This window comes from Staurois parvus, unplaced genomic scaffold (genome assembly GCF_062004578.1).
Source record: "Staurois parvus isolate SC_StPar_1 unplaced genomic scaffold, SC_StPar_1.0 ptg000412l, whole genome shotgun sequence".
NCBI lineage: Eukaryota > Metazoa > Chordata > Amphibia > Anura > Ranidae > Staurois > Staurois parvus.
In genome coordinates, this window is record NW_028318208.1 from 835,365 (window position 1) to 942,638 (window position 107,274).

Sequence of the window (107,274 nt, forward strand, 5' to 3'; positions counted from 1 at the left end):
TCTAGTTCCTCATCGGCTGCATGCTGCTATCTGGACACAGGGACTGCTGGGATTTCTAGTTCCTCATCGGCTGCATGCTGCTATCTGGGCACAGGGACTGCTGGGATTTCTAGTTCCTCATCGGCTGCATGCTGCTATCTGGGCACAGGGACTGCTGGGATTTCTAGTTCCTCATCGGCTGCATGCTGCTATCTGGGCACAGGGACTGCTGGGATTTCTAGTTCCTCATCGGCTGCATGCTGCTATCTGGGCACAGGGACTGCTGGGATTTCTAGTTCCTCATCGGCTGCATGCTGCTATCTGGACACACAGGGACTGCTGGGATTTCTAGCTCCTCATCGGCTGCATGCTGCTATCTGGACACACAGGGACTGCTGGGATTTCTAGTTCCTCATCGGCTGCATGCTGCGATCTGGACACAGGGACTGCTGGGATTTCTAGCTCCTCATCGGCTGCATGCTGCTATCTGGACACACAGGGACTGCTGGGATTTCTAGCTCCTCATCGGCTGTATGCTGCTATCTGGACACACAGGGACTGCTGAGATTTCTAGTTCCTCATCGGCTGCATGCTGCTATCTGGGCACAGGGACTGCTGGGATTTCTAGTTCCTCATCGGCTGCATGCTGCTATCTGGACACAGGGACTGCTGGGATTTCTAGTTCCTCATCGGCTGCATGCTGCTATCTGGACACAGGGACTGCTGGGATTTCTAGTTCCTCATCGGCTGCATGCTGCTATCTGGGCACAGGGACTGCTGGGTTTTCTAGTTCCTCATCGGCTGCATGCTGCTATCTGGACACACAGGGACTGCTGGGATTTCTAGTTCCTCATTGGCTGCATGCTGCTATCTGGACACACAGGGACTGCTGAGATTTCTAGTTCCTCATCGGCTGCATGCTGCTATCTGGGCACAGGGACTGCTGGGATTTCTAGTTCCTCATCGGCTGCATGCTGCTATCTGGACACAGGGACTGCTGGGATTTCTAGTTCCTCATCGGCTGCATGCTGCTATCTGGACACAGGGACTGCTGGGATTTCTAGTTCCTCATCGGCTGCATGCTGCTATCTGGACACAGGGACTACTGAGATTTCTAGTTCCTTATTGGCTGCATGCTGCTATCTATCTGGACACTGGGACTTCTAGTTCTGTATTGTACTGCCCTGACACTACTGGGCACCCAGGGTTCCTATTTGTGCTGTTATCTGGGCTGCTGGGACTTCTAGTGCCTCATTGGCGCCTTCCTGTCCAGTCCAATTTTCAGCTTCCAGCGCTGTTGCACTTTGAATGACAATTGCGCGGTCATGCAACACTGTACCATATGAAATTTTTAGCATTTTTTTCACACAAATAGAGCTTTCTTTTGGTGGTATTTAATCACCACTGAGTTTTTTTTTATTTTTTTGCTAAATAAAACAGAAAACACCTGCAACTTTTATAAATTTTGCAAATAAACAACATTTCTTCATATATTTAGGTCAAAATGTATTCTGTTACATTTCTTTGGTGAAAATAATAATAATAATTGAATTTGTATTTTTTTTTCAAATGTTTCTATTTTTTTTTTTATTTTTTATTACATTTTTTCCTTTTTTTTTACTAATGTTTTTCAGCACACTGACCAAAGCAATACAATGTTACCATAGTAACACTGAACTACTCTAGGCAAGTGATCAGGATTTTTATTTAACACATTATGATTGCTAATACCGATGTATTTCATTGACATTTGCAATCATTGTTACTGAATGAAACTAATTCATTCAGTATTTTTTGTGATTAGCTGTGATTGGGCAAAGCTGATCACATGATACAGATGGGCTGTAATTGGCCCTGTCTGTATCATGTGACTGCCTTGACCAGTCACAGCTAACAACATAATTGTATACAATGAATGGCATGACTGGAAGCCATCCTTTGTATACAATTGACATGGGATCTGCTGTGATTGGTCACAGCGGTCACATGACACTGGCAACGGGCCGATGTAGTGATATGTCCACGGGACACAGCCGGTGACAGATCGCCGCCACTGCGCAGCCCCGCGGCCGCGTGAACAGCTAGTTTTGACAGGTTGTCATATGACGCCCAGTCACAATGGTGAGTGCCCTGTCTGGCCATCAATCTCCTATAGGCTGGGCGGGTAAGGTGTTAAGGTTCACACTTGTGTGGCTACGTGGCCCCTGATTTGCACAGGCCCCGGGACACACAGGAGAGTTGTCCCTGCACTGTTTTTGAAATCGCAATCCGCAAGGGAACTGAGTTTCCTGGTACAATTGCGATTTCCAGTGCAGGCGGTGTGCTATTAGGCATAATGGCACCCACCCGTGGGTCCCGCATTCCTCTGTGTGGGTGGTGCGGCTGCTGGTATTTGTGCGGGTCCCACAGCAGCACCACCCCCACAGATGTGAACCGAGCCTTAAAGTAGAGTTCCACCAAAAAAGTCGGAGCTCCACTTATCTGCCTCCCCCTCCCTCCACTGGCACCTTTTGGGGGGGAGCGGGTACCTGATTTTGACAGGCGAACTGAGCCAGAAAGTTATCATCCTATTATTTCTTTACAGGTACAGACAGGTTCCCCAATGATTTATGTACTGTATGTACGAGGTGGTATGAAAAACTTTTGCAACACAGCAACAAATTGCATCAGAAGGCTGCACGCACAGTCACAGGGAGCACCAACCTTCACAAGTCAGTGTGCCAAAAGACATGATCCTGTGTACATCAGGAGCTGTGCAGCTGGTGCTATGCTGACCACGTGTTTTACCACGTCTGCTGCTTCATCATAAACTGCAAGTTAGAACAAAGAGCAAATGTGAAATTTTGCGTGAAACTGGGAAAATCATGCAATGTTGTCAAAATGACGACCTTTGAGCTGGATCTTCATCTTCGAGAAGAGGGCATTTTTGGGGGTTGTGCTTGCTGAAGGTCTTCCTGATCTCTCGTCATCTTCCAGTGAGGTTCGTCCGCTCTTGAAGCGCGTGTGAGACTCAAATCACCTCGAATGACTCATTGCAGCATCACCGTAAACTTGCTGAATCTTGTCAAACATCTCTGTGGCAGATTTGCCAAGTTTCACGCAGAATTTCACGTTTGCTCTTTGTTCTAACTTGCTGTCCATGATGAAATAGCAGACGTGGTAACGCACATGGTCGGTGCTCCCTGTGACTGTGCGTGCAGCCCTGTGATGGCATCTGTTGGCGTGTTACAAAATTAGTTTCAAAACTTTTTGATACCACCTCGTACATTTCCATCATGTCCTCAAGTATCTTACAATCTAAGGTCCCTAACTCACATCTCTAAATACAGGAAGTGCCTGAACAGGGACTTTTATGGCAGGATCAACAGACACTCTTTCAGAAAGCTGCAGATTTAACAAAAAAATTAGAACATCCTTTATTTTTTTTTAATTCTTTATTTAAACTGGAACTAAAGGCAGGAATACTCACCTATTCTTCAATGGTCCGATGACTGTGAGATCCCTCACCAGCACCTTCTTCCTGGTTTCCTTCGGGTGCCAGTTTTCATCTGTCTTGTTTGGCCGGTGTGGAATGGATGGCCTAGATGAAGTTCTGGCCCTATTTGTATACCGATTGTTCTGCTCCACTTTCATGTATTTTTCTGCATCATATTGCATGAGGTTATCATTTTTCTGTAGTATGCTAACGTATAGTGGCGTTTTTTTGCCACTACAACTTGTTAATAAGTAATTTTGGTATCTTCCTCTGTCCTTCCCTCCTGTTTAGTGCTAGTTTATTTAATCCTAGCTAGATCTGCCCCATGTTCCCTCAGTCAGTTGTCTTCTGACACTTGAAAAGATTGGAAAAAGCACTCTGTGCTGCAATTAACTGAAGTAAAATTATGTTGGATTTAACTTCAGTGTCTTATTGAAAAGTGTTACTAAATCTAGGACCCTGCATTCACTATATCTGGTCTACCGGACCCTGCATTCACTATATCTGGTCTACTGGACCCTGCATTCACTATATCTGGTCTCCCCGGACCCTGCATTCACTATATCCGGTCTCCCCGGACCCTGCATTCACTATATCCGGTCTCCCCGGACCCTGTATTCACTATATCCGGTCTCCCCGGACCCTGCATTCACTATATCTGGTCTCCCCGGACCCTGCATTCACTATATCTGGTCTCCCCAGACCCTGCATTCACTAAATCTGGTGTCCCCGGACCCTGCATTCACTATATCTGGTCTCCCCGGACCCTGCATTCACTATATCTGGTCTCCCCAGACCCTGCATTCACTAAATCTGGTGTCCCACAGTACACAGAACATGGAAATGTAATTATTTTAAGAAATATAAACTGCTAAATACCTTTACTCATTAGCAGTATATAACAGTCCTGTGACTTCTATCTGTGTCCAGCAGAGAACAGGTTAAAGCTCTTAGGAGGAGCTTTCATTCTCCCATGACTGTCCTATGAGGCTGTATGACCCTTGAGCCTCTGTCTGGACATCACTGATTGATTGAGTGCTGATCACATGCACCCTCCCAAGAAAAAAAAACTCTCTAGAAATACACACCAAACTGAGCATTTGCAGTTTGCCCCAATGTTCTATCAGCAGATGGATTGGGGACAGTAGAAAAAGGGGAGGATCAGAGAAGACAGGATCAAACAGACTTTTTACACAATGTGGAGGATTAACCCCTTAGGTCCCACACTGAGTATAACAAGCATGCTTTACTGCATATACAGACTGAGTTACTGTTGTGGTTTTAGTAACACTTTAAGCTGCCTGTGGACGATTCCAAGTCAGCAGGTGATGATACTGTCCAGACAGATAGAGTCTAAGGAGGTACAGGTGTACCTCGGTTTACGAATTAAATTTGTTCTGTGAGACTTTTCATATTGCGAAAAATGTGTAAAACAAAACGCGGTTTCCCTTAGGAATGCATTGAAAACCAAGTAATCCGTTGTGGAGGAAAGAAAATAGTAAAAAAAAAGTATTTTATCTGTTCAAAATTCTTTATACATAGGTCACATGACAGTTGTATACAATGGATGGCTTCATTCATGCCATCCATTGTATACTAGTGTCTAGCTGTGAATGGTCACAGCTAATCACATGCACATGTCATGTGATTAGCTGTGGCCAAATCACAGCTAAGCACAAAAAAAAACCCTGAATGAATCGATGTCATTCAGGTAAATGCTTGCATATAGCAAAGTAATTCTTTGCTATAAGCAAATTGTGTAAGAAAAAAAAAATTCTGATCACTTCCCAAAAGTAGTACAATGTTACTATGGTAACATTGTACTACTTTGGAGATAGTGAAATATGAAAAAAAAAAAATCTTAAAAAAAAGAAAAAAGTAATAAAAAATTTAAAATAATAAAAAAAAGAAAAAAAAATATTTATTTTTTTTCACACTGTCACCAGTCAGTGTCCCTGATTACCGCCATGCCAGTTATATGATGACGCTGTACTGCACTGGTGACAGTATGTAAAAATAAAATTGTGAAAATATATTTTTTTTTTTTCATTTTCCGAAAAATTATGACAAAAAAAATACAACTTCAAAAAACTCACCATGCCTCTTATGAAGTACGTCGGACTGTCTACTTTGCAAAAAGGGTCATTTGGGGGATATCCGTACTGTTCTGACATTCTTGGACCTCAAGAAATTAGATTGGCTGTCAGTACTTCAGGATTGATCAATATTCAGATCTATACCATAGTTTGTGAACTCTATAACTTTCCTAGAAACTAAAAAGTACATCTGAATTTGGGTTATTTTCACCAAAGACATGTAGCAGAATAATTGTTCTATGAAGAACAATTATTTATTTGCAGACTTTTATAACAGAAACAAAGAAAAACATGGGGTTTTTTTTCGAAATTTTCGGTCTTTTTTTGTTAATTTAGCAAAAAATAAAAACCCCAGCGGTGATTAAATACCACCAAAAGAAAGCTCTAGTTGTGTGAAGAAAATGATAAAATTTTAGTTTGGGTACAATGTTGTATGACCGTGCAATTGTCATTCAAAGTGTGAGAGCGCTGAAACCTGAAAAATGGCCTGGGCAGGAAGGTGTAAAATTGCCCGGTATTGAATTCATTAAAAAACAATTCGTAAGTGCATTGAAATTCAATTAATATGTTTGTATTGAGGAAAAAAATTTGGAAACCTTGGCATTATTTTCAATGGATTTTCATTCGGAAACCGAAAATGACGTTAACCGAGGCGTTCGTAAACCGAGGTATGCCTGGATGTCAATGCATAAAGTAGCATTTGAAATAGAACACCGATACTGAATGCAGAAACTCATCTCCCCCCTGATCCCATTCTGCACACACATAAAGAGGTAAACCTTGTTTGTCAAATGAAACAATTGCAAGCTTGGTTGCAAATCAGTCCGGTGCCTACTGGTCTCTGGGACGTTCTATGGGGTAGCCTCTGTGTAATGTCCTGGAGCCCGCTCCGTTTGGCAGCAAAGCTTTGGAGCAGCCTGTAAGTGAGATTGTTCTTCTTGTCCCTCCACCTCCCACAAATCACTTTGCTTGTTCCAGGAAAACGCTGACTGCAGACTTGGCAAGAGGCAGCTTGTAATTAACCATAAATGTACGCCGTTTTCTTCCAGCTGGGATGACCGCGCAGATTGAGCATCCCTGAGCAGACAGCCCGTCACGGAACACAGCATCAGCACCACATGAAAAGCTGCAAGGCCGGGATAGACCCGGAGGCTGGAATGGGCCAGATGTGACCTGTGTGGCAGGTAAGGGGCATTTAAAGGACAACCCTAACTAGTCAGTTACTTGACTCCAATACGGGTGGGGGTGAGGCTAGTCTCTTATAGAACAGGACAGAGAAGTATCTGCCGGTTCTCTCTTCATCACTTGGACCAACTGAGATGTTTTTCTTCATGTGGACAAAAACATAATATAAAAGAGTACGTATAATTGAATTTATTAAAGTGACACTAAAAAAACTTCTATTCAAGTATCTATTCTTAAAGCCCAACTCCAGGAAACTTGGAAAATATCCTTCAAAGTGTAGTTGCACCTTCACAGCGAGGGTTATTTGCTCATTTAGTCTAGAGGAGAGATATGCTTTTACTTACACGATCCCTGGCTGATGGCCATCCCCCACACTCCTACAGCAGTGGGCAGTTCCTCAGCATCATCGTACCACATGCAGAGCTATGGAACCTGCACTGGTCTTGAGGTCTGGACCTTAGAGGTCTTGAACATGGGGGAGAAGATGCTGCAGAGTGTAAGAAAGACTATGATTGGCTGTGTGCCAAATGGTGCAAGTCCCCACTCCATATTCTTTTGGATAGGACAGCTACCCACCTGCTGATAGTTGTAGCCCCTTGTCGTATTATACCAAACTCCTGGACGCAAGGAAGGGATAGACCCGGAGGCTGGAATGCGCCAGAGTGACCTGTGTAGCAGGTAAGGGGCATTTAAAGGAAAACCCTAACTAGTCAGTTACTTGACTCCAATACGGGTGGGGGTGAGGCTAGTCTCATAGAATAGGACAGAGAAGTATATGCCGGTTCTCTCTTCATCACTTGGACCAACTGAAATGTTATTCTTCATGTGGATAAAAACATAATCTAAAAGAGTACGTGTAATTGAATAAGTTCTATTCAAGTATCTCTTCTTAAAGCCCAACTCCAGGAAACTTGGAAAATATCCTTCAAAGTGTGGTTGCACCTTCACGGCGAGGGTTATTTGCTCATTTAGTCTAAAGTAGAGATATGCTTTTACTTACAAGATCCCTGGCTGATGGCCATCTCCCTCACTCCTATAGCAGTGGGCAGTTCCTCAGACATGCAGGGCTATGGAACCTGCACTGGTCTTGAGGTCTGGAACTTAGACGTCTTGAACATGGGGGAGAAGCTGCTGCAGAGTATAAGAAAGACTATGATTGGCTGTGTGTTTGTGCCAAATGGTGCAAGTCCCCGCTCAGTATTCTCTTGGATAGGGCAGCTACCCACCTGCTGATAGTTGTAGCCCTTTGCCATATTGTACCAAACTCCTGACTGTAGGCCCACCCACGACATCCCTGGCCTTAGGTCTTAATAATCAAGAATAATCCACAACAATGCACAATAATCAATAACAATCAAGAAATGTCCACACGTGAAGTATATTTTCCGCACTTTTTTGTAACTTCTCAAAGATGGCCGTAGCGTTTAACATCACATTGACATACTGATAGAATTCTCTTAGCTTATATTATGGCCCATAACTTTTCCTCGGGGCATTTAGCAGCCGTGCCACTAGTAGATTAATATGCAGACGCATCTGCGGAACGGTTAGATATGAAATATGAAATATTCGCGTGAATGGTTCAGGAGATATAATTTTCTGCTTTTCTATATATGCCAGCTAAGGGGTGTGACCTATCAGGAATCCTGTATCAAAGCGACCAATCGGAATATATCCCTGGTTTTTATATAAGTCCCTCATATTCCAAGATATGAAATCATAGGGGAAAATGGATGTTGGATGTGGTGTCTTGTTTTATGCTTTCTCTGGAATGTCTTTGAACTCCCAAGAAGGGCTTGGTTTATGCTTTTACGATATCCTAGATTGCACAGCTCACAGACAGCTAGGCACCTAGCTAGTGAGGTTTTATAGCCAGGACGCCCTCCCACTGAGTCTGGTGCCTGTGATCTCTGCAAACACATACCGACCAAATGTCACTCAACAGAAAGGGAGGGGGATGATTGGAGGAGAAAGCCTGCTTTAGGAGGGAGAGAGGTGAGACAACATGGAAAATTCTTAACAAAACGGAGGTCTGCGTCCATCTCTGTGGGCACGATTGCTGCAGTTGACACTACTCCAGTGATTGTCCTTGTCTTCTGGATCCAGTGCTAAGCATCTGCCCTTCTGCAAAACAACAACAGGTGTTTTCTCTCTTGGCATTGCTACCAGTTTTCAGTGGATGTAGGGCATTTTGTGACTGAAAGAGGTGGAGAGGCTGGGTAATAAGGCCATGTTCTTCACCTCATACAACCAGAGAACGTCTTGTGTTTATTGAAAATAAAATACATCGGCTTAAAGGGTTAATTCATCTTTATAACTAAATTTACAATGCAGTCAAGGGGACTCAGTAGTTTACAATTAATGATGCATTGTAGATAAATCAAGCTTTGTTTAAGTTACATACCTCTAGGCCAAGCATGGCTTCCACAAAGCCTGACTAAAAAAGTAGCATTCTGAGTTATCCTTACCTTCTTCATGTAAGCTAGGATAGATGTTGAGCACCGAAAGGAATAAGTGTTTTCCCCATGTCACCTTTTGCAGTGACAGGTTGAGGGCGTAGTAACTACATATATGTAGATTTGTGGACAAGGGAGACCATTGTTCCATTACTGTTTCTGCGATGCACAGCTACACAAGTCTGCAACAGATTTCTACTATAAGCAGACATGCGGTTATGAATGGTCAGGGTCAGGTTTCATTCAGACTGTAGTGGAGAACAAAATAGGGTTAAAAGACACGTGCAAGTTCCATCCAGAAGGGAGATAAACTCTTGGTCAAGCTGACGCGTTTCGAAGGGAGGTCCCTTGTTCCTCACAGCTTAAAAGGTCTACAATGACCACCTGGATTACTGATAAAAATATTCTATTTAGATTCAGTTCCTATTCATAGGAGGCATTCTGCCACTATGTGTCAGTGTTTCTGTCAGTTTTGCAAACAGGTGCTCATTGTAGATCTTTAAGCTCTGAGGAAGAAGGGACCCCCCCCCCTTCGAAACGAAGGGGGGGGTCCCTCAACCAAGCGTTTATCTCCCTTCCGGATGGAACTCGCACGTGTCTTTTAACCCTGTGTTGGTTATGGATGTTATATGCCTTTTTTATTGCTACTCTTGTGAGTATAATTTATCAATAAATTCATGAACTATTTACTGGCATAAGGTAGGTGCGCTCTTTTCTTTTGTTCTCTACCACAGTCTATATCAAGCTTCCCCAGCTTCGTGTTAGAGCTGCACAATCTTTGATCAGTATTGGATGAACAGTACCATTTTATTGGATTACCCTACCTCTGATCTGAGCCACTGAGTGCAGGAGGCGGTGGATGTGTGTTAGGTTTCATTCAGTAGCAGCTGTATCCCTATAGCAGTGTTTTTCAACTCCAGTCCTCATGGACCCCCAACAGGTCATGTTTTCAGGATTTCCCTCAGATGAAACAGCTGTGGTAATTACTAAGGCAGTGAAACTGATCAAATCACCTGTGCAAAATAATGGAAATCCTGAAAACATGACCTTTTGGGGGTCCATGAGGACTGGAGTTGAGAAACACTGCCCTATAGTGATTTGGTCATATAATCTGTCTCACTACTCCTCTTTAGCTTCACCTTGCTGTGCGACAGATTTCATAAATGCCTCCCCTTGTGTATTAACGCACCTTGAATATATTTAGCTGATCTAAACTAAAGGTTCGGTTGGGCGTTAATTTTTGTGCTTTGCTTTTGAGCCAGCAGATGGCACTCTAGTCTCCTTTTGACATAACTGGCTATGTTTCATTCTCAGCTTTGCTGAGAATGCTCTACATTTACAGAGCTCAGTAGCTGAAGCTGAAAAAGCCATCGAAGCAGTGATCTCCCCCTTATCACTTAGCTCCATCACCATTTATTACATTTTTCTATGCAGAAGAATTCTATATACAAAACAACTGTTTAAAAAATGTATAAACATGAAAAATGTAAAATAAAATTGAGCAAAACCATTATAGTTTCACCTAGGGATGGGAGTTCCATCACTGGGGCCTATAGGCAGACCTTCTTTGATGCCTGGGCAATACGCATGTACTAGGATCATCACTTTACACAGATCTTTTTTTGTTTTATTAGTCCAATCCTGGCTTATAAAATTGTGACACGGTGTACATAACCTTGTTTGAGATGATTGTATCTTGATGATAGGAAGACATGTGCATCTAATACCCGTACAAGAAAAAGCTGCCTGTTTACGTATGTCATCTATAGGGATACTCCTACTGTGCCTAATGGTTATGCCTGACATTTATTAAATGTGTAAAAAAAACCTGTTTTGTGGGGAGAGGCCAAGCAAGACTCAATCTGTGCAAGTTCAGGATTCAGCTACAGATGAGTTCGGAGGATGCCCAAGCTCATCTCAGGTGTTGCAAAGGAAAGGAGGGCAAAAATAGGACTTTAAGGGTGTTACCTCTCAAGAAATAATAAACAATAAAACTGCTAAAAATATAAATTTCTATTACATATTAACAGATAGTATGAAAATTAAGATCACAGATCTAAAAACACAGCTTGCCGCACCATCATATAGTACAATCAACACCCCCTGCCTGGCTGACCCATAACCTCTCTTAAAATGTGTTAATACATGGGGTAGTATTCCAAGCCCCTTACACAAAGACTCAGTGTGGGTATAGGCATTAACATTAGCCTCTCCTCTGTGTTTTAACTATCACAATAAAGAGGTTGGAATTTTACTCTCATCGGAGGGCAGTCATCCATCCTCCTCTGTTTGATGGTAGGCTCGTTGGCTGTGGGTAAGGCCATATCTCTACGCAATTCACTTCTAGCTTCTTCAGGAGTGGGGAGCTACAGGTATACAGGTGAAACTCAAAAAATTAGAATATCGTGCAAAAGTTCATTTATTTCAGTAATGCAACTTAAAAGGTGAAACTAATATATTAGATAGACTCATTACATGCAAATCAAGATAGTTCAAGCCGTGATTTGTTATAATTGTGATGATTATGGCTTATAGCTCATGAAAACCCCAAATCCACAATCTCAGAAAATTAGAATATTGTGAAAAGGTGCAATATTCTCGGCTCAAAGTGTCCCACTCTAATCAGCTAATTAAGCCATAACACCTGAAAAGGGTTCCTGAGCCTTTAAATGGTCTCTCAGTCTGGTTCAGTAGGAATCACAATCATGGGAAAGACTGCTGACCTGACAGTTGTGCAGAAAACCATCATTGACACCCTCCATAAGGAGGGAAAGCCTCAAAAGGTAATTGCAAAAGAAGTTGGATGTTCCCAAAGTGCTGTATCAAAGCACATTAATAGAAAGTTATGTGGAAAGGAAAAGTGTGGAAGAAAAAGGTGCACAAGCAGCAGGGATGACCGCAGCCTGGAGAGGATTGTCAGGAAAAGGCCATTTAAAAGTGTTGGGGACTTTCACAAGGAGTGGACTGAGGCTGGAGTCAGTGCATCAAGAGCCACCACACACAGACGGATCCTGGACATGGGCTTCAAATGTCATATTCCTCTTGTCAAGCCACTCCTGAACAGCAAACAACGTCAGAAGCGTCTTACCTGGGCTAAAGAAAAAAAGACCTGGTCTGTTGCTCAGTGGTCCAAAGTCCTCTTTTCTGATGAGAGCAACTTTTGCATCTCATTTGGAAACCAAGGACCCAGAGTATGGAGGAAGAATGGAGAGGCACACACTGCAAGATGCTTGAAGTCCAGTGTGAAGTTTCCACAGTCTTTGTTGATTTGGGGAGCCATGTCATCTGCTGGTGTTGGTCCACTGTGCTTCATTAAGTCCAGGATCAACAGCCGTCTACCAGGAGATTTTGGAGCACTTCATGCTTCCTTCCGCAGACGAGCTTTATGGGGATGCTGACTTCATTTTCCAGCAGGACTTGGCACCTGCCCACACTGCCAAAAGCACCAAAACCTGGTTCAATGACCGTGGGATTACTGTGCTTGATTGGCCAGCAAACTCACCTGACCTGAACCCCATAGAGAATCTATGGGGCATTGCCAAGAGAAAGATGAGAGACATGAGACCGAACAATGCAGAAGAGCTGAAGGCTGCTATTGAAGCATCCTGGTCTTCCATAACACCTCAGCAGTGCCACAGGCTGATAGCTTCCATGCCACGCCGCATTGAGGCAGTAATTGCTGCAAAAGGGGCCCAAACCAAGTACTGAGTAATCTTGCATTACATCATACTTGCCAACTGTCCTGGATTTCCCAGGACAGTCAAGATTTTTACTAAGCTGTCCCAGAATTCCACAGTCCCTAAACCTGTACTGTGCCTTCCTGATGCCAATATTGTGCCCTCCTGACCTCCCCCTGTACTGTACCCCCTCCAATAGTGTGATCTTCTGTCCCCCCTCCTTCCATACTGTGCCCTTTGTGTTGGTTAGTCTTAGATATATGGCATGTTTTCTTATTGTTTAAAATCAATTTTATTGAAAGTACTAATACATAGATGTTTAATTCTATTAACTATTTATACTTGAATTCTTGAGAGTGGGTGTGTAAATTGGGGTAGGCTGGTAGAGACCCCAGTGCATTACTTTTGTCCAGGGGTCCATGATGCTATTAAGACGGCCCTGACCTGGGCAGTCTGAACCTGTTAGCTTATCACAAGGTATCCTTGGTAGGCACATACGGAGGGGAACAGACCTGGGTGCTGGGAGAACCCTATCCAGAGACCAGGAGTGGGGCCTGAGGAGCCCATGATCTGGGAGACCAGAGTGAGCAGTGGTGCTGCTGACAAGAGAGCCAGGTGGCTCAGCATCTCCGTTAAACTCTGCTTTGTGTTAAGCTGAAACCCCCCTGTGTGGGAAACCTTATGTGGTAAGAACTTCCATTTTGTTTTTTAATAAAAGTGGGCTGCCAAGCTCTTAAACTCTTTGCTGGTTTATTGGGTCACACTATGAAGTTTTCTTCTTCTGTTTTAAACCTTTCCTTGCATGATGTGGAGAGCTGTCTGATGGATTCGCTGAAGTGAACCTGCAGTTGTCCTTTCATCTCCTATTCATCTCCTTGATATGGCTAACTAGGGTGTCAGTGTGGGATCTGAACACCATCTGCTCGTTTGATCTCTTGCTTGGAGATCAAAGTGTCCGGTAAGAGGCTGATTTGTTTTTTTTGTGTCAAGCATTTGTGGACCCCTTTGTACTTTCTGTTGGAGGATTTCTTTAGCAGACAGCGCTGTGTTATTGGTTTTTGGACTTTTAATTATTTAATATATTATATCATTTAAATTAATAAATTTTTATGTAGCAACATTTATTTGATTGATTATTGTTTATGATTATTTAGTGTACAGCGGACTCATTTTATATATATATATATATATATATATATATATATATATATATATATATAGTTCCTGTTTGGCGTGAACTCACTTTATAAAGGCATCTACCAGGAGAGCCGACAGCCCCCATATCACAACCTGAATATTCTAATACTTATCTCTAGTATTGATAATAAGCCTCCCTGACCATCACAAATCTAGGCTCTGGACATACACTTGTGGTCATTCCTCTGCCTCACCAACCATCCATCCAGAAATGTACAGAATTCCTTTTAAGATATGGAGGAAAGTGTTTACTTTTTGGGAGGGTTCATTCTCCATTGATAACTCTATCTTCCAGCTCAACTCCAGCCAAGACTTTTGATAACTTAGAGAAGGGTGAGTCTTCATTCTGATAAGCACCATGTAGCTGCATTGTGTGTAAAGGTATTACAATTATATTCAGTTACACAGGGGTGGACTGACCATTTAGCCACTCGGGCACTGCCCGAGGGCCCGGGGTCAGTAGGGGGACCCATGAGATGTCCCTGGTACCTTTCATAGGCTTTTTTGGGTGTGGTTTAAGTGTGAGCGAGGACACAGGGGGCCCAATGATTTCCTGTTGCCCAGGGGCCCCATGAGTTGTCAGTCCACCCCTGATTCAGTATATCTCTGCAGTACATGCAGAAGTCTCCATTTTTTTTCCCTTTACAAGTAAGTACAGAAAAATACTGTACTGCTTGGGCTGACAACGTGCGCCAGAATACTAACCAGCATTGTATGAACTTCAGAACCCCACATCTGCCACCCCTCTCTGTTCCACTCCACATGCATACATTGATTTTATTACCCAGTAAAACATTGGTGCTGCCTTGAGTTTGAAGAAGCTGCCCGTGCACTGTGTGAAGGAAAAGGACTCTTGGGAAATGTAGTTCTGGGAGAACACCTACTTCAATAGAAACTGACCTCACAGGGCTGTCCCTTCAAGAATGATAAAAGTCTAGTGGTGAAGCAATATAAAAGTAATTTCTCCCTACAAGGAAAAGGAAGAAAATTAACCCCTTGAAGGGTTTCAAAAGCCAGGAGGCGGGGTGGGGTTTTAAAGTCATGTGACCGCCGTGATTCGCCATCATGGCGGTCACATGATTGGGAAAGGTCCCAATCAAAAGAGGAGATCGGACCCTTTCCGTGAGTACCGGACTTGTGTGCTGGGGGGAGCGCGCAGGGTGCGTGATCTCAGCACATATGTTTTTGTTAATTGCACGCAAATGTGCGGCCGCTCGGTGTCAAGGCAAGGTATTTAGCAGTTTATATTTACTAAAATAATTGCATTTCCATGTTGTGTGTACTGTGGGAGACCAGCTATAGTGAATGCAGGATCCAGGGAGACCAGATATAATGAATGCAGGGTCCAGGGAGACCGGATATAGTGAATGCAGGGTCCGGGGAGACCAGATATAGTGAATGCAGGGTCCAGGGAGACCAGATATAGTGAATGCAGAGTCCAGGGAGACCAGATATAGTGAATGCAGAGTCCGGCGAGACCAGATATAGTGAATGCAGGGTCCAGAGAGACCTAATATAGTGAATGCAGGGTCCGGGGAGACCAGATATAGTGAATGCAGGGTCGGGGGAGACCAGATATAGTGAATGCAGGGTCCAGGGAGACCAGATATAGTGAATGCAGAGTCCGGGGAGACCAGATATAGTGAATGCAGGGTCCGGAGAGACCGGATATAGTAAATGCAGGGTCCAGAGAGACCGGATATAGTGAATGCAGGGTCCGGAGAGACCAGATATAGTGAATGCAGGGTCCTGGGAGACCAGATATAGTGAATGCGGGGTCCGTGGAGACCATATGTAGTAAATGCAGGGTCCGGGGAGACCAGATATAGTGAATGTAGGGTCCGGGGAGACCGGATACAGTGAATGAATGGCCCAGAGAGACCGGATATAGTGAATGCAGGGTCCGTGGAGAGCAGATATAGTGAATGTAGGGTCCGGGGAGACCGGATATAGTGAATGAATGGCCCAGAGAGACCGGATATAGTGAAAGCAGGGTCCGTGGAGAGCAGATATAGTGAATGTAGGGTCTGGGGAGACCAGATATAGTGAATGCAGGGTCCGAAGAGAGCAGATATAGTGAATGCAGGGTCTGGGAGACCAGATATAGTGAATGCAGGGTCCGGGAGACCAGATATAGTGAATGCAGGGTCCGGGGAGAGCAGATATAGTGAATGCTGGGTGCGGGGAGACCGGATATAGTGAATGCAGGGTCCGGGGAGACCAGATATAGTGAATGCAGGGTCCAGGGAGACCGGATATAGTGAATGCGGGGTCCGGGGAGACCAGATATAGTGAATGCAGGGTCCGGGGAGACCGGATATAGTGAATACGGGGTCCGAGTAGACCGGATATAGTGAATGCAGGGTCCGGGGAGACCAGATATAGTGAATGTGGGGTCCGAGTAGACCGGATATAGTGAATGCAGGGTCCGGGGAGACCAGATATAGTGAATGCAGGGTCCGGGGAGACCGGATATAGTGAATGCGGGGTCCGAGTAGACCGGATATAGTGAATGCAGGGTCCGGGGAGAGCGGATATAGTGAACACAGAGTCTGGGGAGAGCGGATATAGTGAATGCAGGGTCCAGGGAGACCGGATACAGTGAATGCAAAGTCCAGGGAGACCGGATATAGTGAATGCAGGGTCCGGGGAGACCGGATATAGTGAATTCAGGGTCTGGGGAGACCGGATATAGTGAATGCAGGGTCCGGGGAGACCGGATATAGTGAACGCAGGGTCCGGGGACACCGGATATAGTGAACGCAGGGTCCGGGGAGAGCGGATATAGTGAACGCAGAGTCTGGGGAGAGCGGATATAGTGAACGCAGAGTCTGGGGAGAGCGGATATAGTGAATGCAGGGCCTGGGGTTTAGTAACACTAACTTTAGTCTATGGTATACTGAAATTTTGCATTTCATAAACCCTTGCGCTATTATTGTGTAACATAAAAAAATATTTGGAGCTGCGACTACTTTAGGGTGTCTGCTTTCAGAAAATATACTGTTTTAGGGGGATTTATGTAATCTTCAGGGCCACAATTATTTTTTAGACCTAGCAAAGAATGCAAAACCTGCTTTGGCAGCGAAAGGGTTAAAAGGAAATGTACTTAAAAAAAGAACAGTTGCCTCCTCTTTTGTCTTCCAGCAATATTTCTTCTATTATACATTGAGCTGCACATGCAAACAATGTATATTCTTGGCATGTCTTAGCGAGTGATAAATCACCTCCCATGTGCACACCTTCCATTCACATGTCATTTTAATCTGTGGGTTTTGTTAAAGTTCAAATTTAAGGCCTCTTTTAGTCCCCATGTGTCAAATCATTTTTGTGTACCCGTAAGGCAGAGGTACAGCATACAGCCCCATTTGCAGCCTGTCAGACTGTGGCTGGCCGGTGCACCTGTGGGCTACTCAGGTTTAGGGCCCTTCAGGGATATATACAGTATACCTGGAAATCAGAATACTTGCATTCTTGGCATACATACCTAAGCACAGCGAGTCCGAAACGTCAGTACCAACATCCAGCCATAGGATATTTCAGCCTGCAATAGACTTTGTATCTTGCAGCTGCAGAAAAACGATTTGGCGCACAGGCGCTAAACGCCCAGTATGCATGAGGCCTTCACCTGTTAAGTTTCCAGATGCTTTAGAACAGTGGTCTCCAAACTGCGGCCTGTGGGCCAAATGCGGCCCTTTTCAAGCTTTTATCTGGCCCATGGGGCACTGTTTCATTTACTGATACCAATAATGGGACAAAATTACTCCCAGTGACACCAATGATGGGCCATAGTTCTTCCAAGAGACACAAACAATGGGGCCCAATTCCTTCCAATGTCACCAGTGATGGGGCACAATTCCTCCTAATGACACCAACAATGGGGCACAGTTCTTCACAATGACACCAACAATGGGGCCCAATGACACCAGTAACGGGGCACAATTCCTTCCAGTGAAGCCAGTGATGGGGCACAATTCCTCCTAATGACACCAACAATGCGGCACAGTTCCTCCCAATGACCCCAACAATGGGGCACAGTTCTTCACAATGACCCCAACAATGGGGCACAGTTCTTCACAATGACACCAACAATGGGGCCCAATGACACCAGTAATGGGGCACAATTCCTCCCAGTGAAGCCAGTGATGGGGCACAATTCCTCCCAATTACATCAACGATGGGGGCACTATTCCTACCAATGACACCACCAATGGGGCCCAGTTACACCAATGAGGGGGCACAACTCCTCCCATTGACACCAAACATAAGGCATTGCTTACTCCAACTGATGCTGGGACATTTTCCACTCCTGATGGTCACAGTGTGGCCCCCCTAAAGTCTTAAGCACCATAACCTTGCCCTTTGTTTAAAAAGTTTGGAGACCCCTGCTTTAGAACAAAATGTGTTACAGTCTTACCATTCATTTCTACAGAGATCCAGCATGCTCCCTACTGACTCTGACCTTAAGCTCTGCTACCAGCAAAGCGCACGTTGTTTGCTGATTGGAGAGCTCTAGCGATGACTCTGCAGGTGTGTCGGATCTCTGGAGAGAGACCACTGCTTCCATGCCGAAAGCATGGGTCCTCTACAGAATGCTGACGGGACAGGCTTTTCTAGTCAGGCTGTGGCTACTTTCTAAAGAAAATTTGCTGTAAGTCTTTGCACACCTTTTGTTTTAATGCACCTGGAATATTTTCAGCTGATTTAACCCCTTGCTTACCTGCCCAGGCCAATTTTTAGCTGTCGCACTTTGAGGGACAATTGCGCTGTCATGCAACACTGTACCCATATAAAAATTTTATACTTTTTGCACACAAATGGAGCTTTCTTTTGGCGGTATTTAATCAACACCGGGGGGGTTTTCTTTTTTGCTAAACAAACAAAAAAAGGACTGAAATTAAAAGTTTTTTATTATAACATTTTGCAAAGTGGTAAATTTTTTCTTCACTGCGGTGCGTTGATGAGGCTGCACTTATAGGCAGTACTGATAGGCACTGATGAGGCTGCACTGTTGTGCACTGATAGGCAGCACAGATGGGCACTGAAAGGCTGCACTGAAGAGGCGGCACTGGTGGGCATTGATGAGGAGGTACTGATGAGGTTGCACTGATATGGGGCACTGATGGGTACTAATAGGCAGCACTGAAGGGCAATGACTGGCAGCAATGATGGGTGGCACTGACTGGTGGCACTGATGGGCACAGATTGGCAGCACTGATTGGCACAGACTGGAAGCACTGATGGACACAGATCAGCACTTTTGGAGCTGCACTGATAATCAGTGCTATGATTATCAGTGTAGATGCTTCCTTTCACACTTGCTGGTTATCGGCAGTACTTTCCTCATGCTGTGACAACGTGAGGAAAGTACTGCCGATAAACCTGTTTATATCATGATCAGTCATGATTGGACACAGCTGATCACACGGTAAAAGTCTGCTGTCATTTGCCCTGTACCGTGTCATGTGATCAGCTGATTCAAAGGACACAGCGATCGCAGAGAGCGCCAGGTGCGAACTGCTGGGGACGCATGGGGCGGGGTGTTCTGGGAGGATGTCATATGATGCCCTCCCACAACTGGACAACTGCGCTGCAGCCATCATTCGACTAGAGTACAGTCAACAAATGGATAAACTGAAAGTTCAGTTGCCCTTCAAAATTAAATAGACACCGTCTGCTGCTGTCGCCATACGAAACCTAAAAAATGCCGTGCTGCTACCGCTGAAGTGCATGTAGACAGGAAGTGGCTGCAATGAGGATGGACCTGAAATGTAACAAGGGATGAAAAAGAAAGGTAAAAACCAGTATTTTATTTTTTTAAAATTGCAGTTGTTTATGATACACAGTGCTTTAGCAAACTAACCTTGGAGTTTAGCCCTGATGCACGAGGCTCTGGCATTTAGCTGCAGGAAGAGGGCATAGGTGGCACTGCTGTTGGCAGTCTTTAAAGCCCTATGGCTTCTTTAAGACTTGCTGTACTGCTTACCACCCTCCATGGTGGATCACTTTTCAGAGGACGGTATAACAGCTGCACACACGTATTCAGGAGTTGACTCCTGAACATCTTTTTTTTTTTTTTTTGGTGTACAAATAAAACTTCAGCGCAACAAATAACTCAAATTCCTGTGTATACCAGCGCTGCTGACACTTGCATGCGTTTCCACACACAAAAGATATGTCATAAAATAGTGCCGCGCATATATCTCTATAACCTGTCACGGATCCAAGCCCACGCCCACAGCGACTTGCTAACCGAGGCGTGCACGTCTGACCATGACTTGGGGTAAAAGAGGGAATGAGGGGGACTTACTTTGAGCATATAAGACTGGCCGTGATACACACCTGCACTGCCTCTGGCCACCACTAGAGGGAGACTCCACTCCAATCCAGCTGGATGACCACACACAAGCAGATACGATTCTTATATACAATCTGGTGCACTCTAAGGGCTGGGGAGCAGTCTAGCAATTGGCACACCCTTCTAGGATTCCTCAAGCTAGAACCCTGGTGTTAATCACTCTTCCACTGTCCACACATCCCCACACCAGACACAACAAACGGTAGCTTGCCACCACCCAACAGTTTGGTCTGAGTGGTCTGCTGGGCCACCACACACACACTCAGATCTCCGTCTTGCAGATCTGCTACTTTACAATCCGCATGCAATCTTCCAACACGCAGTGCAATTGCATACAGATAGGCAATGAACTTAGACCGAGCACATAGACACTACAATACAACAATCCCTCCGAAGATATGAGCCCGAGCTTAAGTACCCAGAAGTCACTTATTGATTTTATGATTTGATATACCGAAAGTGGGCAGTGCATAAAATATGTACAAAGTATAAAGATTTACAGATAATACAGAAAAGACAAAAAGACACACAATTGGCTATTCACTATAAAATAATACTAATAATAATGATAAAAAGGAATACTGGAGCTTCTCCCATCCTATGGAACTTTCTACCCCAACCTCTCCGGCTGTCTCCTAATCTATCCACCTTTAGACGATCCCTGAAAACCCTTCTCTTTAAAGATGCCTATCCTGCTTCTACCTAGTAAACTGCCATTTATTTCCTCCATTAGCTCCCCCACAGCTATCACCTTTTGTATCACTCAACCCTTCCTCCTAGATTGTAAGCTCTAACGAGCCGGGTCCTCTGCTTCCTCTTGTACCAAATTGTATTGTAACTGTCATGTCTGCCTTCATTTTGTACAGCGCTGCACAAACTGTTTGCGCTACATACATCCTGTATAATAATAATGAATTAAAGCATCCAAGCCATGTGATTATGCAACAACGGTGAATACACAGAATACAATTTAAGAGTCCATAATGTGCGCTTGATTTATTATTTATTTATTACAGGTACTTATATAGCGCTGTCAATTTACACAGCACTTTACATATATATTGTACATTCACATCAGTGCCTAACCCTCAAGGGGCGTACAATCTAAGGTCCCTAACTCACATCCATGCGTTTATAATTTGTGCCCAAACAGGTGCTCTTTATTGCTTTTATCCACATATATTCCTATAGGTGATCCTCCACCAGAGACATACATATATACTTTTACCTCCTTTTATGACCCAAATTGCATATGTCAAATACCGCCTTTCTCTTTTAACCCGGGTAGGTATACTGCATAGATGACTCCACTTTCCTCCTCACTCTGCTGCAAACGGTCCCATCTCCTCTTTATCCCACATATCCTTTGCATATGTAAACAGAAACGCTTGCCATAGTGTAGGATATAAATATAGCGTGATTTATTAAAAAAACAAAAGTGCACTCACATTTAAAAGTGTCCTGCTGGGACACCACAGTAAAAAAAAACCTTGTTATAATGTATTTTCAATGTGTTCAGGAATTTCCAAGATGGCGGCTCTTTGATTGGGGGGGGGGGGGTCTGTGATGGGACAGTCTGTGATGGAGCAGTCAGTGAATGGGGAGGGGGGTCTGTGACGGGGTGATCTGTGATGGGGGGGTCTTTGATGGGGTGTCTGTGATTGGGGGGGGCCTGTGATGAGAGGGCCTGTGATAAAGGTGGTCTGTGATGAAGGTTCTGTGATGGAGGGTATCTGTAAAGAGGGGATTTGTAATGAGGGGATCTGTGATTTGGGGGGTCTTTGAGTGGGGGGTATGTGATAGGACAGTCTGTGATTAAGCAGTCGGTGATGGGGGGGGGGGTCTGTGATGGGGGTAGGGGTCTGTGATGGGGAGATCTTTGATTGGGGGGTCTTTGATGGGGTGTCTGTGATTGGGGAAGGTCTGTGATGAGAGAGGCCTGTGATGAAGGGGGTCTGTGATGAGGGTATCTGTAAAGAGGGGATTTGTGATAAGGGGATCTGTGATTTGGGGGGGGGTCTGTGATGGGACAGTCTGTGATGGAGCAGCCGGTGATTGTGGGCGTCTGTGATGGGGGGGTCTTTGATGGGGTGTCTGTGATTGGGGGAGGTCTGTGATGAGAGAGGCCTGTGATGAAGGGGGTCTGTGATGAGGGTATCTGTAAAGAGGGGATTTGTGATAAGGGGATCTGTGATTTGGGGGGGGGGTCTGTGACGGGACAGTCTGTGATGGAGCAGTCGGTGATTGTGGGGGTCTGTGATGGGGGGGTCTTTGATGGGGTGTCTGTGATTGGGGGGAGCCTGTGATGAGAGGGGCCTGTGATGAAGGGGGTCTGTGATGCGGGTTCTGTGATGGAGGGTATCTGTAAAGAGGGTATTTGTGATAAGGGAATCTGTGATTTGGGGGGGGTCTTTGAGTGGGGGGTTCTGTGATGGGACAGTCTGTGATGAAGCAGTCGGTGATTGTGGGGGTCTGTGATGGGGTGATCTGTGATGGGGTGATCTGTGATGGGGGGTCTTTGATGGGGTGTCTGTGATTGGGGGGAGCCTGTGATGAGAGGGGCCTGTGATAAAGGGGGTCTGTGATGAGGGTTCTGTGATGGAGGGTATCTGTAAAGAGGGGATTTGTGATAAGGGAATCTGTGATTTGGGGGGGTCTTTGAGTGGGGGGGTCTGTGATGGGACAGTCTGTGATGGAGCAGTCGGTGATGGGGGGGGGGTCTGTGATGGGGGTAGGGGGTCTATGATGGGGCGATCTGTGATGGGTCGGTGTTTGATGTAAAAGTGGTGTAATGGGGGAGGGAGGAGGAACTATGACATGCACGGGAAACTGGGATGTGAAGGATCTGAGTCATAGCACCAACATGACACTCGGACCTCTGCTGGAAGAACATTTTACTGATCGGACCCCCGTGAATTTTAATTTGGTACTCCTGCCTTAGAGGATCACTATGGGGTTCTCTTGCAGCTTCGAGTTTGTTCATTTCTCTATTCTACAACCTCTTTCGGGACTATTTTCATATGCATTTATGTTGTTTAATTTTTCTAATGATCTTTTTTATGACATATTTAGCATTGCATTTGTTCACAAAGTATTTTAGATTTGAAGTCAACCAATCATGCTGGCTGCTTTGGTTTTAATTAGTGGGCGCAGGTGTCACTGCTAAAATGGTGATGCATGTGTTTGTTGGGTCATTGTGATGAATCCCCGGGGTTGTGCCTTGTATAGATCTTTTTATGTTCCTGTCTGCAGATTGCTGTGACCAAGAATTCAGAGTATTGTACACCTCCACCTGTTGTCAAGAATGGGATTTGTAATGGTAACAAAGCATTAGCACACTCCTTATCATCAGAGCCAGTGACATTTCAGTATGTATAGCAGGAAATACGAGTCTTGCTGGACTTCCTGGTTTATCCTCAGAGTCTTTCAAGGAGTCGAACGGCAAGTTCTATAAACAGACCGAGCGATCGTTCGGCGGCAAACTGCGATCCATGCCAGGAATTATGAGGTAAAGTTCTATAAGGGTTGTCCTTCCACCTGTCCCAATGCATTCCCAGGTTCTGTATGCAGAAATATTTGCATAATGGAGGAAAAGCATGCTTCACTTTTGATCTCTCTGAAGTTCTTTTAAAGGAAACTTGGAGTGACAGAAATATGGGGGCTACCATTGCTGACCTCCTCCTACGAATGGCTGCCTATGACTTTCATGCTTTTGAGTCACCGACCTGGAACCAACATGCAGAGTAGGCAGTGAAGGCTCAACTTGTCTGCTTACTTGTTCCAAGCCATTGCTTCAAAGTGTGAAAGCCACCAGATCAACAGCCAGGCATCTAGCATTTTCAGAAGGTCTGCAATGGTACCCAGGCAGGGGCGGACTGACCATTCAAGCAATCGGGCAGTTCCTAGGGTCATTAGGGGGCCCCATGAAATGCCCCTGGTACTTTTTTTTTTTTTTTTTTAATAGGCTTGGGGGCCCCATGAGTTGTCAGTACACTCCTGCAGCCAGGTACGGTGTTTGGTTTAGGATTGGACAAAGCGTGTTTCTTGTCCAGATTGACCAATCGCACGTAAATTTTCTCAGGCAGTTGTACATTAACCGTATGGGCAGTTCAGGTTTGTGGATGCTTCGGCTTGTTCTGCCAGGTTTTTTCACGTTCGGGGTTTTTAGTGTTTTTTTTTTTTTACAAATATATATATTGTGTGTGTGTGTGTATAGATTTAAAAAAGCTGTAAAAAACACTCCAGTATAAAAAAAACTTTTTTTGAGCAAAAAAAATGAAATAATTATATATATATATATATATATATATATATATATATATATAATTTATTTTTTTATTTTTTTTGCTCAAAACATTTTTTCAACGTTAGAGCGTTTTTACAGATAAAAAAACTCCTCTAAAAAAGCACTAGTTTTGGGCTTTTTTTTTTCCAGCAACAAAAATGTTGATTACAGTCTATGTGTGCATGGATACATAGGATAACATACTGGGGGGGTTTACTGGCTGTAGAAAAAAATGCCAAAAGCCAAAAACAGCCGCTGTAAAAAAATCCAGTGTGCATGAGGGCTAAATGCCCACATGCCACACATGGACAACCCAGGATTCTGCGCTGAGAGCATGTTTAGAGCCTGACCTGCCATAAACCGCCTCTAGCTATGATCAGGAACCGGCGGAATGAGCTCCTGATCATTTGAGTACTATGACAGCTAATTGAAAAGTCCATGCTGCCCACGGGTGTAAAGACTCACTTAAAGGGTAACTCCACTTTCAAGAAAATAAAAGCAAAAATAAAATGTGTTGCAGTTGTATATGCTATATAAGTCATATTGTAATTGAATGTTATTAAAAATGATCTTTCCTTTTCAATCTGCAATGCTGTTATTTTCTGTAAAATGCAATATGGCAACGTGGAGGAGTTCTGTACACAGATGGCATACGGAACGCCCACCAGAAATGTCATTTCTTGCTTGTGATTGACTCACTGATTTTCCCAGAAGTTTGCATCAACCCCTTTCCTACCGCCACCTCCCAGCCCTTTACCAGGTTTTAAATGCCAGGAGGCGGAGGCGGGCATTCGATTGGCAGTCACAGCGATCACATGATCAGAAAGCTCCCGATCACAAATATGCACTGGGAGCTCTCTGGTACCCGCCACTTTCTGTGCTGAGAGCACGCAGGGAGCTTGAAAATTATAGCGTTTACAAATGGCGGTATATATACTGCGATTTTTTTGTTTTGCAATGTTTACTAGTAATGGCGGCGATCAGCAACTTATAGCAGGACTACGGCGGGCATTCTGACACTGGGGGGAACTGACTTGGTGTCATTGACATCCCCAGTGACACCAATACAGTGATCAGTGCTAAAAAAAAGCACTGTGACTGTACTAATGGCACTGGGCAGGAAGGGGTTAACATGAAGGGCGATCAAAGGGTTAACTGTGTGCTGTTTTACTATGGGGGCTGTGTCTGTGTGCTTCACTGTAAGCACACTGCTTTGCATGGCTGTACTGTGCACAGCCATGCAAAGCAGTGTGCACGAGCTGACAGGGAGGAGAACTGTTATGTTTACAAACCGTTCTGCTGAAAGTCGGAGATGCACGTTAATCACCGGGCACTGGCAAGTAATCACCGGCCAAGACCCTGTGATTGATGGCCACGGCTGCGAATGGCGGTGCGGATACGGCGCGCGCGCTCACCCCCTACCCAGAAATGCAAAATCACGTATTTATACGTGATTTTGTGCACCCGTGACACCTTGTAGCAGTATTTCTGCTATAGGGTAGTCAGGAAGCGGTTAAAAGTCAGAAGCTGCAGGTTTTTTGTTTTTTCAACTGGAACTCCGTTGTAAAATACAAGGCATATTTTAGACATCCCCTGAAACAAAAATGTAATTTTTTTTGAGAGATACTCCCAAAGGGATATCATATCTAAAGGGATGCAGACCCTGCCACTTTCCTCATTAGAACTGCCATTCACATTCACTTTGCACATTGACACAAACAGCTATTTCTTCAGAATAACAAAAGGAAGACATTTTCAACAAAGTTTGTTAAAATCTCTGCAATGTACATGGGTCACTCAGAAGAGATTGTTTGTTTGTTTTTTCTGAACAGTATTGGAGTTACTCTTAAAAGGAATATTCTACGTATAGCACTATCCTTTTTAAAGTAGGATACCCCACCAAGTTCACAATCCTTCCCCTGAAGTACAAATATCACCAAATAAATCTTTCATTAAACTTGATTTACCCTCTAATAGATATTAGTGTATACAAATAAAGTCCAAAACCAAAAAAAACCCAAAAACATCAAAAAACCAAAGTCCAAAAATAAAGTCCCAAAAAAATATTACTTCATAAAAAAATCTTTATCTGTAATTTCTTAATTCTTCATATCTTCAAACCATCTTTGTGATATACTTCAAACCAAATCTTCATATACCTCAAAGGAAAAAAACTCAACATGTGTATTATCTCAAAAAGAGGGGTATATAAAACATGCCACACGTGTTTCATGCAAACAAAAATTGACGTGCCACCACAACCGTGAAGAGAAATCCCTCAGCCTTAGGAATCAATCCACTGCATACCACTAGAGGAAGTGCATAATTACCCTCAGAGTAGTATCAAGGGTCTGAGTACTTATTTCCAACCTTTTATATTCCTTCAGCCTTTCCAGCCACTTCCCACAGACCTCATAAACAGACCAGGGATCAGTATGTGTCATAAAAACTCATAACACTTTATTATAGAAACTTACATTCAAATAAGATGACATCAGCTTCCACACCAAAACGATTTGTCCACAATCCTGCCTCTCCTCACAAGTGTGTAGGTATCCACACCATCCCACTCCCTCGTTTCATCTATAGAAAAAGTGAGAATCTGCGGAATTTATTGGTAAAAGGGGTGATTTCTCCCCCTAGGTAGCCGAAGATGTTTGGACTCCAAGGTTTCTTTCCATGTAAAAAATGTAAGATTTGTAAAATCACAGGTATAAAAGAGAGGAAAATTACAACATTTAAATCCTGCGTGACGGGAGAGTCTTTTGCAATTAATAAATGTATTACTTGTAATATGAAATATGTGACTTATCTATTAGAATGCCCCTGTAAAATCCAATATGTTGGTAGAACAAAAAGAGATCTAAAAATTAGTCTGAAAGAACATGTTGAGAATGTAAAAAAAGGGAAGAAAGAACACAGTGTATCCAAGCATTTTCGTGATTTTCATGGTTCGGATCCGAGTCTTCTAAAATTTTGCGGTATCGATGTTTTGGAATCCCATTGGAGGGGGTGTAATAGGGTACAGGAGATATCCAAAAATGAAACCTTTTGGATTTATAGGCTGAACACTTTAAAACCCAAGTGTCTGAATATTGAATTAGACCTAAATTGTTTCATTTCTGACCAGTAATTGAATGCATTATGTGAGGGGGAATTTTTGTTTATTTATTGTTTTATATAATTATTTTAATTTTTTTTTTTTTTATAAAGATATGTATTTTAAAAATATTTGTATGGGGTTCTGTTTAATGGCAAGTATTGGCGTGTTATGTTATAATATTATTTATGATCATTTTATTATTATAAATTTAGATGAGTTTATTATAGGGGGTTGAGTAATGTAAGGGAGGATATATTTGTTTACATTCCTATTGTGGATGGGAGGGAATTTATAATAATGGTTTATATATGGGTTTGTCATCTGGTTCTTACTGTTGACAATAGTTTTTATGAAGTTTTATGAAGTTCTGGTGGATGAAGGTATGATTTATATATTAGGGGATGTGTAGGTCACAGTTTAGCCGGTTTAGTAATGGCTTCTCTGTGTTCCGTTTCACTGGCCCTGATATATCTTGTATACATGAGTGGGGATATCCAGCTTTCCAGGATGTAAGATGGCCGCGGTAATAATCTCCCCGCCCTGGCTGGTGTATTTAAGGGGAGTGAGGAGACACGTCCGTATCCCTGTTGACAAAGTCCGGATGTGACGAAACGCGTCCGGGGCACGTGACGTGGTGACGTAGTGACGCTCTTCCGGAAGTGCGGTGGCGGCCATCTTTGATCCTGGTACACGCGGCTGTGCCTTCCTGGAATCCCCATGGGGTTTTGAGGTATTGGAAACCTACCATAGGCAATCTGTTCCCCCTCGGGAGTGGGATGGTGTGGATACCTACACACTTGTGAGGAGAGGCAGGATTGTGGACAAATCGTTTTGGTGTGGAAGCTGATGTCATCTTATTTGAATGTAAGTTTCTATAATAAAGTGTTATGAGTTTTTATGACACATACTGATCCCTGGTCTGTTTATGAGGTCTGTGGGAAGTGGCTGGAAAGGCTGAAGGAATATAAAAGGTTGGAAATAAGTACTCAGACCCTTGATACTACTCTGAGGGTAATTATGCACTTCCTCTATTGGTATGCAGTGGATTGATTCCTAAGGCTGAGGGATTTCTCTTCACGGTTGTGGTGGCACGTCAATTTTTGTTTGCATGAAACACGTGTGGCACGTTTTATATACCCCTCTTTTTGAGATAATACACATGTTGAGTTTTTTTCCTTTGAGGTATATGAAGATTTGGTTTGAAGTATATCACAAAGATGGTTTGAAGATATGAAGAATTAAGAAATTACAGATAAAGATTTTTTTATGAAGTAATATTTTTTTGGGACTTTATTTTTGGACTTTGGTTTTTTGATGTTTTTTGTTTTTTATTTGTACTTTATTTATTTATTTATTTTGGACTTTATTTGTATACACTAATATCTATTAGAGGGTAAATCAAGTTTACTGAAAGATTTACTCTTAAAAGGAATGTTGGGGCTGGGCAGGAAGGGCTTAATGATAACTAAAGTAAGTCTGGGCAAAAAAAAAAAAAATGCAGTACATCTCTGCAAAAAAAAAGCACGTTTTGTGTGTTTTAAGGAGTTCCCGATCATGCGATTACTATATTTGGCAGCGGCCCCATGGTCCGGAGCCCGTCTTGCTGGCTTCCAATCATAAAGAGAGACTGGGAGCTGTCATAACTTGGGAGCTGTCAGTGCGTGTCATTTAGTAGCTGCACAGACAAAGCCCTTTCACAATTGAACTTTGCTGAACTGTCTACTCATACATGCAGGATTATCCGTGACGCTAGTGCAATCACTGGTATTTTGTGTTTGGAGTTGTAGGTTACACGGACACTGCCGCCTGTGAAATGTTGCGCAGAGGATGGTATGTGCTCCAAACACTAAGCCCTGGTTCACACTGAATGCGGCTTTGAAATCACGCTACTTCACTTGAAAAGCTGCTGGTCAGTGCGATTTCATGTGCATCTTGCCTGATATCCGTGTGACTTCATGTACAAATATCTATGCGAGTTATACATGAAATCTGGGCAGCACAGTGGCTAATTGGTTAGCACTTCCACCTGGCAGTGCTAGGGTTGCTGGTTCGATTCCCAACCACGGCACCACCTGCCCGGAGTTTGCATGTTCTCCCTGTGCCTGCGTGGGTTTCCTCTGGACACTCTAGTTTCCTCCCACACTCCAAAGACATGCTGGTAGGTTAATTGGGTCCTGTCTAAATTGTTCCTAGTAGGTGTATGTATGAATGTGAGTTAGGGACCTTAGATTGTACACCCCTTGAGGGTTAGGGACTGATGTGAATGTACAATAAAAAAGTGCTGCATAAATTGACGGCGCTATATAAGTACCTGAAATAAATAATAATCCACCAAAAAAGAGTGCAGGAACCTTTTTTCAAAATTGGTGCACCGATTTGAACGGTTCCATAGGCACGAATAGGGTGCGACTTGTCATACAATTTTGAATTGACAAATTGCATTGGTGTGAACGGGGACTAAAGCTTGGGTACAGGGGCGGACTGACCATTGGGAAACTCGGGCACTGCCCGAGGGCCCAGGGTCAGTATGGGGCCCCATGAGATGCCCCTGGTACCTTTTTCATAGGCTTTTTTGAGTTTGGGCAAGGACACAGGGGCCCCATGATCCCCTATTACCCGGGGGCCCCATGAGTTGTCAGTCCGCCCCTGCTTGGGTATACACTGGTAGAATTTAATTCATTATTCTTCATTGCAAGAACGTTCGTTCATTTTTCTAATCATTAGTGGGGTCGACGTTTGTTTTCGACTGCAGTGACTAGAAAATTCTAAGGAGCAGGTTGGAAAATATTTCTCAAATGTATGAATTTTTAACCGCGTATGTGGTTTTCATTTGGTAAAGTCCATTCATTCCAAAACTGAATGAAATCTTGAACTACTTTTGAAATACATTAGAATGTTCTGAGAATTTTTGAATGAAATTTGACTAGCGTACAACCATCTTGACTGTCTGCCTATGGACACTCGCTCCTACAGTACATGCCTGTCAAATTTTGACAACTGTCTGTATGGTCACTGTCTGCTTTCACTTTCATAATCTGCCTGTGGGTGGATGCAAGCGAGAAAAAAAAACGCATAAATGCCTCATTCGCGCAGTACAGGTGTCACTGCCTGTGTGAATGAGCCTCCATGGGTTGGTAAGCTGCAATGTATTACATTGTTGTTCTTGGGTTTCGATTGGCTTTAATATCAAGAAAACAGTACCATTGAACCATTTTGCTTGCCAAAGTAAACAGAGGATGCTGTTAAATTTGAAATATTCAGCTCATAAACTGATCAGTGTATAATCGGTGAAGAAGAACTTTGCCCTTGTCTATCTCTGGAGACCTAGGTATTTCCCTTTGGGTGTCACCATCTTGCTCAGCATAGAGAAGGTAAAGCCAGCCATTAGTCATAGCTCATACAACAAAAACACATACAATACATTCGCTTTTGTGCTTTACATCCCGCTGCAATACATAACATATCATTTTAATCAGCAGGCTTTGTTGATCAAATTCATAGTTGATATATATGCAAATTACTGAATCATTATGTACCAAAAGTACCACAAAATGCTCTTCTTTTTTTTTTTTATCAGAATTTTCTACTCTTAATTTCCAATAAAACTCAAGGAAATGGAAACATATGTATCCAAATTTACTATCACTATAAAGCATGATGTGTGGCCCTCGGACCTCAGCAGTCTGTAGTGGGAACATTGATCAGGGGCGGACTGACAACTCATGGGGCCCCCGGGCAATAGGGGATCATGGGGCCCCTGTGTCCTTGCCCAAACTCAAAATAAAACTATGAAAAAGGTACCAGGGGCATCTCATGGGGCCCCATACTGACCTCGGGCCCGAGTGCCTGAGTTTCCAAATGGTCAGTCTGCCCCTGATTAGGGGTAATTGCATTGATCTCTACTAGCCTCATGTAGCATGTTCCCAGTTGCATATTGTCTTCTGCAGCCTATGCTCAGCCAAAAATGTGCAGACCTAACAGAGGAAACGAAGGTCAGAGAGTGTGGACTTGCTAGTTTCCAACAGTTCTCTCAATCTTTGAATATATTTAACATTATGTGTGGCCAGAGCTTTTTTTTTTAGTAGGAACATAGGTGACCGCAGTCCCGACACCTCCAGCACTGAAAGTATGTAATGGCAAGGGGTGCTGGGTTGTGCTGGAGGATCTATTGTTGCTGGCTGCTGGGGAATCTATTGTCGCTGAAGGGGATCTATTTTTGTGTGGTGGTCTATTGTTGCTGGTGAGGGGTATGTTGCTGCTGGTGGGAGATCTATTGTTGATGGGGGACAATTGTTGCTGGAAGGGATCTCCTGTTGAGGGAGGGGTCTATTATCTATTGTTGCTGCCTGCTGGAGAGTCTATTGATGCTGGTTGCTGGCAGATCTGTTGCAGCTGTTGGGGTCTATTGCTGCTGCTCTGGTATTTTGTTTTGGGGATCCATTGTTGCTGTAGGAATCTATCAGGGGAGGGCAGGGGGGGTTAATGCTGCTGACTGTGGGGGGATCTACTTTACTGCTTTTCTTGCTATCAATAACAAATTGCATGCAAATTATTTAGCACTACAACATGATCATTGATTCTGTATGGTCTAAAAGGGTGTGGTACTGGAAGGGGGTGGAGTGGGTGGAGCCATGTGGCAGTGCTCAGAGGTGGGTCAGGGGTGGAAACAAGTGGCGGTGCTCATAGGTGGAACAAAGTGGCAGTACTCAGAGGTGGAACAAAATGATGGTGCTCAGAGGTGGGTAGTGGGTGTAACCAAGTGGCGGTGGTCAGAGGTGGGTAGGGGGTGCAACCAAGTGGCGGTGGTCAGAGGTGGGTAGGGGGTGCAACCAAGTGGCGGTGGTCAGAAGTGGGTAGGGGGTGCAACCAAGTGGCGGTGCTCAGAGGTGGGTAGGGGGTGCAACCAAGTGGCGGTGCTCAGAGGTGGGTAGGGGGTGCAACCAAGTGGCGGTGCTCAGAGGTGGGTAGGGGGTGCAACCAAGTGGCGGTGGTCAGAGGTGGGTAGGGGGTGCAACCAAGTGGCGGTGGTCAGAGGTGGGTAGGGGGTGGAACCAAGTGGCGGTGGTCAGAGGTGGGTAGGGGGTGGAACCAAGTGGCGGTGCTCAGAGGTGGGTAGGGGGTGGAACCAAGTGGCGGTGGTCAGAGGTGGGTAGGGGGTGGAACCAAGTGGCGGTGCTCAGAGGTGGGTAGGGGGTGGAGCCAAGTGGCGGTGCTCAGAGGTGGGTAGGGGGTGGAGCCAAGTGGCGGTGGTCAGAGGTGGGTAGGGGGTGGAGCCAAGTGGCGGTGGTCAGAGGTGGGTAGGGGGTGGAGCCAAGTGGCGGTGGTCAGAGGTGGGTAGGGGGTGGAGCCAAGTGGCGGTGGTCAGAGGTGGGTAGGGGGTGGAACCAAGTGGCGGTGGTCAGAGGTGGGTAGGGGGTGGAAGCAAGTGGCGGTGGTCAGAGGTGGGTAGGGGATGGAAGCAAGTGGCGTTGCTCAGAGGTAGGTAGGGGGTGGAACCTAGTGAAGGTGCTCAGAGGTGGGTAGGGGGGCGGAAACAAAAATTATTCGGGGGGGGAGTTCCTGCATGCATATATATATATATATATATATATATATATATATTTATTTTTTTTATTTTATTTTTTTTAGGAAAAAAAGCCCTGTGTGTGTGGTCCTTTGGTGATATCAAGGGTCACATTTGAGGCCTCCTTTAGCTCATAAGTTGACAACCACTGCACCAGAGGATTTAGGGAGAAAAAGGCAGAGGGACCCAAGTAGTACCAGCTTTCCTGCTACCTGTCCTTGATTTAGACATCCTATATGGATCACCTATGCTATTGTCCTAATAGACATTGCCAGGTGTCACAGAGCAAAGTCACTGGGAGGGGGGGGTCCCATTAAAATTTTGCTATGGGGCCCCATGAACTGTAGTTATTCCCCTGCTCTGTGCATTATTCATGGGCCGGTGGGAGAGCCTGGAGATGGATATGAGGGCTTAGCTGTTGACTTTTGACAAAAAGTTCCTGTTTGCTTATCAGTAACCAGTACTGCTTAGATTGCATGTTTTCGGGAGCGCGGAGTGTGTATGAAACAGCTGACATGAAACATTCCAGGAGTGTAGATTGTTCTTTTATGCTCTCACTGTAGGCCCTGTTTCACACCACAGCGACTTCAAGTGCCGCACCTGAAGTCTCATCTAATGTATGGCACTGTTTTAATAGGTGCGATTTGTAGCACAATTTGAACAATAGTTCCTGCATCACTTTTTCACCACTTCAGTGCAATTCAAGTGTCATGGATTATAAGGCAAATAGTCGCACGTGTGTCTATATCAGCGCTACCTTGAAGTCGCCCTTTAAGGCCCCATGTACACAGGACACTTCTGAACGATGGAAACTGACTGCTGGAAAACGCAGGTTAAAAAACTCTGTTTAGCCGCGTTTGCATAACGCGTTTCCGTTCAGAAACCTTTTTTAAAGATCAGCACAGGAGAACCTACAAATGCCCAGAATGCACTGAAAAGTGGTAAATTATTAACTATTTCAGACTGTTTCAGAGAAATACAGAGAGTATCAGCAGAGATAGCAGGCTCCCCCCATCTGTGTGATGGCTGGTTCCCCCAAAGCCACTTACTTTGGCCAGCCATTGGACACTGACATCAACAAGTACACTGCAGGACCAGTATCCCTACATTGTACATAGGGATGGCGAGGGCCCGCCCACAACCTGGAGTGGCGAAGAGCCACCACCAGCCAGTCACCAGGACAAATGGGGTGAATCTCCCTTATGCAGGCCATACACGGGTCGAATTCTGAACTAATTTTCTTTAGAAAATCGGAAATTTTGTGTGTTTTGTAATGCGATGGTGCCAGCATTGATTTTGAAATTCAACCAACCAAGCCTTCAATCTCTCATGCCGCTACAGAAAAGAATTTTCGTGGCCAAGAATTTTCTTTTCTTTCCATGTCACATCTTTATATTTCTTGCACGATTCTCCCATCATTTGGTTCAAAATTTGTTCGTTTTTCAAAAAACTTCCAACATGCCCATTCAAATTCGATGGTCACAAGAAAATTGGCCATTTCTGTGACCCACTAATGGTGCGAAATTCGAGAGAAATTTTCTTAGAAAAGATTTTCGAAAGAAAATTCTTTCGGAGTTTGACCCGTGTATGGCCGGCTTTATGCAGGTCATAGATGGGTTGAAAATCGGCCGTTTTTTCGGCCGAATAAAAAAATCGGCCAATTTTCGCACCATTAGTAGGTTAATTGGTCGGCCGTTTTTCAGGGTTTTGGCACTTTTTTTTTTTTTTTATCGGTAAATTTGGAAAAAAATCCGCCGATTTTGCCGATCAGCTGATTTTCCCGGCAATGATGGGTAAATCGGCCGATCGTTTTACCGATAAAAAAATCTGCACATGACTCGTGACCTGCAAGAAGAAACAGAAGAAAAAGAATAAGAATTCCAGTCCGCTATTATATTTGACATGAAAAAGTCTTGCGGTTGCAACAATGTATCTATTTGTATCCGAATAAAAACATCTGTATCCAAAATGGATACAATGTTGCAACTGCAATACTTTTTCATGTCAAATATAATAGCGGAGCTCTCTGCAGGGACAGAAGTAATTAAATGCCGGCTGTAGATGGGACGAAAATCGGGCGTTTTTTTTTTTTTATTTTTCCTTTTTTTACCGTTGGTGGTAACGTCGACCTATTGAATGACCGATTTTTCGTTTTTTTCTTTAAAAAACGCCCGGTTTTCGACCCGTCTATGTCCTGCATTAAGGCTACGTTCACACCTATGCAGGTTGCGTTTGAGCCGTTTCTGCATTGCGTTTTACACCTGCATTTTTTATGCGTTTTGCAGGGTTTTTTTTAATTTGTTTTTTATTTTTCTTGTTGCTAGGCAAAACGCATCAAAAATGCACTCTTTTTTTCCTGTAATGTTTCTACTGGTCTATAGAACCAAAAATGCAACTTTTTGCATTCAAAAAAGTCCCTGACCCTTTCCAAAAAATACATAAGGTGAAAATGCGCAAATGTGAATGTGTTCCATAGGAAATCATGTAAAATGGACTGTACTGCGTTTCTGCAAAACGCTGCGGAAAACGCTTAGGTGTGAACCTAGGGTAAAGGTGGCACAGACAGCAATAAAAACCTGACAGTGGTTCTAATTCCTCTCCACTCTATCCAAAATTGAAAAGGTTTTTCCTTTTGCCCGGGTTCACATATATGATGTGCGGTATATCACATGTGCTTTGTGCGCGGTGCAATCGCAGCCATACATTTTGTATGACTCAAATCGCACTGCACCCATACTAAAAAGGTGCAGAACCCTTTTTTTGGGTCCGCACTAGAATTGGATTGCATGTGTATTCACACCTATGCGATCCGATTCTGCACATCGCATTGCGTTTTGCGGACCGCTTTTGGGGTGTGATTCTGATGCACAGAAAATGCTGCGAATTCCACACCACATCAGTGTGAACCATGGCTGAGTTCTGCTAACAAGCATTTAACCCTTGCAGTCTATGGGACGGGGGTGGGGAGCGGTCACTGCAAGGGTATTTTTTATTTCCTCAGATATGCCCACGGCCATGTGGTGGTAGAGGTGCTGCCTAATTGGGTATACATTCATTGATTTTGTAGGTAATTGGTTGTTCATGGTTTGGTGTAAAGTTGCTTGTATCAACATTGTAGATTCCGGTTACAATGTATGTGGCCAATTTCAGATAGAAAAATGTTTGACACAAACGGATCTATTTGAAAAAAACAATTACTGTGTGAATGTGAAAAGCATTTCCTCAGCTGTCACAAATAATCTTGTTTTTTTTTATCATTTTTAAATATTTACTATGATCATCGGCAACAACTAATGGCCATAATGAAGTATTTTCCTGATTGAGGCATTTCAGGAAAATACTGCATTATGACCACTAGATGGAGCAGAGACAATAGGAAATATATGGGATTACTGGTGATGGCTGATCAAATGCTTGAGAATTTTTTTTCAGAAATGGACCCTACCCAAAGATCCTACAGTAATAGCTAGTGCCTATGGGTAGCCTATGGCAGCATTTAACATTTGGGAATATGAATTACGTGGTTTGGTAAGGTTAACCTAATGGAGCCGGCCGCACGCAAATGTGCGATCTCCCAGCATCTGGGCCTTGACGCCGAACGGCTGCACATTTGAGTGCAATTAAGAAAAACATATGTGCTGAGAGCGCCCGCTCTGCACGCTCCCAGCACACATATACGGTACTCATGAAAAGGTCCCGATCTCCTCTTTCGATCGGGACCTTTCCCTGATCATGTGACCTCCGGGATGGAAAATCACGGTCACATGACCCTAAAGCCCCGCCTCCCAGCTTCTGAAACCCTTAAAGGGCCGGGAGGCGCCAGTGCCAAGGGGTTAAAGAAACAAATCCATCCAGTTCAACCTGTGTGGGTGTGTTCATGGCCAAAATCCTTTCCCATATCCCTGTATACTGTGTTCACCAAAATATCCATCCAAGAGTTTTTTTAAAACTATCAATACCACCAATTGTGGAAGTGAGTTCCACATCCTTACCACCCTGACTAAAGCTACTTTCATACTGAGGAGTTTTTTTTAAGTGTTTTTGCATTTAAAAAAAGCGCCTGAAAAGCTCAAGAAAAATGCTGCCCTATGTATGTGAATGTATATCTATGTACGTTTTCACACTGAGGCATTGCGCTTGCGGTGCGGTGTAAAAACTCCTGCTTGCAGCATCTTTGGGGTATTTTTGGTGAGCTCAAAAAAAAAAAAGCTCCTCTTCCCATTGAAATCAATGGAAAATGCCTGAAAAGCGCCTCTAAGACGCGTTTTCGGTGCAGTTTTTAAGTCATGTGTCCTTCTTAAAAACTGCTCAGCGCGGTAAAAACACCTATGCGCTTTTGCGGTGAATCAGTGTGAAAGTAGCTTGAATGTACTTTATTTATAGAAAGCCTACACTGGGAGGAATATGCAGACTGACCTGCTTCTGAAAATGCTAATTGCCTGGCAATAACTGGATTCATTACTTTGGAGTCCCTGACCTGCAAGGGTAGACCATTGAAGTCAGGACTCCAGATACCTGATACCTGTTCCAGGTCAGTGGAAATTGTACAGCTATTGGATCAGCATGGCTGCTGGGCAGGTAACTGTTTTAAAAGGAGAGGCCAGTATTGCAATTCTCTGTTACTTAGTAGAGGATCTCTCTTTATTAATTTGCCCATCGATATGTCAGGCCCCTTCATCCTATGTGTTCCTTTTAATGCATTGGCAGAAATGCAAAACATTACCAAGTGTAAACGCAGGCCTTGAAATTTCAACTCGTCTGCTCGCCAATGGCGAGTGGAAATTATGATGGCGGCGAGTGTGTCCCCCAGGGCCGTCTTGCTGAGCAGGCTCAGAGCTCAGGCCAGATCTGTCATTAGCACTGGGAACCGTCAGACTGCTCAATAGCTGAGCGCAGTGAAAGCAAAGGAAGGAGTGTGTGCTGTGCTCTCTGCCTCCCCCTAGAGTGCAGTGCCCGGCTCTATGAGTGAACAATGAAGTACTGCAACTTTTTATAGGTGTGTGTACTTAATTTCAACTCACTCTGGTCACATGATCCTCTATGTCAGCCAGTAGTGGCTTCAGGGAAGAGGAGAGAGCACTTAACAGCATGTGTGTGTATGCATGTCTGTGTATGTACCAGGGGCGAACTGACAACTCATGGGGCCCCCAGGCAATAGGGGATCATGGGGCCCCTGTGTCCTTGCCCAAACTCAAAAAAGCCTATGAAAAAGGTACCAGGGGCATTTTATGGGGCCCCCTACTGACCCCGGGCCCTCGGGCAGTGCCCAAGTTTCCAAATGGTCAGTCCACCCCTGATATGTACATGTGTGTACCGGTAGATGTGTCTGTGTGTATGTACATGTGTCTGTGCGTGTGTATTTCTGTGTATGTACATGTATCTGTGTGTATGCGTGTCTGTACATGCCTGTGTGTATATACATGTGTGTGTGTGTGTGTGTACATGTGTCTCTGTGCGTGTGTACATGTCTGTGTGTGTGTGTGTGTGTGTGTACAGGTGTCTCTGTTTGTATGTGTTTGTTGGTGGCGAGTAACTCTTAAGGCCTGGCAAGTAGCTCAGGACTTGAAATTTTAAGCCCTGTGTTAACATGTGCTGAATTAGGAAGCCCATTCATTATTTAATGAATTAATTATTGAATGAATTAATGAAGGTGTTAAGTACACCTTAGCAAGCAAACAAATGTTTTCTTTACATTTTCTTTTACAGCCCTTACTTATACCCAGTGAAGTGACTGGCCCTCAGGTGCTACACAGAGATGAAACAAATCTCCATATAAGTTGTACCTGTTTATCTGTAGGTGTTCTTCTCTACATCTGTTCAAAGTCCAGTATTCATAAATATTGTCTGAGCTTTCAGCAAATAGAGAGCTGAAATTACACACTGCAGAGCTCAGTGAGGAGAGATATGAGAGCTGATTGGAGGCAAGGGACACCCCCCCCCCCCCTCCACACAGCTCACAGGAACAGAGCTGAGGCTGTCAATCACAGGCTGTGTGCTGGAGCTCCTTCCTTTTTCACCTTTTTTTTCTCTTGGTGTCAGGAAAACTTGACAGAAGTGACACTCAGTGCTCTTAATTGAGTACACACTATAAAGGGATATGCTTTGTTCATATTTCATGTCTGTTTACAATCACTTTTTAAGGCTAGGTTCACATATATGTGGTGCGGTATATCGCATGTGATTTGTGCAGGTACCGCACCGCATTCCCATGCAAATCACATGCAATTTGTGTGCGGTGCGATCGGAGACATACATTATGTATGGCTCAAACCGCACCCGGGGGCAGACTGACAACTCATGGGGCCCCCGGGCAATAGGGGATCATGGGACCCCTGTATCCTTGCCCAAACTCAAAAAAGCCTATGAAAAAGGTACCAGGGGCATCTCATGGGGCCCCCTACTGACCCCGGGCCCTCGAGCAGTGCCCGAGTTTCCAAATGGTCAGTCCGCCCCTGATCGCACCGCACCCGCACCAAAAAGGTGCAGGACCCTTTTATTCATTCGTACTAAAATCGGATCGCATGGGTATTCACACCTATGCGATCCAATTCTTCACATCGCACCGTGTTTTGCGGACCAATTTCTGTGTGTTGTTAACTTAACATACGCGCCCGCATCAGTTCGCATGAATGGGGTGTGATTCTGATGCGGTGTGGAATTCACACTGAAAACGCTGCAAATTCCTCACCACACCAGTGTGAACCCGGACTAAAGGCACATGACCGGTTGTGCTGAGCCTAAAGCTTCCCTGCCAGTCTGTTCCAAATGGATGGGCTGCCGTGACACACACGCCTTACTGAACGATTTGCAGGAACACAACACGTATTGTGAATGGCCCTTTGTATACAGTTAGGGAGTCTGGCCAATAAATGCAAACATGTCAAAGGGTAGGTGAGATCAACAAACCATTACTAAGGTGTGGTTGATAAACCAAGGTCACTTCCACATATCCGTGTAGCATGTCCTGTCATTTTTTTAAAAGGATAACAAAAATGTATTACAGTGCACCGTTCTTAGATGTGCTGGCTGCATTCTTTCTTTTTTTTTTTGTTTTTCAAGCTAAAAATATTTTCAGCAAATACAGAAAATACCTCTTGATCCTGCCAGTGTCCTTGTCACTTCCTGTGAGATGAATAGAAGAATATCTTCCTTCCTTCCTAGCTTTCTTTTGTAAACTACCAATTGCCCTGCCCTGCATGTAACAGAGATGAAGAGATGCGAACATGTTTGTAGTAGGGTTGCCACCTCATCCCTTTAAACCTGAACACATATTAATGACACGGGTTCTGTGCGGGGGCGTCTTTACCGCAAGGCAAACAAGGCACTTGCCTAGGGTGGTATTTTTCAAAGGGGCAGCACCTCTCCCCCAGAAGAAGGGATGAAAGAAAGGACACGCACGCCATGGGAACTAGGTGGAATCCGAGAGAGGCTGCGGGCTACTTGATGGTGTATGTAGAGCCTGGCTGTTGTTCCCGAGGATGTCCGGAGCTGTAAAGATGAGTGTCTTTCTCTATATTGCTGGGGGGGGGTTAGTGGACGGCTCTCTCAGGTGGGGGGCAGCGGTGCTGTTGGTCAATGTCAGACTCTCTCCGCGTGAGGGGGAAGTGGGAGGTGTTGGTCGGTGTCCGTGGGGGCAGACGATTTTTGTGTTGCCTAGGGCAGCACAAAACCTAAATACACCACTGATTCTGTGGCTGATTATGGTGGTAATTAAACTCACTTAGTGCCTGATCTGCAATACATGAGCCCCAGAACCTGTGTAATTAATATGTGTTCGGGTTTAAAGTGATGAGGTGGCAACCCTACTACCAGGGGCGGACTCACAACTCATGGGGCCCCCGGGCAATAGGGGATCATGGGGCCCCTGTGTCCTTGCCCAAACTCAAAAAAGCCTATGAAAAAGGTACCAGGGGCATCTCATGGGGCCCCCTACTGGCCCCTGGCCCTCGAACAGTGCCCGAGTGGTCAGTCTGCCCCTGCCTACTACAAACATGTCCGCATCTCTTCATCTCCATTACATGCAGGGCAGGGCAACTGGTAGTTTACAAAAGAAAGCTAGGACTACAAACCCTAGTTTGTAGCCCATATAGGAAGAACAGCCTAAGGGGACAACCATGGCTCCCTCCATAGATACGCTGAAGGGTGATGCATAAACTGTCCCTGATTTCGAGGGACTGTCCCTCACTCAGAACCACTGGAGGGGTGATGCATAAACTGTCCCTGATTTCGAGGGACTGTCCCTCACTCAGAACCACTGGAGGGGTGATGCATAAACTGTCCCTGAGTTCGAGGGGCTGTCCCTCACTCAGAACCACTGGAGGGGTGATGCATAAACTGTCCCTGATTTCGAGGGGCTGTCCCTCACTCAGAACAAAGTCCCTCTGTCCTCCTCAATTGTTCCTCATTTTGCTCTGTTCTATATAGACTGCACTACTTCTCTATCAAAAACGTATTTCCCAGCGCTAAACCTTTCATCCAATTTCTAAAATGCTGCATTTGTGACTTCCAAAAGCCAATACAAAGGAATAGTAGTGGTAAAAAAAAGAACTGGTGTACTTAACCAATCATTTTTGTTTAACATTCTCCTTTAAGGGGGAGTGGCAGGGGTGTGTCCTATGCCTACATACTTTTACTAATAGGTGTCTCTCATTCCCATCTCATAAAGTTGGGAGGTATGGTGATGCAGCCATCCAGGAACAAGAAACAAGCAAAAGAAGTTTGAGATAAAGAAAACTACTGTAGCCACCACACTGAGGACTAGTAAACTGCAACAATTTTATATTTCTGGTTTTGTGTTTAGTTACACTTTAAGTGTAGAATAGTAAATGTGAGTGTGTTTTTAAGGGGCGTGTTAAATAGTGATAAACTTTTCGATATCTGCAAGCCATCAGCAATATAACCCTCACTATAACCCTATTCCAGCCACCCCACCTCAACATACACCCCAAATAAAGGCAACACACCTCAAACTTAGTACAACTCCTAGCACCCACTCTTCCAACTGACCACCAATGTAAGGGGCATTCTTCCCACTGACCACCAATGTAAGGGGCATTCTTCCAACTGACCACCAATTTAAGCGGCATTCTTCCAACTGACCACCAATGTAAGGAGCATTCTTCTCACTGACCACCAATGTAAGGGGCATTCTTCCAACTGACCACCAATGTAAGGGACATTCTTCCAACTGACCACCAATGTAAGGGGCATTCTTCCCACTGACCACCAATGTAAGGGGCATTCTTCCAACTGACCAATGTAAGGGGCATTCTTCCAACTGACCACCAATGTAAGGGGCATTCTTCCCACTGACCACCAATGTAAGGGGCATTCTTCCCACTGACCACCAATGTAAGGGGCATTCTTCCCACTGACCACCAATGTAAGGGGCATTCTTCCCACTGACCACCAATGTAAGGGGCATTCTTCTCACTGACCACCAATGTAAGGGGCATTCTTCCCACTGACCACCAATGTAAGGGGCATTCTTCCCACTGACCACCAATGTAAGGGGCATTCTTCCCACTGACCACCAATGTAAGGGGCATTCTTCTCACTGACCACCAATGTAAGGGGCATTCTTCTCGCTGACCACCAATGTAAGGGGCATTCTTCTCACTGACCACCAATGTAAGGGGCATTCTTCCCACTGATCACCAATGTAAGGGACATTCTTTTAACTGACCATCAATTTAAGGGACATTCTTCCCACTGACCACCAATGTAAGGGGCTTTTTTTCCCGCTGACCACCAATGTAAGGGGCTTTTTTTCCCACTGACCACCAATGTAAGGGGCATTCTTCCCACTGACCACCAATGTAAGGGGCATTCTTCCCACTGACCACCAATGTAAGGGGCATTCTTCCCACTGACCACCAATATAAGGGGCATTCTTCCCACTGATCCCCAATGTAAGGGACATTCTTCCCACTGATCCCCAATGTAAGGGGTATTCTTCCCACTGACCACCAGTGTAAGGGGCATTTTTCCCACTGACCACCAGTGTAAGGGGCATTCTTCCCACTGACCACCACCTGGGATCCCAGGCTGAATATATCTGCAATATTTAGTATGTACTCATGAGCAAACAAAAAAAAATGTTAATGTCTTGTACAAATAAAATGTTTCTTTTTTTTTTTCTTTTTTTTTTTAATTTGGTTTCTTTTTGTGCAATTTTAAGGTTTCCTTAAAAATCCCATCAATTGTAATGTGATCTAATTCTCTGTAGTACACAATTTAGTGAAGGCTAATTATGGGCACAATCCTGTCCCTGTGCCTGTACTCTGCATAAAACTGTAAGTCCAGCCAAAAACAACATGCAAGCCGATACAGATTTTTCCATCCATTGTATCATGCCTGTAGGGAGCTCTGCTTTAGTATTTTGACCTGTGAATAGCCGGAAAGTTTATCCAAAAGTCAATATGTGTCTTCAATACTTTAATCTTGGGAAAGATTGTGTTTGCATGAACTAATATTAACTGATGTCGTGTAAACACCTGAAATTTCAGCTGACATGAGAAATACATGAATAATGTAGCATTCCGTCTCCTATGTTTTCCTAGTAGGATGTACAGAATGAGTAGTATGGGCTGCAGTATGTGCTGGACATGGGAACAGCAAATAAGTAACGGGCTAATGAGTGACACTAACATTACAGTTTATCTAGTTATAGATTGCCACGTATATAATGCTTGCTGGGTATGACATGACGAATCTCCAGGGCCATGGATAAGGGAGTACCACCAGTCCTCCTGTACAGGGACCGGGCCAGCCAGGGTGTCCAGGCAGCTGGGTGAGTCGTCGGGTGTGGGCAGGGAGGGTGATCGGCGTGGCAGGGGGGCAATTACTGGAACCGATCCCCTGTGTGGCTCTCTCTGCATCAGCTGAAATCTGGCTTCTTCTCCTCTCCCTCCCGTTGGCTTTCAGCTGCTACAGAGAGAGGCTTACAGGGGATCTGTTCCAGTTATTGCCCCCCCCCTTCCCCACCGCACACATAACCCTTCCTGTGCACCATAAGTTTCCCCCTGCTGCCCAGGCCTGTCTGTGTGCCCCCACCCATGCAGTGCTGCTAGCGTCCCCCCTCTCCTTTTCATCAGCAGCCGCATGCACACAATAGGATCCTTCTGGATGAAGAGTGGGATGGAAGGATCCGGTAAATGTCATATTTATCAGCCTCCTCCTTTCCTGAATGAACACAATGAGTGATTGGTACCGATCACTCATTGTGTTCATAACTGAAGCTTAATTGCCCCCCACTGCACACATAACCCTTCCTGTGCACCATAAGTTTTCTCCTGCTGCCCAGGCCCATCTGTGTGCCCCCACCCCTGCAGTGCTGCCAGCTTCCCTCCTCTCCTTTCCATCAGCAGCTGCATGCACACAATAGAATCCTTCAGGATGGAGAGTGGGGGGAAGGATCCAGTAAATATCATATTTACCAGCTTCCTCCTGTCCTGAATGAACACAATGAGTGATCGGTACCAATCACTCATTGTGTTCATAACTGAAGCTTAGTAAACAGTTTTTGGTTTTTGGGGGGGGGGGCTGTCAGGTTGGCTGCATGGGGCCCGGTGTTTTCTAACAGCAGCCCTGAGAATGTCTGTCATGTTCCTCTTTTTGATTTTTTTTTTCTTACTATGTGCTGCAGCAGAAATATGAAATACCCTGTGCTGGCAGCATGCTGTAGAGCCAGACTGCTGGTTTTACACACAATGCAGCGGCCTGGCTCTCCAGCGATCTGACGCCATCCAATTAACAGCTCTCAGCTTTCTGAGCAACCTTGCTGGTTAGAACACTTTTGTAGGGGGCTTGTCAGACTAACAGAGACCAAAGGCGCTGCGTTGTCTGTGAGACCAGCGGTCTGGCTCCCCGGCATGCTGCCAGCACAGGTTATTTTAACCTTTGCTGCAACACATAGCACATAAAAAAAACCCCACAAAAATGTGAGCGCATGTAGTTCTGTATTTGCAGCCTGACTGTGAAAGTGGACGTTTCCTACTTTACCTAATATTGCTTCTCCCCCACCCCTGCCTTTTTTTTTTTTTTTTTTTTTTTTTTTTTTTTTTTACAAGTACCTTTTTAAGTTCCACCAACAACTATATACTGCAAGGGTCTGCCAGACTGGATAAAAATTGAATAAATTGTAAGTAGTCCCCTACATTACATAGTTTGGGTAAATCTTAGGCTGTATTCACATGTGCAATGACCAGCATTTTTTTGCAGAACACTGTGCATTGCGCTGCTGTACAGTGACATGAAGTGTACTTTTGTACACTTCAAATAAAGTTAGGCGAAGGGGAAAAAAAAGGAGCCGTGTGTTCACTGAATCGCACACCACTCCACGCCCTACCACAGCCACAATGAACAGCAGTTTACCTCTCCGGCAATTGTATGTTGGGTGTGAACCGGCCCTAAAGGAACTGTACAGCAATTGTAAGATCAGAATGCAATGTAAACGGGCAGCTTTTGAGCTGATCCACAGCAGGATATTAAAGTGCAAATAGAGTTGATACACAGAAATAAAAGCAGTTCGTAGTGTAGCGCCCCTCAGGTTTAGCTAGGGGGAACTAGTCAGGTTTTTCGGCAGAGGCTGGATAGCAGCCTGGGATGAGTCAGCCAGGTTATTCTGGGTCAGGGCTGAGGGCACTGCAGGTCAGTTCTCCTGCTCTAGAAGCTGAAGAAGTTTCCAGATGGCAGTGGGTGGGGGTGAGGAGGGGCTGAGCTGCCTACTTAAGGGATCTTGACCAATCTCCAAGCAAGAGGCTTGGCATGGGGCCAGGACAGAACTTAAGTATGAGAGAGGCTAATCAGCTGGGGGAGTAGTGTTGGGTGTGAGATGGATTGAAGGCTGAAGTGTGGAGCCTGGGAGGGGTGCCATAGATGAGGCCTACCTATGGGCTGGTGCTGGATAAGGGAGTATTCACTATACCACAGTCTTCCAGGAATGATAGCCTGAACAGCAAGGACGGAGCCAGCCCAGCAAAAGGCCTGAAGGCAGCTACCTACCCATTGAGCTGTCAGGAAGGACAGTGTAAGTAACCTTACACCCCTTGGGCCAGATAAGGGGAGATGGCAGTCAGGTGGAGAACCCAGCTAGTTCCTCATCTGGGACTGTTTCTGAAGTTGTCAATTTCTGGGTTCCCTTGGCCAAGGATACCCTTAGGCAGCTGGGTGAAGAGAAGGATTCATCTGGGGTCTGAGGAGATATACCCGAGTGCTGGAGAGCTCTTTAAAGGAGAGACTTTTTGTCCACAGACTTGTACCTAGTTGCTAAGTAGTTTGTCCTCACAGTTTCCATACACCCCTCAACCACATCCAAGTTCAAAACCCCTTAATAAAATCACAAAACCAAGCTCGAGGACTGTTTTACTGTCTCCAGTGTGCAGGTGTGGAAGAAAATGCGTGTTGCCTGGCTGTAAAGAGCTGTAGGGGGACAGAAAACGCAACGACTCCTAAGGGGGTAGTGCTACAGTAATTTTAGTTAATACACATGCACATTTTCTGATCCCCCATCATTGGCTATATGTCTGAATAGCATATGGAAGGTGAAAACAAACTAAGCCACATCTCCTACCTTCTCAATGGGGTTCTAGTGGAAAACTAACCCATCCAAGGGAAAGGGACAGGTTCTCTTGAAAGGCTCCCCTACCCACTGAAACTTTCTTTGTGTTCCCCCACCATTTCATCCCTTCATCGGACGTGGGAGTCCAGTCTCTGTGTAAGCACCATGTTGGATAATATTGAAGCTTACTTCTTTCTCCGATCCTAGGCCAGTTTGGTAAACAGATGGTGGCCCAGCTTCCTGGCACAACAGTTTTGCTTCTCTATTGGCCAGTAAGGTCATCCTTTATTTGTAATGGGCCAATAGGAACGCACAGGAGGATTGGCGAGGGTTGGTCAGGCTCTTGACTTATGCCCGGAACCACTGATTGAACTATTTTCTCTTCGTTGATGAGCGGGATGTTTTAACCGATAATGATATTGTGAAGGAAAAAATCCAGTTGAACAACAGTGAAAAATGTTGTCGTTTCGCATACGAACGACCGATTTTCTATCCGTTGGTGTGACGGTCGTACGAAAAAAATCTTTCGAGCGCTATCACGTATGAGCGGAAACAGAAGATGACCAGGATGTTTATGTCCAAGCAATCTTCGTAAACACGAACGAGAAATCCAAATGTTAAAAGTAGATTGGCCTAATGAGATAATGAAACCAGAATTCTGCAGATTATATTTTATGTATCACTATTTATGTACAGTGGGGCAAAAAAGTATTTAGTCAGCCACCAATTGTGCAAGTTCTCCCACTTAAAAAGATGAGAGAGGCCTGTAATTGGCATCATAGGTAGACCTCAACTATGAGAGACAAAATGAGAAAAAAATCCAGACAATCACATTGGCTGATTTGGAAAGAATATATTTGCAAATTATGGTGGAAAATAAGTATTTGGTCAATATCAAAAGTTCATCTCAATACTTTGTTATATATCCTTTGTTGGCAATGACAGAGGTCAAACGTTTCCTGTAAGTCTTCACAAGGTTGGCCCACACTGTTGCTGGTATGTTGGCCCATTCCTCCATGCAGATCTCCTCTAGAGCAGTGATGTTTTGGGGCTGTCGCTGGGCAACACGGACTTTCAACTCCCTCCAAAGGTTTTCTATGGGGTTGAGATCTGGAGACTGGCTAGGCCACTCCAGGACCTTGAAATGTTTCTTACGAAGCCACTCCTTCCTTGCCCGGGCGGTATATTTGGGATCATTGACATGTTGGAAGACCCAGCCACATTTCATCTTCAATGCCCTTGCTGATGGAAGGAGGTTTGCACTCAAAATCTCACGATACATGGCCCTATTCATTCTGTCCTGTACATGGATCAGTCGTCCCGGCCCCTTTGTGGAGAAACAGCCCCAAAGCATGATGTTGCCACCCCCATGCTTCACAGTAGGTATGGTGTTCTTTGGATGCAACTCAGCATTCTCTCTCCTCCAAACACGACGAGTTGTGTTTCTACCAAACGGTTCTATTTTGGTTTCATCTGACCATATGACATTCTTCCAATCCTCTTCTGAATCATCCAAATGCTCTCTAGCAAACTTCAGACGGGCCCGGACATGTACTGGCTTAAGCAGGGGGACACGTCTGGCACTGCAGGATCTGAGTCCCTGGCGGCGTAGTGTTTTACTGATGGTAGCCTTTGTTCCGTTGGTCCCAGCTCTCTGCAGGTCATTCACTAGGTCCCCCCGTGTGGTCCCGGGATTTTTGCTCACCGTTCTTGTGATCATTTTGACCCCACGGGGTGAGATCTTGCGTGGAGCCCCAGATCGCGGGAGATTATCAGTGGTCTTGTATGTCTTCCATTTTCTAATTATTGCTACCACAGTTGATTTGCTCACACCAAGCTGCTTGCCTATTGCAGATTCAGCCTTCCCAGCCTGGTGCAGGTCTACAATTTTGTTTCTGGTGTCCTTCGACAGCTCTTTGGTCTTCACCATAGTGGAGTTTGGAGTGTGACTGTTTGAGGTTTTGGACAGGTGTCTTTTATACTGATAACAAGTTCAAACAGGTGCCATTGATACAGGTAATGAGTGCAGGACAGAGGAACCTCTTAAAGAAGAAGGTACAGGTCTGTGAGAGCCAGAAATCTTGCTTGTTTGTAGGTGACCAAATACTTATTTTCCACCAAAATTTGCAAATAAATTCTTTCCAAATCGGCCAATGTGATTATCTGGATTTTTTTTCTCATTTTGTCTCTCATGATGCCAATTACAGGCCTCTCTCATTTTTTTAAGTGGGAGAACTTGCACAATTGGTGGCTGACTAAATACTTTTTCGCCCCACTGTATATAGGTAATGTAATAAATGATATTATACTCCTTGCTGGTCATTGTTGTGTATATCGCTCGTTCTGGCCGGAAGGGCGTGGCTACAAGGTCACACGCACACCGCATCACTTCCACTTGTACGGAAGACGTCAACACTACGTATTGCCCGGCGAACAATTTTTTTAGAATGGTTAATGTGGGCCACGATTTCGACCAACGAACGAACGCCTCTCGGTTGTCGGATGACCTATCGGTCGATTTTCTAATTGTGTATTCCCACCTTTAGGCAGCTGGGTTAGTGTTTGTCAGCCAGAGTAGCCTAGAATTCGGGTCACAGGTTTGCAGGCATTTGTGTTTGCGATTCAGGGGCCAGTTGCTGCCCAAGGTAAGTATTAGTTACTTCAAGCAAAGGACAATATTTTATCACTCCACCCTCTTTGTCATGTTTGTGCAGTTTTACATTCCACTGACACAGTGATCTCTGTATCTTTTTGCAGTATTGGTGTTGGATTTCGGCTGTGAATTCGTCCTTCCATTGTTCCTTTTCTCTGCAGAGATGAATTCCCAGAGGAGGATTCACTGGCTGCGTGTGGGAGTCCTGCTTATTCTGACCCTGGCTGTCGTAAAGTATCTGTATAAAGGCAGGTAGGTGAGAATGCTGACATGCAATAACAGCAAAAACTGGGCTTCCATCCAAATTCTGCACAGGGAAGATATGAAAGACGAATTGGAGTTTCTTCACTGCTTAGCTAGACATGCAAATATGATGTTTTTTTCAATGTAGAGTGTCATAATTTATATATGTACATTTTATATATATAATATATATATACACACATTATATATGGGGCAGCCAGATATGTGCATAGTGGGTGTCTAAAGAGAAAGCATGAAATAACATATGCTTTAATTGGCCTTATTTTCCCATATTGGGAGACTTTTTTTTTTTTTTGCCTATGGGCATCAGAAAATACTGCTAGACATTCCAGTTTGAAGCTCGTCAGAACTTGCAGATTAATCACTTCAGGTCCGGAAAATTTTCCCTCCTTCATGACCAGGCCATTTTTTTGCTATACCGCACTGCGCTACTTTTACCTGGTAATTGCACAGTCATACAATGTTGTACCCAAACAAATTTATATAATTTTTTTCACACAAATAGAGTTTTCTTTTGGTGGTATTTGATCACCACTGGGTGTTTTTATTCTTTGCGATATAAAAGAAAAAAGGCTGAAAGTTTTGGAAAAAATTATTTACTTTCTGCTATAAAACATATATAGCAGTCCTGTGACTTCTATTAGTGTGTGGCTGAGCACTGGTTAAAGCTTGTAGGAGGAGTTTTCATTCTGCTCCGCCTGTCCTATGAGGCTGCATGACCCCTGACCCTCTGTCTGGACCAGGGGCGGACTGACCATTTGGAAACTGGGGCACTGCCCGAGGGCCCGTGGTCAGTAGGGGGCCTAATGAGATGCCCCTGGTATCTTTTTTATTGGCTTTTTTGAGTTTGGGTAAGGACACAGGGGCCCCATTGTCCCCTATTGCCCGGGGGCCCCATGAGTTGTCAGTCCGCCCCTGGTCTGGACATTGTTGATTGGCTCTGTGCTGATCACATGCACCCTCATGAATTTAAAAAAAACTCTCTAGCAATATGCGCCAAACTGAGCATGTACAGAGTGCCTCCTAGGGCTCTGTACTTTCTGCAGATGGATTGGGGACAGTAGAAGAAGGGGAGGATCATAGAAGACAGGATCGAACAGCCTTTTTCCACAATTGGGAGGATTACGCCTGAGGTATTAGAGTATTACAAACATGTTTCACTGCATATACAGACTGATTTTACAGTTGTGGGTTTAGTAACACTTTAACTGAACAAGTGAAGTTAGAAGCTGATTGGCTACCATGCACAGTGGTATCAGATTTTGTACTCTCCAGTTTTAGTAAATCAACTCCTCCGTGTCAGTAAAGGGCCCTTGGGAGATGTAGTTCTGGGGGAGCAGGCATGTCTGTGAATAAGAACAGACTTACAATACCTTGCTGATTCCTCAACTGCCCCTGAAAGATTTTACAAGCCAGGTGATGTCACAATAATAAAAGCCATTCCTCACTACAGAAACAAAGCAAATAAAAAAAATAATGCTGGGACAAGCTCCAGAGGGGAAATTAAAGCTGAGCTCCACCCAAAGGAGGAAGTTCCACTTTAAAAAGTGGTCCCCCGCTCCCCATTGAGGATTGGTGCCTTTCGGGAGTGGGGGGGAGTGGGTACCCGAAATTGACCTCCCAATTCTGCTGCGATCCCTTACGTAATCGGAAGTGGAAGTTGTCCTCCCCCCTCCCTCCCCGTAGTCCTCTGGGACACGTGACAGGTCCCAGAAGACTACATGACCATTCAAAAAGCGCAGCACTACTCATGCATGTGCAGTGGGCACACGGTTGTGAAGCCGCAAGCTGGGTGCCCACACTGAAGATGCTGGAGCCGGGAACACCAGACGGCTGTTGAAATGGGCTGCGGGGAGGACACCGTGGGATCGAGGTACAGGTGGGTGGCTTTTTTTTTTAAAGTTTTTGTAGCTGCTTTTATTTTTTATCGTTTTTTACAGTGTGACTGGAACTTCGCTTCAAGGTTTGTGGGATAAAGAGTTTGTTTAGATGTGCGGCAGTGCTTGCACCCCTTCTGGGGAGCGATCCGCAGTGGACTGCCTCCTCTGTGCCTGTGGGAACCATTGCAAGCCCACTGTGCTGCAACTGCATGAATTACACACCATTGCAGCACTATTGCTGTGTGGCCCATTGGCCTGAATTGGTCAATTTTGGTGGTTGGTACTGCTTACAGAACAAGATCTGTTGTATAAAATGTTATATACTATTCTATAATTTATTCATACGATAATGTTTTACATCTGTGCACAGTCCCCCGCAGGCTTCAAGACCCGTTATAACGAAGGCCAATGAGGACTTTTTTTGGGGTGACAAGGTGGATGCCAGGATATACCCAATCATCATAGATCTGCCACCTGAGCCACCTAAGGAGGAGTTGTCAGAACCCGTGGTCAAGAAGCATACAGTAGTGCGCAAGGATTTTAGTAAGGTGCAGATGCAATTGGTTCATCTCGATCTCAAGGGAGCTCCTCTGAAGATTTCTTACTATGAGCAGGTGAGAGACAACATTACTCTATAAACACTTGTGCCCAAACACATGACCCGGATTGGTACATTGGTCACCTTTTTGCCTACCTCAAGATCTTTAAGAACTGATCTTTATATGAGCCAGGCAATGGATCCCTTACATCAGCAGAGACCACATGTGGCCTTAGGTATGTGTTTTGGATCATTGTCATGTTGGAAAAGTGTACGACAATCAAGGGCACAGAGTGATGGTAGCATCTTCTCTTGCCAAGGCATTGAACATGTGACCCAATCACCAGTGGGATGGAGAATCCAATACTTTAAGAAAAAACTTTCCAGGTGTTCATTATCATTTAATCAAACTATGGGGGTGGATTTTATATAACAATTTATTGTTAGATCCATTTTAATAGGCCGCGCTGTTTGACTTTTTTTTATTCACTATTCTTCAATATTTTATATTCTTCAATTTTTTTTATTCACTATTCTTCATTTTCTTCAATATGAAATTGTCAGTGTTTTCTGTAGTTCTGTAGACACTGTTTTCTGTAGTTCAGTGCTAACAGCAGGAATTCCTTGGCTGCTCCACTCTTCCTGTATCTTCTAGATTTAAAGGATCAGCTTGTAGGAAGGCATGTAGTCCATTATATTCTATAGCATGCTTTAGGACTCATTCCTAAAGGAAAACTCATACTCCACTCCACTCCAGATGGAAGCATGTGAACAGTTGATCATGAGCTCACCACTGCTGCCTTGTTAATCATTTACATGATGAAGAGAACTGAAAAGAATAGGCGCTGTGGAAAATGCGGTCAGTCAAGCACCTTAACCTCTTCACGCCAGCCGCACACAAATCTGCGGCCCCCTGGAATCTGGGCCTAGACGCCGAGCGGCCGCACATTTGTGTTCTATTAAAAAAGGACATAGGTGCCGAGAGCGTGCGCCCTGCGCGCTCCCAGCACACGTGTCCGGTACTCACGGAAAGGTCCCAATCGCCTCTTTCGATCGGGACCTTTCCCGATTGTGACCGCCATGACGGCACATCACGGTGGTCACATGACCCGGCTTCTGGAACCCTTAAAGGGCCGGGAGGCGCTGGCGTGAAGGGGTTAATGAAGGTGCATCTTTATTAAGTGAGATAAAGTAGCAAATATATTAAAATTTGACCAGCCTGAAGTGAACAGTGTGACGCCAAAGGACGGCCCATCCACTCTGAAGGGAGCTGAGATCGGAGAATGCTCCTACCGGCTTAGAATCACGTGGTGTCAGCGTACTGGCCTCCCGGATGGCGTCATCATGGCAAGCGAAGGGTGGAAGGCAGTGTCCGGCGTCGGCTTCAGCTGGGAGCATAAGCAGGGTTACCAAGACGACATGTTTTGCGCAGTTGTGCTTTGTCAAGTCTCTGGTAACCATGGTCGGTGGCCATTATATAGAAGACCATTAGGGAAGGCTGGCTGAGTGTAATTAGCAGGGGATGGGGTGTCAATCAGAGCTGACGGCTCATCCTGAAGCAATGCTGAATACTAATTTAAAAGTACAAATTGCAAGTTATAGAAAGTGATGCCAATTAAAAGAATATGTATAAGAACACTATTAGAAGACATGATATACTTTTATCTTTAGCCAAATTAATGTAATAATAAAATAATAAAAGGAAAACGTTCTTGTGGGAGAACTCTAAGTTAAAAATGACATCGCTGGTACATGGAAGCTATATCTATGTCAAAAAATGCGTTTTATAGTGCGCTAATTTTGAGTATATGGACGAAGAAGGGATGGGGGGGGGAGGACTCATTCCTACCAGATTCTGATCACGTGACCCAAATCAGGTCATATGGTCTACAGTAGCTCTGCGTTGTGAATGCCAACCCCAGCAGAGCCTCTGAATGAAGACCCTACTGACATCAGCACCCCAGCACAGCTGTGACAGAAACAGGTTAGAAGCCCTAGAAAAGCTTCTCCTCCAGTAATCTTGCCTTGTGTGTCTTCTCTTTAGATATTTCCACTGTTTTCCAAGCTGGGGGCCAACGGACTACTCATTGAATATGAGGACATGTTTCCATTTACCGGAGAGCTGGAGATCCTGAAGTCTCCATACGCTTATAGGTGAGAGTCTAATAATGGTTTGAGAATCAAATACTCCTACTAGTGATGAAACCAACTCCAACCGGTCAGGTTCCAGTTAACATTTTTCTACTGTAGTTTAAAAATCAAAGCACTTCTGCAATTAGTTGTTGGGGGGGTTGTCAAAGGATTGCATTGAATAGGAGAGCATGTCTACCAGAGAGCCGGAGGATCTAAAATCTCCGTATGCTTATATGTGAGAGTCCAGATAATGTTCACATAATTGTTCCAGGATCAAATCTTCCTACTAGGGCCACTCTGATTGGCTCTGTACATTGTGCCTGTGATCTGAGCTGTCCAATGACAGCCCAATCACATCCATTCCTGAACACACTGGCTGCCAGTGCATGTTTTCTGTAGCATCGTTTCTAAACATTTGACCTCTCCACCATTTGTTTTACAATACGACATACTGGGAGGGTTACATTTTTTTTTTTTTGAACATTTGCACATTAGGGGTGGACTGACAACTCATGGGGCCCCCGGGCAATAGGGGATCATGGGGCCCCTGTGTCCTTGCCCAAACTCAAAATAGCCTATGAAAATGGTACCAGTGGCATCTCATGTGGTCCCCTACTGACCCCGGGCCCTCGGGCAGTGCCTGAGTTTCCAAATGGTCAGTCCGCCCCTGCTGTCTCTACTTTCACATCAAGAATGAAAAGGAAATTTACTCACAGCTGTTCACGAACAAAACTATGTTATCGGCATGTCATGCATGAAATGCTGATTCGTTTGGATAGTTTTCAGTGACAGTGAGGTGTCAAAGCGAGGAGCCTGCAGCACTGCGTGCTCCTAACTGTCATAGTGGAATGTTGATTGATGGTCCCTCTGCACCTGGCATTGTGTAGGGAGATGTTAATCTACCAAAGGCAGACCGGAAAGGGTTAAAGTAGAATAATGTTCTTCCACCTGCTTCAGTTGACACACATTAGTTAACTAGCCATGAAGCGATGAGAAGGAGGGATACAACTTTACCAAGTGGACGTAGATTGATTTATGAAACTTGGAGGAAATGTTGACTGTAGAACCTGGTCAAGTTCCAGCTGTCCTTTTTCCTGGTGCAGAGTACAAAATGAGAACACAGTATGATTTGAATTCCAGATATTTAAATCTTTTGGCAATAGTATGATCCCTGAAAAAAAACAGATGTGTTCCTAGGCTGGAGGCTACATGCACACCGGTGATTAAGCAAATTGTAGCAGCAGGAATCTTTTATTTACAGCTACGGATGAGAGCGACTATTTGCAACTGCTGGCACCATTCTCTGTATTGACAGGTTGTCGGTAGCCGCAGCTATTCGCCAGCGATTAATTGTGGTGATCACTGCTGGACACACACACACAAATTGTGTTCAGCAGCAATCATTGCAAGTAATTGCTGGCTGTGCGGAGAGCCGTGAATATCTGCCGGTCTGCACAAGACCTGGAAGATAGTAGTGATCACTGTTGTAGCGGTGGCTGCAAGGTGACTTCCAGCTTGCCCGGGATCCCACAAGTATGGCACATACATACTTACATTGGTCCAAATTGGAACAATGTAAAAGTTGCTATACCTAAACTTCGGCTTTAAGCTTCATGCACATTAGCGTTTTTTTTAAGTTTCTAGAAGCTGTTATCAGCATTAGTTGGCATTAGGTAATTGGTGTTTTCCTATGTGACCATGCACACTATTTTAATCTAGTAGCATTTTTTGAAGCTTCAGTGTTAAGGCTCGGTTCACACTGCCACAACTTGGGATATAACTTGTGAGACCCCCAAGTCGCATGTCATGTGAAATCTCATGTTAGTCAATGAGATCTGTCTTAATTAGCACTACTGAAGTCGCTCCGGCTTTAGAAAAGGTTCCTGTACGACTTCTAGCTGACTTGTGCTCATAGACTTTAATAGAAGTCGCCTCCAAGTCGGATCCTCAACTCTGTTGATGTGATTTGGATCCGACATTACAGGAAGATTACCCAGGCATTACCTGAAAGTTGCTTCGGAGTTACTTAAAAGTAGTACTCAAGTTGCCTGGCAAAGTCACACTGCAAGTCACGCGACTTTCAGGTAGCAGTAGTGTGTGCCCATAGACTTTAATGGAAGTTGCGTCCAAGTTGATTCCTCATCTATATTGATGTGATTTGGATCCGAAATTACAGGAAGATTACCCTGGCATTCCCTGAAAGTTGCTTCAAAATAGTACTCAAGTTGCCTGGCAAAGTCACACTGCAAATCGCGTGACTTTCAGGTAGCAGTAGTGTGTGCCCATAGACTTTAATGGAAGTTGCCTCCAAGTTGATTCTTCATCAGGGGCGGATTGACAACTCATGGGGCCCCCAGGCAATAGGGGATCATGGGGCCCGTGTTCTTACCCAAACTCAAAAAAGCCTATGAAAAAGGTACCAGGGGCATCTCATGGGGCCCCCTACTGACCCACGGGCCCTCGGGCAGTGCCCGAGTTTCCAAATGGTCAGTCCGCCCCTGTTCCTCATCGATATTGATGTGATTTGGATCTTAAATTACAGGAAGATTACCCAGGCATTTCCTGAAAGTTGCTTCAAAGTAGTACTCAAGTTGCCTGGCAAAGTGACACTGCAAGTCTTGTGACTTTCAGGTAGCAGTAGTGTGTGCCCATAGACTTTAATATTAGTCGCCTCCAAGTTGGTTCCTCATCTATATTAATGTGATTTGGATCCGAAATTACAGGAAGATTACCCAGGCATTCCCTAAAAGTTGCTTCAAAGTAGTATTCAAGTTGCCTGGCAAAGTCACACTGCAAGTCACGCGGCTTTCAGGTAGCAGTAGTGTGTGCCCATAGACTTGAATGGAAGTTGCCTCCAAGTTGATTCTTCATCAGGGGCGGACTGACAACTCATGGGACCCCCGGGCAATAGGGGATCATGGGGCCCCTGTGTCCTTGCCCAAACTCAAGCCTAATGGTCAGTCCGCCCCTGTTCCTCTTCTATATTGATGTGATTTGGATCTGAAATTAGAGGAAGATTACCCAGGCATTACCTGAAAATTGCTTCAGAGTTGCTTCAAAGCAGTACTCAAGTCGCCTGGCAAAGTCGCACTGCAAGTCGCGTGACTTTCAGAAAGCAGCAGTGTGTACCCATAGACTTTAATGGAAGTCGCCTCCAAGTCGGATCCTCATCTATACCCAGGCTTTCCCTGAAAGTTACTTCAGAGTTGCTTCAAAGTAGTACTCAAGTTGTCTGGCAAAGTTGTGCGACTTTCAGGTAGCAGTAGTGTGAACCGAAACTTAGGAGTAGAAAAATAAATTGTTTTTGGAAGCATTTTTCCAGCAGACAAAATAATGCTGAACGCTCCTGAATGCTTCTAACAGCATTTTTTTCCTTGTACTGTAACAATGCTAATAAAACACCAGTACTCCTAAAGGCTTCTAAATGCTTCTAAAACAATACTAAAAAAAACTGTTTCCAGCATTTTTTGAGCTTAAAAAAAAAAATGCTAAGGTGTATGGAGCCTTAATGTGAATTACAAATCGGCAAAAGAGAAGGTATTGCTAATAAGCAGTTTAGGATCTAAAACCCTGACAAATGTTTTGTTTTTGCCCACCTTTTCATTACATTGTGGTGACTGAATGCTCAGTGCAAGGAGATATGCAGTCCATTGATTTCTCTCCCTTTTCATTGATCAGTCATTTGACAATTGTCTCTGAGAGACCCACAATCAACTGATTTTTGAGAAAGAATCGGTCATTTAAAAATTGATATTTACAGTGCCTGAGGATGTCTGCCAAATGCAAAACTCGAAAGAAACAAACATACATTTTATATCCTGATTGTGAACAATTGTGACCTCAGACTGTGCAGCAAACAGAGCTTCTGGTTGTGATTCTATGCTGACCACTTTGGCAGCTCCCCTTCAAGGTTCAGTCAAGAATAAAAAGATTACAATGGTTTGAACCTTAGGATTCTGTCACTCACATTGGGGCAGAAGAAAGTTAAGTCATTTCCATAGCAGACTTTAGAAGACCCTCTGGGAGCTCCTGCTCTGTTTTTACATTAGATCGGGGGTCTCCAAGCTTTCTAAAGAAAGGGCCAGTTTATTGTCCTTCAGACTTTGAGGGGGCCAGACTGTGGACATTGTGAGTAGAAAAGGCAAACCATGCCCAATCATTGGTGTTAGTGGAAGGAATAGTACCCAATCATTGGTGTTAGTGGGAGGAATAGTGCCCAATCATTGGTGTTAGTGGGAGGAATAGTGCCCAATCATTGGTGTTAGTGGGAGGAATAGTGCCCAATCATTGGTGTTAGTGGAAAGAATAGTGCCCAATCTTTGGTGTTAGTGGAAGGAATAGTGCCCAGTTATTGGTGTCAGTGGGAGGAATAGTGCCCAATCATTGGTGTTAGTGGAAGGAATAGTGCCCAATCATTGGTGTTAGTGGAAGGAATAGTGCCCAATCATTGGTGTTAGTGGAAGGAATAGTGCCCCATCATTGGTGTTAGTGGAAGGAATAGTGCCCCATCATTGGTGTTAGTGGAAGGAATAGTGCCCCATCATTGGTGTCAGTGGGTGGAATGCTTCATCCTCTGTGTCAGTGAAAGGAACAGTGCCCCATCATTGGTGTCAGTGGAGGTCCAGTGCCCTGTTTGTGGTTTCAGTGGGAAAAAATAGTGCACAAGGTCCAGATAAAGGCAAGGAAAGGGCCACATCTGGCCCTCTGGCTGCAATTTGGAGACCACTGCATTAGAAGACTCAATTCACTGCAGGGAGGAGGAGCAGGGGTAGCTGAACTGCTGAGTGACCAGTTAGCAGGAGAGAGCAGGCTGACCTACGATGCTCAGAGAATGCCAGAACAATTTCAGTGCTTAGGCTGTGAATTTGAGAATGAATTTCTCCACAGTGTTTACCAATCCAGAAAACAATGAGGGTTTGCTATAAAACTAATTTGTTTGTTATTTTAGTATATAAAAACTGTAACAAATCTAAAATACTATAATCTAAACACATATTTCTTTTACTGACTCTCTGCCTCTCATATTTCCAGCGAAGAGGACATTGGAAGAATATTGCACCTTGCTGAGATTAATAATCTAGAAGTGGTACCCCTCATACAAACATTTGGACACATGGAGGTAAAATAACAACTTCTATAAAAACTGGCCTATCAGTCAAGCTTGCATTGTTAAAGAAACCCTGTCACTAACTTAAAAATATTTTAAATGCTTTCTTGCCACATTTTTTCTTTTTTTCAAAAAGTATATTTTACATACTTGCATGCCACTCACCTTGCATGCCATAGTCCTTTCCTCTTCTGGGAGGGTCCAATACATCTCTGTGCTGGCCCAGCTTCTTCGCTCTTCTCCTCGCCTCTGTACGTTATCTTTTATGTAGCTGCCAGTGGAGGAGTGAAGGAGAATAGTGTCACTTGAGTAAAAGTCTCCTGGGACGGCTGACATCACTTCCAAGATGGCAGTGCCCAGCAGCAGTGCTTTTGGATGTCTACACAAGGGAGACTTTTACAGGTAAATGATAGGCATGAAATATCTTAACTGCACATATAGGAGTTGATTTACTAAAGGCAGAGGGGAAGGTCTGCTGACTGCTATTATCCAATCATGTGCAAGGAAGAAACTCACATAAAATAAGTCCACATCCAGCTCAGCAATCGCTAGCAAGAAGGTGGCGGCGTGACTTCCCAGGCTTGGATCCTCTCCCATAGACGCGTTGCGCCCCTCCTTGCAGGGCTTCATCAGTAGGCAGAGCGGCGAGCTGGATGTGGACTAATTTTATGCAAGTTTTAGCTTTTACTCTGTAAGTGATATTGTAGTGGGGCTATAATAAAGTGTTATATGGAGAGCACTATGTGTTGGCCTTTTTGTTTCATGAGATCATCCCTGCTGGATGTCTGACCAAAAGGAGGGTGAGAGGACTTAAGAGGAAGAGTTGAGTCTGTATGGAAAAAGGCTGTGTATATCCTGAAGAGTGCTAATGATTTAATTTGGAGGAGAGCAGGTTTTTCACCTGGTGTGGTGGTGGTGCATCGAATTGTGAAAAGAAGATATTCACAGTGTCACATATTTACGCCAATTGGTGTAGTGTATGGACTGCAGTCAGGTTGTATATTCCCAGTTTATTACAGTGGTATAAAGGAATGATTTGAAATAATAAAGCTCTTGTCTTTTGAACTTTATGATGGTTTTGATCTGTGTTTCTCAACCTTTTTTCAGTAAAGGCACCCTTTAAAATTATGGACAGTCTTGAGGCACCCTTTAAAATTATGGACAGTCCCGAGGCACCCTTTAAAATTATGGACAGTCCCGAGGAACATTTTAAAATTATGATCAGTCCCGAGGCACCCTTTAAAATTATGGACAGTGCCAAGGCACCCTTTACAATTATGGACAGTCTTGAGGCACCCCATTCTAAAATGTGAAAAAAAAACTATTCTAATCGGTTTATATAACAGAGCAACATCCACACACATATAGGGCACCCAATGTTAGAGATGATTTATTCTTCCAAAGAAAATACATTTTTGCACATTCGTACCGACTAGTATTCCAATGTTTCTCTTCTCCATTAGTTGTTCTCCATCACTGAGCTAATGTGACCCCGGCACTGATGGAGAGGAGCAAGGGAGGGTCAAACTAGGATGCTGTGCAGGCAACCAACATCTTTCTTATCAACCGGTCTTAATGGTGGACAATGAAAACCAGCAGCTTTGTGTAGCTAAAAGGCAGGCTTGTTCCACCCGTTCGCTTGTATACAAATTGTGGGCAATTTTTTGGCATTTTGTCAAGGCACCCCTGAAGAAACCTCAAGGCACCCCAGGGTGCCTGGGCACCCTGGCTGAAAAAGGCTGGTCTTAAAACACTTAAAAATTAAAGTTTATTTTACTTATATTTTACCTTTGATGGTTCTTCGTTTCCCCCCCCCCCTGCCTCATCAATATGCTAATTACCTTTTTAAATAAAACCTTGCTTTTTTTTTTTTTCTTATTCAAGCCTTGATTTTCATCCAGCAATGTCATCCCCCACGGTCCTGTCCTGCACAGTAATTCCTCAGTCTTCCAGATTAAATGGTGCCCAGCATCATTCAACAAAAGCTGGCCATATATGGATCGTATTTGTCTGAACAAAATAAAAAATAAAGGGATTTCCCCCCATCTGCAAAATCAAGGTAAAAGAAGGAATCCTCCTTGCTGTGCTATTGTATTCTGACAGCAGGGACTACTCCACCGTCAGAATACACTGATCAATGCTGCAGGTGGTGCTCGAATGAAAATCTTCCAACAGTCCTCTTAGAGAGAAGTTGATCTATTGATCGACTGCTCCCTAACAGAAACTGCCATAGATGGATCACAATTCAGCCAGTCCCTGCTGCATTACGATCGATCTATGACCAGCTTAAGAAGACTCAGGACATACAGTGAGTGCAGAACATCATGGACCTGCACCCTGAGACAGCGTTGGACATTATCCAGACAGTATCCAGCACTTGCAGTGAAATGACTCAGAGATGTCACCCCTTTAGTGCCAATTTCTGTATCGTTGAGGGCCCTCTACCGCTGGAGAAGATCCAAAGAGCGAGAGGATAATCATGAATTCTGGAATATTTTGACAGCCCAGTTCCCACACTTCTGTATTTAATTATTTTGTAAAATAGGATATGTAGAGGTTACAATGTTTTCTTTTGTAATATGACAGAGCTAGTAAAGTTCAATAATGATTTTCACTCAAGAGGCTGTTAGCTGTGACATAGGACAGGATGGCAGCACTGGTCTCAAGCTGTCCGCTTTCAGCCATGTTTCTTCCTGTTATCATATTATATTTCTGTTCCATTTCCCACTCTCCCCTTGCCTTTGGAAAATAGACAAGCAGGAATGTATTGAATGTAATGAATGTAATTGTACAGCAGTCTGCACCATCGTTCTCTTCACGCTTGGCTAGAGTCACAAATGATTGCATTTCTGTCTCTTCTCCAACCGTCTTGTACTCATAAAGCTGTTGATGATTCAATCAGTTTCCCCAGAGTGAGTGTTGCATGCTGGGAATCAAATCAGGGCCTATTCTGTCACTCAGGACGGATTTAAGTGACCATAGCGTTTTAAGGGAAACAATAATTGGTATTCATTCACGATGTGTGTTTTTGAAGCAGATGTCATCAGCCAGCCAAATTCTCAAAAAGCTATGATCCTTCCACTCTATGCAACCTCCTTTTAGGAGACCAAGCTAGTGATTGTGAGAGTCTACTTCTTGCTTGCCAAATAGATCCTCCCACACATTTGTGCAACATTTTTTCTTTTTTTCTTTTTTTTTTACAAGAGAACTTGTAAAAATCATAGATACTGTTAAAACATCAGGTGGAGTCAACATAATGTGATCCAATATGGCACTCCTTGGATGATCCAGCTATATCAGAACTTGAAAAACTCTTTTTACTGAATAAGTCATAGTTTGTCTATAAATAGTCTTTCCCTGACTGACAACTGTGTTTAGACACCTGCGATTATTCAGTGCTTTGATGTTAACTGTAGTGTTTCAGCCACTTCTTTCTGGGGTGGTGTCTGTGGAATTAGAATAGTTAGGATGATATTATAAATGGTTTAGTGAACATAATCTTCTCTCATCTGTCAAAATTCAAACCCTTCCTTAACTTTATTCTCAGCAGTAAGGACTCAAATAGCAACAGAAACTTGCCAGAAGCCCAAATGTAAACAAAAAAAAAAAAAACAAGCAAAAAACTGAAATATTGGCCAGTGTTTATTTTCACACACACACACCTACACACCTATGTCAGGGAATGCCTGAATGATTAATTTAGTCAGCTAAATCAAACGAACCACAGTGTCTCCAATACAAAAATTATTTCTAAAAATAATTTAACTGACTTAATTATTCCGAGTTATTTTGCCAAGCAGAAATCTTTTAAAAAATGCGCTAAGATTGATGTAAGTATACTGTAGCCCATCAAAAATAGATTATTTATTTATAAACTTTTCTTCAAATGTCATTTTGCAGTGTAGTTGAATTAGATTGATCTCCATTTACTGAGGCAGCTTTTCTTTCCAGCAGCTGTAAAAACAAAGCCATGGATATTATTTTATAGAGCCAGTGTTATTTTCAGCACTTTACCGAATTGATTTGTTTTTCTTCTATGCATTCATGTCATTCTTGACCCACTGGAGATTATAATTAGGGCTAAGTATACATCACTTGATCATGTACTATAAGGCCAGGTTCACACCTGTGCTTTTTTTTTAATGCATTTTACAGGAACTTATGATTTCCTATGGATCGCGTTCACATCTATGTGTTTTTTGCGGGCGTGTTTTTTGGAAAGGGTCAGGAACTTCTTTTCCCGCAGCAGTTTGTGTTTTCAGTCCAATAGAATTCAATGGAACCACATATAAAAGTGCTGTGTTTTCCGTGAATTTTTGACATGTTTTCTAATATGTTTTTGATGTGTTTTGCATTTTTAATCTGCCCAGCAACAAGTTGGCCAAAAATAAAAATAAAAAACGCATGTGTAAAAACGCACCGCAAAAAGCACTGCAAAAACTGATCAAACATAAACTGCATAGGTGTGAACCTAGCCTAAGTGTAAAATGTTTGACACCTAAAGAAAGCACCCTCTTTCAGCATCAGCTCCTGTACACATCAGCTCCTGTACACATGTGACCATGCATGAAAAAAAATTAAGAGATCTACGATTGATGGACAAGTGTTCAATGAATATAATGGCGGCACAGTGGCTTAGTGGTATGGGCGGTACAGTGGCTTAGTGGCTAGTACGCCTGCCTTGCAGTAAATGGCTCATGGGTTCGATTCCTGACCATGGTGCCTCCTGCATGGAGTTTGCATGTTCTCCCTGTGCTTGCGTGGGTTTCCTCCAGGTACTCCGGTTTCCTCCCACACTCCAAAGACATGCTGGTAGGTGAATTGGCTCCTGTCTAAATTGTCCCTAGTATGTGTATGTATGAATGTAAGTTAGGGACCTTAGATTGTACACCCCTTGAGGGTTAGGGACTGATGTGAATGTACAATATATATGTAAAGTGCTGTGTAAATTGACAGCGCTATATATCTACCTGAAATAAATAAATATAAGGGCTTTGTATTGGACTCTTACATCCTTCAGCAGAGAACTGGAAAAAAAGGCGCTGTGGAAAATGCTCTCAGACAAGCACCTTAGTGGAGGTGCATCTTTATTGGGTGAGATAAAGTAGCAAGTATAATAAAATTAACCAGCCTGAAGTGGACAGTGTGATTCCAATGGACGGCCCGTCCGCTCTGAGGGGAGCTGAGATCAAAGAATGCTCCTGTCGGCTTCAAATCACGTGGTGTCAGCGTACCAGCGTCCTGGGTGGTGTCACCATGGCAAACGAAGGCAGTGTCCGGCGTTGGCTTCAGCTGGGAGCATATGTGGGTTTACCAAGACGACATGTTTCACGCAGTTGCGCTTTGTCAAGACTTGACAAAGCGCAACTGCGTGAAACATGTCGTCTTGGTACGCTGGTACGCTGACACCACGTGATTTGAAGCCGACAGGAGCATTCTTTGATCTCAGCTCCCCTCAGAGCGGACGGGCCGTCCATTGGAATCACACTGTCCACTTCAGGCTGGTTAATTTTATTATACTTGCTACTTTATCTCACCCAATAAAGATGCACCTCCACTAAGGTGCTTGTCTGAGAGCATTTTCCACAGCGCCTTTTTTTCCAGTTCTCTTCATCATGCATATGATTAACAAGGCAGCAGTGGTGAGCTCATGATTAACTGTTCACATGTTTCCACCTGGAGTGGCCTCTCTGCGCTCATTTGTATGAGTTTTCCACATCCTTCAGCATCCTCTCCCCCTTATAATCATTATATTGGCAGACACACTGAGCAATATTTTGTCCAGTACAGTGAGGAATTTAATGTTTTAATAAATGTCCTAATCTGATGTAGACAACATGGACCAATTCTGGACTTCTATAATCTTGTCTTTCCATATTTAGTATATTCTGAAGCATGACAAGTACAAAGTTCTGAGAGAAGTGGAGCGTTACCCCAACAGTCTAAACCCCCACTCTGCAGAGTCTATGCCCTTGCTGAAGAAGATCTTGACTCAAGTTCTTGACAAGCATCCAAAGACCAACTGGATGCACATTGGAGCAGATGAGGTAATGACCCTAAGGATATCCATGTCTCTTCTTGGACGTTGAAGAACGTCAGATCTGAAGTTCTCCATTTAGTTTGAGCTTATACAATGAAAATAGGTTGATGTTGTGCTATGTGTAATTACTTGCAATGTAATCATTCCTTTTATTAACTGAAACTTATTCTTTGTTACAATTTCATTATCCTCTGCATACCAACTAAATTTTTAAATCCTATTCACAGTGGGAGCCCCCACACAGACCACCCCAAATGATAGAGGAGCTATAGCAGTGCCCAACCTAACTGTTCTCCGCAGTCCTTCTAACCAAGTATACAACAGTTTAATAGTTCACACACTGTGGAATGCTGGGAGATGTGTAAATATTACCCAGAATTCATCTGTATGCTCAGAAAAAGAAGGTTACAGTCTTCAGACTAATGCCGCCATATACATATAAAATAAAATTGTCCAATAAAATAATTTTATTATTCAAAATCGTATTAAAAACAATAGACCTTAGGGAAAAATAAGTCATATTTTCTGTTTTGTGTTTGATACCAAATTATCAGTTTGAAGTAAATGATCAATGACATTTAAATAATCTGTAGTCCATCAATTATGTATTGATGTGCATATGGTTAGTTTTAGATAATTTGAGATTGTATCTTGCCACCTTAACAATTTAGTGTGGATATTAGACACTGGGGTGCTAAACAAAATATAGGGGACAAATCCACCACCTTACAGCATTCAAAGCCAGGGGCGGACTGACCATTGGGAAACTCTGGCGCTGCCCGAGGGCCCAGGGTCAGTAGGGGGCCCCATGAGATGCCCCGGGTACCTTTTTTCATAGGCTTTTTTGAGTTTGGGCAAGGACACGGGGCCCCATGATCCCCTATTGTCCGGGGGCCCCATGAGTTGTCAGTCCGCCCCTGTTCAAAGCATACCATACAATAGAAAAGTCAGGGAGCAAAAAAAGCAGCAAAAAATGAGGTCTCTGATCTAGTGTTGCAGGGTATAAATAACCTCTTTCTCAAGGAGGACCATTCATTGTATAATATATACACTCACTGGCCACTTGATTAGGTACACCTGTTCAATTGCTTGGTATCACAAATTGCTAATCGGTCAATCACATGGAAGCAACTCAATGCATTTAGGCATCTAGAAGTAGTGAAGACAACTTGCTGAAGTTAAAACCGAGTATCAGAATGGGGAAGAAAGGGGATTTAAATGACTTTGAGCCTGGCATGGTTGTTGGTGCCAGAGAGGCTGGTCTGAGTTTTCATCCAACCCCTCTGGCCTATACTGTTATGTGGGAGAAGGAGTTAAAGACTCACAGATTGATAAAGAAGACTGGGATAAGGCATTTTTCCTGTCACACAAGCTCTATAGCCAGTTCTGCACAAGAGAAAAACCTTAAAATCTTAACACTCTACATCGATACCATCCCTAGCCTGTGTTGGCAGTGTGGGAGTCAAGAGGGAACCATGCGCCATGCCTGAGCTGATTGCACCCGATCAAGAGATTCTGGACTTCTGTTTTAAAACTTTATTGTAATACCCCACAAATCACCCTCTTATTTATAATGCCTAGTTCCATTAAAGCCATGAACTGCCACATCCTTCACCACGTTCTGACAGCTGCCAGAGCCACCATCCTTAGATACTGGAGACCCCCAAATGTATCTACTTTGGCCGAACAGGTACTGGAAATGGACTCACTCATGAATTAGGAACACTTGCTGGTGATGGAGCACGATAGGCTGGATCAACATACCATGACCTGGGCCGCCTGGATCATCTTCCATAACTCGCAAGAGTTTTGAGCCCCACTTCCCTCCTGGGGGCCCCAGCATTGGTTGCAGAGCATCTTCCCTTGTCCCTTTTTCCTAACTCCCCCCCCTTTCTTTTTTTCTCCCCCTACCTCCTTTTATGTCATATATTGCTCATTTTTCCTGTTTTACTGTGTGAGACCTTGATATATACATTGCAAACACTAGGCCCTTATTATCTACAGCATCTATATTAAGATATTGTTCACTGTCTTGACTGTGCTTTATAATGAGCCCCTGGAGTGTTCCCATGTGTTGCACCATATGACCATGTTTATGTTCTGTAATGGTTTCACCTCTTTCAAAAATTGTGAAGGTTCTCCTTTTTTGTGTTCAACAAAACCTATAAAACTAATAAAATAGGATTGAACTAAAAGAATTCAGTTTTAAAGATCAGCTTTTTGAACGTACAATAATTTATTCTACAAAGATAGTTTTTGTCTTGTTACGATCTTTCTTGAACAACCAAGCATTCAACTGGAAACTGGCTGTTTCTTCGGACTGCTATCGAATTCTGAAGCTGGCCATACTTTGATTTTCTGACCTAACTTTTTTTTTTTTTTTTAACATTTTTTTAGGATAATTCACATGAAAATTTGAAATATTTTGTTCAAAAATAATTTAAAATGTTGTTTGTTTTTAACAATCCGTTCTGGATTGAATGAACTTCACTTAACAAAAAACACCTACACTGTTAGAAATTCAAAATGTTATAGGAAAAGCGCCACACCCTCTAACTCCAAAGCAGCAAATTCCCCACTCAAAAAATCAACAAATTTTTTGCTTAAACAAATAAATAAATAAAAGGAATGCGCTAATTGAGTAAATAATACAAAGTGAATATAAGAAAAATATAAAATAAAAAATAAATAAAAAATTATGCAAAAAAGTGTCCATAAATAATGTCCAGAAAGATTTTTAATTAATGTCCACACTGTGTTGGAATCGCCACAAAAAAATGTTATTAAATCACCCAACTAAGCTCAAAAAAATAAAAATAAAACAAATACCTTTTTTGCTCTAGGCAATATATAACAAATCAATTCTTGGATCCAATACTGTGTAAATCCACGAACGAATTTTCCTCCAATGAAAAGTATTATTGTGTGAATCAACGAACGATTTTTCTTCAGATAAAAAACCACCATTCAAAGATATAATAAGGATATATCGCAATCCGATTCTTAGATGCGACAAATGAACGAATTTTCAGATAAAACTCCACCATTCAAGGGTGTAGGTAATTTCCAGGAATAAATCTCACGACTTGTGCACGAACGTATCTTCGTTTACTCTGGATCCAGAGTAAACGAAGATATGATCGTGCACGATTGCCTAAAACACATGCTTGTAAAACTGGTGTCGGTGGAGACACCTGACTTGTGAGTTTTATTCGTTCATTAAAAAGTTCATTATATGTTTAAAACTTGCTGCACCATGATTCTTTTTTTCTTGCCTTTAAACATGGTCCCTATGGTATGGAAATATACGAAAGAGTCATGAGATATATTCCTGGAAATTACCTACACCCTTGAATGGTGGAGTTTTATCTGAAAATTCGTTCATTTCTCGCATCTAAGAATCGGATTGCGATATATCCTTATTATATCTTTGAATGGTGGTTTTTTTATCTGAAGAAAAATCGTTCGTTGATTCACACAATAATACTTTTCATTGGAGGAAAATTTGTTCGTTGATTTACACAGTATTGTATCCAAGAATTGATTTGTTATATATTGCCTAGAGCAAAAAGGTATTTGTTTTATTTTTATTTTTTTGAGCTTAGTTGGGTGATTTAATAACATTTTTTTGTGGTGATTCCAACACAGTGTGGACATTAATTAAAAATCTTTTTGGACATTATTTATGGACACTTTTTTTGCATAATTTTTTATTTAATATTTTTTATTTTATATTTTTTCTTATATTCACTTTGTATTATTTACTGTTAGAAATTCATTCATTCAGAAAAAATTTCCATCCTGCTCCACTGAAATTTCTCTTCACTGTGGTTAAAGACAAACATTGACTTGATCATTAGTGATTAGAAAACTGAACAAACTTTCTTTAAAATAAACATTTTTGAACTAAATTCTACTGATGTAGGGTCAGCATAAGGTCAACCACAGGCAAGAGATGGTGGATGGAATATCTGAAAACTTCAATTTAAGGTCTTTCAATAAACATAAATGGTCATTTTGGTCAAATGTGTAAATGCAGAGCACACATTAGCTATTGCAGCCAATTGATTGGTTACCCTCAATACAAAACATTTCTGATATTCCTCTTGGACCTGAATGGTGGAAGCAAGAGGAGATTTTTCAACCATATTGTCTTCTACTGGTTTGATCCACAATGTGTGAAACCTTTGCTAAATGATCTTCTGCATCAACCTCCAGGTCTACCATCTGGGAGAAGGACAGGATTCCAAGGCCTGGCTGAACAATAACCAAGGAGACCTGGGGAAAATGTTCCTGATCCATCTGAAGAACGTGGTGGACTTCTTGCACACTCAGTACCCTGAGAAAAGTCTGCTCATGTGGGATGACATGCTTCGAAAACTCAGTGTGGAAAGCATTAGTGGTCAGTCTGTGTCAGTTTGCTGTGTGTATGCTCTGTTTTTTAATATTCAGGTGACTCCTTATCATGTTCCTACAACTCAGGGAATTTTTATGCTAGGTCAAAAAAATGTTATTGTTAGATGTGGGGTTTTTTAACCATTTTTTTCCCCTTTATTTTCACCTTAACTGGCCACAAGCAGTGAGCTGTTTCAGAGGGAGCTCAGCAATGACAGTGTTGTATTTCACTCAGTACCAGGAGCGGACTGACAACCCGGGCAATAGGGGATCATGGGGCCCCTGTGTCCTTGCCCAAACTCAAAAAAGCCTATGAAAAAGGTACCGGGGCATTTCATGGGGCCCCCTACTGACCCTGGGCCCTTGGGCAGTGCCCGAGTTTCCAAATGGTCAGTCCGCCCCTGCTCAGTACAGACTCAGTACGTACTCCTAAGCACCCACTAATCTACAGACCATTGCTCCTCATTCATGTATAGAAAATGGTCTAGACTGAATTTGATGCATTCCACTTGATTGTGATGTTCCAATATTATGATACTGCCCCATATCTAATGCTCATTCCATTGCAGATGCTGCAATTACAGAGTTTGTGTCTCCTGTCCTGTGGCTATACCATACAAACTTCAACATGGCACAAACAGGTAAGCAGCGAATACAGCCGGGTTTCTGATTGGTCAGGGTACAAACAAAATGTTTTGTAAAAGAGTCTAATCCTATGGATTGCTAGGTTGCTATACTGCATAATTTATACCAATGATTCAAACTTCTGTAGAACAAATTCTATTGTAGGGATGGCAATAATTCCATAGTGAGGAAGCCACTTGGGAGAGCGGAGAAGTACTGACGTTGTCTAGACGTGAAGAGCATATTCATGTAACTAAAATGAATCCATTAGTGTTGGTTCACACTACTGAGGTTCAGAATTTGCACAGGTTTTTATGCAATTCCCACACCGAACCGCTGCGGGTGTGTATGTTAAGCTAATGACACCCAAAATCAGTTTGCAAGATGCGATGTGCAGAATTGTGCAGAATTGGATTGCATGGGTCTGAACACCCATGCGATCTAATTCTTTTGCAGACAAAAAAGGGTCTTGCACAATTTTGGTGTAATTCCAGTGTGAATCACATGAAACTGCAAAATTTCTTTTAATTTGCAAAAATAAACACCATAACATGCCACCAGCACCAATGTTAAAGACAAAATCGGTGTCACGGTGGGACTGTATTTGTGGCTGGCAGTGGCAGGGTGACAGTTGCAGTGAGTGGAGGATGATGGATCCACAATCTGAGAGATCCTAGGCTGGAATTCCCCAGGCAATGGGGGGAGATTAAACGCCGTGACAGCAGGCAGCTGAACTGAGCGATCCCACACAGTAACAGATCTGACACAACACACCACCAACACTGAAACAGATCAGCAGGCCCAGCAGGCACTAGAAGAGCAGGCTGTGGGATCATGATGATGTCATCACTCACTGCCACATTGCACATGTGATGGATGGCTGGCTGGGTCACGCTCACACAGACACGAGACATCAGAGTTAGACATTACCTTCCTCCACAGGCACAGCTCTGCCTCCGCTGATGAATAGGAAGAGAAGGGCTGGAACTCCACAGTGATCAGCAGCCACCAGCCGGCTGGCAGTAAGGGACTGAGTCTGAGAGGAACACTGACAGGAGCAGCAGCTCAGCTGCTACACTGGCCCCAGACACTCGGCATCTATCTCTGTCCTTTCTTCCTCTCCTCTGCCGATCATTCATGAAATGGTGGCGTCCCACACAGAGAGAGTGCCAGCCTGTGCTGTGCCCAAGCAGCCCTTGGTGGCAGTGTGCCCTAGGCGGCTGCCTAGTTTGCCTAGTGGAAACACCGGCCCTGAGTGGAGGTCCATTGTTTTCAGGGAGTCAGACCAAGTTGATGGTCTATTTGAGGGAGGGGAAAGTAAAGGGTCTCAAAAACCACCAAAGAAGGTTGGATGTGCTACCACAGGCACCATGATCTTACAATGTGGTGATAAACAAGAATGCTCAGTCGGGCAGTTGTCTGTGTTAAAAACCAACTGAACCTTCTTATTACAGAAATACAGGCAGATTTCATTTACAGTACTAGCTATGATTTTATTTTACTTTTTTGAACCCTACAGAAAGGGTTTTCTAAACCCCTGTGCTGGCAGCACATAGAGGAGTCGGACCACTGCTCTCACACAGTGCAGTGGTCTGACTCTCCAATGGCCCAGCACATCCGCTGTACACGTCTCCTGCCTGCTACCAGCATTGGACGTTTTAACCCTTGCTGCAGAACGTAGCATTGAAAAAGTAAAAGATCATCATATTTATAACTGTGTATGCATAATGACAGTTTTTTTACATGTCTGATCAGTGATACCTCCAGCTTAACGGAGCACTCCCCATCCTGACCCATTGTTTTGACCTTGCCAGCAATTCCTTTGTCACAGATAACCCCAGTGTCTGACACTAAGGAGAGCAGTGATGTCTCCTGTTGTTGCTTGGGCGTATCGGTTAGCACATTCATAAATACTCCTCCAAAGCACGGACACTGGCTGCAACAAAGGAGCAGCAGAAAAGTGCTGGCAAGATGAGTATCAGTGGGTCACGGTTGCCCCCTTCAAAGACACTGGGGTTGATTTACTAAAGGCAAATAGAATGTGTACTTTGCAAAGCACAATTGCACTCTGCAAGTGCAGTTGCTCCAGAGTTTAGTAAATGAGCAGAAGTTCTGCTGACTTCCATCATCCAGTCCCATGGCAGCAAAAAGTTGTTTTTGTTTTTTTTATTTTCCTTGCATGTGATTGGTTATTCTTTTTAATTAAAGCTTTACCTCATTTACTAAGCTCTGGGGCAACTGCACTTTGCTATGTGCACAGTCTATCTGGCTTTAGTAAATTAACCCCACTGTCAGTTTAAAGCAGAACTTTACCCATAACAACTTGATAAAAAAAAAAATAATGTTCTTTAGTAAGGAACATACATTCCACATTTAATATATAGGGCACCAAAATGAATGTGGGCTGTAAATGGCCTCCAGCTTTGTTCCTGTTTCTTCTTGCCAGAGGCTGCCATTTTTCTGAAGTCCAGGGTCCCTGAGCAGTGGTAAATCTTTGGGCTGTCAGCAGATCGGCCTCTAGTGGCTCTGATTTTCAGCACAATGCTAAAAAAGGAGAGCAGAGCATGTGCAGAGCAGGGTGAGACCGTATTTTACTGGATTTTAACCGCTTTCCCGCCGCCCTATAACAGAAATACTGCTACAGGACGGCAGGTGTGCGCAAAATCACATATATATATTTCCAGGTAGGGGGCGCATACGCCCTACCTGCGCCGCCATTGGTGGCCTCGTCTGTCAGTCACCGGTTGGTGATTCCCCACCAGCACCCGGTGATCACTGTGTATCACGGACAGGGGAGAGACCTGTATGTAAACAATACAGTTCTCTTCCCTGTCAGTTCCCATTTTTAGTAGGCAGTGTGTCTTTAAAGTGGAGTTCCACCCAAAAGGGGAAGTTCTGCTTTAAAGATTGGTCCCCCGCTCCCCATCGGTGAACGAGTACCTGAATTTGGCACGTACCCACCACCACTTCTGCTGCGATTGTCTAGGCGAACGAAAACGGAAGTTGTCCTCCTACCCTCCCTCCCTGTTGTCTTGTGGGACACGTGACAGGTCCCAGAAGATGACGGGGCCATTCAGAAAGCACAGCACTACGCGCGCATGCGCAGTGGGCACCTGGCTGTGAATCCGCAAGCTGTCACAGTCGGGTGCCCATACTGAAGATGCCAGCCTCCAAAAATACAGGACGGCCTGTGAAATGGGCTGCTGCGGGGGCACTGCGGGATCATAGGACAGGTGAGTGGCTGTTTTTTAAAAGTCAGCAGCTACAGTTTTTGTAGCTGCTGACTTTTATTTTTTTACAGAGTGAGTGGAACTCCGCTTTCAGCTGATCTGTTTCACAAAGGAAGAAAAAGACTACAGTTCCCCTTTAATGATGAAACGATCCGTTATAAAGGTTTTCCATAAAGCTGATTTTTACATTCATTTAGTCTGGCTTATGGCATCTTTTTTTTCCACGCCAATGAGTAAGGCCGGCCCGCCACCGTGAAAAATCTTGTGTTTGTCCGACATATTATCTCAGCATTTATAGGCTGATTTTATGCTTTGCTGCTGTTTAAAAATTAATGTCATATCCTAATGAAGAAAAAAAGATTTTCTGGAATTGTAAGCCTCACATCCATGCAAAGCACATTAAGGAGCTTATCACCGAGATTAGCTTGTAGGGAAAAAAAAAAAGGCAGACGAAAATGACTCGGAGCCATGGCTAATAATGCTGCTGGGCTGCACTTATCAAGACTGGGAATGACCGGGACTTGCCTTCAGTGTGGTCCTTTCTGGGGGAGGAGGCCGTGCGGTCATAGATTATTGCTACCATTTCTCAATACTTATTCTAGATGTAAAGAACGAATGATTTCATCAATTTGGGGTTTATAAAAATGGAACAGTTGCCCTTTAATGATGAACTGATCCATTGCAAAGATTTTCCTTAATGCTGGAAATATTTAGCTTTTAGGTTTCCGATCTATATATCTGTTTTGGCTGAATTTTTTCCATGCAAAAGACCGAGGCATGACCGCCAACATGAGCAATCTTGTGTTTGCCCGAAAGAAGTGTCTCTATATTATCTCAGCATTTATAGGCTGATTTTATGCTTTGCTGCTGTTTAAAAATTAATGCCATATCATAATGAAGAAGAAAAAAGCCTTTCTGGTATTGTAAGCCTCACATCCGTGCAAAGCACATTAAGGAGCTTATCACCGAGATTAGCTTGTAAGAAGGCAGGAGAGAATGACTCGGAGCCATCGGTAATAAGGCAGCTCGTCCGCACGTATTGAGACTGGGGGGCACAGTGCAGTTCATTCTAGGAGGGGGTGCAGTCTTGGAATATTGCTACTGTTCTTCAATACTTATTCTAGTAGGAAATAATGTATGGTCTAGTCCAGGGGTCCCCAAACTCTCTAAACAAAGGGCCAGTTTACTATCCTTCAGCTTTTTGGCAGGCCAGACTGTGTCCCCATTCTTTGTCACTGGAAGGAATTGTGCCTATCGTTGGTGTTATTAGGAGGAATTGTGCCCCATCATTGGTGTTATTGGAAGGCATAGTTCCCCATTGTTGGTGTCATTGGGAAGAACAGTGCCCCATTGTTGGTGTCATTGGGAGGAATAGTGCCCCATCGTTGGTGTCATTGGGAGGAATTGTGCCCCATTGTTGGTGTCCTCATTGGGAGGAGTTGAGCCCCATCATTGGTGTCACTGGGCCCCATTGTTAGTTTCATTGTGAGAAATTGTGCCCCTTTGTTGGCATCATTGGGAGGAATTTTGCCCCTTCATTGGTGTCAGTGGGATGAATTATGCCCTATTGTTGGTATCAGTGGATGAAATAGAGCCCAAAGAGCCAGATAAAAGCAAGCAAAGGGCCACATTTGGCCCCAGGCCACAGTTTGGAGACCTCTGGTCTAGTCTAATGGTTCTCAACCACCGGGCTGTGGTCCACTACCTGGCCACAGCCTCTTCTCTCCAGGGCATCCAGCCAGCTGCAGATCCCCTCCCACAGTGCCTCTCAGATTGCATAGTGGCCCAAAGTGACCCCTGGGCTCCTGAGAGTCCTCAGCCTCCACAGTGCCCCCCAAACTCCCACAGTGCCATCCAGTCTCCCACAGTGCCCCCAGACTGCTGCAGAGCCTCCTGTCGTAGTGCCTCCAGCAGTGTCCCGCAGTGCCCCCCAACCTCCCACAGTGCTCCCCAACCTCATCCACCAAGCCTGCTACAAAGTCCTCAACCCCCTACACAACCCCCCACACCCAACAATGACACTCAGGCCTATCCAGAGCCTTCCAGCTTTTTAGTACATGTTTTATATTCCTATACTTTTATTGTGTGACAGCAGGGTCCCTGAGATTCCTCAGCCTCCACAGTGCCGTCCAGTCTCCTACAGTGCCGTCCAGTCTCCTACAGTGCCGTCCAGTCTCCCACAGTACCTTCCAGTCTCGCACAGTGCTGTCCAGCCTGCCAAGGAGCCTCGAGCCCTCCATAGTGCCTCCAACGGTGTCCTGCAGTGTCCCTCAACCTCCCACAGCTCTTCCCAGCCCCCTCTGTAACAGGCTTAGTGGATAAGGTTTGCTGAGTCCCCTAGCCAACAAGCTGCAATGAAGGACCATTGCTCTCTGTGTGGATACAGTGGTCTCTCTGTGGAGGTCCAACACACCCCCTGCTGAGGCAGACCTATAGATCTGCAATCATCAGAGAGCAGAGGCTTTCCTGATTGGAGAGCTATAGGTCTGACTCATCAGTGAGCATGTTGGCAGCTGAAATCCAGTTGGTAGCATAGACATTTCTTTGTGCTTATATCAATGAAGTGAAAGTTACATAATGGTGGGGAAGAATCTGGGGGTTCTGGTAGATCACAAGCTTACTAATGGCATGCAATGCCGAGCTGCAGTTTCTAAAGCGAGCAAAATCCTCTCTTGTATTATAAGAGGTATAGACTCCAGAGAGAGAGATATAATTTCCCCCGGTACAAATCATTAGTAAGACCTCATCTGGAATATGCAGTTCAGATTTGGGCACCAATTCACAAAAAGAACATTGGGGAACTGGAGAAGGTATAGAGAAGGACAACCAAACTGATAAGAGGCATGGAGGAGATCAGCTATGGGGAAAGATTAGAGGAACTGAATGTATTCTCTCTTGAGAAGAGGAGATTAAGGGGGGATATGATCTCCATGTATAATACATAAGGGGGATATGATCACCATGTATAATACATAAGGGGGGGGGATATGATCTCCATGTATAATACATAAGGGGGGGGGGGGATATGATCTCCATGTATAATACGTAAGGGGGGGATATGATCTCCATGTATAATACATAAGGGGGGATATGATCACCATGTATAATACATAAGGGGGGATATGATCTCCATGTATAATACATAAGGGGGGATATGATCACCATGTATAATACATAAGGGGGGATATGATCTCCATGTATAATACATAAGGGGGGGGGGGATATGATCTCCATGTATAATACATAAGGGGGGGGATATGATCTCCATGTATAATGCATAAGGGGGGATATGATCTCCATGTATAATACATAAGGGGGGATATGATCTCCATGTATAATACATAAGGGGGGATATGATCTCCATGTATAATACATAAGGGGGGATATGATCTCCATGTATAATACATAAGGGGGGATATGATCTCCATGTATAATACAGAAGGGGGGGGATATGATCTCCATGTATAATACATAAGGGGGGATATGATCTCCATGTATAATACATAAGGGGGGATATGATCTCCATGTATAATACATAAGGGGGGGGATATGATCTTCATGTATAATACATAAGGGGGGGATATGATCTCCATGTATAATACATAAGGGGGGGGGGGGATATGATCTCCATGTATAATACATAAGGGGGGGGGGATATGATCTCCATGTATAATACATAAGGGGGGGATATGATCTCCATGTATAATACATAAGGGGGGATATGATCTCCATGTATAATACATAAGGGGGGATATGATCTCCATGTATAATACATAAGGGGGGATATGATCTCCATGTATAATACATAAGGGGGATATGATCTCCATGTATAATACATAAGGGGGGATATGATCTCCATGTACAATACATAAGGGGGGATATGATCTCCATGTATAATACATAAGGGGGGATATGATCTCCATGTATAATACATAAGGGGGATATGATCTCCATGTATAATACATAAGGGGGGATATGATCTCCATGTACAATACATAAGGGGGGATATGATTACCATGTATAATACATAAGGAGGGATATGATCTCCATGTATAATACATAAGGGGGATATGATCTCCATGTATAATACATAAGGGGGGGATATGGTCACCATGTATAATACATAATCCCCTCTTGGGGAATTTTTTTCCCCTGCAGGACCAAATTGGATCATGCTTTGCTGGGTTTTTTGCCTTCCTCTGGATCAACTGTGGGTGTAGGATTATAACTTTTTTTTTTTTTTCTATGGTTGAACTGGATGGACTTTTGTCTTTTTTCAGCCAGACTAACTATGTACAGTTGCAAGAAAAAGTATGTGAACCCCTTGGGATTATGTGGAGTTTTGCATGAATTTGGCATAAAATGTGCTCTGAACGTCATCTAAGTCACAACAATAGAAGAACACAGTCTGCTGAACATAATACTACACAAACATTAGATGTTGCCATGGTTTAATTGCACATAACATGTAAACATTCACAGTGCAGGGAGGAAAAAGTATGTGAGGCCCTAGCTTAATGACTTCTCCCAGAGCTAATTGGAGCCAGGAGTTAGCCAACCTTGACTCCAATCAGTGTGATGATATTGGATGTGTTGCTGACAGCTGTCCTGACCTTAAAAAACACACACCTGTTTTGGGTTTACTGGTTTCAAGAAGCACTGTCTGATGTGAACCATGCCTCGCAGAAAAGAGCTCTCAGAAGACCTACGATCAAGAATTGTTGACTTGCATGAAGCTGGAAAGGGTTACAAAAGTATCTCCAAAAACCTTGATGTTCATGAGTCCACGGTAAGACAGACTGTCTACAAATGGAGAAAGTTTAGCACTGTTGCTACTCTCCCTAGGCGTGGTCGTCCTGTAAAAATGACTGCAAGAGCACAGCGCAGAATGCTGCATGAGGTAAAGAAGAATCCCAGAGTGTCAGCTAAAGACCTACAGAAATCTCTGGCACATGCTAACATTTTTGTTGACACATCTACAATAAGGAAAACATTAAACAAGAATGGAGTACATGGGAGGACACCACGGAGGTAGCCATTGGTGTCCAAAAAGAATATTGCAGCACGTTTGAAGTTTGTAAAAGAGCACCTGGATGTTCCACAGCACTACTGGCAAAATATACTGTGGACAGATGAAACCAAGATTGAGTTGTTTGGGAAGAACACACAACACTATGTGTGGAGAAAAAAAGGCACAGCACACCAACATCAAAACCTCATCCCCACTGTGAAACATGGCGGAGGGAGCATCATGGTTTGGGGCTGCTTTGCTGCCTCAGGGCCTGGACGGATTGTTGTCATTGATGGGAAAATGAATTCCAGAGTTTATCAAGACATTTTGCAGGAAAACGTACGATCATCTGTCCGCCAACTGAAGCTCTGCAGAGGATGGGTGATGCAACAGGACAATGACCCAAAGCATACAAGTAATTCAACAAAACAATGGCTGCAACAGCACAGAATACGCCTTCTGGAGTGGCCCAGTCAGAATCCTGACCTCAACCTGATTGAAATGCTGTGGCATGACCTTAAGAGAGCGATTCACACTAGACATCCCAAGAATATTGCTACACTGAAACAGTTTTGTGAAGAGGAGTGGTCCAAAATTACTCCAGATCATTGTGCAGGTCTGATCTGCAACTACAGGAAACGTTTGGTTGAGGTTATTGCTGCCAAAAGAGGGTCAACCAGTTATTAAGTCCAAAGGTTCACATACTTTTTCCTCCCTGCACTGTGAATGTTTGCATGTTATGTGCAATTAAACCATGGCAACATCTAATGTTTGTGTAGTATTATGTTCAGCAGACTGTGTTCTTATATTGTTGTGACTTAGATGAAGTTGAGAGCACATTTTATGCCCAATTCATGCAAAACTCCACGTAATCCCAAGGGGTTCACATACTTTTTCTTGCAACTGTAACTATATTGTATAGGAAATTAATTTCTTTTCATTTGACATTTCTTTCATTTTCTTCCATCTCAGAATCTTTTATCTCCAAATATGAAAAGAGTGGATTTTCCAGTATTTGGTTTGCAAGTGCTTTTAAAGGGGCATCGACCCCAAATCAGATTTGGACCCCGATGGATTTACACATGAAGAACCACCAGCAGTGGAAAATGGTCATTGATGGGATGAGCAAGTTCCCCAAAATCCATTATAGTGGGATGGCGCTGACAGGGTGGCAAAGGTGAGATACTAAAGAGTTTGGTCTCTCTGGAAAACATGCCAGGAGCTGGACAACCAGCTGAGCATTCAAATTTGGAGGTGATAGATTTTCCAATATGATTAGTTTCTATGGGCAACAACTCTTCATTCTTCTAGACTAGGTTTTATAAATAAACTCTTGTGAATTAAGCATAAAAGTAGTATACTGTAGAACGTGACACCGACATACAGTATGCTGCATCACTGCAATCACATCAATGACAGCCAGAGGGCAGCAGAGACTTACTTTTAGGGCAATAATTAGAAGGTACAGCCAATTAGTTAATGGGCTGGAGATCCAAAAGAAAGACATATGTGTAAAGTGATGCAAAGCACAGCAGAACCTTCTTTACATAGAAGGCATTTACATTTCATTGCTGCCAACAGAAAAGAAGGAGCCTACCTCTTATTTTAGGATTGGGCAGAATGCAAATCACTCCCCTCTGTCTTATGGCCAAATCTACATCCAGCGTTGCTGGGATATAGCACAAGTACTGCCTGATCCATTCTTTTTCCAAGCCAGCTGTTTCCAGCTTTTTCTGTGTCCTCAGTGCAAGGTATGGATATCAGGTTGCCACTTCATCCTTTAAAAATTTAATACATACGAGGTGGTATCAAAAGGTTTCGAGACTAATTTTGTAACACGCTAACAGATCACAGAAAGCACCGACCTTCATAAGTCAGTGTGCCAAAAGACATCATCCTGTGTACATCGGGAGCTGTGCAACTGGTGGTATTCTGACCACGTGTGTTACCACATTTGCTATTTCATCATGGACAGCAAGTTAGAATAAAGAGCAAACGTGAAATTCTGCATGAAACTGGGCAAATCTGCAACAGAGACGTTTGAGATGATTCGGTAAGTTTATGGCGATGCTGCAATGAATCGTTTGAGGTGTTCTGAGTGGGGCGCGCTTTTCAAGAACAGAAGAACATCACTTGAAGATGACGAGCGATCAGGAAAACCTTCAACGAGCTCAACCCATGAAAATGGCCTCTTCACGAAGATGAAGATCCAGCTCAAAGGTCGCCATTTTGACAACATTGCGGAGATCCAGCAATTTTCTTGCAGACCTCCTTAGCGAACACCCACGTGTAATGATGAGCTTCTATGATTAAAAGAACTGAAGTCCAACTAATGAAAGGGGAAGGCCAGGGACAGCAAGACATGGAAGGAAAGATGATAGTGGATGCTCTCCAACCAGGAAATGAGGTGGACTCTAGCTGACTCACTGCAATTTCTAATGCACAGAGTAAGCAATTTCAGTAAAGGAAAAGAGCCAATACAACTATGCAACATTGAAGGGAAGGACTGAATTCTGCTTTAAAGGACAGCTTAATTTTTTTTATTCTTAAAAGCTATGTATGACTCAAATCACATCTGCACCAAAATGGTTCTTCTATAGTGCCGTCAATTTACGCAGCGCTTTAATTGCCCCCCAGTCTTAGTCCGTAGGGTTCAATATTGAGTTGGACCACCCTTTGCAGCTCTAACAGCTTCCACTCCTCTGGGAAGACTGTCCACAAGGTTTAGGAGGGTGTCTATGGGAAGGTTTGACCATTCTTCCAGAAGCAAGTTTGTGAAATCAGGCACTGATGTCGGGGGAGGAGTCCTGGCTCACAGTCTCCGCTCTAATTCATCCCAAAGGTGTTCTATTGGGTTGGAGTCAGGACTCTGTGCAGGCCAGTCAAGTTCCTCCACCCCAAACTCGCTCCTCCATGTCTTTATGGACCTTGCTTTGTGCACTGGTGCGCAGTCATGTTGGAACCGTAAGGAACCATCCCCAAACTCTTCCCACAAAGTTGGGAGCAAGAAATTGTCCAACAACTCCACACCATAATCCCCCCTCCACCAACCTCTACACTTGGCACAATGCAATCAAGCAACTACCGTTTTCCTGGCAACTGCAAAACCCAGACAGAGGAGCGTGATTCATCACTCCAGAGAACACGTCTCCACTGCTCTAGAGTCCAGTGGCGGCGTGCTTTACACAACTGCATCCGACAATCCATGAAGCTCTCTATGCACTGTTGTTGTGCTAATCTGAAGGCCACACAAAGTTTGGAGGTCTTTAGCTATTGGCTCTGCAGACAGTTGGTGACTTCTGAGCTCTATATTCTTCAGCATGCGCTGACTCTACTCTGTCATTTTACGTGACCAACCACTTGGTGGCTGAGTTGCTGTTGTTCCCAGTTGCTTCCACTTTGTTATAATCCCACTAACAGTTGGCCGTGGAATATTTAGTAGCCAGGAAATGTCATGGATGGACTTATTGCACAGGTGGCAACCTATCACGGGACCACACTTGAATTACCTGAGCTCCTGAGAGAAACCCATTCTTTCACACGTGTTTGTAGAAGCAGTCTACATGCCTAGGTGCTAGATTCTATACACCTGTGGCCACTGAGATGATTGGAACACCTGAATCCAATGTTTTGGAGGGCTGGCCCAATACTTTTGGCAATATAGTTTATGTTCGGTGCACTGGCAGTGCGGATTGAAAAAGAGTCCTGTCCAATTTCTGAGCAGTGCGGTCCGGTTCAGGTGCGGATTACAGACTATTGACCTCTATGGGAACCATTTCTAAACTGCACATGTCAAATCCTGACCTGAACCTGATGTAAACCTGACATGAAACCTGAGCTTCAATCACACACTGCGTGTGAATCCACACTAAATCTCTGGATATACCTGCCTGTGGTGACAGTATGTGTACAGACGTTTGTGCTAAAGTCATAATTGCTATTGCTAATCTTTTAAACGTTTTCTATTTTTCGATTAAAGTAGTTGGTGGCAGTAAAGAGGTATTGCTTAGTAACCTGAACTCCGTGATAATTGCTCTTGGACTGTTGGCACTTAGATTGTGGTCCCACAAGCTGGAAAATCTTTGGGCAGGGTGGGGCTGAGAGTGTCATTGTCACATGTCAGTGACAACACGGTGTGAGGTTGAACAGCCATTTTTCTCAAGTTGTCTGACCCGCATTTATCACAATAAGTAAATATGATCACCCTCGGATCTATATATTTGCAGGGATTGATCATCAGTCTAGAATAGGTGCAGATATACTGTAGTCCCATAAGAGTAGGGAAAGTCCAAGCAGTTGCCAAAGGAGGCTTCCCTCTGCCAGCTATATACCTAGCACTGGTTGCTGGAGGTACAGGATATCTACTCCTGTATGACATTGGTTTGTCTCTTCCTGTAGGTATGACCATTACTCTGTTCTGTGTGAGCTGCTTCCTGTCGCTATCCCATCTTTGGCTGTGTGCTTGAAAATACTGAGACACGGTAAGATCCACAAATGATTACCTTACTCTAAGGTCCTCCATGCTGCTGTGAACCATCTCTGAGGTCCTCCATGCTGCTGTGAACCATCTCATGTACCTTCTCTTCTGCAGGTCAGTTCACTGAGGAAGCCAAAAAGGATACGGCTCTTATACTGGGCTTCAACAACATTGATGTAGAGAAGAACACCTGGTAAACAAAACTTCATACACTCCAACTGGAACTTTCCCAGTCCCAGAATGCATTCTTAAAAGCTGTACAGAGACTAAGACGAGAGAATAAGATGTCCTAGATTGTAAACTCCAAGGATCAGGGCCCTCTAATCCCTCTTGTATTGAACTGTATTGTTACTGTACTGTCTCCCACTATAATGTAAAGCGCTGAGCAAACTGTCGGCGCTATATAAGTCCTGTATAATAATACTTTGTGTCTATGGAGTTTGTTACACAAATCTGTTTCTTTCACTTTAGTGATGGGAACGGAGCTTTTCCGGGGGCTGAAATTTACAGCATGGTAAGAAAAATCCACATGGAATTGAGACAGAAGGTGCGGGAGATCACAGAGGATGATACGTGAGTAAAGGAGAATCAATAAGGACTTTGCAAACCCAGTAGCCAAAGCATGTGGCCCCTGCTGTGCTATGCTGATTGTGTGACACCTTCATTGCTCATCCCATCATGTGACCTCTGCTACTGCTGTCCTGATCATGCGACCCCTGCACAACTGTCCTGGTCATGTAACTCATGCATTAATGTTCTGATCATGCGACCCCTGCACTACTGTCCTGGTCATGTAACTCATGCATTAATGTTCTGATCATGTGATCCCTGCACTGCCATCCTGATGTGATCTTGTATGACTATACTAACCATATGACACTTTCACTCAAATGCTGACCATTATACAGTACTTCCCCACTAATATCCTGATAATGTGATCCCTCTACCATTGTCCTGATTATGTGATCTCTCTATCACTATTTTGATAATGTGATCCCTCCACCACTAACGTGATCGTGTGATCCCTCTACGACTAACCTGATCATGTGATCCCTCTACCACCTTTCTAATAACGTGATCCCTCTACCACTATTCTGATAACGTGATCCCTCTACCATTGTCTTGATTATGTGATCTCTCTATCACTATTCTGATAATATGATCCCTCTACTGCTAACCTGATCATGGGATCCCTCTACTGTTATCTTGATCATATGATTCCTCCACCACTAACCTGATCATGCGATCCCTCTACCACTATTCTGATAATGCGATCCCTCTACCACTATTCTGATAATGTGATCCCTCTACCACTATTCTGATAATGTGATCCCTCTACCACTATTCTGATCATGCGATCCCTCTACCACTATTCTGATCATGCGATCCCTCTACCACTATTCTGATCATGCGATCCCTCTACCACTATTCTGATAGTGTGATCCCTCTACCACTATTCTGATAACGAGGTTGCCTTCCCGATCATGTGACTCTGGCTATTCTAACCACATGGCTCTTTCACTGAAATGCTGACTATTATACTTCTCAACTATTATCCTGATAATGTGATCCCTCACTATTTCCCTGATCATGTGATCCCTCTACCACTGTTCTAATATTGTGATCCCTCTACCACTACTCCAATAATATGATCCCTCTACCGTTATTCTAAAAATATTCTCCCTCTACTACCGGTATTACTCTGATAATGTGGTCCCTCTGCCACTAATCTGATCATGTGACCTCTCTACAACAATTCTGATAACATGAACCCTCTACCACTATTCTGATAACGAGGTTGCCTTCCCAATCATGTGACTATTCTTACCACATGGCTCTTTCACTGAAATGCTGACTATTATACTTCTCTACTATTATCCTGACAATGTGATCCCTCACTATTTCCCTGATCATGTGATCCCTCTACCACTGTTCTAATATTGTGATCCCTCTACCACTTCTCTAATAATATGATCCCTCTACCGCTATTCTAAAAATATGCTCCCTCTACTATTACTCTGATAATGTGATCCCTCTACCATTATTCTAGTAATGTTTTCCCTCTACCATTATTCTAGTAATGTGATCCCTCTACCATTATTCTAGTAATGTGATCCCTCTACCGCTATTCTAATAGTGTGATCCCTTCACCATTATCCTGACCTTGTGATCTTTCTACCACTAATCCTGATCATATGACCCCCCACTCTGCCATCTAGAGCATTTGGCCTCAGTAGGTTGTACCCTTGAAAGTTCTGTTGGCAGTATCAGTATGTTGTTTTATATCTTGTGTATGATATAATTTATTTTATTAACCCTTTCCTCTCACAGTGATATCAATGCCTGGTTTTCCCGTTACCATAGAAAACACAAGTTTGGAAATCCACATAAAATGGAGGTCTTCAGTTCCAAAATCTTAACGTAAGCGTGGAAACAAATTTTTTTTGTTTTATACATTTTCTTTGCAGGGCTGTTTGGGCTAAGCATCACATATACACAAACCAAAAATTATTACACAACTGTGGTTGGAGGATGTGTAAAGTTTATGTGTAAGATTGTATCTAAATTTGAGGCTCTAATATTCAGATGAATACTATAATCCTCATTAAAAAATGGCCTTTACAAATTTTGTGGCCCCTTGCTGGTTCCTTTACCTCATCCTGGCTCTGCTGTTGGACAATAGTCCACCCTGAGCTATAGGCAGCTGTTTGCTTACATCATGACAGTACTTAATTATGGGACGCCATGGCCATTAACACATACACAGCAATGGCTGAAACTTTACATTTGTATCCAATCACTTCCATTACAAAGCAGTGAAATCATGACCACCTTCCTGTGGACACTCCAGGTTTTTCAACTTTTTTCTATTACTTAATGTATAATTATCAGTATTGTAGTCAATAATTTTGTATTTTACCTATAGACAGCATGATACAGTAAAATTATTACTAAGATAGTGCAGCGCAAAACTATAAATATAAATCAAAACATACAATCGGCTATACCACCATAAATGAGTGACACAAATATGTATATATATAAATAAAGTGCATGAAGTGCTTTAACAAGTGTAACCAATGGTCATATACGTGACCTATAATAAGTGAAAAAAATCACACCAAACATATGTGAAATTCCTACTATATAAATAATAATACCGACCCCTTATTAAACAATGAAAAAACCCTATAATAGGGGTAATAATACTAAAATTGATTAGTGCCAAAGTGACCAAACAATGAATCACACAAAAAAAATCACAGAAAAACATGCAGTCTCTATCAGTCCATAAATAATCAAAGAATGGTGTTTTCATGCACCAGGCACCTCCTCTCCAAGGAAATACTTGGAGCATAAGAGCGGGCCCGCAATTAATTCAGTGCGTTTGCTAAAAGTCTGCCAGGTTTATTTCCCCATTCGTAAATTTTGTTCTGTACTTTGGCCAAATGTACCTTAGTTTTATGGAGAAAGAGTTTGTTGAGTCTATGCCTCGCTATCTGGAGTTCCACAAGAGTGGAAGCCACCAGAGATTTCTTGTGTAGAGTTTCCAATCGTCTGATTTCACTCAACAGAGAGTGCATTCGACTTGTCCTTTCCTTTAAAGATGGGTGCCCTGAGAGATAAATATACTGCGGATGACACATTTGTGCGCCTCCCATACCACCCTCAGCGGTGAGGAAGTAGCAGCATGAGTTTGACAAAAGGCCCTGATTTCCGTTTCCACTAAGGATTTTGTTGTGGCGTCTTGTAGCAGAGACTCATTAAGTTTCCACTGCTATGTTTATGACGTGTTTGCCCCCAACACAATGTCCAGGCAGATCGGAGAGGGATCAGAAAGAGTGCGGGTAGCAAATAAGGTTGCTCTTATCTTGGGTAGATCCGAGTGACGAATAAGAAAATAGTTAATTCTAGAGTATGAACCTTTCATTGCCGAAAAATACAAATAATCTCTTTCCTAGGAGTGATGTACGCACCATACGTTGACCAATTGCGCAGTATGTAAGGCTCGTTTGAATCGACGCAGAAACGCATACAAAAGATTAGAAGGCACCTGTGCCATAACAACCACAACATCCCCAGCCAGTACTCCCCAACCCCACCTATCAAGCCCATGTGACCTGGATATCCATTGATCGCCGCGTCCAAAAAGGACATGGGGTTAAAGCAGCCGGCTGGGGAAGGCTCACAGAGCTTGAACTGTAGTGTAGAGGGGGAAGTCATTGATGGTCTCATAATGGGCGCAGTCCCTGCTGCTGTAGGGTCTCACCATACCCCACTGCTAGAGAAAATAACACCCAGGCTTTTTGACAGGTAGGGGACATGGAGCCACTCTGTAGGTGAGGTGCGAGACCCACCCTAGGAGATCTGTAGCCCACCCGCAAGTTGTATGAAATCCAGGGGTTGCAGAAAGAGGAGAGTCAAATTAAGGCAGGATACCCCTTCCATGGCACCCACTGTAAAGTTTGGAGATGTCCAGGTCCCCGTGTAAGGCAGTATGTTGAACGTGTACAAAAAGATCAGTCACCGGTACTTACGGATCCCTCATGAGAACAGGATAGTGTAGGCAAGAGACTTCGAAGAAGGGCACAGTAGACCGGGAGCGGTTGTTCCTTTTGGCACTGAGGTCTTGGAGCTCTCTGGTCAGGGAAAAGTGGATCTAACACACAGCAGCCACATCCAGGAACGGAAAAAACAGCTGGCAGCTGACCTGGTGAGTGGAGAAGAAACTGTCTGCCGTCTTTCTTGACTTGAAGGTGGAAAGAATTTCCCCAGATGTATGTCACATTAGCTTCGTGGATAATTTGCAGTAGTGGGCGAAGCGATCTCTGCATAGCAAGAGTAAGGCTCAACAGGTCAGGTTAGAAAGTGATGGACGCTCCATCAAATTCAATAGATTTCTTAATCCACGCCATACAGAGAACTTCTTCCTTGAGAACAAAAAAATGGATGTGGCATAGAACATCATGTGGATTGGCACGGGTCTTGGGATCCCCTGAGCCAGCCACTCTGTGCACCCTGTCCAGTTCTATAGGGGTGGATAAGCCCCTATCCAAGAGTGTATTCAAAATCGCTTGAATCGTGGCTCTGAGATCCGGTCCCCTAGTCGCCTCAGGGATCCCAAGGATTCAGACATTATTCTTTCTACTGTGGTTCTCACCGTCATCGACTATGAGGCAAAACAGGATCAATGATTGAGCACGGGTGACCTGGGCCTGTTCCTGAGCAGCAAGCCTAGTTTCAACTGTAGTTTGGGCGTTCTCCAATGTGTTGACCCTAGAGTCCACCTGTAAAACTTGTTGTTTCACCTCAGATAGTTCCCGTTTGAGAGTACCTTCAATTCTCAGCACTAAGGAGTCCAGTTCAGAGCGAAATGTAGCTAACCTCTCCCTGGACTCAGTACTTGATAGGGTCCAAATGTCCCCTCTAGCTCTAGAGCTTGTGGTACCCTGTGGCTCGTCAGAGCGGAGGATACTGGGAGTGTCAGTGAGCGGGGCATCTACCGGGTCCAGGCATGGCATGGGTGCCTCACCTGCATGCAGCCCCCTGTCAGTGACGGAGGCAGTCCTGCTGGTGCTGGAAGCCTATCTGCAGGTCGGCACAATCTTGGATGCAGCCGGTGGCTGGAAAAATATGGTGAGGTCCGCTGTGGGTATGCAGGGAGGGTGCCCGGATTGTTTCTCAGCCTTGGGCATGAGGTTTGAAGGTGGGTACAGCCGGAAATCAGTTGCAGGTTAGTGCGCTCAGCCAGAGTTCCTCTGCCACGCGTCCTCAGTGCATTGCTAAGACACCCATTAGTCCAAAAATTAACCAGAGTTTTCAGAATGGAAGTCTTCCCTGGAAGCCTTCGTGGCCCCGAACTCACTACTACCCAAAGCTTGGATGAAATGTAGGATCTTGTACTGGTCTCTACATTTATTTAGCTAGTTTCTTTTTAGAATTGCTATGGTGGTCTCACCCTGTAGGTAAGTACCCTCAGGCAGTCTCTTCCTTTTTTTTATTAGAATGTAAAGTGTAGTTCAGTCTACGTTTTGAAGATTAGAACCCCTGTCAGTTGACTAGATATTTGGTGGTCCAACTCCCAGGGGCTCATCTGACACCCAGATAGCTGAGCAAAGGATGGAGGCTATGACCCAAGAAACGTTTTGGTGCTAGAAATTTACATTAGGACTACAAAGGTCTCCTGTGACGTGATCTCTGAAGGAAAGCTTGCCAATCATATTCTACTTGAAAAGTTCTCCCTTTCAGTATAGAATATGTTACCGGTATCACGGCACTGATCACATGACCAATGCCAGAGTTGAGCTTCCAAGGACTGTACAAGTTCAGTTCAAGAGAAGGATAATAGGACAATATAGTAAGAGACAATATGGTTGTTGGTACAGGACTGTATTTGCCATATTGGCACTCGTGGACCTGTGCCTAAGGCAGCTTGGATAGAACAGAGCAGCACCAAGTTTTATAAACTATTTCTTATTGTTTCTGTCTTCTGGACACCTGTGGCTAAATTCAGCCAAATAACTGTAGGGGGAAGGAGTGTGTGGGAAAATGAGAGAAGCCAGAAGACTCTTTAAGGTTCAGGAAACATGAATGCATATCTACTTTCTCTTCTTTGGTGGTCTCTACAGTTGAAAAGTAGTTCTTCATATAAAGCTAACCCCTTATGGCTTCTAATAGCACAACCTAGAATTATTTTTTATAGAAATAATCACATGAAACAAAGTGGTGAGGCTTGATCAAAAATGAGCTAGAACCACAGCCATGGTGAACATCCAGATAGCTGGTGCTGCAGGTGTTGAGATTATTTACAGAAATTTGTAGGCCTCATGGGGAGATGTCACTGTATGACCTAATGATTTTTCCCTCTCCCACAGTGCCAATGAGGATTGGGAATCTCATATACAAGCTCTCCGGACCCAGATGGATTCCATCTACTTCCCAGACACAGTGGAGGAATGGATGGAAGAAAATGTCAACCCCATCATGGATCATCTGAGAGGGTTGGCCAGGGACTTCCAGGAGATCTTAGAGCTAAACGCCCGTCCCAAGGTCGTACCAAAGAAATGAAAGCATATCCTTGGATTGATGGAGATTTCAGTACACTGCTAATAGGACTTTGTTCAGATTACAAAGCATGGAAAAGGATAATGTTCTGCAGAATTCCAGATCGGCACATTTCCAAAAAGGATCGAGTGCACTATTGTGCACAACAATGTGTGGTTTCCCGCTATTGTTTTCATTGATCCTGTTGCCTGTGCACTGTGTGTGCAAGTATGGATATGTGTAAGTCAATATCTTGATCAAGTCTCTTCATTAAAGCAGTGTAAAGCCAGGAGATGTACAATGTACAGTAGCCACAGCAACCTACTATTTCCAAAATGTTCAGTCCATTCAGAGGAGATCGTTCAGTCATAGATTGAACCTGCTGAGTTGAATTATCCAAGTCTCTTGAGTATTTCTTTGACAAGACCTCTTCACCACTGCCCTTTTTCCAGCCATCTTGGAGCCTACATTACTTCTGCTACACCAGGAGCATTCCTAGGTGTTCCCACTTCTTTTGATGCAGTCTCTATAATAAAAGATGATTTACAAATAGAACAAGTAGACCAGTATGACCATCCTCAAAAATGCTGCAGCAGGAGTTCATAACTGGGCACTTCACGTTCTGAGATCTTTGCACTGGTGATCCCTAAAGAGGTATCTTCTGGAAATTCAGACCTGAGCACTTCAGGTTCAGAGATCTTTGCACTTGAGATCCCTAAGGATCCATAAATAAAAGTTTCCCATTCAGGGCAAAGCAACAGGCTCTCTTGGTGATCCACCTTCCACCTATTCCCTACAGTTTGCCTGCAGGAGCCCAAAGTTAAAAGCTCACTGTAAGTTAAATTGTAGTCTCAGCTTAAATTAGAAAATTGACAGGTGACTTCTTTTAGCTCAATGGCACTTACAAAAAAACCCCCAAAGCATCAGTGTTGGATACCAGCCACTTTTACTCTTTTGATGGCCATGAGCTGAATTGTGGTCACTGTGGGTAACTGCACTTTGCACATCACCATTTGTTCTTTGTATTGCTTTATTTTAGTTGTCTGAATGTGAATATTTCTGTGGGTAAAATTTAGAACCTTGAAATCTGCTCTGTATGAAGTAGCTGATCTTCATTGGTATAAGCAGAAATCTATTTAAAAAAAAAAAAAACAAAGTCTCTGGTTAGGCCGATGATGTCATGGCTCTTTTCTCTGACTTCGGTGGTGGCAGTGGGCAGTTCTTACTACTGCACTGAATAGTGCTCATGTGCTCACAGTGTGAGCGCCATTTAATGCACTGATACTTGGAGCCCAGACTGCGTTCATGATAGCCCCGTGTCATAGAAAGTAGGTTGAATTTAACTCAGAAGACTGAGGACATCTAGTAGTGGAAGGAAATTACTATGGGTGACTACTATGGATTAAAGGTGAAGGTGCTGCTAAAGCTGCTTTCACTATTACTAGCCTATTGTTTTAATTTTTCTTTAACTGGCACTTGTAAGAATCTGAATATTCAGTCTTTAATCAACAGCCTTGCTTTTGAAATATTTCTATGCATCCCCTTATTTAGCTTCATTTATCATGTCTGAACCTAACTCTTCAGCTTAAAGTGCTTCTAAAGGCTTAAAGTGGAGTTCCACTCACTCTGTAAAAAAATAAAAGTCAGCAGCTACAAAAACTGTAGCTGCTGACTTTTAAAAAAAACAGCCACTCACCTGTCCCACGATCCTGCGTTGCCCCCGCCGCAGCCAGTTTCACCGGCCGTCCTGTATTCCAGGCGCCGGCATCTTCAGTGTGGGCACCCAGCTGTGACAACGTGCGGCTTCACAGCCAGGTGCCCACTGCGCATGCGCGAGTAGCGCTGCACTTCCTGAATGGCCCTGTCGTCTTCTGGGACCTGTCACGTGTCCCACAAGACTTCGGGGGAGGGAGGGTAGGAGGTGATCGCAGTGGAAGTGGGAGCGGGTACCTGTCCAATTTGGGTACCCGTTCCCCCGCTCCCAAAAGGTGCCAATCCTTCATGGGGAGCGGGGGACCAATCTTTAAAGCGGAACTTCCCCTTTTGAGTGGAACTCCACTTTAAGGTTTTTTACCATAATGCATTCTTTGCATAAATGTAAAAAAAACCTTCCATGCCACAGGATCCCCCCAGCCCCTCCCCTGTACGTACCTGAGCTCAGTTGCTCCAGAGCTCAGTAAATGAGGGGAAGCCTTGCTGACTTCCATCATCCAATCACTTGCAAGAAAAATGCTGCTTTTTTTTTATTTTCCATGAATGTGATTTGGGTATTTTTTGCAAACTGAAGCTTTTCCTCATTTACCAAGCTCTGGAAAATCTGTACTTGCAAAGTGCATGGTCTATTTGCCTTTAGTAAATCAACCCCACGGGCTCCTGCAACTGTCAATCAAATCTTGCTGTCTGTGTCTGCAGATGCAGGCAGCACAGCTTTGGTTTGAGCCCGCTTGAGGTTTTCAATCAGTTTAACCTCTTTGTGCCGGCCGTACGCAAATGTGTGGCCTCTCAGCGTCTGGGCCTTGACGCCGAGTGGCCGCACATTTGCGTGCAATTAAGAAATACATATGTGCTGAGAGCCTGCGCGCTCCCAGCACACATGTCCGGTACTCATGGAAAGGTACCGATCTCCTCTTTCGATCGGGACCTTTCCCGATCATGTGACCGCAGTGACGGTGAATCACGGTGGTCACATGACCCTAAAACCCCGCCTCGCCTCCCGGCTTCTGAAACCCTTAAAGGGCCGGGAGGAGCAGGTGCCAAGGGGTTAAGATTCAAAGGTCATACCTTGCCTAAATGCTGTGCTAAGAGCTGTGGTTGTCCTCGTTGTCACCACCTGGCCCAACAAAGGTCAGTTTGCAATCAACGCTTGTTGAAAGAGCCGAGCAGAAAACTGTTGGCCGAACTTTGACTACGTCCAATCAGATGCAGCCATTGTTCAGATATTCGGACAGCTACTGCCAGAATACTATAGCCTGCAGAGAAGATGCCGTCATCCATGTTGTTTAGTGCGTATGGAAGAATCTATTGCATTTATTTTGTTCAGCTTGTGGATTGAACTAGGGAAATCTATGCATCTATGGCTAGGTTACGATTTGCTGGCCTGCCAAAAGTCTATCCACAAACAGTAGGGTTGATTTACTAAAAAAGTAGAGCATGTTCACTTTGCACCGTTAGTTTTTATTCAGCTTGGTGAATAGGGTGAACTTATGCTTACTGCAATTATTCAATTGTCTATGAGCAAGAATTATGGTTTTATTTTTAAATTTCCTTGCACATGATTGGATATTCAAAGTGAAAAAAGCTTCACCTCATTCGCTAAGCTAAGGGAAAGTTCACTTTACAATTTGCAAATTGGACATGCGCTACCGCTTTATTAAATCAATCCACCGTCTCCCAGCTCTGGAATGTGCATAACAGAGGAGTGCAAACGGGAACTGAATATTCAAATTCTTGCCAGTGGTGACTGGTTCTCTTTGATGAGCTTGTGGTTTATTTTTGTAGATATTTGCTACCATGTTTCAATATTGTTGGGCACCATGGAAATGTCTGTATTCATAGAGGATTATTTATTACAGAGAAATGATCAGTAAGTGAAGTTACTCATAGTAGCCAATTGGCTTTCAGCTTCGAGCTGCTTGGTGATGGCTGGAAGATGATTGGTAATTAGTTACTGAACTGTACTGATTGATTCTTATTAGTTTACTGCCCTGCACAGATTGTTCTTTGTCTCATAAGAACCATAAGAAATGCCCATATTTTGTGGTCCTAACCAATGTTACAATAAAATCATTTTGATATCACCATGATATTGCCAAAGCAATATAAGAGGGGCCATCTTGCTGGGTTAAGGTGGATGTAAAGGCAAACCGATATATTTTTTTCTTTTTGGATAGCATGGTCAAGAGTTAGGCCCCATGTACACTGCAGCTGATAAACTCACATTTAGGAGCTGTTCAGCGGTTTTTCCAGCAGCCCCTGAACTCTCCCTAATGTTTCCTATGTGTCCATGTACACATCGTCCTTTACAGTCATTTACAGGCAGTTGAGTTTACAGTAGTTTTTTTGAATGCAACTAACTTGCGTTCAGACATCGACGTTTTCAGCGTTTCAAACGCAAAATGCTTGTAAACGCGGCAAACTGCATTTATAAGCGTTTGCTCTTGAAATTTTTTTTTAACTCTTCCAGCTCCCAATGCTGTCCAGAGCCTTTTTTCATCATGAAAAATGCATGCAAAGCGTTTTCAAGGTATTCAGATGGACAAAACACTGAACACAGGATGTTCCTACCAAGCTTGTCACACATTGTTATGACCAATTCACACCTCAGACCTCTCCCACTCTTGGAAACAACAGATATGTTAATGACCATTTATACCTCCAATTCTTCATAAAGACCCCCTGCCAGGTGACCTTAATGACTCCCTCCACCAGACACCTTTCCTACCCTTGGAAACAAAAGAAATGTTAATGAGCAACTCACACCTAAGCTAATGTCAACACATACTTCTGTCTCTGCTTCTACTCTCTGTATTTCTCTGAAACAGTCTGAAATAGTTAATAATTTACCACTTTTCAGTGCATTCTGGGCATTTGGGAGGTTCTCCTGTGTGTATCTTTAAAAAACGCTTCTAAACGCAAATGCGCATAAACGCGTTATGCAAACGCAGCTAAACAGGCGTTTTGTAACCTACGTTTTCCAGCAGTCAGTTTCCATCATTCAAAAGTGTCCCGTGTACATAGGGCCTTACCCTTTGTAAAGTATTTATTGTTGTCTGAGCTTTCCTGCTTGGAGGATAACCCGATGACCATAGTCACTGAGATCAGAGTCAGTGAAGTAATCCAAAATTTTAGAGTTCTGACCAGAGCAAGTGGGGAAGAGTGCCTAAGAGGGGAATTCCCCTTACTTTGGGAAGATTTCCTCTCAATGGGAAGTGAAGAGAAGTCTCCCCAGACACATACCGCAAGTAAACACCTTAATAGGGGTTTTAATCCTTCTCTACTCTATCCAAAGCTAACAGTTTGGCTTTACATACACTTTAAGCAAAATTCATTTGAGGCAATCTGCCAATTTCTTTGCTCATCAATATCATTTTTTAGTGAATGACTGGATACATTTTATGAGTATTGGTATGGGAACACAATTACTGCATAATTGAATGTGTGTGTTGTAGATAAGAAGTGCTCTTTAAAGGGAATGTAAAGCTTGATGTACATTGTAAATTATCTCATCTGTATGCGCTACTGTTTTGAAGATTGTGTTTTTAAGTAAAATATATATTTATATATGTACTTGGGGGCAGCTATATTTGCTAATTACACACACAATCTGCACTTCCTGTTTTGTATTAATATACAATGGTTTTGTTTCACTGGTTGCTTCTTGCCGTGAAAGTCTATGGAGTATTTTTATAAAGGATTCGCAGAGTGTTTGTTTGCTGGGCTATTGTATGGCTGTATTATGCAGCATTAAACTGCCATTTTCAAAAAGGATTTGCAATATTCAGCTGTCATTTTTATAGAGGATAAGTTCTATTCAACTGTTATTTTCTTTGCCTTATTCAACTGTCATTTTCAAAAAGGATTTGCATAGAGGAGAAGTTCTATTCAACTGTCATTTTCAGAGGCTTTGCCCTAATCAACTGTTATTTTCTTTGCCTTATTCAACTGTCATTTTTCAAAAAAGATTCAGCTTATTCAACTATCATTTTCATAGCGGATAAGTTCTATTCAACTGTAATTTGTTTTGCCTCCTTCAATTGTCATTTTCAAAAAGGATTTGCCTTATTCAACTGTCCTTTTCAAAAAGGATTTGCATTATTCAGCTGTCATTTTCATACAGGATAAGTTCTAGTCAACTGTCATTTTCAGACGGATTTGCCCTAATCAACTGTTATTTTCTTTGCCTCATTCAACTGTCATTTTCAAAGAAGATTCAACTTATTCAGCTCATTTTCCAAGAGGATTTGCCTTATTCAACTATCATTTTCATAGTGGATAAGTTCTATTCAACTGTTATTTTCTTTGCCTCATTCAACTGTCATTTTCAAAAAGTATTTGCCTTATTCAACCGTCATTTTCAAAAAAGATTCAGCTTATTCAACTATCATTTTCATAGCGGATAAGTTCTATTCAACTGTTATTTTCTTTGCCTCATTCAACTGTCATTTTCAAAAAGTATTTGCCTTATTCAACTGTCATTTTCAAAAAAGATTCATCTTATTCAACTATCATTTTCATAGCGGATAAGTTCTATTCAACTGTAATTTTTTTTGCCTCCTTCAATTGTCATTTTCAAAAAGGATTTGCCTTATTCAACTGTCATTTTCAAAAAGGATTTGCCTTATTCAAATGTCATTTTCAAAGAGGATAAGTTCTAGTCAACTGTCATTTTCAGAGGATTTGCCCTAATCAACTGTTATTTTCTTTGCCTCATTCAACTGTCATTTTCAAAGAAGATTCGACTTATTCAACTCTCATTTTCCAAGAGGATTTTCCTTATTCAACTATCATTTTCATAGTGGATAAGTTCTATTCAACTGTCATTTTCTTTGCTTCATTCAATTATCATTTTCATTATTTAAATATAATTTTCAAATAGAATTTCCGTTATTCAACTGTCTTTATCAAAGAGGATCCACCTTCTTCAACTGTCAATTTTTTAAGAGGATTCTCCTTTTTCAACCATCATTTTCAAAGAAGATTTGGCCATTAGTTTCAGAAGATTCACCCATTATTTTCAAAGAGAATTCACCCCCCCCCCCTCATGACTTTCAAAGAGGATTCACTTTACTAAGTTATCGTTTTCGAAGAGGATTCACCCACCACATACAATGTACTAGAGAGATTACAAACAAGATTCATAGATCACCCATCAGTCGCCACGTTACACAAGGATTGAATCCTTTTTGAAAATGATAGCTGAATGCTGTAAAATATTGATGACTGAATATCCAGAAAATGATCACTGCGCAAATCACATAGCGAATCCTTTATAAATGGACCCCTTTGAGTCAGCAGACTCACTGAATGCAATGCACTCCCTGTGTGACTGATATCTAATCTGAGTGTTTTTTACAATAGAAGCACTCTATAGAGTAATTGCACTGAGCCACCGAGGTCTCCCTCTAGTGGCTTATCTACAAATCTCTGTTTTAAGTTTATATAAATGTGAAAGTTATGTGAAAAAAATTACTTTAAGTTAAACATTGAAATTATAACTTGACATATGCACTTGCTGAAAAAATCCCACATTTTCCCCCAAAGAACCACTTGATACCTGCAATGCTGCACATCAGTTTTACAAGCTCTGCTTTCTGCTTTATAGTGCTGGGGAACCCTAGGAGCGATGAGGATTCCAAATCCTGCCAGAAGATGCTTTAGCATTGGTCTGGAGTGTCTTTCCAGGAAGCTCACAAGAAGGATAGTGCGTCAAGCCTTGCAACCCCCAAGATGATGGTTAGTTAGGTATATATTAAAAATGATTTCTCTAAGGTGGTTCTAAAGGTGAAGGTTTTTTACCTTCATGCATTCTATGCATGAAGGTAAAAAAACCTTCATAGTGTGACTCCCCTCAACGGCCCCTTCTAAAACTTGGCTGATCTCGATCCAGTGATGTGCATGAGAGCAGTGGTTCTCCCAGGTCTCTTGCTCTTCATTGGCTGATACACAGCCATTGGCTCTCACTGCTGTCAATTGCAAGAAGTGAAGAGGGAGTAGGAGGCAGGATTGACCCATGCTTGGTGTATCCCCCAGATACACAGAGGCAGCTTGGGAGCGAGTATTCAAGTGCCCCCAGAGCAAGCAGCTTGTTCTGAGGGCACTCCGCAAAGGGGAGAGGCCATAAGCGCCAGCAGGGGACAAAACCATTACACAGAACAGGTAAGTACGATGTGTTTTATTATTTTAAAGAAAAAAAAATCAAGCCTTTAGAACCATGTTAAGCTGTCCACAAAAGAAGTCTAACTGATTCCTCCATCCACATGAACAGTGCAAGTGGACAAATCTCAACTGCCAGGCTACTATACTGTGGGAGCTGGCTGACAGAATACATGGAGAGTGCCTGCAGCTGATAGGCTGCAGGTGCTGTTCAGCCAACAATTTTCAGCCAGGTTACTTTCATAAAAGGTGACAGTAACTGACTTTTGTTGAGTCAGCAGAGTTACCCAGTGTTAGAACTTTTACCAATTCCTCAGAAAAGGCCACAATTCTACGGCTGGCCATACAGTACTCATTTTTCTTTTTCATTCAAGCAGTAGGTTAAATGAAAAAAAAAATGATCTGATTCCCCCATCCACACATCCGATGTGGATAGGGGAATCCTTCCACTGTGCTATTGTGTTCTGACAGCGGGAAGATTTCCCCACCATCAGAGTACACTGATCAGTGCTGCTGGCTATAGTCAGTGACACTGATCATTCCGAAAACACGTGACAGGCTGGTTGTACACAAGTTGATCAATATATTAACGTGTGTACAACATGCCTGCCTATACATAGATCGATATTCGGCATGTCCCTGCAGAACCGGCCATGTTTGATCCATGTATGGCTCCCCTAACTGTCCATGGCCAGGTTTAGAGGTTTGCCTTTGTAATATATGACAATTTTTACAGGGGGAGGGGACCGAGACCTATTAAGCAGACTGTGTATTTTCATGAAAAATCCGCTTTAACCCTTGTGATTGGCCTAAAGTTTGATAGTAAAAGCCATTTCTTGATAAATGAGAGGCAGCCCAGACTCTATGACCATTTTTAAAGGGACACTGTCACCTGCCCAAGCAGGTCAGAATGACAATGCCTCCCGGTAGTCTATCAAGCAACACATACTCGCCACCCATGCTTCCTCTTTGCTGCCTTGCTGGATGATATCAGGGTTTACCTGGGTGGATAATGCCACCCAATCATTCTTACACGACGAGTTCACATGCTTAGGGCAAAAGAGCAAGGTCACAAAGCAAGGACGCAACTAGGGGAATTTACCTTGATAGAGGGGTAGGGGCTGTCAGGAGGCATTAACACTTTGCCCTGAATAGGCAGGTGATAGTGTCTCTTTAAAAATGACCACAGGGTCTGTGCTACCCATATTTTCCCAAATAATCATGGCGCTGTGTAAGAGGGAGTACTCCTTCTTGCTGAGAGTGGAAGACCTTTATATCTGGAAAAGAGGTCTGAAATGTTCTCTAGTAAGCACAGTGGTGTACTTGGGTTTTGTGCTGCCCCCCAGAGAGAGCCTGACACCAACCAACACCACACCCACGCAAGAGAGCCTTCCACTACCACCACCCTCCATACACCAGCCAACCCAACCCCCATCCTATCCCCCAGCGAGAGAGAGAGAGAGACACTCACCTTCACAGCTCCAGACATCCCTGGAATAAGAGTCAGGCTCTGTATACACCATCAAGGAGCCCGCAGCCTCTCTTCGATCCCACCCGGTCCCCATGCCATGTGTGTCCCTTCTTCTGTCTCTTCTTCCAGGGGACAGTGCTGCCCCCCTGAAAAGTGCCGCCCTAGGCAAATGCCTTGTAGTAAATACACCCCTGAGTAAGCATGAATGTAATACCAGGAGCTGTTTTTTACCTGTATAAAAGTATCTGGGTAGTCTACAACTGCCATTTCATTTCCAGCTTATTTGAAAAACAATCCCTGCTCATGATCCATGAACATTTGTTTGGAAACCGAAGTAAACAAAGGTTCCCCTAAATTCCTACCATTCCTACTTTTATTTTTACAAGTGTAGGTGAAATTAAATTGCATTTGGGTTTTTGTCATTGTGTGTTATTTTAAATAAAATGTATTTTCCTATAATGTGTGGGATGTTTCAATGAGTCAGTAGTACTGAATACACATTTGTATAGACACATAAACTTATATTCTTTGTATGACCATGTTCAGTACAAGCTGTGCTTAAAGGGTTTGTATTGGCATGACCCCTAAGCCTCACTCTCTCCTCTAGATCAGCCTTTTGAAACTTTTATACCTCAGAGGAATCCCTAAAATAATTTTCAGGTCTTGGGTAACTCTTATGTGGTGCTACCCCCACAGGGGCCGCTTGATGATGTTTGTCCTCAGTGGTTGCCCTAACCTTGCAAGCCTCCCGACACTGCTGACACTCCGGGTTCAGACATATTTCAACAGTATACTATTATAATGGAAGAGACACAATTCTTTAGTAACACCTCTATGTCAGACTTGTTCAAAAAAATAGACCACAGGAATAATGGGTTTAGAATATACAATCCCAGATACCGCATAAAACAGAACACTGATAAAATCGAAATAATCAACTAGCAACTTTTAACAAATTATAGTCAGTAGTAAGCTTCAACTATTAAACTGCAAAAAGTAAGAGGGGGAAGAAAAAACTTGTTGACTTATTAGCTCCCTGTAGGTCACTGGTGCTGCTATGCAGGATGCAGAGAATTATGTAAATGTATATTCCTGCATAAATAGATATAAATGCCCTAATTTGAATAGCAATGGAATTGTAAGAGAAGAGGTCCCTTTTAACTAGAGATTACAACTTGAGTCCTGTTATGTTTAAAGTTCCAAATATGGTGATACCCGTTGTCTTCTGCTAGCAATGGTGGGGCTCATAAACATTTGTGAATACTGGTAATTCAGTGAAGTTAAACAGTCTCTGGCTCTGCTCAAAGCAAAAATCTCCTGATACTGAGGTGTAGAGGTGTATCTTTAGAGTGATGATAGAAAGACTGTTGGGCATCCTCCCGCTCACCAATCCCATAGATAACACAGCCTCCTGGGAACAAGAGTTCTTGGATAGGCTCTTGGCTGTTTGCAGGGATGTGCAGAGTTACAACCTGATGGCCTGTCAGCGTGCTGATGTCTGTGTGAGGACCGGTCAGTGACAGTCCTGGTGCAGAGAAGACTGATGCGATCCCAGTGTGCCGATCAGTGCCACCACTGTGCTGAACTGATGTGCAGAGTCCTGAATCAGTAGGTCTGCAATCTGTCTCTGTAGCAGAACAGAAGTCCCCCTGCATTCAGCTCTCAATTCCATGCCAAGAGAATGAGCCAGTCCCTTGCTGTAGAATATATCTGTACTCACAGCATCCCTCTCTTTCATCAGCTCTCTGGTAGTTTTAGTTCAATCGGTACTCAAGAATACAGGATGTATTAGCTATAGGACTACAGGTCCCAAGATCATCTGCTGTCAGAAGAACTGGATCCACTGTGCCAATAGGAAGTGATATAACATTACCAGTACTGGGGGAAAATGATGAATCATAGTCTCTTCTGTAAATGTTCGTGAAAGGCATATTGATATAGCTGACACCTGGCTACACATACTAAAACCAATTCATTGGAGGTCAATGAGAAAAATGCCCCATACACTGGTGGTCAGTAGGAAGAGTGCCATCCTTACAGACAGGTAAAAAGATAATTGGGTCATGTTGCTAGTTTTGCCAAATAGTGATGACCCTGGAACTATAGAGATGCCATCAGATGGGAGGTCAATCAGCCATAGCTCAATGAACCCCTGAGAACCTCAGGAGGAACCCTGGTTGAGAAAGTCTGATCTAGACCATGTCCCAGCATTACTTTGTTTTAACTTGTAGTGAGCTTTTATCACTCTTTATAAAGTCATTGTCAGGCTTAAAAAAGATCTTGCAGGAGCAGCTGCTCGGAGCTCAACTGCTATTGATGTAGGCAGGTCTCCAGAGCCACATCCCCCAAGAGCCCTTTTTCTGCACATGGGGGGGATTTACTAAAGCTGGAGCAATCACAATCTGGTGCAGCTGTGCATGGTAGCCAATTCATTTCTGAGGCCCCTTTTACATGGAGCGGACTCCGCCTGCGATTCACTTGCTCATCAGGGGATCTATCTGCTGATCCCCCATTGAGCAGGCAGGTGAAAGGTCCATGTCCACTCCGTTTATGCAGAGCAAACACAGACACAACCCACTCACCTCTTTGGACAATCGGTTGTAAACAGACTGCCTGTCCATTTAACATCTGCCTGCCATCCAATCCGCTGGATGGATGGGGAACATCTGTTTTTAGCAGATAGGGTTGGATTGGATGTAGGCCGCTCCACAAAGGAGAATGGAGGTTCTAATCTGGTCCACCTGAAAAAACAGACCGGCGGACCCGATCGGAAAGTGTGTGTGAAAGGGGCCTTACTGCAGCTTGTTCAATTAAGCTGTGACAATAAAATCTGTAAGCTGCAGGGGCGTACTGACAACTCATGGGGCCCCCGGGCAATAGGGGATCATGGGGCCCCTGTGTCCTTGCCCATACCCAAAAAAGCCTATGAAAAAGCCAATAGAAAGGTACCAGGGGCATCTCATGGGGCCCCCTACTGAACCCGAGTGCTCAAATGGTCAGTCCGCCCCTGGTAAGCTGGGTGGTTTTTGTGAAGAGCTGCACCAGATTTTAAATGCAGCTTTAGTAACACACAAACACACACACACACACTCTGTTGCATGCAAAAGCTCTTGGAAGTCAAGGCAGCAGAATTGTTTTGCTGGGAAAAAAAACGAATGTACGAACATTGAAAAGAATGATGGGGGATAGGCAGAAGGAAGGAGCAAGAAGGAATTCAATAAGATCATGAACTGCATGGCATCAGTGATCTACTGATTGCTGGTGCAATGATTTCCAGGCTTCTTTGGGCAAAAATAATAAATGCACAATTTTTACCTGCAAAAAAATGTGCATTTAATTTTTTGTCCAAAATGTGAACTTAACCTTTAATGTTAAATGCCCAGCTGAGCCTAAAGTGGCTGTAAAGGCTTCTCTGTGCAGCATCCCCCCAAACTCCCCCCCCCCCTAATACTCAGCTAAGCCCCCTTTCGATCCAGCGATGCACACTGGAGTCTCAGCTATCCTGGGACTTCCTCTGCTCATTGGCTCCCATTTCTGTCAATCACAACTAGTGAGCCAGTGAGAAAAGAGAGAGGGCGGGGCCAAGCCACGGCTCCGTATGTAAATGGTCACACAGTAGCGGCTGGGGTGTCAGGTGCCCTCCACAGCAAGCTGCTTGCTGTGGGGGCACCAACAGGAGGGCGGGGCCAGGAGCATCGGCAGGGGACCCAAGAAGAGGAGGATCTGGGCTGCTCTGTGCAAAACCACTGCACACAACAGGTAACTATAGACATGTTTGTTATTTTTAAAAAAACAAAGCCTTTAGAATCGCTTTCAATTTTAACTCCAAACAGCTACATACACAGATGAAATACATATATGAGAGTTTATACCTGTCAAAGGAATTGTATTTCTGTCCAGGGGCGGACTGACAACTAATGGGGCCCCCGGGCAATAGGGGATCATGGAGCCCCTGTGTCCTTGCCCAAACTCAAAAAAGCCTATGAAAAAGGTACCAGGGGCATCTCATGGGGCCTCCTACTGACCCCGGGCCCTCGGGCAGTGCCCGAGTTTCCAAATGGTTAGTCCGCCCCTGTTTCTGTCCATCCAATCCAGAGATTTACAGAGCTCTGGCACATGGCACAGTCATTCTTGGCAGGACAGGAAACTATTGTACAGTTATACTTTCACAGGTCTCTTCCCCACCAACAGAATGTGACTGGACTGGACTAGAGAAGCAGCACAATGGTGAGCTCACCTGTCATGCTCCCTCCTCCTATCAACATGCTTCCTGCATTGCAACACCCCCCCCCCCCCCCTTCCCTTGTGTTTCTTCTCTCTCCTTTTCTCTGAGATCTGCTGTACATGGATTGCAAAAGGCTGATTCGGGTACTTGAACTGCTTACACTAAAAAAGTATTTTTGAGATCACATACAAATAAAAGCAATGCAGTACACCAACTGCTGTCTGCACAAATCCAAATTGATGTTACATTAATGATTTCGCAAACCTGTTCAATTCCAATTTGTGTTTCCTAATGTAACCTGTATCTGCAAAGGGAAAAAGCTTTCCTAAATTGAAAGACATTGACTTTGGGCTTTACCGCTCCACTAAGGCAAAATTTTATTTGGCACAAAACCAACACGTCTCTGAAAGAGGAAAAGAAATCTGATCCTATAAGGGGGGAACGGGCTATATGATTTGGTGGACAAATTATTATATTCTCCGACACTGAGTACATTCTGAGCATTGGGTCAGCTACGCATTTTTAAGATATGACTGGCTGGCAAGAAGAATCTTCTATGACCCTCCATGCCTTTCTTAGCATACAACCTCTTAAAATACTGCAATCAATAATTTAGTTAATTTAATTTTAGTACCTTGCTGCGTTACGAGCTCGGTTGGAGACGGCTAGGTGCAGTGTCAATGCTGTGGCATGGAGAAGAAGCCCATTTAATTACCAACATATATTTTGTTTCACCCCATTAGCTTATATACACAGTGGAGGTTAGTCATTAAACTGCAGGAGAGCAAAGCGAGGCTCTAAATGTAAATTTTAAATGACTTTAGGTTATGTGAATGGCTATGTAGATATTTTGTCTGCATTAATATGATAAACCATTGGGTGGCGCTGCTATCCCTTTCTGTTTTATCCTGCCTATGAGTGCAACTGAAGCAGAAAGCAGGACAGACACATCCAGACCACCAGCTGAGAGGAGGCTGTGTATCAGAGAAGACAGACACAGCACCATCTCTCATCCTCACTACAATAGACAGCCAATCCCCTCCTGTGGAAGCCTGTTACATTGCAGTGCTAAGTGTTATAATTTAATGACTTAATGATAATTATTAGGAACACAATCCAGTTCCCAAGGAATCTTTTACTTAACCCCTGATATGTATTGCATTTCTGCCTATTGAAAATGTTCTATTCTTGGCTGTAGCAGCAACTAAGCAGTTGCTAAAAGGCTTCCTACAGAGCCAAAAAGGCCTTTTCTACGTACTGTACAGTATACTCAATGGAATTATAGTACACTACACTTCCAACAAAACCAGACCAAGCAACATGATCATAATATGATCCTACTATATTCTATACATAGAACACTACACCTCCAACAAGACCCACCACTGGACATGGTCATAATACAATCCTATTATACTCCAAAAATGGAACATTACACATCCAACAAGACCAGACCAAGCAACATGATCATAACACGATCCTGTTATATTCTATACATAGAACACTACACCTCCAACAAGACCCACCACTGGACATGGTCATAATACAATCCTATTATACTCCATAGATGGAACACTACACATCCAACAAGACCAGACCAAGCAACGTGATCATAATATGATCCTACTATATTCTATACATAGAACACTACACCTCCAACAAGACCCACCACTGGACATGGTCATAATACAATCCTATTATACTCCATAGATGGAACACTACACATCCAACAAGACCAGACCAAGCAACGTGATCATAATATGATCCTACTATATTCTATACATAGAACACTACACCTCCAACAAGACCCACCACTGGACATGGTCATAATACAATCCTATTATACTCCATAGATGGAACACTACACATCCAACAAGACCAGACCAAGCAACGTGATCATAACACGATCCTGTTATATTCTATACATAGAACACTACACCTCCAACAAGACCCACCACTGGACATGGTCATAATACAATCCTATTATACTCCAAAAATGGAACACTACACATCCAACAAGACCAGACCAAGCAACGTGATTATAATACGATCCTGTTATACTCTATACATAGAACCCTACACCTCCAACAAGACCCACCACTGGACATTGTCATAATACAATCCTATTATACTCCATAAATGGAACACTACACATCCAACAAGACCAGACCAAGCAACATGATCATAACATGATCCTTTTATACTTTATACATAGAACACTACACCTCCAACAAGACCCACCACTGGACATGGTCATAATACAAACCTATTATACTCCAAAAATGGAACATTACACATCCAACAAGACCAGACCAAGCAACATGATCATAACACGATCCTGTTATATTCTATACATAGAACACTACACCTCCAACAAGACCCACCACTGGACATGGTCAATCCTATTATACTCCATAGATGGAACACTACACATCCAACAAGACCAGACCAAGCAACATGATCATAACATGATCCTGTTATACTCTATACATAGAACACTACACCTCCAACAAGACCCACCACTGGACATGGTAATAATACAATCCTATTATACTCCAAAGATGGAACACTACACATCCAACAAGACCAGACCAAGCAACATGATCATAATTCGATCCTGTTATACTCTGTACATAGAACACTACACCTCCAACTAGACTGACCACTGGACATGGTCATAATACAATCCTATTATACTCCATAGATGGAACACTACACACCCAACAAGAACAGACCAAGCAACGTGATCATAACACGATCCTGTTATACTCTATACATAGAACACTACACCTCCAACTAGACTGACCACTGAAGGTGGTCATAATACAATCCTATTATACTCTGTACATTAGAACACTACACACCCTACACACACTACACACTTCTTACCAATGTCCAAAAGTGTTGTAAAGTCATAATACAATTCTGTTATACTTTATACCTAAAAGAGTCCACCCCCAACATGACTGACCAATGACCAGTGGACATAATCAAAATACAATTCCTTTTATTCTCTATACCTAGGACATTACACCTCCAACATGACCAACCACTGGACAAAATCATAATACATTTATATTATAGTCTATACCTAAAACACTCCACCCCTAACATGACCGACCATTAGACAAAATCAAAATACAATTCTATTATTCTCTATACATAGGACATTACACCTCCAACATGACTCACCACTGGACAAAATCATAATACAATTCTATTATACTTTATACCTAGAAGAGTCCACCCCCAACATGACCAACCAATGACCATTGGACATAATCAAAATACAATTCTATTATCCTGTATACCTAGAACACTCCAACATGGCCTACCACTGGACAAAATCATAATACATTTATAATATAGTCTATACCT

General features: G+C 43.5%; 1 protein-coding gene across 3 annotated transcripts; it reads left to right on the forward strand.

Annotated features, from left to right (window-relative positions):
* The first annotated feature begins 6,584 nt into the window (after positions 1–6,584).
* Positions 6,585–100,130, forward strand: LOC149454989 (hexosaminidase D-like). Of its 3 annotated transcripts, none has more exons than XM_089686797.1 (14): positions 6,585–6,734; positions 49,747–49,837; positions 52,100–52,343; positions 54,312–54,421; positions 59,432–59,519; positions 65,390–65,554; positions 69,766–69,949; positions 70,512–70,583; positions 79,780–79,984; positions 83,206–83,288; positions 83,399–83,477; positions 83,756–83,857; positions 85,616–85,705; positions 90,160–100,130. In XM_089686797.1, exons 2-14 carry the CDS (start codon positions 49,749–49,751, stop codon positions 90,350–90,352), a joined length of 1,704 nt encoding a protein of 567 aa, XP_089542923.1. In that variant the 5' UTR covers positions 6,585–6,734; positions 49,747–49,748; the 3' UTR covers positions 90,353–100,130. The 3 variants fall into 3 exon arrangements, with proteins under 3 accessions (XP_089542923.1, XP_089542922.1, XP_089542921.1); XM_089686796.1 differs by lacking the exon at positions 6,585–6,734 and adding an exon at positions 23,839–23,928; XM_089686795.1 differs by lacking the exon at positions 6,585–6,734 and adding an exon at positions 23,849–23,928 and having other exon boundaries at positions 49,690–49,837.
* The last annotated feature ends 7,144 nt before the right edge of the window (positions 100,131–107,274 follow it).

What these genes read in the sequence shown, in the direction of transcription:
- LOC149454989 (XM_089686797.1), top strand. Translation starts at nt 49,749, where the DNA reads ATGAATTCCCAGAGGAGGATTCACTGGCTGCGTGTGGGAGTCCTGCTT. An exon ending in AGATTTCTTACTATGAGCAG is followed by an intron (nt 52,344 to 54,311) that starts GTGAGAGACAAC and finishes TCTTCTCTTTAG; the next exon opens with ATATTTCCACTGTTTTCCAA. An exon ending in TGCACATTGGAGCAGATGAG is followed by an intron (nt 65,555 to 69,765) that starts GTAATGACCCTA and finishes ATCAACCTCCAG; the next exon opens with GTCTACCATCTGGGAGAAGG.